Here is a 141,690-nt window from a genome sequence, read left to right as displayed (position 1 = left end):
TTAAAGTGTTGAAAGTACAGTGCTTTCCTGAAGGCTGACCACCTACCTTGAAAAAGATCAAAGGTGTCCTTTTTGAAATGCAAAAGACACACTTATGTTTGTCTTACTTCACATGGGGCGCCCTGCTCAGGGCTTGCCACCGACTGGCCAGGTTGTTGGCGATGTGAACCTAGGCAGCCTTCAGCCCCATTTCCTTGCTCCTGAAATAGCAAGGACAATTGCGGGACTCCTCCTGAAGTGTATTGTTAGTTCTCACACGCCCATTGTCTGTCGGGCAGCTAGACGCCTTCACACCTGCCAGATGAGGCATCTGGGCCGCTTCTGAGAAGGCCTGCGCCCTCATATCCAGGTGGCCGCAACCGTGTGCACAGCACCCAGCACGGCTCTGCCTGGGCGGCAGATAGCTTGTTTCTCACTGAACAGACTACTAAGGGTGCCCTCTGGAGGTTCATTTGCTCTGGGTCTCCCAGTGTTGACCCATCGGGCCCTGTTGTAAAAGTGACTAGCTATTCACAGTTGGAATCTACTGCATGTAGTAGGTGCAAACCAGGCCTTATACTTCCGTACTTGGATTGTGCAAGGGTCTTCGAAGCTGGTGGTGTGCAGGGGAAATACTTTGCAGATACCACTCACAATAGGGATATCCTCTCTCACCAAATGTGATTGGGGACAAAAGCCTGGGCAAAGGGCTGGCTTCCAGGTATTTTAAAGCGAGATTAACACTTATTGTAAGAGCGCTAATCACTGATTGAATTAACCAAGGGCCAAACTATAAGGTGTTAACAAGAAAGATTAGTGACTTGGGGTGTGAATATTCAAAACTGTGATTGGGAAACTGGGACCTGAGGTTTTCCTGGGTACACAACAGAAAAAAAGGGGCAAACAGAAAAACCCGATAATGAAAGTAGTGCTTTTACCTAGTAATTTGCCCTTAATTGGTGTCGAAAGGAAATCATTGTAAGAACACTAAATGTCAAGTGCATGGTGTGGCGCTTGACTTGTAATAAAACACTCAGAAAATGGTAGCTCTTGCTATCCCTGTAGTCTAGAAGGATCTCCTGTTAGGAGTATCAACTGAGGACCAGAGAGAAACTTCTTTTTCTTTAGAAAAAATAGGAAGTTTGGTTCCTAAAGGAGCCAGCGTTGTGGCTTAGCGTTGTGGCAACTGCCTGAGATGCCAGCATCCCATATGAGTGATGGTTCAAGTCCAGGCTGTTCCAGTTCTGATCTGGCTGTCTTATGGCCTGGGAGAAGCAGCAATGAGCCAAGTATTTGGGTTCCTGCATCCATGTGATGACATGAAGCTCCTGTCTCCTGGCTTTAGCCTGGCCCAACACTGGCTACTGCGGCCATGTGGGGAGTAAATCAACAGAAGGAAATCTCTCTCTCTCTCTCTTTCTCTCTGTGTAACTCTGACTCTCAAATGAATAGACAAATCTTAAAAAAAAAAAAATGGAAATACATTTTTCTGCAGCAAATATATAGATAGATCTTGAGTAAACAGTTGAAACTTAACTATTTTTATAATACAAGATTGGTTAAAATAAGTCAGTGTTATTACATACCTAAAATTATCTTTACTTCCTTTCTGGAAAAAGTGGTCTGCCATCGGAGAACCAAATAACTGAGGATGTAGAACTTGAAAGTGAAATTAGAGCTTACAAGGAAATAGTTGCTTCAGACAAAGAGCGATGTCCGAATCACCAAGGCCCTGCCTGCGGGTTTTCTAGGAAGTCTGTTTGTGGAGAACACAATGGGAGGGCAGAGGGGAGGAGGAGGCCACCTGGGAGAATGAAGAGCTCTGAGAATGAGGTGTTAATTATGAAAGAACATGAAGGAAGAGCCTAAACAAATCAAAGAGAAAGACAGTATATAGTATATTACATAGAGTTCACTTGGGAAAAAATCCATACCAAGACGAATGGGAAGTTGAGTGTCTGTTTAGTACCTAGTTGAGGATGGAGAAGGGCTCTGATGTTTGCTGAGCTTTACTACTGTTGTTGAAGGGCAGGGAAGGATAAAGGGTAATTTGCTTTAGACTTCCAGTTCACACAGGACTTCACATTTAGACCCGTGGACCTTTTTTCAGCTTCACGCGGACCCCATCGGGCACCTGATCCTGCAGATGGGAACTGAGCACAGCCTGCATCTTTTTTAAAGTAGAAACCAGCCAAAGATGGATCCAAGGATGTTGATGTACACATCTAGCATTTCCTAGAAGGCAGAGAAAGAGAGACAGAGAGAGCTCACATGCATTACTTTACTGCCCAAATGTGTGTAATGGTTAACGTTTGGCGCTCAGAACTCAACCAGGTTTCCCACAAGGGTGGCCAGAACTCGATTACCTGAGCCGCCACCTGCTACCTGCCAGAGTCTGCCTTAAGGAGAAACTGGAGTCAGGAGTCAGCTCTATTCAATCCAGGTGTTCTGATACAAGATTCTCTTCTGATTGTATAAATATTTTGCTGTTTACCAATGTGAGATGTGGGTGTTTTAACCAGCATCTTAAGCACTGGGTCAGATGCTCCCCCATCCAGATTCTATTTGTACAGTTTCACATGTATAATGTATATCCAAAAAGATGGATGCACTTTAAAGATTTATAGAAAATGAAATGAAATAAAACACACACACACACAGAGTGAGAGAGAGAGGGATACAGAGAGGAATTTTTCACTCACCGGTACGCTCCCTAAATGTTTGCAACAGCTGGGACTGGGTCAGGCTGAAGCCAGGAACCTGAAACTCAGTCTGGACTCGCATGTGGATGGCAAGCCTCCAAGTCCTTGAGCCATCATCTGCTACTGTCTCCGGGGTACACATGATCAGAAAGCTGGAATTGGAAGCAGAGGCAGGACTCGAACCCAGGCACTCTAATACAGGATACAGGTGTCCTGAGTGGCATCTTAGCCCCTGTGCCAAATGCCAGCCTCAGTGTGGTGATTTGAAGAGACTTATGAAGTAATGTTCTTCCTTTTTGATCTTTCTATTTGATCTTCTCACTTAACAATGTATCTCAGAACTCTTCATGTTGTGTGGATTTATCAACCTCATTTTGAACAGTTGCTTGGTAGTCTGTGGCATATTAGCCACTAACCCATTACAGTCATGTAAAAATTAGGAAATTGTTGAAACTGTGTAGCCTGGGCCATTGCAGGTGCTCCTCCACCTTCTTTGGAGACCACTCTGAGCTGCTCGTTTCCCGTTGATATGCACAAAGCACATCAGTGCAGTTCTCAGAGGATGCCTCGGCTTTTCAGAAGCTTGATGCTAGAGTGGGGGATGAATCACAAGGAAAGAAAATGCATCTTTTGAAAAGATGCATTTATTTTTATTGGAAAGGCAGATACACACAGAGAAGGAGAGACAGGGAGAAAGCACTGGTTCACTCCACAAGTGGTTGTAATGGTCAGAGCTGAGCCGATCTGAAGCCAGAAGCCAGGAGCTTCTGTTGGGTCTCCTCGACTGCTTTCCCAGGTCACATGGAAGGAGCTAGATAGGAAGTGGAGCAGCCAGCATACGAACCAGCACCCACATGGGATCCCAGCGCTTACAAGGCAAAGACTTAGCCACTGAGCAATTGCGCCAGGCCCAAGAAACATGTTTTTTGAAAACCCAGGAGAGCTGAAGGCTGCCAACAAGAATAATGATGTGATCTCAGTTTGAAAGTTATCTGGGGTTCTTCACACCTTCACCCCATCCTCCAGGTGCTCAAAACCCCAGGGGAGCTTCCTGGCTGCTCACAGATGGCCTAACCCAGACCTGCCTCCCACCTCCCTTCTCCTAGTATCCCATGTTCTATAATAGCTCATCACTTTATACCTCCCCATTGGAAAGCAGCCTGATTAAATTAACGCATAGCCACTGATATGGCTATGGGTAAGGGTTAGGTGGCCAGCAGTCCCCTAACCCTCAGAAGGGGGGTCTGTAGTTTAAAAGATGTGTCAAATTCATCATGTTCTATTCTTTCCATCCCTCTATTCATGTATTCAACAAGCATTTGCTGAATAACTGCCATGTGGTACACATGGGACTATGCCCTCTTGATGCAAAGATGAGCCCGTGCCAGGGATGTCAGGAATCATATTCTAGGTGATAGAATGAAGGGAAACAAGGACCTTCAGGTATTGTGCAGGAGGTGGCAGTGTCTTCGGGATGGTAGGAGAGGAGTGTTGAAAAAGGGACTCATTTCCTGGGTAACTTGAGTGCCAACTTAGAAAAAAGGTAGTTTTTAAAAAAGTGTTCTAGGGCCCAGCGGCGTGGCCTAGCGGCTAAAGTCCTAGCCTTGAACGCCCCAGGATCCCATATGGGTGCCGGTTCTGGTCCCGGCAGCTCCACTTCCCATCCAGCTCCCTGCTTGGGGCCTGGGAAGGCAGTCGAGGACGGCCCAATGCATTGGGACCCTGCACCCGCGAGGGAGACCCGGAAGAGGTCCCAGGTTCCCGGCATTGGATCGGAGCGCACTGGCCCATTGCGGCTCACTTGGGGAATGAATCATCGGACGGAGGATCTTCCTCTCTGTCTCTCCTCTCTGTATATCTGACTTTGTAATAAAAATAAATCTTTAAAAAAAAAAAGTGTTCTGAAACAGAGCCACACCCCTTGTTTTTTTTTCCCCCTTCTATTTTATGTTTAATTTTCTGGTATAGTTCCATAAGCTCTGGGATTTCCCTTGCCCCTCCCCAAATCCCCTTTCCCGCTTGAGTTAGTTCCTCTCCCCCAATTCTTGTTCTATGTCCTGTCTGGCCAGGGAAGTGTTCTTGGCCTCCTCTTCCCTCACAGTAGCTACCTATTGTTTCAGGTAAGAAACAAAATTGGCGCATCAGAGGCTGGTGGTCCAGGGACCAAAGTGGGCGGTCAATCAAAAATCTAATCTTCTGGTGAGATGGCTTCCATGTGAAGCAGGGTGGGCTTGGGTACATGATTGGCAACTCCTTCTCTGTAACAGCATTCAAATATTTGAAAATTTCATTTTCATTTTATTTGAAAAGTAGAGGAGAGGGAGAAGGAGAGCAATGGAGAGATCAGAACTGTCCATCTGATAGTTCATTCCCCAGATGCCTATCTATAAAGGGCCAGAGTGGACCAGGCTGAAGCCAAGAGCTTGGAGGTCTCCCACATGGGTGGCAGGGACCCAGGTGCTTGGACTCTGACCTGCTGCTCCTCAGAGGATGACCACCACAGCATGTACCAAAAAAAATGATGACTAGACAATATTAAATTAGGAAATATGCAATGTATAGTTATACTAATCTAAACTATTTTAGAAATACATCTCTGCTGCCTGCCCTTTCCACCTTAATCGGACATCTAACCAGTAAGGATTGTTAATTAGTGAGTCATTAGGCTGTGTTAAAAAAAGAGTTAACCTTGTGTAAAGTTACCCCCGCCTTCTGCAAAACAAAAAGGCTTCTATGACCACAGCTCATTTAAAGTGAAGATTAAACATTTTAACCAGAACAGTGCCCTAATTCAGCGATTTTATTTATGTCCAAATATAGAGCTATTGGCAATGGAGAGCAATTTGAGAAGTCATAACCCAAGACAATGATGGTGTAGGGCCCTTAGAGAGCCCTGTAAATCTCCCCCAGTGACCTGGGACCAGCGCTCAACCATGCAGCCAAATATTTGTATTAGGTGGTTCCATGTTTAACACGCTAATTAAAAAGATGGAATTCTTTGATTCTATCTCAAATCATTCTACTTCTCATCTCTTTCTGGAAAAAGCCTGCTGGATAAATGGAACTACGAGTGTGCTTTCTGAAACAAACCTTTACTGTGATGCCGTAAATCTAGGGCCTGGGGGACGTTAATGTACCTGAAGTGCTCTTAGTGTGTCTGCGGTAGGGATCACCCACACCGTCCTATCCCAGAGAGCTCTGCTGTGCCGGTTATAAATTCTTCCATGAATCACTATAATGGGGAGAAGCTTTACCAAAGGAAACATAGAGTTCAAACACAGCTAAATGCACTGGAGAGATGGAAAAACCCTGACACTCTGAAGCATTCACTCACAAAATTTGTCTTGGGAGAGGCCATGTGAACTCTGCATGCAGGAAACCCAGATGTCACTTGAAATCCTTCTGTTGACCCTACAATAATGCATTTCTCTTCCTTCTACTTAGAAGTTAGGGGCAGGAGAGGACCTTGGAGAGCTCTGTCCTAGGTGTTGTGTGAAGATCACCTGCACTGTGATTACTGGGGGGGTTATAAGCAATAAACACTTCTAGATGCCAGCCTGTTCCTACTGAATCTTTTGTAGTGTTGGTGTTGGTGGTAAGGTTTGGGGTCTTGGAATCTGCCTTTTAAATTTTTAAAAATGTTTATTAATCTTTTTAAATAGCTATAATCAAATAATTGTGTTATCATGTTGATACATCTTATGATAATTATAGTTCCAGAACAAATAATTTAATCAGAATGCAGTATTTTTTCACAAGTTTTTCAAATCTCTTGAATATCTCATTTCTTTCTCTCCCCTCTTTCTCTCTGTTTTGTTTTGTTTGTTTTTTAACAAAGTTTTGTGTCCAGGGCTCAGTTTCAACAGATTGAAGCCTCAGAAGCAGGTCATCTGTGAATGGGTTAGTGCCAGGTTCCCCACCAGTGTGCATCGTGTGATGGCTAAGAGGGTGGCCCTTGGATATCTGGCTTCATGGAGGACAGCTAGACTCTCTTCAGCAGGGAGTCTGTTGTGATATATTTTTTGAAGTCTGGCCTTATACATATATGTAGTTGTAGGAAAATGATATTATAATAGCATTTTCAGATTATTGTGATTTTTAAAAATGTTTACCAAAGCTGGAGAAACAGTAGTCTTTTTAACAATAATTATCACGTGGAATCTGAAATCCTGTCTTTGAGGTTTTCATGCTGACACATGGAGATTTCACTATGCACTGGAATCTGCATTTCATACAAATGAGCTATTTAGTGTAAGGCTTATGTAAGGCTCACATTTTAGAACCACTAAGTCAAATCCAAACCCTTTATTACACACAGGTAAACTGAGGTCCTTTTTGTGACTTTCCTTCACAGAACCCAAAGGTACTCATCAGTGGCTAAAAGGTACAGGAAGCATAATGGTGTCCTGTATATGTATAAAATACTCCATATAATATAATCTCCCATATTCCACTGTATATGTCTATGGGTCCAAAGGCTCTATTCCAAAGAAGTTAGAAGTTAGAAGTTAGGCTGTTTATCTAGGTGGTTTATCTAGGTTATCTAGAAATTCTTCCGATGACTTAGGATATTTAGGAAACTTAATGAAAGACAGAAGCCAAACCAGAAGGCAATGACTTCTCTTCTGCAAGCCCGGGCTTTCTACTGGCTCATGTCTTGGGTTTGCCCAGACCTGACTGGGGTGCTGGTATTTTTGCTCAAATATGGCTGCTTTCACAATGTGTAGAAATATTTAAAACTGTGAGTATTTGTATATACAGTTTTCCTGGAGCTTGGGGTTATCAAAGTTTTAAAATTGACTCTCACTTGACTTAAATGTGAATTCTTGGGAGGGTTGGGGAGGGTAAATGTTGATGCCGTAACTTCCAGAATGGAACTTCCCATCATAACATAATTTGCAGCTTGGCACATGCCTTCCAGAATTAAAACTACATTTCCCAGCATTCCCTGCAGCTACATATTACCTTATTTGGATACTGGGAGGAAATAGAAGCGGTATACCTTGCTCTAAAAACTTCCATTGTTTTTTGCTTAAACATATTTTTTTCTTTTCTTTTAAAGATTAATTTTTATTTTATTTGAAAGTCAGATCTGCAACAAGAAAGGAAAGACAGATTGTCTGCTGGTTCACTCCCCTAATGGCTGCAATGCCTGGATTGGGTCAGGCTGAGCCAGGAGCCAGGAGCTTCCTCTAGGTCTCTCACATGCATGCAGGGTTTCAATCATTTGGGTTATTCTCCACTGCTTTCCCAGGCCAGAAGCAGGGAGCTGGATGGGAAGTGGAGCAGCCAGGACATGAGCTGGTGCCCATATGGCATGTGGTACTTGCAAAATGAGGATTAGCTAATTGAGCCATCACTTTGCGTTAGTGGTTGTTCTACTTTCAATCCCACTAGTTGATAATGGCCCAGGAAAACAATTAGCAGGAGCTCGATCAAAAATGGAGCAACTGGGCTTGGTGCGATAATGTAGCCATTAAAGTCCTCGCCTTGAATGCACCGGGATCCCATATGGGCACAGATTCTAACACTGGTAGCCCTGCTTCCCATCCAGCTCCCTGCCTGTGGCCGGGAAGGGTAGTCGAGGATGGCCCAAGGCTTTGGAACCCTGCACCCACATAGGAGACCCGGAGGAAGCTCCTGGCTCTTGGCTTTGGATTGGCTCAGCTCTAGCCGTTGTGGCCGTTTGGGGCGTGAACCATCGGACAGAGGATTTTCCTCTCTGTCCCTCCTCCTCTCTGTTTATTTGCCTTTCCAATAGAAATAAATAAATCTTTTTTTAAAAATGGAGCAACTGCGACACGAATGAACACCCAAATGGGATGCCAGTGTCACCGGTGGGAGGTGGTGACTATACCCACTGTGTCACAACACTGGCCCTGAAATGTGTTTTCAATCTAATTAATAATCTTTGATAATGTATAACTATTTTTACCTATTTTTAAAAAAAGATCTTTCTTTCTCTTTTCCTTCCTTCCTTCCTTCCTTCCTTCCTTCCTTCCTTCCTTCCTTTCTTTCTTATGGCAGATTTACAGAGAGAAGGAGAGAGAAAGATTTTCCATCCTCTGGTTCACTCCCCAAGTGGTCATAAAGCCAGAGATGAGCCAATCCAAACTCAGCAGGCAGGCACTTCTTCCAGGTCTCCCACACAGGTTCAGGGTGCCAAGGCTTTGGGCTGTTCTCTACTGCTTTCCCAGGTCATGAGAAGGGAGCTAGATGGGAAGTGCAGCAGCTGGGACATAATCTGACACCCATATGGGATCCTGGCACATGGAATACAAGAATTTAACCACTGAGCCATTGCACCAGGCCCAGCCTTTACCTATTTAACCTTGATAAAATATTATTCTTTTTTCAGTAATTTATTATTTTATTTTATATATTTTTATTTTGAATTTTTAATTATGTGGTATAATTTCATATAGACTGGGATTCCTCCCCACACTCCTACCCCCCCAACAGATTTTCCCCATTTTACTACAGTGGTATAGTCCTTCATAAGGAATCACAATTCCATCAGTCTCTTATTTAAGTGTACCACGACATTGCTGGTATAGACAATGTCAGACAGTCCAGCATCTCATTGTCTACACATTTCCAACAATTTCATTGGGAATCCATTTTTTGTCTGGAAGCAGGAATGAATGTTGCATTATACCCCCACATCTGGATATGGTGGACCGCAGTACTCCATTACTATATACATTTCCATAATTGAGAAGCCATGAAACAAGGTCAACAACTGGTATGAGTTAGAACAACCACAACAACAACAACAAAAAATGACAAAAACAAATTACAGCACCATGAAAAAACATGCCTCTGAGTAACCAACACATGGGTGACAAAAAGGAAACACAAAAGTCTTTTGAGAAAAATGATGCCACCGTGTAATCCATGAGCCAGCAATGAATTTGACAAGAGAAAAGAAAGTTTTTGGAATAAATAAAACTGAGATAAAAAAAAAAAAACATCAAAAGACATGGAATGCAGAAAAAAAATGCAGTATGGATCGGATTATTGTAGTTACTCTTCCCATGCTGATTTTCTTATATAAGAGAGAACATATGGTATTTGTTCTTTCGTGACTGACTCCTTCCACTGAGCATAATGGTCTCCAGTTGGGACCACCTCGTTGTAAATAACATAATTTCATTCTTCTTAATAGCTGAATAGTATTCCATGGAGTAGATTTGCCACAGTTTCTTTAACCACTCTTCTTTGGACGCACATCTGGATTGTTTCCATGTCTTTGTTATTGTAGATATAACCACTGTGGAAATTAGTATGGAGAGTGCTTGGAGGATTGCAAATAAATCTACCATATGACCCAGCTATCCCGCTCCTAGGAATATACCCAATTGAAATGAAATCTGCATATGAAAAGGGGATCTGTAATCCTATATTTGCAAACGCACGCACAATCTACAATAGCAACATTACTCTTTTTTATGTGAAGTTTTGGTTTTTAATCTTCTTCTAACTATTTTTTCTTTTGGAGAGTGAGATCTTCCACCTGTTGGCTCGTTTTCTAAATGCTCATCTCTTCTGGGGCTGGGCCAGGCTAAAGCCAGAAGTTTAGAACACAGGTGGCAGATACTCAACCAAGAAATGACCTCCTATTAGTTTTCATTATTGCAGGTCTTTGTACAACCTCAGCCTTCTCCCTTAACTCCTTCTGCAAAGTCTTTCTCTTCATTCTACTTTTTTGTGTGAATGTTAGAACTTGCTTATTTATTTATTTGTACAGCAGAGACAAAAAAAAAAAAAAAGAGAGAGGGGGGGAGAGAGACTCCCCAGATGTCCACCACAGCCAGGAAAGGGCCAGGATAAAAGCAGGAACTTGGAAGTCCACCCAAGTCTCCACTGTGGATGTCAGGGACCCAAGCACTTCATCCAACACCTGCTGTCTCCCCAGGGTGCACATTAGCAGGCAGCTGGAATTGAATGTGGAACTGGTACTTGAAACCCAGGGCGTCTTAGCCACAGCTTAAGGCTCGCCCCAGGTTGAATGTTGTTCTAATAGAACCACAACTGCTCTAAAAACTTCCTTCTGTACACTTTTGATTGCCTCTTACTCTTCCAGGTCTTGTGAACATCCCAAACCTCAGGTATTGGATTCATTTGTTTTCTGCCTGGTTCTACCTGAAAAGTTGTCACAGCTTCAACTTTCATCTCTATGCTGATAACCCTCAAATCCATATCTTTAGCCCTGACCTCTCACCTAGTTCCTGCCTCTTATCTCTATCTGCCCACCACTGGAGCTTTCTGCCTGAATTTCCCACCACCACATATCTTGCATGGACCTCCTCAGGTTCCTCTCAATGAGAAAGTGTGTGTGTGTGTGTGTGTGTGTGTGTGTGTGTGTGTGTGTGTGTTTTACTTACTTTTCCAGCACTGCAAACAGTAATGGTAGTGGCTACCATATTTTGAGTATCTAATATATATCATGTACTTCATATTATTAGCACCTTTAATCCTCACAACAACTCTACTAGGTAAGAATTATCTGCATTTTTTTTAAAGAGAGGAAACTGTTGCTGAACAACCTGCCTGTAGCACACAGCAGCACTGAAATTCAAGACTTTCTTTCCACTCCATGACATATCTGTCCTAAAGTCCTTGAACTGTGGGAGGCGCCAGTCATCTTGTAAGTCTTTCAAACTTGACATGGTCCACATCCCAATGTTTGCTGAAAAGCAGGTGGTGGTAAAATATAGGGGCTTTAACTCAGGCAGACCTGAACTCAATCCCAGGGCAATTGTTTATAGGAAGGGATGAGGTAGTTAAGCTTTGTGACTCGCAGTTTACGAGTCTGCAAAGTGAGGACACTAACACTAACTCCCAAGAATATTGGATAGAGAGGGCCGCGTGGAGCACAGCCAGTAAAGCTGCTACCTCTAATGTCCCATAAGGGCGCTGGCTTGTGTCCTGGCCGCCCCACTTCCAGTCCAACTGTCTGTGATGGCCTGGGAAAAGTGGTCCTGCCACCCAGGTGGAAGATCTGAAAAAAGCTATTAGCTTTCAAATAAATAAATAAAAATTTAAAGGGATCTATTTTCATTTTATTTGAAAGGCAGAGTTACACAGAGAGAGAGAGAGAGAGAGAAAGAGAGATCTTCCATCTGCTGGTTCACTTCCCAAATACTGCAATGGCTAGAGCTGAACTGATAAAAAGCTAAAATCCAGGAGCTTTTTCTGAGTTTCCCACATGAGTCTCCAAGGACTTGAGCCATCCTCCACTGCTTTTCCAGGCCATAAGCAGCTAGCCTGATCACCGGTGCCCACGAGGGATGCTAGCACCACAGGCAGAAGCTTAGTGTACTACGCCATGGTGCCAATTCATACATACACATATATATATAAAAGAAGTATTGGACAGAATAAATGGAAGTGTATGTAAACAATCAAACCAAAGTTTGCATCAACCAATGAATGAATGAATAAAATATGGCACATTTATACAATGGAATAATATTTAGCAAAAAAAAAAAAAAAAACGGAATGAAATTTGAAACACAGATGAAATTTGAAAACATTATGTTAAATGCATGAATTCAAACCTCAAAAGTCATATTGAATTCCATTTTGATGGGAAATGTCCAGGATAGGAAAATTTCCAAAGAACAAATTTGGTTTGTTTGAATAGGGTTAAAGAAAGGGCTGGGAAGAGGATGGTGGGAGGGGAATAGGGAATGACTGCTAACAGGTAAGGGTTTTTTTTTTTTTAAGTGGTGATGAGAATACTCTAAAATTGATTATGCTGTTGATTGCATAACTCTGGATGTATTGAAAATTATTGAATTACGCCCTTTAAATGAATAAACCGTGTGGCATATATATTATACCTCAAAACTTTTACACACAAAACAAGATGTGTGTTCAACACTTGGCGTACCGTTGTGACTTTGTAAGTTCTCAGTGTTCCAGCTTCTTGCTTCTTGCCTGGTTTGTCTTTGGAAGCGGATTGTGGACATTTGCTCCAGCCTGCTGAGGGTGACTCCTCAGCGGCTTGAGCGCAGGCCCCTTTTTGATGCCCTTGTTAAGCACTTGGCAGATTGGTTTTTATTTCCTTTTGAACATTTGGAGGCCATCTGCCTGCTGCCCCTTGTTGGCCAACTGTGTCCTTCCCTGGGCTGTGCTGACCAGGCCTACCTTCCCTAAGCCCAGCCAGGAACCTTCCTGGTCTACCTTCTGGATTTTTGCCCTGCTGCTTTCTAATCCACCAACCCTGTAGGTAATAACCATCAGCAGAGACCCCCCAGGCCTTGTGGAGGAGACAGGGGGAAGGCAAGGAGATGAAAGACTCCATCACACGGAGATCTACAAAGACCTAAGAGAGGACACAAGTCCACTAAGTGTCAAGTGGGCAATTGTCGCTTGGGTGCCATAGGAGTTTAAGGAAGTGGGAGATCATTGGAAAGTAAAGGCTTCCCAAGTGGTTGGTTCTGGAGGGTGGGTAAACTGCCTATTGGAACAGAGGCTGGAGCCTGTGAGTGAAGGCAGGGATGTGGGTTTTCCTGCTTTAAACATTTGTCAAGTATTTATAATGCACGAGATCCTGGGGTTTAGACGCTAAAAAGAGAAGATTGAGGAATGCCTTCTAGGAACTCACACACATGAGGGAACTGGGCACACGAAGAAAGGCCAGGGTATCCGTGGAGCGGAGCAAGCTGTGTGAGGCAGCTGTAAGGGAGCGTGTCTCAGGGGAGCTGCCATTTGGATGCTCAGGGCAAAGGGAGAGTGGAGGAGCAGAGGATAGACGAGGTGAGAGCCCTGGGGCAGGAGAGTGCAGGCTGTAGGAAAGGTGGCTGGGCGAAGCAGACAGAATTGGCAGTGGAGGCTGTGGAGGTCTGTTGGACTAAGTTGCAAAGGTTTTTCTGTGAATGTAGGTTCTATACTGAGGCCATTAAAGATCTGTGGAGTGCTCCCTCCATGGCTCTCCATTCTCACTTCTTTCTGTTTTCTCTTGAATATCAGCTCCTTGTCAGTGCGTCTAAGCTGTCTCCTTCTTGCCTTGATTAAGCTCCGACTGCTGCCAAAGCCATGTTCCTTGGGACCTTGCCCTGCTTGTCCCTTGAGGAGGCACGTGTCCATTGCCCCTGCCCACCCTTTTACATGTTTGACTGGGGAACGAGGAGGGAAACTTGAAGATCAACCCTCTGACAGAGACCACAACATTCAGAATCAAAACAGTGTTGATCCTATAGATTTTACTGTGGGAAAATGCAATAGAGCCACTGCATCCTGTTCCAAACTGTCTTTTGAGTGCAGCATTTTAAAATGCAGGCACGGGCCTGGCACAGTGGCTCAGTGGCTAAATCCTTACCTTGCAAGCTCTGGGATCCCATATGGGCATCGGTTTGTGGCTGCTTCACTACCCATTCAGCTCCCTGCTTGTGGCCTGGGAAAATAGTAAAAAGATGACCCAAAGCCTTGGGATTCTGCACTCACGTGGGAGACAGGAAGAAGCTCCTGGCTCCTGGCTCCAACTGCATTCATTTGGGGAATGAAGCGGCAGATAGAAGGTCTTTGTCTCTCCTTCTCTCTGTAGATCTGCCTTTCCAATTAAAAAAAAAAAAAAAAAACCCAAAGCAATCAACCAGTAAGTTTTTATTTGGTTATTTTTTTTAATCATAGTGCCAAATAAAATTAGTATACTCTCTGTGGGAGTTTTTCTTAAATCCCTCTGGAGACCATTAAAGGAGCAGTAGAAATGTCTATGATATATTTCAGTGTACTTCAGAAATATTTTTAAACAGAGCACTGCACACTCAACTGTTTCTACAATCCACAAACAAAATGACACTGCCATTTCCAAACAGAAAAAGGAGCATACTCATATTCATTTCTCATGATCTGCTGTACTTTATTAATATCTTTAACTAGCCAGTCAATCATAAAAGAAAGTTGAAGCCTCGGTAAATCTTATCAGTACCCCTCCAAATAATGGGATTTCTGTTTGCAAGGTGTCGATTGTGTTCGCTCTTTGATAATGACCACAGACAGTCAATAAGCACCGAGACATTTACAGGACCAGTGGGAGCCTAACCAAACTATCTAATCTTTCAAAAGACAGTCAACACAGTGAACTCTAAATCTAATCCTCTCAAATACTGGAGAGACAGCCTCAACGCCACACTAAAAGAACCATTAGAGGAGTTTTTCTTCAACTCACCAAAGCTAGACATTCTGATTCCACTTCATTCTGTCTCAGCAAATCTTTACTTACAGTCTGAGCTCAATGATTTATGGGACCTGGGATTTGTGAAGGGTGACCAAGTGTAGGTATGGGAGGACATAAATAAAAAGTGAAAGATGGGCAGCAATTGATAATTAGTCACATTATTTTTGTTTTTGTATTTTGGTTTTCCTTTTGATGATATTTTTTAACTTTAAGAGTTCATCCACCTGACTTGTTGCTTTTGTTCATTAAAGTCAGGTAGACTCAGTAATATATTTATTCTTGGGATTTTTTTTTCAGGATTTATTTATTTTTATTGGAAAGTCAGATATACAGAGAGAACGAGAAATAGAAAGATCTTCAGTCCTCTGGCTGCAATAGCCAGAGCTGAGCCAATCCGAAACCAGGAGCCAGGAGCTCTTCCGGTTCTCCCACGTGGGTGCAGGGTCCCAAGGCTTTGAACTGTAATTGACTGCTTTCCCAGGCCACAAGCAGGGAGCTGGATGGGAAGTGCAGCAGCCGGGACACAAACCGGCATCCTTATGGGATCCTGGTGCGTGCAAGGTGAGGATTTTAGCCGCTAGGCTACCTCACAAGGCCTGGGATTTTTTTTTTTTTTTTTTTTTTTAAGATTTAGTTATTTATTTGAAAGGCAGACGACAGAGGGAGAGACAGAGATGTCTCCCACCTGCTTTTCCACTCTTCAGTGGCTGCAACGTTAGGTGCTAGGCCAGGCTGAATCCTGGGGATTCATGTGGGAGCGGAACAGCTGGGAGTCCAATCAGGTTTCCATGCTGGCTTAACCTCCTCTGCCAGAACCCTGGACACTGGGAGATTATTTATTTTATTTATTTTATTTTTTTAAAGATTTATTTATTTTATTGCAAAGTCAGATATACAGAGAGGAGGAGAGGGAGAGACAGAGAGGAAGATCTTCCATCCGATGTTTCACTCCCCAAGTGAGCCACAACGGGCCGGTGCGCGCCGATCCGATGCCGGGAACCTGGAACCTCTTCCAGGTCTCCCACGCGGGTGCAGTGTCCCAATGCATTGGGCCGTCCTCAACTGCTTTCCCAGGCCACAAGCAGGGAGCTGGATGGGAAGTGAAGCTGCCGGGATTAGAACCGGCGGATCCCGGTGCATTCAAGGCGAGGACTTTAGCCGCTAGGCCATGCCGCCGGGCCCAGATTATTTATTTTGTAGTTTATTTATTTGAAAGGCAGAGTTGTGACAAGAGAAGGAGAGAGAATGAGAAAGAGAGAGAACTTTCATCCATTCATTCACACCCTAAATGGCCACAATGGCCAGGACTGGGCCAGGCTGAAGCCAGGAGCCCGAAACTCTTTCAAGTCTCCCATGCGGTTGGCTTTGGAAGCCATCATCTGCTTCTTCCCAGGCCATGCGTTACTGGGATGCTGGATGGGAAGTAAAGAAGCTGGAACTCAATCCAAGGCACTTTGGTATGTGCTGTAGACATCCCAAATGGCATCTTAATGTACTATACCGCAGGCTTATCCTATTAGGATACTTTTAAAAAAAAAAATCAGAAAATTTTAAGATGTATTTATTTTTATTGGAAAGGCAGATTTACAGAGAGGAGAGAAAAAGAATGATCTTTCATACACCAGTACATTCCCCAAGTGGCTGCAACCAGAGCTGAGACAATCTGAAGCCAGGAACCAGGAGCTTCTTCTGGGTCTCTCATGTAGGTGCAGGATCCCAAGGCTTTGGGCTGTCCTCGACTGCTTTCCCAGGCCACAGCAGGGAGCTGGATGGGAAGTGGAGCAGCTGGGATTAGAACCGGAGTGGCTCTCTTCTTCTCTCTCATTCTTCCTTTCAAAGAAGCATGCAAGCAAGCAAACAAAGAAAACAAACCTTTTTCAAAAATGAAGCACATTTATATCTTTCAAATGGAATTTGTTTTTTTGGGGTAAAAAGTCAGGGAGATTTCAGTATGACTTCTGTGAATGATTTTTTAAATTTGGCATTCTGAGGATGCAAGTTCATGATGCAAAGATGCCTGGGGTTGTGTTTGTTGGCTACTGCCTGAAAAATTGGGGAGCTGGCACCCACTCAGAAGGAATGGTGTTTCTGACATGTTTGACCTGGGGCTACTTTATTCCTTTCTTGCACATGTCTAAGTTACTGTGTTCTGCAATGTTTTTTGTTCAGAAAGCCTAGCCAGAGAGATAGTGGTGCTTGCCTTGTTCCACTTCCAAGGCAAGAGTGGGAATCAGCAATGAGCAGTCTGGTTCTTGAGGTCTTGCCAGGACAACTGACTAGCATGACTACCTGCCCGAGATCTGATCTTGCCTGTAGAAATGAGATTTTTTTGGTTGGCCTGGTGCTCTGCCATGTCACAGAGCCCATGGAAATTCCTGCTTTGCCATTTGTAGGAAATGGCAGAAAGTGTCCGGAAATCCTGAATCCAGGAACAGGATTTAGTTATGACATTGGGAGGTCGCTCCCCCTGCTTCAGGCACTGGTTGAGAGGGTCAAGAAGAAGGCTGGTGTGTTTATTTTTGAGTGAGTGAACTCTTAGAGCAAGCCCCTAAGCTACACACACCTTTGGACATCAGTGAGGCTTCATTTGCATAGTTCAGCTTTTTGTTGTTAGTGGACACAGATAGATACACTGCATGAACTCCAACAACCCTTAAACTCCATTGCAACATCAAAACCGTCGGCTTTATTGTATTTTCACTGTTGGTCACTTTCCACATGTTCCGTCCCTCCTTATCCAGCTCAAATTTTTAGTTCCAAGTTTTAGTTACTGGATTCCTGGATTCCTCCCTCTCTCTCTCTCCTGCATTGTGTTGAACTAGCATGGCTACAATCTCTGTTAAATTCCCCATTCCCTTCCTGCACTTGCTCAGTGGGGTAAAACTGGAGCAAGGCCCCTGGCCAAGCTGGCCTCACTTTCCATCCCTCATTATGCGTGAGCGGACCCTGAACACTGCCCAGGAACTGTGTTTCTCTAGGCCATTGATTCCTTCACTCCATGAAGGCTGTTTCACACTTTCATCCTTATTCCTTCCACATCCGCTTTGTCATGATGGTCTTGCTGCTTGAATAACGAGAAAATGAAAACCTTTGGAAAAGCGAACTCTCTCAAGTTTCCATAATCTCATCTACCTATTTGTCAATACTAGGGGCACAGACTCCGCCGGCTCTCCTGGGCTCTTTACAAAGCCCGACACCTCCACTTACCACGGTGGATGCCTCCTGTCTAATAAACCAAGAAGTCACAGCAATTCTTTCTTCCCTCTCCCTTCTCTCTTTCCTAGTACCATAAAAGCATTTTTCTTCTCTCCCTGTAAAAAATAAACAACTCTCTTGACCCATTGTTTTCCTTTTAATTTAGCCTTCCTGCAATTTCTCTCCTTCCTTTTACAGAAAAATCGCTCCAAAATAGTTGTATATTTTGTTCTTCTTCCCTTGTTTCTTCCTCCTGCCCCCTACCATGTCCTGAAACTTTTTAAGGTAACCATAGCAAGACAGGGGTCAGTTTTCAGTTCTCACCTTATTTGACATGTAAGACAGTCACCTCTTCTCACAAATGCTTCCTTCCAGTGACTTCTGCCATGTTTCTCAGTGTCTCTCCTTCCTCTTTTCTGACTCAGCTTTCTAGAACATTCCATGGTAGAATGTCCCTGTCTCAGTCTTTGGAGCTCTTCTGTCCCACCTCTACACTTAAATACCACCTTCATGATTTCACCCCATCTCAGGGGTGAAATACTCCCCCCCCGCCATGCTGATCGCTGCTGACGGCAGCTATCTCCAGCTATACCACCACTCCGTGCTGCAGAATGGAGGCCCCGCTCTCTCCTCTACATCTCTGGGTGTTCAATAAACATAAACACGTGAACTTCATACCTGCTTCTGCTCCCACCCGGAACCTGCATCTCTCACAGTGTTTCCTTTCTGTAAGTGGCAATGCTATTCCTACGGGTGCTTAAACAACAACAAAAATCTTGGCTTTGCTTCTGATTCCTCTTTCATTCCTCCTGCTCTTTTTTTTTTTTTTAACAATTTTCAAGTTTCTTTTTTTTTTTTAAGATTTATTTATTTTTATTACAAAGTCAGATATACAGAGAGGAGGAGAGACAGAAAGGAAGATCTTCCATCCGATGTTTCACTCCCCAAGTGAGCCACAACGGGCCGGTGCGCGCCGATCCGATGCCGGGAACCTGGAACCTCTTCCGGGTCTCCCACGCGGGTGCAGTGTCCCAATGCATTGGGCCGTCCTCGACTGCTTTCCCAGGCCACAAGCAGGGAGCTGGATGGGAAGTGAAGCTGCTGGGATTAGAACGGGCACCCATATGGGATCCTGGGGCTTTCAAGGCGAGGACTTTAGCCGTTAGGCCATGCTGCCGGGCCCATTCCTCCTGTTCTAATCCATTACCCAACCCAATAGGCCTTACCTTCAAAATTGACTGCCACCATGGTCCAAAGTAGCCTCCCAATGGTCTCCTTGCTTCTGCTACATCTGGTTAAGTAGCAGACCTGAGATTCGAGTGCAGTTACCTGAGATATGAAGTCGTTGACCTATTGTTTGGGTCTGTTTTTCTCTGCATCTTTTCCTTTTGTGTCAGCAACTGTAGATACTTCTCTTATATCCATTTCCCTATTCTTTCAATTTCTCTTTGGACTATATAAAAACCATCTTTACCAGCCTCTCATGAAATAGATGTGGCTGTGTCACCAAGTCCTGGCCAAGGAGATAAAAACAAGTGTAGCTGGATGAAACTTCTAAGAAATCTCTTTGAAGAAAAAAAAAAGAGATGTATTTATTTATTTGAAAGGCAGAGTTATAAACACACACACATGCACGCACACACACTGGCCACAGCTGGCCTGCCTAGACCAGGGTAAAGCCAGGAGGCTGGCATTCCTTCTGAGTCTCTCAGAAGGATGACATGGCCTGAAGCTCTTGGGCCATCCTACACTGCCTTCCCAGGCATGTTAACAAGGAACTGGAGTAGAAGTAGAATAGCCAGGACTTGAACTGGCACCTTGTAAGGAGTGCCAGCATCTCAGGGTGTAGCTTAACTTATAGCACCAAAATGCCAGCTCCAGGAAAATTCTTAGCTTGGTTCAGGCTTTGTGTTTACTCCATTCTCCATCCTGCTGCCTGGATCAGGAACCGTGTTCCTGGAGAACTCCTGCAGCATGTTTGTATCCTGAGATGACCTTGGGAGTAGAAACAATTTGATAAAGCTAAGATGCAGACAGGTAGAAGCAGGCTAAGTGATGATTCTGAACTGACCACACCAGCCACAGAACTGCCCTGGTCTCATGAATGACCCACTGACCAATATAATTAATATTCAGTATAATATATGGCATATAAAGTAATGAGAATAGAAGTAATAGTATCATTCTATTCATTTTCACTAAAGATACACTTCATTACTGTAAGGCTGTGACTAAATACCAAAGTAGTGTTACAATTCTCAGTTCCTTCCACTGAAGCCTAATTGTAGCAAAAATTTCTGTGTCAAGCAAACCTTAGATCTGGACAAGGAGGTAAACATTACAAGCTCTCCTTCAAAAAAAAGATGATGACAAGATCAGGCATTGTGTCAGAATTTGGCTGAATTGAGGTTGCTGCACTATATCATTAATTTAATTACTATAATTAAATATACATGTTAAAGATTTATATTCTTGGCCTTTCTAGTTATTGAGATGAAGTCTTAAATCTCCAAATCACAAATTTTTCAAATCACAAAAACCCTCCAAGGCCAAAAACTGTAGATACAGTTAAGCAAAGAGAGAAAGCAAATTCCACAAGGTGTAAAAAGAACAGGAAGTGGTATATTCTGTGTTGGGTTCTTCTTGAGACTCAAGCTATGGGAACTGGGCACCATTCACCTGCCTCTAAGAAGAATTCTGATTGGTGGAAAGAGCTTGTTCTGCCCTGCGCTGACTCTCACACTTGTCTCTGGGCAAGTTATCTTTTTTAGATGCCAAGGAATTTTTTTAAAAAAGTAAAATGGAAATAATACCCAAACTAGCTATTTTGTGTTGCTAAAATAAGTTGCTAATATTCATATATGAAAAGGTCTAGGTTACAGTAGTCATTGAATAACTATACGTCTTGATAAGTTACATTTTATAAATGTTTCAGAAATGTTAACATCCTTTAACACACGGTACAAGTTATTATCAAACTATCAAGCACAGATCAACACTTCCTATAAACAGATTTTGGATGGTTGTCTTTTAATTGTTTTAGGATGTGACCAGGTTTTGCAGAGTTGAGTCTGTTGGCTTTGTTATCCCCCTAAAACATTTCCTTTGCACTTGTTGATCTCCATGGTTGCATGATGATTGCTTCCTGAGAAGCAAAGTCACACATGTGTTTAGGAGTGAGAAGGAAGCATACAGATCACCTATTGAACCCTACCCCAGGAAGGCCTGGTATAAATGGAAACTTTTCTTTTTTATCGTGGTGTTTGAAATGAAGGAATTCGCATTAGTCATTCTCAGTTTTTACTTTACAGTGTTGTCCTTGTGAAGGTCTGGATTAGGTTGGGACTTGGGAAAAAATTAACCCCAACAAGTTTTGCAAGTTAGAGTGTTTGCAACATCAAAATTTCTGAGAGATGATCAAGCCTGAAAAGTTATAGTAGATGAGTGGGAAATTTGAAGACAGAAGAACATGTAGAGGAAGAGAGAACGCATCACTTGAAATTACACTGGTTCCATTTGACCACAACAATCATTCACTGATTAATTATTTCAGCCAGCTTTTATTGGGAACGTTTATGTATAAAGATCTGCAAAGAATTTGAATTAAAAAGGAGTCGGGGTGTGGTGGGGGTGGAACTGGCACTGTGGTTTAGGGAGTAAAGCATCTGCCTGCGGTATTGCTGCATCTTATATGGGCACTGGTTTGAGTTCTGACTACTTCACATTGGATCCAGGTTGCTTTTAATACACTTGGAAAAGCAGCAGATGTCTTAAGTCCTTGGGCCTCTGCACCCACATGGGAGACCTGGAAAAGGCTGCTGGCTCCTGTCTTCAAGCCAGCCCAGTTACAGCTGTTGCAGCCATTTGGGGTGTGAATCAGTGGGTGGATCTCTCTCTCTCTCTTTCAACTGAAAAAATAAATCTTAAAAATATATAATCCATAGTTCAGTGTTGGAAATACAGTGTGAATGTCCATCCGAATTTCTAAAATTTATTAATTAAAAAAAGATTTATTTATTTTTATTGGAAAGTCAGATTTACAGAGAGAAGTAGAGACAGAGAGGAAAGATTTTCCATCCACGGATTCATTCCTCAAGTGGCCGCAACAACCAGAGTTGAGCTAATCTGAAGCCAGGATCCAGAGCTTCTTCTGTGTCTCCCAGACAGGTGCAGGGTCCCAAGGCTTTGGGTCATCCTCAGCTGCTTTCCCAGGCCACAGGCAAAGAGCTGGATGGGAAGTGGAGCCGCCGGGATATGAACTAGCACCGATGTGGGAATCCCGGTGCGTACAAGGCAAGGACTTTAGCCACTAGGCTACCGCGCTAAAATTTATTAATTTTTGTTTGAGAAAGGGCGAAGGAACGAGCGAGAGAGACAGCGCACTCCCATTTACTGGTTTGTTGTCTAAATGCCCACAATGGACAGGATACATCAGGCTGAAGCCAGGAGCTGAGAATTCAAAGCAGGTCTTCCATATAAGTGCCAGAACTTAACCACTGGAGCCATCACCATTGCCTTCAAAGGTCTACATTAACAAGAACACTGAAATTAGAGACAGAGCTGGGACTTGAACCCAGACACTCCAATACGGAATGCAAGTGTCTTAACAGCTAGGCCAAACACCTGCTACATACCCTGTAAGAATTATATCCAGTGTGAAGCACCATCTGGGAGCTGGAGCATCTCTCAAGAGGAGGCTGTTTAGTTTTGAATTACGCACAGAAGTTTGGTCACCACTTTGGTAGATGAAAGAGCACTCCCGGAAAACAAAAAAATCTACAAATGCATGGAAACTGGCTTGAAGTGGGAGGAGAGGAAATTAACCAGTCCATTTTTTGTATATGCTGAATGAGCCAGGAGTGTCTAATGGAGATGTTATGCAGATTGCTCAAAATGAAGTTAGGAGCTTAGGAGACAAGTACAATGAAGGGTCTAAGATTGGTTCTGGTCAACACACAAGTACAAGATGATTATACAACAGGTAGAGCAAGAAAAAGAAACAACGAGGAGCACCTGTGGAGAAACAACTGTATTTAAGGGACAATGACAAACTTACTATTTTTTAAATTGATTTGTTGATGTTTTCTACATAATTGACAAGGATGAACACCCACGAGGACCAACTGATTAGGCTAGGAAGAGTTCAGGCATGTAGGGAGGTAGGTGGGACCAATGCTTCCAATGTTCCTTTTCTCCTTTATGGGGAGAAAATCCTTCCGAGGTCCATCGGCTGACTCAGTCCACCCCAGGGCATCCACTCACCCAGACACTTGCTGCCAAAGCTCAGCCAGGAGAATTCTGTGCTTCCTCTTCAGACATGGCACTCGATGTCCTAAATGAGCTGGCCATTTTGAAGCCCACATGCACCTGACCATGCTGTCCACTGCATAGGCATCAGCAATTGAGGAGGCCCAGTCACAACACATGCATGTGGTCCCAGGTCAAACCACAAATCCTATGATCCTCCCCGTGGCTGTAGTTTTGATTGCAGTGGTCCAGTTGGGGAGTCCCCCAAGAAACCTCGTTGGGTGATCCCAGACCTAATTCTTGTGTGTTCCAACCAGTACAGGCGCCAGTTCAGTCCTTCATCCTCATCAGCCTACACACACATTGGTGATTATAGTTGCCTGGTCAGTTCCATCCCTCATCTCCGCGACCTACTTCCGGCCCCCTACCAGGACACTCCCTGGCCCCAGTTCCTGCACTTGCCAGTATGTACAGCAGACTAGTAGGGGACAAATTGGGCTGGTCCTAAGCCAGAAGCAAGGAGTCTCCTCCAGGTCTCCCATATGGGGGCAGGGGCGTAATCACTTGGACCATCTTTTGCTGCTTTCCCAGGCATCAGCAAATGCTGATGGATCAGCTTTCTGGATCAGAAGTGGAGTGGTCTGGACTTGAACTGGCATCCATATGGAATGCCGATGCCACAATCAGTGGCTTTATCCACTAGGGAACTTCTCCATGGGAGGTTCTTAAAGTTGTTATTTTCTTTGTAAAATGCAGTACATAGGAAATAACCATTGGATACTGTGATCTAATTTTTTTGTGAATCATGAATTAAAAAAGAAAAAAACAGTGTCAGAGATACATCCACATATGTCCATTTAAAAATAAAAAATAAAGGGAGCCTGGCACAGTAGCCTCGTGGCTAAAGTCCTTGCCTTGCAAGCACCTGGATTCCGTATGAATGCTGGTTTGTATCCTGGCTGCTCCATTTCCCATCCGGCTCCCTGATTGTGGCCTGGAAAAGCAGTCGAGGACGGCCCAAAGCCTTGGGACCCTGCACCCATGTGGGAGACACCTGGAAGAAGCTCCTGGCTCCTGGCTTCAGATCAGCTCAACTTTGGCCATTGTTGCTACTTGGGGAGTGAACCAGTGGATAGAAGATATTTCTCTCTCTCTCCTTCTCTCTGTAAATCCACTTCTCCAATAAAAATAAATCTTTAAAAAATAAATAATGATATTCATCAGGTCAAAAATAAAAACCAGTTAATTAAAAAATCCTCAATGGTGTATAATATCATTCTTTATTAAGCAATGACGTGGTGCTGACTAATGCTGTAATATTTATTTCTTTCCTGCCTCTGTTCTGAAGACTGTATTTTTATTATTAATTAACTTATTCTCCCAATATACTATGCAACAGGAGCCTGTCTGAGAGACAGAAAATGACATTTCAGGCACAAGAGTACTGAAATGTCACATAACAAGTAAGTCTGAATAGCAAAAGTAGGATTTGAACCCAGGCTGTCCAACCTGAGTTTCTGCATGTCATTGCTACACTCACAGATGCCCTCATTGACACTCTTTCAGGCTGCGGAGCTGGAATCCCGCATGTGTGTAGTAAGCGTGTCCATCAGCCTTCTACAGGGAACGGTGGCATGGGGGCAGGTTGTGGGAGATCAGACAACAAGCCTGTTAATTGTCTAGATTAACAGAAATCATCCCCCACCATTTACTTCCTCCAGTCTCATATACAGGTGACAAGCCTTTATTCACAAGCCAAGAGAGGGTCAAGGGACCCACACGCTTGGGTCTCTCAGGAACACACTGTCCTCCGTGTTCTCGGATGGACAGCCTGGATCCTTCACTTGGTGTCTAAGAGACCACGCGGATCATTGCTTCTCTGAGGAGGAACAGAGAGAAATCCCAGGAGGGGCTGGGCAGAAGAGGCTCTGAGCCAGAAAGTGGAGACATTGCAATTGCCTTGGAGGAAATTTGAATCCCAAACAATGATCTGCAAACACGCTAAGGAATGGATCCTGTGTCTTTTTTTTTTCCTCACAAAAGACTCACCAAGTATTTGCTGAAATGATGCTTAGTGAAAGATTACATTTCATAAGCCACCTCTTGCTTAAATATATTTGATATCAGTAACAGAAGAAAAGAATATCAAACACATAAAAATACATCAGCTTAGGTTTTGCCTTCTGATGAATGCTTTTTTCACCAAACAGGAAAATACTCATTAACAAATGTTTCGAGAACAATCAAGCAACTGGAGGTTATTAATATGAAAATATTGTCAATTGTTCCTCCCGTAGAAATCTGCAGGACAGCCCACTTCCTGAAAAATGACTCAGCAAGCACTCCCAAGCAGCCTTGTTCCTATTTAATACAATTGTTCAGGCCAGGGAGCTACTTCTTATCTGTGAAGTCCCCCCTGTGATTGATGATTCATGGTTCTTTTCAATCACAGGCTTTGAATGCAAACTGATTCTTAATGTAAACGAATGGCTTTGGTATTTAAAGCAAAACATTTCCGCTTGTTTAATACTACTTCCTATTTTCTGCCTGAAACTGTATTTTTGAGGGAGTTGTTTGCTTTCACAAGAGGAAAAGGAGAATTAGAAGAATGCGTGCACAGCAAAGGACAGTGTACCCTTACTTGGGCTGCCTGTAGGACCTGCGGGAAGAGGGACCCGCGGGGAGTGGAAGAGGGACCCGCGGGGAGTGGAAGAGGGACCCGCGTGGGTGTATGCACTCACAGCAAGGCCCAGGGAAGCTCCTGCCCTGAATCCTGCCTGTGGGAGTCCCCGCTCTCCTGTGGGAGAGAAGAGTATCTTTTCCTGTTAGATCTTCTAGCCTGTCTTTTTAATTCTCACTTCGGCTAAAGTTCTGAACTAGATGAATGGAGGATAAAAAAAAAAGATCACGGAACAACTACTAAAAATATGAGAAAGAAGTGAGCAAGCTCTGTTGTGGTTTCTAATACATTTGACAACTGGAAATATGAAAAACAGAAAAACCCTGGGAGAGCCCAAGCCAGTTTCAATGATGTTTGTATCCAAAATGACCACCAGGTAGCGCCATAATCAAACTCACCCAGGACAGCGCTGCTCAGGGGTTGTCACATCAGAAAAGACAAAAGCAGCTTACATTTTTTTAAGTCAGAGGGAACCTAAATAAACGAACTGGAAGGGTCTAAGTTTCAAGTACATATCTGTAGAGCTGTTTCTATCATAGCACTTATTTTTGTTGAGAACTCAGAGAAATAGATATTGTGGATGGTAGAAGACATTTTTGCCTTTCTCTTAAAGAAATCCCAGATTTATATGAAGATAAAGAAAATAGCCATAGTTCATTGAAAAATTAATTCGACAAGTGATAATAACACTGATACTCATTGACGCTCATCATGTACTAAACCTCTTCTAAATGCTTTATCTGATAAATGTTTATAAGTCATGTAATCTTCCCAACAATTGCATGAAGGAGGTGATACTATTATTACACTCGGGTTATAGATAAGAAGGCCAGTTTGGGGAAGCTATTCTAAATTAAGGAAGCAGTATGTGTAAGGGCTCAGAAGTATATAAAACCATGACATAGCCAAAGGACTTAGCAGGCGGAAGCGATCAGTAACAATATTCTTCTCTCTTTTTATTTGAAAGGCAGTGTTACAGTGAGAAGTGAGGGAAAGAGAAATCTTCCATCTGCCTTGTTTACTCCCCAGATGGCCACAATGGCCGGAGCTGGGCTGGTCTGGAATCAGGAGCCAGAAGCTTCTGGGTCTCTCTCCCACATGAGGGTAAGAGCCCAAAGACTTGGGCCATCCCCACTGCTTTCCAGTCCATAAACAGGAAGTTGGATTGGAAGTGGAGCAGCCAGGATTTGAACTAGTGTCTATAAGGGGATGCAAGTCCCAACACCCCAATCTGGGAGTCAGTTTATGTCCCAGCTGCAGCCCTCTGCTTTTGGCCTGGGAAAGCAGCCTTGAATCTCTGTGCCCATATGGGAGACCCAGAAGAGGCTCCTGGCTCCTGAGTTCTGGCTTCAGATCAGCTCACCTCAGGTGATTGCAGCCGTTTAGGGGGCGATGCAGCGGGTGGAAGATCTTTCTTTCTGTCTCTTTATCTAGGTAAATCTGCCTTTCCAACAAAACTGAATAAATCTTTAAAAAAAAAAAAAAGACATTTTAAGTGTTCTCATCACAAAATCCCGTACGTGTGTGGGGAAATGCATGAGCCATTCTACAGTGGAAAGTACCAGCAAGTTGCACAAGTGCAACGCTGCCCCCTGCCGGAGGAAGTGAATGTCCCTGCACTGCTGAGCCCTGCGCCGTGCCCAGGCCAACTGCTGGAAGGGTCAGCTCTGCCGGACAAGTCCAGGCGCTGTTGCTCGAGGATGGAGGACTGTGATGACCCCGATGCCAGGAGGCAGGTGTTCAGTGGGAGATGCCTGCTAATACTCCTGGAATTCCACATCAGTGAACCTGGGTTCAATGCCCGGCTCTGACTTCAGGCTTCAGCTTCCTGCTGATACAGACCGGTCAAGGGGGTGGCACAGCAGTGACGCTTCAGGTAGCTGGGTCCCTGCCTCCCACACGAGGAATCCTGAACTGAGCCTCTGCATAGTGGTTCTGGCTCAGCCCAGCCCAGCCAGCCCAGCACTGGTTGTTGCTGGTCGTTGGGGAGTGAACCAGCAGATGGGAGTCCTCGCTCTTTCTCTCTCTCTCCCTCTTAAACAATTAAACCTCTTTTAAAAAGATTTTACTTTCAAATTAATATTCATCTAAAACAACCTTGACTGGTTATCTGGAGGTTGCTGTTAATAGAAAAAGTAGAAATATGATGGGTTCAACGCAGTGGCATAGTAGTCTAAGCCTCCACATATGGTGCTGGCATTCCATGTGGGCACTGGTTCATGTCCTGGCTGTTCCACTATGATCCCATTTCCCACCTTTGGCCTGGGAAAGCAGCAGAGGAAGGCCCAAGCGCTTAGTTTCTGTAGCCAAGTGGGAGACCCAGAAGAAGCTCCTGGCTCCTGGCTTCAGACTGGCCCAGCTCTGGCCATTACAGCCATTTGGGAAATGAATCAGTGGATAGAAGATCTCTTTCTCTCTGTAACTGTGTCTTTCAAATAATTTTTAAAAAGAAATATGAATATAAGCACTAGAAACTGAAGCTTTGCCTCATGAGCCACAGGAATTCAGTTCCTTGCAAACGTAGCCAACTCCCTCCCCCTCTCCCCCTCTCCCTTTCCTACTGCTGAAGCTAGGGCTCTTTTAAAATAAAAGATTTATTTATTTTTTTTGAAAGGCAGATTTACAGAGAGTAGGCCATATAGAGAAACATCTTCCATGTGTTGGTTCACTCCCCAAATGACCACAATGACCAGGGCTGAGCTAATCCAAAACCAGAAGCCAGGAGCCAGGAGCTTCTTCTGGGTCTCCCACATGGGTACAAGGTCCCAAGGCTTTGGGCCATCCTTGATTGCTTTCCCAGGCCATAAAAAGGAAACTGGATAGGAAGTGGAGTAGCTGGGACATGAGCCAGTGCACATTTGGAATGCTGGCACTAGTAGTTGAAGGATTAGCTGGTGAGCCATTGTGCGGCCCCTGGAGCTGGGACTCTTAACTCCAAGCCTCACAGTCATGTAATGAGAACTCTGTCCCCAGCAGCAAGCCCCTGCTTGAAATTCAAATAGGCAGGCCCGGTGCAGAAGCTTAGTGGCTAAAGTCCTTGCCTTGTATGCGCCAGGGTCCCATATGAGTGCTGGTTCGTGTCATGGCAGCCCCGCTTCCCATCCAGCTCCCTGCTAGTGGCCTGGGAAAGCAATAGAGGATTTACCTCAATGCCTTGGCTTGGGACCCTGCACCTGTGTGTGGGAGACCCAGAAGAGGTTCCTAGCTCACTGGCTTTGGATAAGCTCAGCTCCATCTGGCCATTTGGGGAGTGAATCAGCAGATGGAAAATCTTTCCTCTCTGTCTCTCCTCCTTTCTATATCTGACTTTCCAATAAAAATTAATGAATCTTTTTTTTTAAGAAATTCAAAGAGGATCCATGGGGCCATGGATCCTGCACTTTCCAGGGCCAGTGAGCCAGGCCAGGAGGGACTAACAGGGCAGGCCAAGCTCACTGCAAAAACAAGTAAGGCAGGTGACCACTGCTAGCCATGAGCTACATCTACTGCTCCCACCAAGCCTTGTCCAGGTCACTCAAGAACACTGCCATGCTCTGCCCATCCACGGGCCTGCAGAGACCCCCAGAACAGACGGTCTCTGCAAACTCCTTATCCGGCGTCCATGCAGGTGCCAGGAACAGCGGTGCAGGATAAGGAGGAGGAGTAGGGGGAACCTGAGCACCTGTGACCTGGGGGAGACACACAGACAGCAGAGGTCAAGTGCTTCTTCTCCACAGGACCCTGTAGGACAAGCAGTATGGGTAGCTAGGAGCCAGGGAGGGAAGCTCTGGGGTGGCTCACAGGAAGTCCTGGGGACATGATTGCATACCACTTGTTCTGGAGGGGAGTGGGACTTCGGCAGAGAGCCATTCTGAAGCCTTCAATACCTTTCCAGGACTAGCAGAGAGCAGCAGCGTGCTTGCATAGCTCCTGTCGTGGGCTCCTTACCCACCTGCCGCAGCTGCAGGTACATTGTGGTCAAACATCAATCCTGACCAGGGAACCATACAGCTCTGGCGGGCGGGAACACAGGCCGATGTCCTCAAGCAGAGGGGCTCTTACAGGTTCCATGCACAGGTTAGCTTCCAAACTCAGCAGCTCTCCTCCAAAAATGTGAATATTTCCAACCCTCTAATGACTGCTCCCAGGCCAGCAGAACCTGATGCCAGCCACCCTTCCCCTTGTCCCACCAAGAGCACAAGCCATACGACAGGTCGGTGGAAGACGGAGCAGGCAGCTTACAACAGCTTGCTCAACCGGGTACCGCCCCTCATTAATAAGGGTGACTTTGCAGTGAGTCTTGGTTCTCACACCGGCAGAATGGGCATGAAAACAGCCGGCTCTTGGCTGCCAGCGCTGCACAGAGTAACATTCAGGTCAGCTATCTTTTCCATGACAGAGCCCTTTCCTGGGGTGAGACCTGGGCTAATACAGGAACCTGCGACTCCCCGCTGGACAGTCTTATGCAGGAGAGAAGGGCCACTGGGGGAGGACCCATGACCTCCCAGGAGCCCGTGATGAGGGCCAGGAGCCCTGAACGTTGAGGGTCGTCGTCCCCCGTGCAACACTCAGAACCCAGAAAAAAACGGGAATGTGTGCGGGCTTTGCCCCCTGCTGGCTCGTACGAGAAACTGCAATCAGTGGAGGGGACCTGCGGACTTGCGGTTCATTTACCCCACATTCACCAGCCCTGCTTTACATCTGCGCGGCTTGGGGGACAGGTACAGAGACTCCATTTAATTCTCCCAAGCTCCCATCGAATTCTCTCTCCCCCTTCTATGGCCGCGCCTTTAGCTGGAGCTCAAGGAGGCTCGTTCCTGCAGCCTGCTTCAGATCCTGCTGGCTAGTTCTAGAGTCCCTTTTCAACTCTCCCTTGAAGGCCCCAGGGCATGCCCAGTCCCCACCAGCCACAGCCGTGCATCAGAGCCCCTGGACGAGCTGTCTTTGACCTTCTGCTCAGCAGGTCTCAGCTCCCAACATCGCTCCCCCAGTCACCCAAAGGCTCTTAGCCCATAGTCCGTCTACGGCCCTGTGCATGCTGGACCCTGGCTCAGCCAGGCTGCTGGGTACAGCGGCTCTCACTCTCAACCTCAGAGGGTCCAGGCCACCACCAGCCCCGAGGGCTTGGCACCAGCTGGCCCGAGAGCCCTCTGTGCATGTGTTTGAGCAGGCTCTTTTTCCGGACGAGGCTCCTTTCACAGGCCCAGATGCCCTAACGCAGAGCAATCCGACCCTGCACCGAATTCTCCCTGCTCTCCCTTCCCTCTGCCAGAACCACGGGATCCTCCACCCTGCCCCAGGGTCCAGGCCCGGAGGGACCAGTGCTCCCTGTCACAGGGAACGGAGGACAACCTGCGCGAAACGAGTAAGTGAAGGAAGTACAGAGCCCTTCATGAGCCATTGCTTAGAATTCATACGTGGTCACTGTCCTCCCTTGTCAGTTGCTTGACTACAGGACTACCTGAATTCTAGAAATGCAGACGTAGAGGTGGGAGCCAGTGCCATGGCTTCATAGGCCAAGCTTCTGCCTGTGGCACTGGCATTACAAAGGGGCACCGGTTTGAGTCCTGGCTGCTCCACTTCTGATCCAGCTCTCCTGCTTCTGAGCCTTGGAAAGCAGTGGAGGATAGCTCAAGTCCTTGGGTCCTTGTACCCACGTGGGAGACCAAGAGGAGGCTCCTGACTGCAACTTGGTGCAGTTTCCCCCCCATTGCAGCCACTTGGGGAGTGAACCAGTGGGTGGACAATCTCTCTTCTCTCCTTCTCTCTGTAACTCTATATATATTTTAAATAGTTAATACATTGAAAGACGCTAATCTACACCTTGGCACTATCAAGTGACCATGCAATAGTTATTAAAATTCACAATCTCTTTGGAAAAAAGGACCAATAATAGAAATGATTTTTCTATAATTATTTCTCAAGAAAACTAGAAACCAGAGAAAACTTAAAAAGTGGAAAATGGAGACGCCTGCCCCCCCCTCCCAGGGCAGGGTGGGTCTGCCCTTTGCTCAGGGAGGGGGCCTCCGCAGTGTCCCCACCTGTCCACTGGGGGGCCTGGGCAGCCTCCGTGGTCCTGAGGCTGCCTTGATTGGCCCAGGAGCTGCAGCTGCTACTTAGAAGGCTTCTCCTTGGGGTGAGTGGTCATGCTGCTGCCTGCCTGCCAGGGCTCAGCTCCGGGACAGGTGGGCGCAGACGGGGGGCCGTCCTTAGAGCAGCACCCCGTAGGCCCAGCACACCCTGGCCTCGCCCTCCACTGTTCCGGGAACTCGAGGCTCGCTCCCTATCCCAATGTCATCCTTGACCTGACCCACAAACCAGGTAGGACCAACATGTATATTTTAACGAAACTGCCCTTTACAAAGTTGGCACAGGTGCAAGGCCACTCGTGAGGGAATACTGTTTCCAGACATCTCTGCCTGTCCTGCATTTTAAGAGGCTTCTTTTCTTCTTTGTTTTCCCCCCTTTTTAGCTGTTTGCCCAAATATTTCACTTTTTAAAAGCTTTTATTTCTTGAAACATAAGAGCTGCTGAACATCTTTTGTTTCTTGCAGCTTTTTCCCCTATTTTTTTTTTTTTCCATTGCTGTTGTTTATTCCCATCCTGACCTTCTGACCACACCTTGTCACGGTTCCTGGTTGCTCTCCTATTGGTCATTCACTCTGGCATAGCCAAGCTTTTCTACTCTGCCATTTACCTTTGCCTTGATTTGCCCTTCCCTGCCAATGCACGAGAATTTGTTTTTTATGAAATCGAATTTGGCAATGTCATGGACTGTTTTCACCCTGCCAAGATTGACATGTTGAAATTCTTGGCAACTCTGCCCCCCTGTGCCAGCGTGATGGCGTTAGGAATGGGGTGGGTGGTTGTCAGCAGAAACATTTGCATCATAACAAGGATTTGGGAGACCTTTCCAGCTCTGTATTTTACTGATTTTTATTGGAACGGCAGAGTCACAGTCAGAAGGAGAGACAGAAAGATCTTCAGTCTGCTGGTTCACTTCCAAAATGGTCACAATGGTCAGAGCTGAGCCAATCTGAAGCCAGGAGCCAGGAGCTTCTTCCAGGGTGCAGGGTCCCAAGGCTTTGGGCTGTCCTCTGTTGCTTTCCCAGGCCATAAGCAGGGAGCTGGATGGGAAGAGGAGTAGCTGGGACACGAATTGTCACTCATAGGGGATGCCAGCGCTATAGATGAAAGCTTAGCCACAGTGTCACCGTGCCAGTCCTCTCTCTTTTCGCTGAGAACGTGGTAAGGAGTGTGAAATCTACAGCCCCAGAAAAGGGTCCTCACCAGCAGCCACCAGCCCAGGCTCAGGCAGCCAGTCATCTCAGCCTGTCCTGGAGAGCCACAGCAAATGGGCCGACACAGCCTGCCTGTGCTAGGGAGGGCATCCTGGCCCTAGCGCTGACACAGCCTCCCCCGGCCATGCCCACTCCTCCGTGCCCTTGGCTCGGCCTCTCCTTCCTGTTGGAATCTTCATCAGTTCCTGGCTCCTGCGTCTGAAGCTGCTGGGCACCACGTTCAGACCCCTTTCCACAACTTCTCCACGCAGGAAGGTGATGATGAGGCTCTGCCCTTTAGCTGGATTTTCTTCTGGGATGAGGGGTGGGATTCTTCAACTACGAAACATCTTATCATGTCTCCCTATTCCTTCTCACAGTAGTCACCCCCATAGGCCTGGTTGCCCAAATAAAGTTCATCTCAGCCCGCTGGCCTGACTCTGGGCCTCTCCAATCAAGATTTGCCTTGTCGGCCATTTCAGCACACCAGTTATCTCACCCCACCCACAAAAGCAGATATAAGACACCTTATAGTCGCTTCCAGCGTTGAAACAAGTTTAGTGCCTAAAGCCTCCTGGCCGTGGTACCATGTTCCTAACAGGTGCTTTATAAAACCAGTCTGTGCAATGATTGGCCCAGTCATGAGCCTCCAACCTGGGAGACCTGCCTTCATGTGGCTTCCCACGGCAGCCCACCCATCCCGGGATTTCTCCTGCCCTGCTGACCCAGTCTTTACTGCTTCCATATGTCCCTGGGTTTCTGGACGCTTGAGGGCTCCATGAGGCAGGGCGGTTTTCATTTTTCCTTGCTCATTTTTGTACTTGATACCCAAAGTGCCCTTAATCTACAGGCAAGACTCCAACATATTACTCTTTTTGTTTGTGCACTTTCTCACACATGTGTGTTATATATGTGCTGCAGAAACGAACACACACATGTGTGTTACGTGTGATACATGCATACTGTTTCATTGCCTGCCCCACCAGGGAATGCAGCCTGTTGCCAACAAGATCTGTGAACCCATCCTGGGGCCCGGACCAGCCTGCTCATGGGGTAGGAGGGAGCAGCTGCCCAGGCTACCTGTCAACCTGCACGAGGATGGGCTCCAGAGCTGACTCCTGCCCCACACTCCCTGCAGGAGTCACATCTCCTCACCTGCTCTGACCAAGCCTGCAGGGCCAAGATGCTAAGGGCCACTACCAGGGCAACCTTCTAATGAAACAGAAGCTTGCATGTTCTTCTCATGTTTGAAACATGTAAGAGGGAAAGGGGCCACCACTCGGAGCTTTGCCTCCCCTACCTGCTGTCCTCAGGCTCCTTCCCTCCCTCTGTTCAGCTTCATTCTCCCAGTCAAGTGCAGACTGAGTGTTCACCTTGTGGAAACATCACAGTAGATGGTTAACACTGCGGGCTGGGGCAGCAGAATGTGCCAGCCCGAGGGCACTGTGAGGGCCCAGAAGCACCAGCCAGGGGCTCACTGCTGACCCTCAGCAAGCCCCAAATGTGAAATGGGTCAGCTCAGTGGACCCCAGGAGAGTGGAACCGTGGCTTCACATGGGAGCCAGGAGCTCAGCCCAGGTAGGGTGTGCGCCATGGGGACCAGAATGGAGGGGCCCAAAGTGGGTTCACTTTATGGTGGAGTCAAGGCTGTTGGGAGAGGGAGACCTAGATGGGCGCCAACCCAGAGGAGGGCAGCTAGAGAGGAAGCTGTTCTTTAAGCTTTTATTCGCCATTCCAGCAGGAATGAACACCAACAACAGGAGGGTTTTGTTTCGTATAAACAATGCTGGCCAGAAAGGACCTTGTTTTTCCCAGGAGGTAAGGAAAGCACATAATTTTGAATTTTCATTGCTAATATGGCCTGAATTGCGGGCACTCAGCCCCTGACAGATGTATGCCTCCTTCTACTGCCGGGAATTGAAGGCATCAAAGCAATAGAAAGCACCTTGCTCTCTAGTGTTTTTCTGGGGTCCCTGGTGCTCCCCAGTCTGAGCCTGTGATCCTGGGAGTGAGGCAGATGGTAGAGATGTTGGGGTCAGAGACCTAAGCTGAGGACAGAGTAGGTGAGTAGCACTGTCTGGGGCTGAAAAAGCAGTGTGCCACTTCCAAGATCCCACAGTGCTGAGAACCATTCAGGACTCTGGGAGCAGACATGCCCCATCAAGCACCACCTGAGAAAGGCTGTGTGTGCCCTCATGTCATCTCAGCCAACTGGTCTACCACTGAGAGGCACCCAGGCTCTGTTGAGTGTTATGGATCTGGGCTTATAGACTGCGGAAGGGGCATCTGAGAGATCGGCCCCTTTACCCCAAGGGCCCTCCACATGACAGAGGGAATCAAAGACACGAGGAACACAGGCTTCCAGTCCCCCTCTAAAGAACTGGTCACCTGAGCTGCTGCCCCTGCACCAGGAAGCTCAAGTGAGATTGAACTTGACTTGGATCACTCCCTCCTTAAAACCTTGCACATCTCTAGGTGGTCAAAGGGCTAGGACTTCAAGGCTGCTTCTCTTAATGCCAAACTTGATGCCAGCCTCAAGGGCCAGGATGCCTGGAGCTTGGATCAATGAGGCCAATGAGAAGGTCCTCTGGTTCTATCCAGGCCTCATAGACCAGAGGCCAGGGCTCACCAAGAGCTGACAGATTAATCCCATAATTCCCAATAACCCTAAGCTTTAGCAGACATCAATCCCACCGTCATCCCAGTTGCATTCCCAGCCTGGACAGGGTTGTGCACAAAGCCCTGGCTTGGAGGTACTGGCCACAGATGAATGGCAGATGCTCAACTGGGCCTTCAGGGAGCTTGGCACCTGTGCGATGTCCTGACCTTGGCTTAAGCCAGGGGAGGAAGTGGGACATACTCAGTGTTTGGGCTGGGGAGGGGGAGGGGGTGAGGGGAAGGGTAAAAAGAGGGAAAGGTGTGGGGATCCACTCTTGTGGATGGTTTGACCACTAAGGGAACCATGACCTGGCCTGAGGGAAGGGTGGGGGATTTGTGTCTCTTCATGTTAACACCTGCCCCCCAGCCATCAGGAGGTCACCTGCCTCCTGCCATTTGTGGTGGTGCCAGGCTAGAGTGAGAATTTAAGGGGTCTGGCTTTACTCCAGGGGATTGTGGGTAAGCCCAAGCACAGAGCTGGGAGGGTCTGGGGGGAGTCTTGGAGAAGGGACACATGGAGACCTGGATGCCACTAGGCCCTCACTGGGGCTAGCTGCCCCCCACCCTGGGGGGCTCTAAAACACCAGCTTCTTGGGGACTTCCCAGGGGAACTCGCTCCTTCCAAAGTGGCCGTAGCACGCCGTCTTCTGGTAGATGGGTTTCTTCAAATCCAGGTCCCTGCGTGGAAAAGGGAGCGGGTATTTCAAACCCAGGCAGGGAACTGAGGTGCGGGGACGGGCAGACTCTAACTAGGGCTGCAGTGCCCCACACCTGCTCCACCTGGGGAAACTGAGGCTCACAGACACATCAGGAGGTAGGGCTGAACTCCGCTCTTACAGCTCTCCTTTCTCCCTGAACCTCTGGTGCGGGCAAGGGCTAACGTCCACACCCTCGACCTCCTTCCTGGGAGCAGGCAAGATGTGAGAAATGAAGGCACATGGCAAAGAATCTGCTGACTCTGTCCCCAGCCCCTCAGCTTCAGGCTTAACATCACCGATTGCCCTGCTGCTCTAACTCAGCCTGCTGGGAGCAGGGGTCTGCTGGGCCTGACAGCATCCTGTACAGCTGCCTTCAATTGGAGATGAGACCCTCTCAGCTGGCTACAAGCACTGCTAGGGGGTGCAGGAAGCGGTATGGGGTTGGACCAAGAACTCCATGGCTTCCTGCCTCTTGCTGCTCCCAAGAGCCTGGCAAGTCCCTTGCTGCTCGACTGAGGGCCTGTGTGTGGCAGGGCCCAAGTAGCCACACCCTTACCTGACGATGACACCGGGCCGGAGGTCAAAGTTCTTGTTCACCACGTCTAGCAGCTCCCGCTCTGTCTTCTGGGAGGTTCCATAGGTGAAGAGGGAGATGGACAGAGGCTCGGCCACGCCAATGGCATAGGAAACCTTTCATAGAGGACCAGAGTCAGCGACCACAGCCATCCTCGGGGACTTGGATGTCCCCAGGAGGGGGCAGCAGAGACCATGCCTGCTGGATTCCCTGAGCACCTGTGCCTCTGTCCCTGAAGACTTCTGGTGTCTCTCCCAGTCCTGCAGAGGATACCACTGGCCAGAAGGTCTGACATGACCTACACAGTCCCAATCTTTGGCAAAACACATGTCTTTCCCATCAAGCCGCCTTCTCCTTAATGCAGGGCAATGCTGGGATGAGTCCCTTGGGCTGGGAGAGAGGGTTGTGGGACTGACATACCTGGACGAGAACTCTGCGGCATAGCCCAGCCTTCACCAGGGACTTAGCCACCCAGCGGGCAGCATAAGCTGCCGAGCGGTCCACCTTGGTGTAGTCCTTCCCGGAGAAGGCGCCCCCACCGTGGGCCCCCCAGCCGCCATAGGTATCCACGATGATCTTGCGGCCCGTGACACCTGCATCCCCCTGTGAAGAGGAAGACAGAGGAAGAGATAAGAATCAGAGCCCGCAGGTTGCTGGTGGATGGGAGATGCTGTGGGGCAGTGGGGGAGTGTGGAAGCTGGGGGGCACCTTGAGGGCTGCCCAACTAAACATTGCCAGCAGGCATGTCATGGCCAGCCAGAAACCGTGGTTCCTGATCCCAGTCCCTGACTGGCTATCAAAAACCAGAATCTTGGAAGGAGCATAAGATGGACCACACGCTCTCTGGGGTCCCAGTGCGCTTCTAACATCTGATGTTGAGACTATAATCACTGGGAACTCCACCTGCAGGTAGGAATTCCATTGCAGTAATTACAGTCCCAGGCTGTGGCTCTGGTTGGTACCACCCAGCAAATCTGGCATCACACTGCTCACTCTGTGCCAACATCAGGCAATAAAGACAGCATGAAAAGGGCCGGGGCTTCTATGTCTCATGATCTGGGGGAAGTTTTTACCCATGGTCCTCCCTTCTAGAGATCCACAGGTCACACAGGCATGTCCAGGCTTTGAGAAGTTCTGTAATAGCCTACAGTGAGCTCTGCCTTCCTTTCAGCCCATGTCCCATCACAGTGCTTGCTCCTGACGCCCCTCATGGGGGCTCAGCCTTGTGGTAGAGCTGCCACAGTCAGCAGCACTCAGCAGTATCTCAGAGGTATCTCAGTCGACCTCCACCTCCTCACTCCTGCGGTACAGAACAAAGTGGGCAGCAGATATCTCCATATTAAAAAAAAAATCCTGGGGTTGGCGCAGTGGCATAGCAGCCTGTGGTGCCAGTATTCCCTTTGGGCATCAGTTCAAGTCCTGGCTGTTCCACTTCCAATCCAGCTTCCTGCTTATGGCCTGGGAAAACAGTGAGGGAGGGCCCAAAAGTCTTGGGACCCTGCACCCCCATGTGGGAGACCTAAAACAAGCTCCAGACTTCTGACTTCAGAACATTTTAGCTCTGGCTGTTTTGGCCATTGGGGGAGTGAACCTGTGGATGGAAGATCTCTGTCTCCAGAACTCTGCTGAGAGAGAGAAAGCAATCAAGAAAGAAAATCCGGTCCCACTTTGATGTCCACAAGAGCCTGAGGTGGCATGAGGCAAAGCCCTGGCAAGCACCACTTGAAACTGTCAGCCAGTAAGCTCTGCATTGGTGACTAAGTGGCTAAGCAAGGCCACTTGGCCGGGGCCAGGCAGAGTTAAGTGGGAGAATTCCAGGAGCATGCCCCCAGTTCCTCGGGTACTAACACTGAGCAGGTCCCCAAAGAGGGTGCACCAGAGGTATGGAATCTGAATTTCACTGACTTCACATGGGGTCACTGACTGAACTGCCCCACGCAGCCTCTTGCAGCCTTGTGTGCTCCGAGACAGAAGTCACCCCATTGGCAGAGATAAATGCAAGTCTCCTTCAGAGACCAGGACATACCTGGGGGCCTCCAATGACAAACCGCCCACTGGGCTGCAGGTGGTAGATGGTGTCTTCATCCAGGTACTTGGCCGGCACCACAGCTTGGATCACCTGCTCCTTCAAGGCTCTGCGCATGTCCTCCAGTGTGATGTCTTCGTTGTGTTGTACGGAGATGACGATGGTGTGGACGCGCACTGGGATGACTGCGCCACGGTCCTGTGTATACTGCACTGTCACCTGTTTACCAGAAGGCCAGGGAGACACAGTGAGGCCGAAGCCTGAGCTGATGGCATGCCACAGTTGAGCACAGGTACCCAGAAGGGAGGCAGGGCTCCCAGGAGCCAACAGGGACAGCTCACATGAGGAAAGACCCTCAGAAAATGAAGCTCACACATTTGTAAGTTTGGAAAAACTGTGGGACGACTTGGGCATAAGGCATAGCTATTCCATATGTGGCCACAACTTGTGTTGTTTGGAAACTTGAATTTTTCCTCCACTTGAAGACCACTAGGCTTTTCTTTTTCTTCCTCAGTCATTTGAGTGTCAACTGATGTCCACCTGGCCAAAGCCGTTCCTATCCCACCACATCCCAGGGCCAAGGTGTCCATTGCTTTTGCCAATGACCACAGGAATCCATGGGCCCATGTGAACTTGGACAAAATCGAGGTCTTTTGGGCCAAGAGAAAGCTTTGGCCTGGGGAACATTTGTTGGCATCAAAACTCTAAGAAAAGAGCAAGAACCTAGCAGGACAGGTGGTCCTGGTACCCTTAGGGGAGGAGTGCTGGAAATACATGGGGCTCCCTGCCATGGTGGCTGAGTTAGAGAGAATAGCAGGCTGCTGGGTTCTGGGTGACTTGCCCAAAGAAGATACGAGCAGAGTGTGCCCTGGGGGGAAGGAGCCCACTATACTGCCTTGGCAGATCAGGCTGCAGATGCAAGTATTAACTATCCCTTCTACCTTCCCAGGCCACTTTTGTGCCCTGTCTCTGCCATCTTCCATGAACATTGAACCTACTGCTTTACAAGAGATAAAACCAAGGTGCTGGGAAGCGAAGCCACCTGCCTGGAGTTTCATCACACAGCACCAAAGAACCAAACCCTGCTGGGTCAGACCCAACATGCTGGTGTTCCTACTGCAGGTACAGGTGAGATGCTGTTTTTGACAACACCAGAGTGTGGAAGCCCAAGCCATAGGCTGAAGAGCTTTGGTCATGGAGGAAACCAGCCCAGGCACTTGGGGTTTGTGGAGTAAACAGGAGAGGGAGGATGAGCATGGCAGGTAAGGTCGCAAAACAGGTACATTGGTTGAATGTATGCTTCAGGCTAGATATGCCAAAGAGACGCCGCCACACACTCCCCTTTTACAGACAAGAAAGCAACAGAGGCATGGGGATGTAGATGGCTTTGGTCAAGGTTGCACAGCTAGAAGAGCTGGATATGACTGGGAGCTGGAGGGTGAGAGGGGGGACTTTGCCCAGCAGAAAGCTGCTATTCAAGAACCAGAAGGCCATCTGTTGGGCCACAGGTCTGTGAACTCATCATAGGAGTGTCCAGAGCATGGACATAGGGGCAGGCAGGGCTTGTCAAAACACAGCCCTAGGAGATGGCCCCATTATAAGCTTGCTGGACACCAGACCTGGACAAACCTGGGGGACAGTAAGCAGCATTTTCATGGGGCTGTGTCCCCAGCCAGCAGAGTCCTGCCAGCCAAAAGTTCTTAGACAGCCACCCAACACTGGGTCAGCATCTGACTCCTCCTCTGCAACTTTCTTGATCCCAAAGGCAATGAGGTGGAGCTCAGAGGCAGCAAAAGAAGGAGTACCAGCTGGGAAATGCCTGTCCCTGGTGAGACGGGCTTCACAGCTAAGGGCTGTTGTTCAGTGCTGAGCTGTGTACCTGTAGGAACTCATGCGAAGTTGCTGAGTTGTTGACCTCATGCCAGCAGAGAGCCCCAGAAGGGGATGCCGCAGAGTAGGCTATGGGGCCTGGCAGTGTGATGCCAATGTTGGAGCCCTCAGCACCTGCGCACTGCTCCCTAGCACCTACCTGGGTGAATTTACCCCCCACAGCCACCTGCTCTGCACAGCGTCCTTGGGAAGTGCCTGTAGAAGTATCAGGTAGAGCAAAGGGCTCTAAATGCTCCTCTTATCTCGACACGTCAGCAAGATGTAGGGGAAAAACAAGATGTGGTTGGAACATGGAAAACAAGGCTCTGACCCAGGCACAAAAATAGCCATTGTGCACCCAGCCAGCTCTCCATATCAGCAGCGAACAGTTTGTTCAGGTGGAAAGACCCATCCTGTTCACGGGCTGTGACCCGGTAAGAGGACGTGGGTTCTTCATGGCTCGGGGTGGTGAGAAGGCCTGGTGGTCATTCCTGGGATGCTGCATAGAGGTGGTGTGATGCCGGGGTTGGGGGAGCAGAAGGGAGTAGGGATGGCTCACACAGCCCCCATAGTCCTGGCCCAGGGGCCACGCACAGCTCCCAGCAAACTCACTACCCTTGCAGCCTGCAACAGGGGTGAACGGGGCAAAGCCTATAGAATCCACATAGCAACTCAGAGAACTCAGTCCATCCTGGCAAGAAGGGAAACCCTAAGAGAGTTCAGCTTCGCTTCCTCACTCCCCTACCTCCTAGACTTGGAAATAGTTTCCTGCCCAAGGCAAGCAGAAGCTGAGGCCATGGAGAGGGTGGATCTTTCCCTCCCCGCTTGCACACAGGAAGAAACAAAGGCTGTCTCTGCTACGCTGCCTTCCTCCCTGTTCTAGCATCTGCCTGTCCAGGAATTTCCATTCTGTCTCTACATCCTCATGCTGTGCCAGGATGGGGCAGGCCAGCAGTTGCTTATCCCTTCTGTTGGTGCCCCCCACAATCTCTGCACTTAGTTCTCCTGTCCCACAATCATCACGGACCCCAGAGCAATGCTGGTGACTCTGCTTCCCATAGTGGGTGGGGGTGGAGGGTGTCACGTGATTGGCAGTAGGAAGTTTCCTTTAGGCCACAAACATGGCTGGCATCCAACCTGGGTGCTTGCAGCAAGAAGGCTGTGTCTCAGAGCCACATGCACCTGCTGAGCTCTAAAGCTGTAGGCACCAAATTCCAGGTACAGGTGCAGGAGCAAGGGCCCTTCTGGAGGAGGTTGGAAACAGCACCCATGAGGACGTGGGGACCCTGCTGACCACTCATGGATAGGTGAGGGCCAGGGAAGTACCCCTTGATAGGACAGAGGGTGGGAACCTGAACATGACATAGCACTGAACGTAAAATGAGGTAGGTCTGGCTGAGACTGGGCTGGGGGTGCAGGCAGAGGAAGGTGTGGTTTGAATATGGTGAAAGACTTTCCACGCCAGAGTAACAAGTGTGTGAATGTGTCCCTTCCCTGCTCTGGAATGACGTCTATAGTCCTAGAAAACAACAGACAGTGAAACCTGCAGGAAATGCAGTGGCGTTTCCAAGTGAGGAAGTTTTGGGAGGGCAGGACATTGATCCTGGCCAGCCAGGCAGGTGCAGCAGCTCTGGGAAAAGCTGGGTTAGAATAGTAAGAGACTGGGGGAGGGGGACCCTTGGGTCACAGACAAAGTGTAGGAGACAGAGATGGCGAAGGTCCGGACTGGGCCAGGGTGGCCCTCTGTCCACTCCCGCAGCCCAGCAGGAGGTGACAGTGAGCTACACGTGGCAGGTGGGCAGGTGCACAAGACCACCGGGAGGAGGGCCCTGGGGAGAGAATCACAGAGCGGGCATTGGGGAGTGAAGGCTGATGGGCCATCTCCACGTGTTCAAGTGCTTGCATCACCTCTGGCCTTCAGGTGTGGACTGCTGGGCGGATTTCAACACTGTGCGGAGCAGAGGTCAGGGCCCCCTGGGACTGGGACCGGGCACAATGACATCAAAGTTCTCCCATGAGAACAAGAGCCAGGGCCATGGTCAGACCCACAGAGCACACACAGCCTGTTCAAGGCGCATGTGCTTATGCATGAGCAGCAGCTCCACCACGGTGTCTGAAATTGGGTGTGATGCACTGGGCAGGGATTGGAAAACCATCAGAGTTAAGGAAGAAAAAAAAAAAAAGCTGTTGTGTACTTTCCTTCCAAAATGTCTTCTGATGTAATCCAGGGATGGGGGCACCTAAGCCGAAGCTGTTTCAAATTAACAGCGCTTTTCACAGCGGAGGATGATGGATGATGCTGCCAATTCCGGGGTTGGTACATTTTTGATGTGAAAAACGAGAGGGGTCTGGAAGAGGGGTGTGTGTGTGTGCGTGCACACGTGTGTGTTCAGGGGGCCTCGCAGGCAGCTCACCTGGGTCTTGGAGTCAGGCCTGAGCCAGGGCAGGACGCCTGAGCGCCGCAAGTCCGCCATCCGGGCGTTGAGCTTGTGTGCGAGGATGATGGTGAGAGGCATGCACTCGTCCGTCTCGTCCGTGGCATAGCCGAACATCAGACCCTGGGGCCGGGCACACAACAGCCTGAGCAGTGCCCTGGGGTGCACAGTGCTGAGCTCTCCACCTAACACATCCCTGCTGCTTCAATGCCTAGCAGACTGGGCAACTTCCCTGGGTCCACCCACCATGCTGGGAGTGGGAGACAAGCAATGCAGCCAAACAGCCACGTAATAAAGTCCCCGCCACTCAGCGTGGGGCTTCCAAATTGCTCCAGCCACACCCTCCTTCCTCCCACCTCTCATACTAAGATAAGGGCTCTGCCCTCATGGGGTGAGCAAGCCATGACTCAACAACACACCTTGATCACTCCCCAACCTTGGTAGGGGATCCCAGGCTGCGGAGACGGGTTGCACTGGAGAGGGGCCCACAAATGGGTTTCTATGTGCAGGGCTGAGCTACCTGGTCCCCTGCACCCACATCCTCTTCATTTCTGTCCAGATGGACGCACTGGGCGATATCGGGGGACTGCTGCTCCAGAGCTACCAGCACGTTGCAGGTCTTGAAGTCAAAGCCTAGGCCGTGGAGGAAAGCACATCTGAGTGACGCCTGCCAGACACCCCAGAGGGAGGCTGCCCCAGCCTGGATGCTGATATAGGGATGGTTATATTGGACTTGGAGGCCCTGAGCTAGTTGAGTTCTACTGGGGCCCCCAGGTGAGGCCCAGTGTGCTAGCTGAGTTCCACTGTCATCTGGAACTCCATTGTGCATTTTACTGGGTTCCATTATGTCCTGGTGAGAGCAACCATTATCTTACACAGGATTATGGTACAAAAGCTAGGCAGGACTAACTAACATGGTTCTGGCTGATGTGTAGGTGGGTAAGCTCATGATCCTGATTCTACCAGCTCTCCAGGAGGCACCCCCCAGGAACCAGTTTGAAAATCACTGCATGAGGGAGGACAATGTGTTGGTTCAACTGGCTAATCCTCCACCCCCAGGTACTGGCATCCCATGTCAATGCCAGTTTGTGTCTGGGCTGCTCCATTTCCTTTCCTGCTCCCTGTATGTGGGATGGGAAAGCAGCAGGAGTTGTCCCACGATATTGGGGTTCTGCACCCACATAGAAGACCCAGAGGAGGTTTCTGGTTCCTGGCTTTCGATCGGCTCAGGTCTGGCCATGGCAACCATTTGGGGAGTGAACCAGCACATAGAGGATCTTTCTCTCTGTCTCTTCTTCTCTCTGTAGGTCTGCCTTTCCAATAAAAATAAATCTTTTATATATAAACAAATCATATATATATATACATATATATATATATATGTATATATATATATATATATATAAATGACTGTATTGAGTGAAAACTCAGGGCCTCCAGCATGTCATGCAGAAGCCCAGTTACGTGGCTAACCTGTCTGCTGCATGTACTGAACATGCATGGTACATGTGTACGAGCCAGACATGCTCCTGAGGCCAGAGACTTCTCTTCCTGAGATGTGCACAGGCCTGAGGCAGGTGGCCGAGGCCTGCACCTGCAAAGCTGCGGTCCAGAGGTGGATAGCTGGTCCTTCCCTGGGGTGTCTTGGTTGATAGCTGCCACGGGAGCCAGGTGCCATGCAGAGAGAGTAATTTTTCCCTGGCAGTCCTCACCAGCTATGCTGGGAGTGGCACTGGGCACTGTAAGAGGGAGGGGCTGAACACACGGGTGCCACTGGTGGGCACTGGATGCACGATTAAGATACTGTCTGTGAGACCTGCATCTTGTATCAGAGTGCCTGGGTGTGAGTCTCAGGCTCTGTTCTTGGTTACAGCTTCCTGCTAGCGGACACCCCAAGAGGGTGTAATGGTTCAAGTATTTGGATCCCTGTCACCCAAGTGGAAAACTTGCTTTCCTGGCTCTTGGTCCCAACCCAGGCCCAGTAATCATGGGCCATTTGGGAAGTGTTCCAGTAAATGGAAACTTCCAATCTTGCTTTCTTTTCCTTTCTCTCTCTCTCTCTCTCTCTCTCTCTCTCTCTCCCTGCCTCCCTCCATCCTTAGCTTTCTTCTCCCTGACTTCACTCTCCTTGTCTTCCATACAAATTAAATAGATACTTTTAAAAATAGATGCCAGTTGAGGGGGGAATCGGGTGCGATCCTGACAACCTCTTAACAGGGGAGCACTCCAGAGCAGGGGAGCACTCCAGAGTGGAGCAGGTAGTAAGGAGGAAGCTTGGATCCCAACCATGAAGACTCCCAGACCTTCACTACAAACTATTAATACGAGCAACAAGGACTATATCCCAACTGCCAAGGAGGCCACAGGGAATTGGATGCCCTCGGAGGCCGAGTACTCTGAGGTCACCCACCCCCAACCGGAGCTTCCGCAGGGGATGGAAGAAGTCCAAACACTACCGCGCAGAAACCAACGTCATCGGAAAGACAACCAGAAGCCCTGAGTGGTCCACAGAAACAGAAGAACAATAAATGTCCTTCGGGACCAGGGAGGAGAGCTTTCTCTGGTCCGAGCCTGGCTCCACCTCTGGACCCCGCCCTCCCTCGCAGTGACCATCGGGATGGCTTAGAAAACCCCTCACAACAAACAAACAATCATACAAACTAAAAAAAACCTAAAATAAATAGACAAACAACAGAAAGTAGAGCTTGGAATCTGACAGGAAAGAGCTGGCATGGATTGGCTCATGCCTCGCTGGGTGGGACACGAAGATTAGTTACTCCTCACCATGGTGTTGAGGATTTTCCTGCACACCCCCCCCAAAAAAATGTTCTGCACCTTACATGTCGACAAATATCTTGTTAGAGTTACAAGCCAGTCTAGATTATCCTAAAATCTGCCAAGATCAGCAAAATTATACTTCAACACAACAAATGGCTAAATACTAAAATGAAATAGACACGAGACAGCTGAATGGTACCTTATAGCCATTTTAGGGTATATAGCAGCCGGTCCTGTATATAAACTAAAATTGAAATGTCAATGAGCTAATCATAGGTTGTGGTTAGGACTTGCTTTTTTTTTTTTTTTTAACATACTGGTTACTCAAAACCATGTCAATTCCATAATATTGCAAATTGCTACCAGCTCTAACTTCAGACCAGAAATGGTCTCCCCAAGAAACTGTTCACCCCATCTGGACAATAAAAGTAGCTGGACTCTATGCTTGGTATATGTTTGCAAGGAAAGAATCTTGATTGAATTTGAGCTGTAATGCTGCATCAAGGTGGAGGAATCCACCAGGGGGGAGGGGAGGGGGAGGAGTGGGGGGATTCCCAGAGCCTATGAAACTGTCACATAATGCAAAATAATTAATAAAAATATATATATAATAAAAAAAATAGATGCCAGTGAACAAGTTAAGCTACTGCTTGAGACACTTGCATCCCACATCAGAGTGCCAAATTTGAATCCCTTCTGCTCTACTTGAAGTCCAGCTCCCTGTTAATGTGCCCGAGGAAACAGTGGAAAATGGCTCAACTACTTGTGGCCACGTCACGCACATGGGAGACCAGAATGGAGTTCTTAGTCCCTGGCTTTGGCCTGGCCCAGCCCCAGCTGTTGCAGCCATTTGGGGAGCAAACCAGTGGATGGAAGATCTCTTTGCCATTCTGCCTTTCAAATAAATAAAAAAAATAATAATTGTTACAAAATGGGGGCTGGCATTGTACAACAGCAGGTTTAAGCTACTGTCTGTGATTCTGGCATCCCATAGAAGCATGAGTTCAAGTCCAGGCTGCTCCATATCTGATCCTGTAGCTCTCTTCCTGCTAATGTGTCTGAGAAAGCAGAAGCAGAAGGCAATCCAATTCCCTGGACCTCTTCATCCATGTGGGAAACCCAGAGGAAGCTTCTGGCTTCAGCCTGGCCCAGACCTGGCTGTCGTGCCCACTGGGGGAGTGAACCTGCAGCAGGAGGATCTTCGTCTCTACCTCTCTCTCTAACTCTGCCTTTCAAAAAAATTTTTTTTTCTAAAAAAAAAAAAAAGAAAGAACCATATAGGTACCTCCACTACAATGTCAAGCGTAGCCACAAACTCACTAACCTTCCTCCTGAACCCTCAGCCATCCTCTTTCAGCCTAGCCTCCCACTGCACAGCCAGGATGGGTTTATGAACAAACGCTCACAAACTCACTCGATTGTTTATGAATGAGATTCAGCTGGGTAGCTAACTGCCAAATAGTAATTTTCAAAAGATATATATTAGAAAGACAGATTTATAGAGAGAAGGAGAGACAGCTCTCGCCACAGCAGCCAGAACTGAGCTGATCTGAAGCCAGGAGCCAGGAGCTTTTTCCAGGTCTCCCATGTGAATACAGGGTCCCAAGACTTTAGGCCATCCTCCACTGCTTTCCCAAGCAAGAAACAGGGAGCTGGATGGGAAGTACAGCAGCCAAGACATGAACTGGTGCCCATATGTGCTGTTAGTATTTGTAGGGGGATTAGCCAACTGAGCCATTACACTGGGCCCAAAGACTATTTATGAAGCTCCGTGAACTCAAGATCAGTCTTAAGCATGACAAGCTTTTCCCCTCTCTCCTGGGTCTCTGTGCCTACAGGAAGTGCCTCATCTGGCTCTGCATCTCCAGATGTTCAGAGCTGACTTCCTATTCCTAAGTATCCCTGGATGATGGTACCAGCAGTCTGGCTCCCCATAACCACCACTACCGGCCGCGTCACGTTGTGCCATCTACTCTAGCAGCATCATCAGGTCACCTTTGCCCTTTGCACCCCTCCGTGTCCCAGGGCATGTTTCTGGAACATGCAAATCAATGCCGCCTTTAGAGAGCTGCCAAGTGACTCTCTCATTCAATACTGTGCATTATACATTTTACTTCATTACTTTCTTTTTTCATTACATTTTCTTCATTACTTTCTACTGCTGGAAACCAAGTGGGTACTGTGAGGGGTTTGGAGAGATGGAATTCAGGAACCAAAGGAATGGCTCAGGGTTTAGAAGGGGCAGTGAGTCCAGCATCTCTGCAGCAAAGAGCAGAAAATATTGGGGGGCAAGGGAATGCCCATGTGCTGCACGGTGGGTTTAACAACCTAGGGCAGTCCATTTGGTGCAGGTCCACTGACAAGCGTAGGCACAGGAAAACTCTGCCAGTTGAGCTGGATCCAACCAAAGCTGAGAACGAACTCTCTCTCTCTCTTACTGTCTTTCCACTCCAAATTAGATAGATAGATAGATAGATAGATAGATAGATAGATGAATTGCCTGAATATTGACAGATAGAGTCATGGAACTTTTGTGAATTGGGGCCAGAGTCCTTCCCAGGAAGGCAGTGTGGCCCTGAATCTCCTCCCCAGTGTCACTGCACCCAGCCCTCAGCCGGACCTCTAAACTCTGGTCTTTGGCTGCCCCTCCAGGCTGGGCAGCTTCCTGGTCTGCCCAGTCTCAGATGCCAGAGTTTGCATCAGTCCCTCGGTCCTTCCAGCCCACACGCTCACCTGGTCATGCTGACGCTCCTCCTTCATTCCCTCCAATGGCACGTGCCTCTGCCCTTCCTGGGATTCTAGCCCCTGTCCTACCTGGCATTAGAACAAGCCTGTGTCCTTCACCTACTGTGGGCACCAGTTTTGGAGTGTCTCATCTTTTTCCTATGTCTGTGATGGGGAGTGGCACCATTTAGTGCAAAGCACAGGAGTCCCCAGCAAGGCAGCCGCTCACAGCCTACGGCAGCATATGTCAACGTGTTCCTTTCCAAGTCTCCACCTTCTGCATGAGAATCATGTCAACAGCTGAAAAAGGACTCAGCATCATGCCTGGCAGAGAGGGCATCTCCGAGAGAGGGCCAACCGTCTTTCCCAGGTCCTTCTCTCTTCTCCAAAGCCTTTACTGGCATGATGAAACCAGGGTTTTCACCAAGAGTAGGGCCGACTATAGAAGGATATAGGATAGTTCACCTGAATCCAGCCAACTAACTGCTTCACTCCTCCCAGAGCATTGGAGCTGGCACCTGGTAGACAGGTCCAGGACTGTTTGTCTCTAAGGCTCAGGCTTGCCTTGGCACAGCGGGGAGGATGCTCTCAGCTGAGACCTATGTGGGGGTCAGGCCCGGATGATCCTGCTCACCCTTGGCAGAGTCGTCATAGCCAATGTGCTTGATGGCATCTCTCACCACCCGCTGGTAGTCCACCATGGCCATGGAGGTGATCTCCCCGCACAGCAGCACCATGCCTGTCTTGCACACCGTCTCTGCAAGGGAAGGAGGAGGTGTTAGCAGCCACAGCAGAGAAGTTCAACTACCTGGACCCTCCCACAGTATAAACAGAAAGGCTCTGGGGGAGGCCTTATGAGGAATGAACTCCAAAAAGAGCACAATGATGCCAGTATAAGGGGGTAATGCTGCCTGGAAAATGGTGCTTTGGAAAAAGGTTCGACTGCAGTAGAGTTTGATGCTGAGGACTGATTGCTTATTGCCATCTTGGAAAACTTAGTTAACATACATCTCAGTTTCCCCAACCATCCAGTGGATATAATAACACAACTGCTGATAGACTCAAATGAGGCAATGGTTACGGAAAGTTGTCACTCCCCAACCCCATCAGTTGCCACTGTGGGCTGTAGGAAGTGGGATCCCTCTCAAAAGATCAAAGCGGACCAACCTTCTCTCCAGCTACTTAATAAGGTCATCTAAAGTCTCCCACCAAGAGACCACCAGAGAGGGAAAGACAGGTCTGTGCCGTGGCCAGGAGAGGTTTCAAACAGTGAGAACAGGACTTGGGGTCCCAGCTGGGGCATTTTTGCCCCATGGCTTCAGCCAAAAACCTGCTATACCTGACATCACGATGCACTAAGTAAAGTAGGCAGACTAAACCTGGGGCCCCCCATGTTCTGGGGCCTTCTAGCTTTGCTACTGTGCCAAGAGTTTCAAAGGCTTTTGTCCTTTGTCCTGCAAGATCTGCCCACATGGGCCTCCAGGAAGCAGTGAAGGATGCAAATATAAAGAAGGGCTGCTGAGCTTGAGTTTAACATGAATGTTCTCTAGGAAGGCTGTTAGCTTGATTGATAATCAGTGAAGATTCTGCCCTCCTATTTGCTGTCAGATAGAAGGCAAAAAGAAAATCTCTCAACATCTGAATAATAGCACAGAGAGGCAGGAGAATAAGAGCAAAAGCCCACACCTGTGTGGTGAGAGTGTAGCCCAGCACACAGACACAGTTCCCTGGCTTCGAGCTCTTTCATCTCTTCTGGAAGATTCATCTCAAGGGCTGTGACAGGCCTCTCTACTCCCAGGGAGCTCCAGCCTCAGGGAGGCCATGTTTCCCACCAATGTGCCAACATTTATAGTGGCCGAGACAGCCAAGGCCAATTTCTTGCTAAAATTCATTGCCAAGTTGTTTTGCGGAGTGTTTGGATTAGACATGTTTCTCCTCCTCATTTCTTCCATAGGGAAGATCACATGATGAAGAAACACAGAGGATAATGTCTTTGAAATTGAGAACTAAGACTACAGTGTTCTCCTACCTACTATGAACTTCTGAAGTCCAGCCTACCGGAAATCTCCAACAAAAAGAGGGTTGGTAGCACTTACCGCAAGCCACTTTGGCGTTGGGGTCTTGCTTGAGATGGGCATCCAGCACGGCATCACTGATCTGGTCACAGATCTTATCTGGACAAGAAGAAAATACATGGGTAGAAACCATATAAATGCTTGGTGCAACTGAAGTGTTTAAAAAAAATTTATATTTCTGTCGGCTCACACAGCAAATCTACATACCTATGAGAGTATTTTTCTTATCTGTAAGCTACCCAGAAATAACTTGGAATTTCTATTTCTTCCCATGTCTGTCTGATTATAGAGGACAGTCACAGGATTCCTGAAGAAGATGACAAAGGAGAAGGGGAACAAAGGAAAAAAGAGAGTATTTAGGTGAGGAAAAAGAGGAGAAGAAATGTGAAGAGATCATGGAATATGAATCTTTAAAGAAAAAAATGTTTTTAAAATCTATCTTCCATGAACTTGTAAAAGTATCCCACACATGTAACTAATCGGCTGTTCTCAGAGTCTAAAGCTATTGACACATGCACAAAATCTACCCAAGTCTCTTATCCTAAAACATATTCTCTTTAATCCTATCAACTAGGAAGATCCTGGGAACCCAAGTTAAAATGGTTAGTAACATCAGTAAGATTCTGTGCCAGGATGTGAAATCAGATGGGATCAAGAGCTACACTGGCTTGTGGGTTCCATGAGATGCAATGCACCTCACACCAAGCACACAGCTCCACCCATGATAAACTCTGCAAGGGGAAAGCTCCACACAGTACAGCTTTGCAGAATACATCTGCGAGCATCTCCCTGATGATCCTCCACCACCACTCGGTCTCCCAAAGGCTAGATGTCCTAACAGTTGGGTTTGACCTCTGTGTTCAAAGTGGCATGAACTGGGATTTGATCGTAGACTTCTATTTGCCTTATACATACCACTTGATCTAGCATGTAGACCACTAAATGGAACTGCTGAAAAATCCACTCTTAGGGCTGCTGCAATGGTTCAACAGGCTAATCATCCACCTGCAAGTGCTGACATCCCAAATAGATACCAGTTCATGTCCCGGTTGCACCACATCTGATCCAGATCCCTGCTCATGGCCTGGGAAAGCAACAGAGGATGACCCAAATCCTTGGGACCCTGTACCCATATAGGAGACCCAGAGGAAGCTCCTGACTCCTGGCTTTGGATTAGCTCAGTTCTGCCTGTTGTGGCTGTTTAGGGAGTAAACCAGTGGATGGAAGATCTTACTCTCTGTCTCTTCTTTTCTCTGTAAATCTACCTTTCCAATAAAAAACAAATAAATCTTTTAGAAAAAAAAATTCCAGATTCACAATCAAGCAGATCAGTTTTAAATGCAGTTATTAGGAAATTACAGGTATTAGTTAATGTCCCATTGAAGGTGAGCACTCTAATTGTTCTTTCAGAAACTATTACTAAACATATGGTTGAGCGTTTCTATCTCTGCTGTTACAGATCCTGATTTTAAATCAAAGTTTGTCTGAGTCCATGGCCTCTGCATACCCCTTTCCAATGAAGGTTTCCTGCTACTAAAATATCCTACAATAAACATATGATAGGAATTGTACACATCACAGTGACTCCTCATGATTCCTGGGAGCCATTCACTTGTCAATCATGAACACCTCTGCCTGTTTAAGGATCCAGCTCACATGTTCCCACTCTGCATAGGGAATGGATGGTGACTGGGGATTAAGGCCAGAGCAGAGCAAGGGTGTCAGGACTGAAACCAGGCTCCAAGGGGTCATTTTAGAACTGTTGTTCAGGCTTCCAAACTACTCTACCAGTATCATTACTAAGCTTCCATTAGCCAGCAGCTGATTTTCCTGGAAGTTACCAAAAAAAATGTATTAATTTTATCTTTCTGGTGGAGAATCATGAATTGATGCATTACAAATGAAATGGCAAGCCAAAAATCATCAAGCCTTAGAAAAAAGCTAACTAGTTCGGTTGAAGTGGCAAGTGAAAGGGGAAATCTGACAAACTCATGGGTGAACATGAAACAGAACAACAAAACAACAATCAGCTGATCGGCTGGGATTTTCACGGTCTGTCCACTAAGCACACTGCTGTCCTGTACAATAGGCCAAACACTGGCCCCTGTATACCAAACGACCCACTTCCTCCAAATGGAGCTCCTTTTTGTCCTAACCTATAGGTGACATCTGAAAGCCCTGGATGTGTCAGATACCAACCATGTTTTTACCATGACAGTCATGGTTAACTGTTGTACCTGTAGAGTTGTGCCCAGTGAGAGGAGCTATGTACATTGACTCAAGCTAAGCCACAGACACAACTCAATCTAGTTCAAGGTTTCTTCCACAGCAGCATTATTGACGTTTTGTACCAGATAAATCTTGGCTCCCGGGTTGTCTTATGCACTGTAGGACATTCAGCAGACTGTCTGGCCTCTATCAGAATAGATGCCAGTTGAGCTTTCCCTCCTTTGTTGTAACAACCAAAATCGCAGCCATTAAAACGTGTTCTTGAGAAACAAATACAAAACTGGCTTCCACTGAAAACCACTAGCTAAAGCATACAGAAGAGGTGTTGAACAATGAGTTACAAAATACAGAATTACATTTCTTTAAGAACAAGGAAGATAGAGAAAGGTATAGTTGGTGGTCGAGTGATCAAACTTTTCAAACACAAAAATGAATTTTGAGGATGGACTTAAATACAGAAACCAATATATCTAGCCTGTAGGGTTGTCTTGGGACAGCAGTTCTCAAACTGTGGTTTCCACATTGGCTGTATTTAGAATTTACTAAAACAAACAAACAAACACCCTCAAATGCACATTTTCCCCAGGACCTGCTGATGCAGACAGCCCAGGTGGAAGCCAGCACTCTGGGTTTTGACGTGTCAATGCATCCTCAAGGCTTGAGAATCTTCATCCTCGGGGATCTCAGTGCCCTAGCCTGGTCCTCACCATCCCCAGGGAGGGTCTCCACACTGCCCCACATCACAGCCCACCCAGCTTGCAGGGATCAAAGCAGCGCCTGCATGCTTTTCTTTCTTCTCCAGGAAGTCCTCTGGACTTCTCTTAGGTAATACGGCTGAGATTTCCTGTACCCAGAGACCTAACTGGGAAAGGCTGTTGGTCTAAACTGCACTGGCTTCCCTTCCAGAACTCAGGAGCCCTTGGGCTGGTAGGAGGAATATTACGTACATTCAGATTGCTCAATGAGAACGGATTCAGATCTGTACTCAATGAACAAATCAAAAGTTAATATCTGGCAGCTGGTGCGGTGGCTCAATAGGCAAATCCTCTGCCTTGCAGCACTGGCATTCCAGATGAGTGCTGGTTCTAGTCCCAGGTGGTCCACTTCCAATCTAGCTCGCTGTATGTGGACTGAGAAAGCAGCAAAGTCAGCTCAGCTCTCTCTCTCTCTACCTCTCTCTCTCTGTTCCTCCTTTTCTCTCTCTGTAAATATGCCTTCCAAATAAAAATACCTAAATATACCTATGCAGAGTGAAAATCTGATGATACATTTCACACGTATCATGCCTTTACCCAAGCAACTTGATTGTTCACAGTTGCAGCCACACTGCACCATGCTGCCAGTGGCAGGGAGCAGCATGGGGCCGCGGCTTCATAATGTTTCACAAAAAGACCTCATAGTGCTTTCCCCTAGAGGCCCCTTACAGTCACAGACACTCATCAGTTTTTCAGACCTTAAAAGTAAGTTCTTCAAGAGGAGCTGGGAATGGCGGACTTGCCCATGGGTCCAGGCCGACCTACTCACCCGGATGGCCCTCTCCTACAGATTCTGATGTGAACATGAAGGCTCCTTCGTCACTGAGAGAATGGTCACACAAGCCATCCACTGGTCCATTCATCTTTCCACACTTCTCCACTCAGCTTCTTCCAGGGAATGCTGTGACTTGGCCTGAATGTTTTTTTGCTTTAACCCCAACAGGCTTGGCTTTGGCTCAGCCACTGGGTTCAATCCTAACTAACCCTGAGCATGTGAGAGGAAGGCGTGGATGGGTGAGAAGAGAGGGGGTGGATGGACTACAGATGTGTCACTCCTCCTGGCTGGCCGGGAGCTGGCTCCTGGGTGACTCCTATATATGGAAAAGTGAAAGTGATTGATTAATCATGTGAGAAGATTGGAGGAGTCCATTTCCTGGGGGTGGGGGGAGGGTCTTCTTACCTGCAGGAATTTCAGTCCTGTGCTCTGAGCACCCCAGAGCTAAGCGTCTTCCCGGCGGAAGGTAAAGGAGACTGTATACACCCTCACCGAATCCAAGTTTCTTTGAAATGTGGCTCCAGCACTGCAGGAGGTGTCTGGATGGCTCCACGGTTCACTTTGGAGGGCGGGTCCAGGGGGGTGGTCTGTGGTTACTCAGAGACACAAACAGGCAGCAGGAAACTCTCTCCCAGAGACATGGTTCAGACTGAGATTGCAACACCGCGTGGCTTTGCAGTTGGGCACTCACTCCTCCCCCATGTCCTATCTGGATTGGGCTATTCTCCTTCTCCTTTCTCAGGGCATGGCAGGGGCATGCACCTGTATTCAGAGCCAGCTGTGATGTTACACAACAAAATTACTCCAGAGGAAAAGCTTTGAGTCCTCATTTTTTCTGCTATAACAGAAGTCATCTACACTTAACTTCTCTAAGAGGCTGGCAGGGGTGTTCAAGAAGTTAGATGTTAAAAACCAAAGCACCTGATTATTAACAGAGAACCTTGTGGGGTTTTTCTTTTTCTTTCTTCCTATTTTTTTTTGAAAAGGACTTTTATAAGCAATAAAGGAATGATCAGATTCCAGTTTCCCAATGTTTCCAAGTGATACGTTATATGTCTACACATTTAGTATTATATACTTGGTAAACATCTTGCCCCATGTTTGTAAAGCTGGTGTTATTTTTGCTTTCACCAAAGGAAAGAGTAAGTAGAATCAGATCTTCAACTAGCTGCATCCTTACACCCACAGAACAGTGGGGGATGGAGGTAACAGAGAATCAGAAATGGTTCGAGAACCCAACTCACAACTAGAATGCAGCAAAAGGCAATCAGTCTGAACCTTGTGCACCCAGGGTTGGTCTGTGGAAAGCAATGGTTCAAGTAACAATTCTAATGACCTAATCATCCCACACACTGTGATAAGTTATTCTGGAACAAATTCTAGAACTTCAAATCTTGAGTTGTGCTAATTGGTCAGCAGAGTGGCAGCATGATTCCTATGAAGAGTGAAAACTATATCAAAGTAACTTCCTACTGGAAAATGGCAGAGACTTTAAGCTCTACATATTTACCAAAGGCATTTAGTGGACAGCATGTCAACAGTGCTTACGCATGACATGGCTGAAATTTCAGGAGAAAGAGCTGACAGGGAAGGGATGGACAAATGAGGAATCCACTGGGACTTTCAACAGCACAGCCCCATCCCTGTGGGTACACAGGACCCCTCCTGTTTGTACTTACATTATTTCAACATTTCTGTCCCTCTGCAAATGTCCTCCCAGTCCACTAGTTAGAAGCCTGGAGGCCATATGAGCTAATGTTTAATTTGAACTGTAGACCTAGGGGTCCCCCTGTACTGAGAACTGTACAGCAGCCATGATAGTCTACATTTGTTTGAGCACCAAGAGGAAGTTGTTGCCAGAGTTCATAGAGCTAGCAAGAAGACAGAAAATAAAGCAAGAGACCCACCTTCCAAATTCTAAAATGAATACCAAAATCATAGTTTGAAAGGGTGCCTGTGGGGAATTGGGGTGAGAATGTCCTATACAGAGAAGTGGTACTTTCAGAAAGATGTGCAGGAGACTTCTACAGCCAGGATAAACAATGTAAGAGAAGGAAGGATCTAGAATGTACCAGTAGGAGTTCAGTTTCCATGGCCAGAGCTGATCTGATCTGAAGTCAGGAGCTTCTTCCAGGTCTCCCACATGGGTGCAGGGTCCCAAGGCTTTGGGTCATCCACTACCGCTTTCCCAGGCCACAGACAGGGAATTGTATTGGGAAGTGAAACAGCTGGGATATGAACTGGAACTCATGTGTGATGCCGATGCATGCTTGAAGAGGGAGGATTAGCTACTCAAGCCATTGATTGTGCCCTCAGCATTATATCCCACAATCTAAATATACCATACATTATTTAATCACTCAGTCTCTAAAGATTGGATATTTTCAGTTTCTCCAATTATTTAATATCCCAATAAGTAAGCAGAAAAGGTCCTTATTCGTCACCAGATTTTACAAGCCTTCAGGGAGTGAACCAGTGGGAGAGAGATCTCTCTCATCCCATCTCCCTCCCTCTGACTTTCCAAATAAATAAATAAGCCAAAATTTCAATTGCCTGCCTGCCGCACCCCACTTTTCCAACCAATGTGGCTATGAGTTTGGGCAGCCCAGAATCTTAGCTGAGGCTGCTAATGCCAGCAGGAGCCAAATGAGCCTTAGTCTCGAAGAGCTGCGGTTGGGCTTTCAGCCAGCCTGAATGGTGGCTCCTAGAGGTGTCAACACAGGGCATGATTCTATTTGGACCAATTCAGATTTTCTGAGTGCATAGCAGCCAGTGCTTACCAAAAGCATTTAAGGACAAAAATGTTGACTGCAGCATATCAGGGCAAAGACTGACACTCAGGACAGCCAATAACTGAATTAAAAAAGCTTTGGATGGAAGAGCTTGAGAAAGAAGCTATAGGGGAGAAAAAAAAAAAGGTTTCTAAAAAACATTGCACAGTGACCAGTGCAATGCTGTTTCAAATCCCATATGGGCGCCTGCTTAAGTCCTGGATATTCCTCCTCTGATCTAGCTCCCTGCTAATGACCTAGGGAAGCAGTGAAAGAGAGTCCAAAGCCTTCGCTCCTGAACCCATGTTCAAGACTTGAAAGAAGCTCCTGGCTCCCGGCTTTAGACTGGCCTAGTCCCGGCCTTTGCAGCCATGTAGGGAATTAACCAGCGGTTACAAGCTAGCTCTTTCTCTATCTCTTCACCCAGCCCTGCTCTCTTTGTAACTCTGCCTTTCAAATAAATAAAATAAATCCTTAAAAAAGGAAAATAAAAAAAAAACTGACAAGGAAGTATAACCAATTACAGGAAAAAAAAATAAATTGACACTGACCTTGAGGAAGCCTAGGCATTGGCTTTCTTAGGAAAATGCATTAAATAAACTAACACAAATATGCTAAAAGAGCTAAAGGAACCAAAGACATGTAAACCAGGAGAATACTGCCTCACTGAATAGATAATATCAGTAAATTTTAAAATTATAAATGTCCACTCACATATGGTGTCCCTCACATAGATATTTTCATCACATTCAAATATGCAAATAAACTGAGAGTCTGGAAAAAATGATTCCACACAAAAGGTAACTACAGATAATTAGGATGATCAAACTACCTGACAAAATAGGATTTATGTTAAAAAACATTATAAGAAATAGCACAAGACTGATATACATGATTAAATAAGCCTATAAATCTGGAAGAAACACAACTCTCATGTGAAGAATTCCAAATTGCTTTTTTGATACTCTACAGCAGGTGGAATATAACGCTCACTCCTTCAATCTAAGCTGCACACAGTAATTTTGATCCTAGGAGGGACAGCCTGGCAAGAGGAGGGCAGGGAAAGGGTAACTTTACAGTGCAGAAACCTGATTGGTGACAGAGGTGCCAACATCAACTGTGGCCAGTGACATCGATAACAGCTTGTACCTTTGATACAGTGTGTGGGAAATGACACTTGAGTTTTGTGTTCTGGCACGAGTACTTAACCCCAGTGCAGTCAGAACAAGATCAGATAAAGCCCAAGTGAAGGACATCCTACAGTATACCCAACCAGTGCTCCTAAAAGGCTTTAAGACAAAACAACCAAAACAATGTCACAAACAAGGAGGATCTAGGCAGACACACCTTCTAAATGCAGGATTCTGAATAGCATCATAGAACAAACGGACAAAGACAGCCAAGAAACTAAGCAAAGATGAATAAAATATGGACTTTAAACAGTAACAAGAGATGAACAGGGCAGTCCTGTTAATTATGCAAATGAACCCCACTGATACAAGATGTTAGTAACAGGAGAAACCAGATACAGGTTATCCAGAAACTCTGTGTACCATTTTTATGATAATTCTGTAAGGCCAAAACTTCTCTTAATGTTCTCCTAATCTAAAATAAACAAATATTGACCTTGGCCCCCTCCTGTGTCTTTTGCCTTGTTGAATTTAGTTTTTACTGAGCCCGTGCTAGGTTCCAGGCATTACTTTAGTCTCGGGAAATGCAGACAGCAAATAAAACCCAAAACCATTTTTCTGTCAGAGTCCAGTGGGAAAGTGAAAATCTAGTCATTGCTAACCCTACAAGAAAAAAAAAACCCTACTTTTAAAATTAAAAAAAAAAAATGATCTTCTGGAGACTTCATGGCCAAGGGAAAAAGAAAAAGGCTCCGGGAAGTTAAAGGTAAAGGTGGAATAGCATGCAATCTGGCAAACTGACAAGCTAGGAGCAAGAGGTTCCCAGAGGAGCCAAAGGCAGCTCCTGAACCAAAGAATGGAAATCCCTAGGAGCAGGACCAGCCTCCTGCCTTAGCAGGAAAAAACAATTCTGAGTGCAGGGTTCTGTCAGAGGACCAACGTTGGTTGTGGGCTCTTGGTCCACTGTGTGAGTGCTAGGGGAGAGGACAGGGAGCAGAACCAGGCTCTCCGGGAGTGCTGGTCTCAGCAATGGTGGTGCAGGCAGGACTGGCAGATAGGCAGCCATGACTACAGCAGGCTGCACAGGTGTCCATCCATCCTCCCAAGCTTACGTGTCTCTCACTCATTGTCTGAACATGAATTAAGCACCTACAGTACACCACCCCCCAGGGCAGGTCTGCCAAAAGGAAAAAAAAAAAAAAAAAGACCAAATGGACAGATGCATGCATTCCAGGCAACACTGGAAAACATCACTCCAGGCAATGGGAAAATGTACTCAACTCTAGCAGGCAGACGGTACATGAAACATGCATGACACTCCAAGAGGTTCAGCAAGGCTTGGGCACGGGGCACGGGATGGTAGACAAGAATAGAAAATTTAAAGACAAAGATCTCAGGATGATGACAGATACCAAATCTTGAAGAACGCTGTGTGTTCTAGAAGTTTAGATTTTGTCTGGATGAAGGGCTCTAACCAAGCTAGGTGTGTGGATGGGGCAGATTATCAACTTCTAACTTCTACAGAAACCACCTTGCTAGCTGGCACTATCACGTGGAGACTGGACTAGTCAGGGCAGTCCTGGAGGCAACAGAGTTACGCAGCACCATCAGGTAGAGACTGGAAAAGTTACTGAATGTTGAAAATAAAGGAGAGGACTCAGGAATGACTTCCAAGTTTCTGGCCTAGGTAAACACATGAGATGCCAAATTAATAATAACAGCAGGTACAAACACTGTGTGCTCCCAGGATGCGAGGAGGTGACTGCTGGAGCCCTAGTGGGAAGAGGGTGCCCACAGTAACTGAAATCTTACCCTGTAAACACAGATGATGCCTTTTACGCACATTCTCCAGGCCTCCTTCCAAGTCAATCTTCTACTCCACAGGTAAGAACAGATTAAATGAGCACCCAAAAAAATTTAGAGTAATTTTTTTTCTAGATTGAAAACATTAAACCCTGATCATTAGAACAATTTCTACAAGAATAATCTTTTAAAATGCTATAATTCCACATTCAATAAACAGTATCCTGAAGCTCATTGGTATCACTAAGTAAACAGTGTTCATTTTAAACAAGCGAGCACATTCACCAAGATAAATATCCAGTTGGAGCAACAATGGAAAATGCATGGGTGTGTTTAGAATTAGCCAGTAGTTTCAAAGCAAAGAGCAGAAAAGTGGGTGGGACTGAAGAGCAGGATACGATTGGCTAGTTCATCTCTCAACCACAGGTGACCTCAGCCAAGAGAAGGAAGAAGGTGGGTTATGCAAGCCCTGTGGCTGTTGGGACAGAGTGTCAATTTTGAACAGCTCTATGGAATACCTTCCTCAGCTAATGTTGAAAGGCATCGCACAGTTCCGGCTGTTGCGGCCACTTGGAGAGTGAACCAGTGGATAAAAGATCTTTCTCACTGTCTCTCCTTCTTTCTGTAAATCTGACTTTCCAATAAAACAAACAAATAAATCTTTAAGAAAGACAAGCTTATTAAAATTCCTAGCTGTTTAAAAAAAAAGGGTCAGGATCAAATCAGTTGAGATTTTAAAATTCTTAAAACATACACACACACACACAATTTGACTAAATGTGTTTTATGTTTGGAAACGTGTATAATTATCTCATTTTGGGGATTTGAGAGAAGATTAAACACACACACAAACACACCCATGTGTGGGAAAGCTATCCTCTCGCCCCTACTCCTTCCCTGATATCAATGATCTGTATTACTAACTGTGCAGAGAGAAGTTTGCAGTTCACCAAACTCTCTTATAGGTGTCAGCTCGTGGTTTTGCGGTTACTCTGAGGCAGGGAGCATCATCCTCACTCAACAGAGCCTAGAGCCAAGAGCTGAGACAACAAGGGATGCAGCCAATTGTTTTGGATCACACACCTGCTAAGAGGCACCACACTCAAGCCCAGCTTCTCTCACTCTTACTGATTCTCCTTTACCTGTACTAGCAAAGCCAATTTTCACTTCGTCCTGATTCATGATCATTAAAGGTAGCTAACTGCAGAGGAGGGAGGGCAATGTCCTTATATTCTTGGAATTTGTCCTTGAAATAGATGAAATCTGTTCTTACATAGTAATAAGTTTTTTTTGAAGTTGCTATCTATAAATTGTGATAGCTCATGTAGGTGCTGCTATAAAGCTATAGTTATAATGCATGCTGCTTTCAGAGCTGAGAAGGTGGGGCGGGGGAAGCTTCATTTATAGAAAGCAAATGAACTGCATCCAAGGAATCCTTGGAAAATGATGTAAATCTGTCTCTAATTCCATAAGGATCATTATGTCCAGGGAATCACCAAACGGCATAAAGCAGAGAGGGATGTAGTGTTCAGACGGGCCTCAGAGCCCGCAGCAAGAAACAGAAGCATGGCTAGGACTGGGGACCCACAGACCTCCACACACAACCCCTGCTCTGCTCTCTAATTCCTCCAGCCAACCAGGGTTCATTAAATATTTTTCTTTCCAGTTCATCTCCTACAATGCAACACTCAAGCGGCACCTCAACTAACAGCCTTAACATCCCCAATGAGCTTCTCAGAAATGTAGTGTCTGGCCCAGCATGATGGCTCAAGGTAAATCCTCACCTTGCCACCTATGTTGGAAACTCAAGAGGTATTCTAAGCTCATGGCTTTGGCCTGTAGGAGAGTGAACCAGGGGAGTGTACCCTCTTTGTGTCACTTTGTGTTTCAAAATAAATAAATCCTTTTTAAAAGCAAATAAGCCTGGGACTGACACTGTGGCTCAATTGGCTAATCCTCTACTTTCAAGCACTGGCATCCCAGATAGGCACCAGTTCGTGTCCCAACTGCTCCTCTTCCCATATAGCTCCCTGCTTGTGGCCTGGGAAAGCAGCAGGGGGTGGCTGAAGTCCTTGGGATGCTGTACTTACTTGGAAGACCTGGGAGAAGCTCCTGACTCCTGGCTTCAGATCGACTCTGCTCCGGCCATTGTGGCCATTTGGGGAGAGTGAACCGGTGGAAGGAAGATCTTTCTCTGTCTCTCCTTCTCTCTGCAAATATGCTTTTACCAAATAAAAACAGATAAATCTTAAAAAAAAAATTTAAACCAGCAAACCTGTTTCGTGTCTTAAAGTGCTTAGTAAGCAAGTCAAAGGAGAAAATAATAATAACAGTAATAGCAAACCTGGAATTAGGTTGAGGTATTTAAACTGTGATGGGTTCATAGGCTTCTTTTTAGGCCTTAAAATACCATTCCAGCAATTCACAAATATACAAGAAATGAACCTGAATTTTATTTTTCGATATAACTGTTAAATGGATGCTTTACCTGATTTTCAAACTGCCAGCTTGATTGTTGACTATACTTTAAGGAAGTTAACTTGATAATTCTTAAAGCAAACTATAGATCTTATAAATTTTTTCCAGTATAATGCTTCATTAATTTGTGAAACAGAAGATAAAAGAGAGAACAGATACCTTCAGCTAAGTAGAACATTCCTGCTGGACTATAAAACAAACTAAAAGGTAACTCACCACCTGAGAGATTTCCCAACACATATAACCGAGAAAGAAATCGATGAGGGAGACAAAAACAAATCAATACAGAATATAAGCAAATAACGGCAACAGGCTACTGCCCGAGGAGCAAATTCATCATCCAAAAAGCACAAAAGACATAGAAGCTCATTATCAGGGAAAACGCAAATCAAACAACGAAGCAGCCACCACATTACACTGCTCCGATGGACAAAACATGTTGAAGTGTAACATAACCAAGCGTGGGCAAGGATACACCACAATGGGAACTTCCAGGAGCCTGTGGCGAGGCGTGGAAACTCGAACGAACATGTTGGAAACCATTTCAGCACCATGTGGCCGCCTGAGAACGCACACAGCCTGTGCCCCAGGAATTACACAAGTGTGTCTGATGTACCTTGGAGCCACGTTTCCCCAAGGCCTAATTGCTCATCAACAGGAGAAGTGGCACCTGGGAGCATGTGAGAACTGGGAGGGCTGATTCTCCAGCCGCAGCCCAAGACTTCCTAATGTAACTGAGGGCATGTTTTAATAGGCGCTGTAGCCTGGGACCGGGCACGGTGGCCTAGCAAACTAATCCCTCACCTGCAAGCACCGGCATCCCATACAGGCACCAGTTCATGCCCTGGCTGTTCCACTTCTGATCCAGCTCCCTGCTTTATGGACTAGGAAAGCAGCAGAGGATGGCCCAAGTCCCCTGCACCTGCATGGGAGACCTAGAAGAAGTTCCTGGTACTCGGTTTCAGGTCATCTCAGATCTGGCCGTTGCAGTCATTTGAAGAGTGAACAGTAGATGGACGCTCTCTTCTCTCCTTCTCTTTGTAAATCTGCCTTTCAAATAAAAATAAAGAATTTTTAAAACAAGAGACCCTCCAGCAGATTCTGATAGCTGCTGAAAGTTTCAGAACTGATGAAGAGAATACATTTGTTAGTCCTTGTCTGTTCCAATGGGAGACCACATCAGATGGCTGCTAAGGATGTGGTCCTGGACACATTCTTTAGGGGTGAGATCTTGGTTTACTAAGACAGGTTAGGTGTCAAGGAGTGCAGGCAATCTGATTCCCTTCAGGGCACATATTTCCACACAGAGAAACAGGTATGTAGTATATGTGTATGCATGTACATATAAAACACAGTATTTAAAACAAACACCTGCCAATAGAAGAAGGGTAAAATGGCTCACTGTATTCACGTGGTGGTTGAAATAAATGAAGCAGGGGCCCGGCGGCGTGGCCTAGCGGCTAGAGTCCTCGCCTTGAAAGCCCTGGGATCCCATATGGGCGCCGGTTCTAATCCCGGCAGCTCCACTTCCCATCCAGCTCCCTGCTTGTGGCCTGGGAAAGCAGTCGAGGACAGCCCAAAGCTTTGGGACCCTGCACCCGCGTGGGAGACCTGGAAGAGGTTCCTGGTTCCCGGCATCGGATTGGCGCGCACCGGCCCGTTGCGGCTCATTTGGGGAGTAAAACATCGGATGGAAGATCTTCCTGTCTCTCCTCCTCTCTATATATCCGGCTTTCCAATAATAATAAAATCTTTAAAAAAAAAAAAAAAGAAAGAAATGAAGCAGAAACACATGAAGTAGCAGACATAAATACTGGATACATAATGTTGAAAGAAACTGAAGCAAGTTGCAGAATAACTACAGTATGAGACGATTTAATATTAGCATAAAATATCATCCAAAAATGATCTGACTTACATGTAAACAACTTTGTGTTTCTGTGAACACATAAGCGATGTATAACAGGGAATTTTACTCACTGATCTCAAACACAATGGTTACCTGTAAGTTCCACAGAGTCCTGGAACCATTAAGACTTGAGCAAAGCATATGCTTCCTATTTTATTGTCACCCTAACAAGAAAGCCCGTGTGACATGAGCATTGTTCTTACACTAGCCTCATCAGAAGAAGTCACGGGCCCTGCCACTGTTAGCATCCTCGTCATCCGGCAAATGATTTTAGGTCATTGTCTCGGACAATCTTCAGGCTAGCGTACCTTCAGCCATGTCCTTTAACGGTGAGTTCCACACGACCATTCTGTATCTCACTTTCGGCAGAGGATTCAATAAATTACATGAGATATACAATAATCCATTATAAGAGGAGCTTTGAGGTGGATGCTTTTGCCCAGCTGTAGGAGAATGTAAGTGTCCTAAGTACATTTAAGGTCGGTCAGAGTAAGCTGATAAGATAATAGGTTGGGGTGCCTTAAATGCACTTTTGACTTGGCATAGTCTCAACTTATAGATTGATTGGGTTGTAAACTTACCTGAAGTTGATCCATTACACTCATCTGTGGTCCACTACACCTGAGAAAACTAGCATCCTTGTTTCTGCATAAGAAGCAATCATTTGAAATGACTACCTCAAGAGGCTTTTAAACGCTGCAGCTGTGGGACACCTGGTGGTGGCAGAACTTGTTACAAATACACAATTTGAAACATTTAATTCAGAGGAATTTTCTGGCCTAAGCAGATTTTCACACACACACACACACACACACACACACACACACACACACACACACACACACACAATGGTTTTCCAAAGCTTGTGCTTATTTGTGATGCAATTCCCTGGGCCAAAGCGAGCAGCAGGAAGCTCTGAGCTTTACATGCCCAATTGGCCAGGTATCCCTTCCAGCCCAGACTTACACCTGCGCTCTCCAGGCCCCACCTGTACCTGGATCTGGGCTTTTCCTTATCCTTTACCCCATCCAATTAGCTCCCAATCCCCCCCACCCGCCGTGGAATGTCTCACACCTGCCACTTGTTTTCTTTGCAGCTCCTACGTACTGTAAATTGCTTGAGAGCAGGGGCCATGTCTTATGTTTGTTCCCTATAACAATCAACTACGGTGCTTGAGATAGGTATACTGAAAACATTCACTGAATTAACTTCCACTTAGACCCAGAATCGGATCTTCATTACCCAAAGCCTAGACTCTATGGAATCCTAATCCCAAACTCTCCAACAGCCAACAATTAATCATCCTAATCACTTGTTTGCAACTTAATGCCAGTTCCTCACCCACCACTCCCCATAAATGTTTTCAATTTACGAGTCTCTCTCCTTTTTCTCTTCCTCAGAAAACACCATCTAAATATTTAAACTTGGAACTTAATATGCTTGGAAATCTGGTCCAGATGGAATTTTGCCTTTGTCCCTGCAGAGATCACCTGTTCAATGGCATTGCCAACATCCCTCTGCCTACCCAGTCAGTTCCATGCCTTTGCTTTGGTTGGGTGTTGGCTTTTCTATGGTGTACTTTTGCCTTCTCTTCCATACAGCTCTGCGTAACTCCTTCCCATGTTATGTGGATCACACAAACCACCCAACGGGTTCCTTGAATCTTGCACCATTATTTATCTTTTTTGACGTGTCCTTGCTCAACTTCTGGAAGCATGCTTCCCAGTGGCATGGCCCATGATGATTTAACTAGATTCTGAGTTCACAAACTGGTGCAGGAGCTGGGCAGGCCACAAGCAGGGAGCTGGATGGGAAGCAGGGCTGCCGGGATTAGAACCAGTGCCCATATGGGATCCTGGTGCATTCAAGGAGTGGACTTTAGCCACTAGGTCAGCGCGCTGGGCCCTACATGAACAGATTAATGCCTCCCTTGCATGAGTGACTTCTCAGTTGTGCAGGACTGGATTTGTTGCCATAAGAACAGGTTATTCTGAAGAGAATCCATCCCCTTGACTCCGTTCTTCCCCGTCTGCACCTTCCGCTTCCCACCAGGAGCCACAGCAGCGGGAAGTCCTCATCCAAAGCCATGAGATACCAACGCTGCGCTCTTGGCTTTCCCAGCCTCCAGAACCAGGAGCCGCATTAGGGCTCTTCCCTTTATACACGACTCAATCACAGATACTCTCTCTTAGCTGCAGAAGATTGACTTAAATCAGCAGTCAACCCTGTTATTGCCGTAGCTACTTTTCAATAACGCTTGGTATATCCAAATACTTTCAGTCATTATACACCAAGTGTAACTGGGTGTCAAGGCCAGATTCAATGCCTGTTATTTCTACAACCCTGAGCATTTCTTCCTGAGGCTTCATCTTCCCACATTTTCATGCATATATATTATACGTGAAAGATACATTTATTACAGATAAGAAAGATACATAAGATTTACTTATTTTTATTTTAAAGGCAGAATTATATAGAGAGAAGGAGACACAGAGACAGAAAAAGATCTTCCATCCACTGGTTTGCTCCCCAGATGGCGGCTGCAACAGCTGGAGCTGGTTCGAACCAGGAGCCAGGAGCTCCTGCACCGTGTAGGTGCAAGGGCCCAAGCATCTAGGGCATTTTACGCTGCTTTCCCAGGTACATTAGCAGAGAGCTGAATTGGAAGTGGAGCAGCCAAGTGATCATGTTCATGTGAGATGCTGGCATACAGGCAGCATCTCAGCCTTCTGTGTACCCTTCACATATTTTCAATGTAAAGAATGTGAAATGAGGGCTTCACGTGATGGCTCTGTTTGCTAATTAAGCATTCTATTCTACTAGAACAATTTTAGTGTAATCTAAATCTACTAGACATATTAGTAGAAGGAATATAAAATTAACATAGCATAGTAAAATGTACTTCATAAACCCCAATATAACTGGGGGTATATAAAGCCATCAGGACAGGACAGTAACATTGTGACACTACACCAGTTACTCTGGAGTCACCAAGGGAGCCAACCACAAGCCATGGTTGAGTCTGGCTGTATTAATCATGGTTCAGAGAGTGTGTCTTCTGAAGCAATACAAAAACCAGCAGAGGCATGGCGTCCTAGTGCTTGAAGAGCTTTGGGAGGGTTTAGGAAACGGTTGACAGCTGAAGGTACAGTGTCCTTTTGGAGGCGATGAGAATGTTCTAAAAGTGATGGTGGCAGTGGCTGCACCTATCTGTGACCACACTGACAAGCAATTAATTGTAAACTTTAAAGATGTGAGCTGTTTGGTACATGAATGATCTCTTATTAAAGTGTAACAGCTCCCCCAAATCATATACAACTACATCCAGGGAACAAAGCACCTTCAAGTGAAATAAAGAATATAGGATCTGTAGAAAAAAGGGAAGAGATGTTGGAGACAATATCAAGGGGCCTGAACTGTGGCACAGTGGGCTAAGCCATCACCTATAATACCAGCGTCTCCTATCAGAGCACACATTCAAGTCTCAGTCACTCTACCTCCAATCCAGTTGCCTTCTGATTGTACCTGGGAGGAAAGCAGCAGATGAACCAGTGCATCAATTCCTGCCACCTCCATGAGAAGCCCTGATGGAGTTCCAGGCTCCTGGCTTTGTCTTGGCCCAGCCCTCACCACTATGGTCATTTTGGGGGGTAGGGGAAAGGGGGCAGTGAACCAGTGGATGAAGTATTGCTTTTATGAATATGTTCTCTTTCAAATATAAAAAGTGTTAAAATAATTGGTTCCTGACACCCACCCAGAAAACTTGGATTATGTGTTAAGTGCTCGATTTAGGCCCTGCCCTTTGTGGGACTATGGGGAAAGAACAAGCAGATGGGAGTGCCCTCTTGCAAGATTTGTACAAATAATTCGTAAAAATAAACAAAATATAAAACATTAGGAAAAAATTTTGGAGGAAAAACATAACACCCGGGCCCAGCAGCATGGCCTAGCGGCTAAAGTCCTGCGCCAGGATCCCATAAGGGTGCCGGTTCTAATCCCGGCAGTTCCACTTCCCATCCAGCTCCCTGCTTGTGGCCTGGGAAAGCAGTCAATGACGGCCCTAAAGCCTTGGGACTCTGCACCCATATGGGAGACCTGGAAGAAGTTCCTGGCTCCTGGCTTTGGATCGGCACAGCACCGGCTGTTGCGGTCACTTGGGAAATAAATCATCAGATGGAAGATCTTCCTCTCTGTCTCTCCTGCTCTCTGTATACCTGACTTTGTAATAAAAATAAATAAATCTTTAAAAAAAAAAAAAGAAAAACAAAACACCCAAAGATATCTTTTTCCTTCATTCACCATACCTGAATAAGATTTCCATAGTGTCAAACACATGAGGTCCGGCAGTGCCCACGTTGCCTGGCCCGGGGTCTTGGCTCATGTGCGAGATAGGTGCCAGGTCTCTGAGCCCTGTGAGCTGGGAGTCGAGCAGGGCCTGGGTTCATGATGAACCTGTGTGGTAGATGCCAGGTCCATGAGCCTCAGGGGCGGGAGGTCCAGTGGTACTCGGGTTGCTTGGCCCAGGTCCTTGGCCTGCCTGTGTGTGTGGTGAGGGGAGGCGGGTCCAAGAGCCCTACCGGTGGGGGATCCAGCAGGGCCTGGGTCACCTGGTTTGGTCCTTGGCCCACCTGCACAGTGGTTACTGGGTCCATGAGCCTTGGGAACTGGAGGTCTGGCAGAGCCTGAGTCACCTGGCCTGGGTCCTTGGTCCACCTGCATGGTGGGGGCCGGCTCCATGAGCCCCAGGGCTTGGGGTCCTGTGGGGCCCCTGTCACCTGGCCTGGGTCCTTGGTCTGCCTGCACGGCAGGTGTCAGATCCTTGAGCCCCAGGGGCAGGTGTCTGGTGGGACCTAGGTCACACAGTCAGGGTCCTTGGCCTGTCTGCATGGTGAGTGCCAGGTCTGTGAGCCTCGGTGGCAGAGGGGTCCAGCAGGGCCTGGGGTCACCTGGTTAGAGTCCTTGGCCCACCTGTGAAAACTGATCCTCCTCAGTGGAAAGTATGGAATAGTGGACAGTTGGCCCAGATCCACATAGAAGATATGGCAGCCCATTGAGCCCTGCAGGGGACATCTGTACCATCCCAGAGGAAGGCAGACAGAACAAATTGGCCAACTATCCCAGTCAAATAGTGACAGCAAATATCTAGGTGAATGGAGACTCTGAGGTCAACTGTGTCAGTCAATGGACATTGAAAGGGTTTCCTCATCCTTGGATTGACGACATCGGCGACACTTTAGAGTTACCGAAACCACCTGGACAGAACCATCGGAGTATGTGTCACATTGGGACCCTGGCTTGATATGGAGTGGCTATTCATCTCTCAGCATTGGAGCAGTTGGGAGGCTGAGTGTGGCTTCTCCTCCTACCCCTCCCTAAATCCCCCCCCCCCAAAAAAACAAGGAGAAATCGAAAATTTGGAGACAGTGGTCACACCCACTTGATCCATTCTAACACTTGATCCATCCCAATCTGGTCAACTATGTTAACATCATCCAAAATTAAAAATAAATTTAAAAAAACATGGCATATTGACCAAAATGTTACAGCTGTTCAGTACACTGAGATATTGATGCTTTCATACTCTAATATCAGAATTATCAGTTTGGTAAAAGTCTATTCTTAATGTTATATCTCAGAAATTGATATACAACTTCATCCTTAACTTTGCATATTAACTTTCACTCAGAATTCAGCAAAAATATTAGGTTTGCATTAAACTGTACTTTAATGGTCTCAACTTTTGCAGTGAGAAAAGACAGGTCTAATTGCCAGTCTCTGTGAATTTTGCATCTCCCCATTTCTCATCCATTTCCCTTCTTTTTGGAATCCTTATTGTCCTCAAGACCAGCTGAGAAGGAACATATATGTCATAATCCATCTGTTAGAACAGGGGCCACTTCCAGTCCTACCCTGGGTTGGATCCAAAATGATGTGTGTAGCTATCAGGAGGAGACCGTGAGAGACAGCCCAGGCTAGCTGCTGTATTTTGGAATCATCAGCCAATCACAATAGGAGCCTCTTTCAGACTCTACCCCTAGGGCGTGATGGCTCATTGGCTGCACCAGGATCCCAGATAGGTGCTGGTTCATGTCCCAGTTGTTCCACTTTCCATCCAGCTCCCTGCTTGTGGTCTGGGAAGGCAGTAGAGGATGGTCTAATGTCTTGTGACCCTGAACCTACGTGGGAGACCCAGAAGAAGCTTCTGGCTCCTGGCTTCTGGCTTCAGCTCAGCTCTGGCCACTACAACCACTTGGAGAATGAACCAGTGGATGGAAACGCTCTGTCTTCTTCTCTCTGTAAATCTGCTTTTCCAATAAAAATAAAAAATAAAAATAAAAACTCTACCCCAGAACCACAGCAATTCATTTAATGACTAAAGTCCTTTGTGTCCAAATCCTAGCCCCAGAGCATGCCCCTTGGCTACACTGAGCCCAAGACATCTCTACACCTGTCTCCCAACCCCAGCTTCAGTAGTGGCTGCAGCCAAGCCTGGAAGGACAATCTATTCCCTGTCCCTGTGGCACACTGTTGTGTAGGTGGATAAGCAAGATGGCAGGGCCTGGCGCAGTAGCCTAGTGGTTAAAGTCCTTGCCTTGCACACACCGGGATTCCATAGGGGCGCCAGGTCATATCCTAGCAGCCCTGCTTCTCATCCAGCTCCCTGCTTGTGGCCTGGGAAGCAGTTGGGGCCAGCCTAAAGCCTGGGACCCTGGACCCGTGTGGGAGACCTGGAGGAAGCTCTGGGCTCCTGTTTTGGGATCAGCTCAGCTCAAGCTGCTGTGGTCACTTGGGGAGTGAATTATCAGATGGAAGATCTTCCTGTTTCTCCTCTCTGTGTATCTGACTTTCCAATAGAAATGCAGAAATCTTTATTTAAAAATGAAAGAAAGGAAGGAAGGAAGGAAGGAAGGAAGGAAGGAAGGAAGGAAGGAAGAAGGAAGGAAGGAAGGAAGGAAGGAAGGAAGGAAGGAAGGAAAGAAAGAAAGAAAGAAAGAAAGAAAGAAAGAAAGAAAGAAAGAAAGAAAGAAAGAGAAAGAAAGAAAAGGAAGGAAGGAAGTAAGTCATGCATGCTGGAGACGCAGGAGCTGGCAGCCACCTTTCCTAAGTATCTGAGACATTCAAGAATGTGCAGAACTGGTGAACAGGATAACATTCCTTCCTAATGCAACACATATTTTTCCTATTATTTTCCCCCTTTTATCTCCCTATGTAAGCAACTAGGCTGTTTTGTTCTCTTTGCCTCAAAAAAAGTATAAAAATAGATTTTTCCCAAAAAAAGATCCTCCTTCAGCATTTGTTTTCTTAGCTCTTACAAGGAGAAAAGACTCTTACCACACACTCAGATTTGGAAAGGCCTCATAAAGGAAGTGAAACCTTGCCCCCAAATCCAAAGCTAGAGAGGAAACTTGCAAGGGGCCAAGATGCATAGCCCGTATCTAGCGCATCTTTCAGCAGTTGTCCCCAGTGCTTGAACCCCCTGTGCGAGGCTTCTTTCACATTCGTGACTTGGTTTGGTCCCTATGTGTTTTGAATCACTGCAACTTGAGGCTAGTATTTTATGAAGACGATGATTCAGTTCTAGTTCTGGTTGTTCCAGGGCCTAGTGCTTGACTCAGCTCTGCACAAGATGACCATGCAGCCACCTGGGTGTGCTCACACAGCAAGACAGGAAACTGAGTAAGACCGGTGGCAGGTGGCACGTGAGCAGAGGAGGCAAGAGGACCACACTAACCCTTCCTAGGGCATGCCCGCAGGGATCCCAGACCCTCCCATCAGGTCCCTAACTAACCCTTCCTAGGGCATGCCCGCAGGGATCCCAGACCCTCCCACCAGGTCCCTAACTAACCCTTCCTAGGGCATGCCCGCAGGGATCCCAGACCCTCCCACCAGGTCCCTAACCCCCACCCCTTATTGTCAGCAAGCATCCCACATGGGAACCTATGTGGGATAAGCCACACTCAAACCCAGCAGCTAGCACAGGTCAGTGTGGATTCTCCCAACAATGTCCCTGAATGTACACGCCCCAAAGAGGAAGACAGAACCTGGACATGCAGGTGGACAGATGGGTGAGGCAGGGCAAGTTCAGACACCTGATTTTAGGTGGGGATGAACATGCTTAGCTTGAGAAAATGCCCCTCCCTGCAGGGTCATGAACGCTCCTAAACCTCCCCGGCTGCAAAACACAAGCGTGGGTTAGGTGATTTCTGCAAACTGGGGAAGGCTTTGTGGCTCTCTCTCAAAGCACACTGGATGTGCAGTGTGTTTGATGCACCTCAGCTACACAGCAGTGATTTTGCCCACTTCTCACAGCCCAGCAACTTTCCACTTGGCCCATCTAGCTCCCATCCGGATGGGAGCTCCCATTTGCCTCTTTTAAAAGTGTCAGCAAACTCTTGTTCTCTCAAAGGAAGCCCATGAGGGGTTAAACAAAACAAAACAAAACAAAACAAAACAAAACAAAACAAAACACACAGTCACATTGGGGAATCCAAAGCCCTATTTTAAGGCTACCTTTGAAGCCCATTCATACAGCTGTCTTCAGGAGGCAAAGAAGGGAGTAGGGTTTGAGGACAGCAGTGTGGTATAGTAGGTTAAGCCACTGCTCACAACACTGGCATCCCATATCAGAGCACTGGTTCAAGTACTGGTGCGTTCCTGGTGCGTTTCTGATCCAGCTTCCTGTTAATGTGCCTGGGAGGTTATGGACGATGACTCAAGTGCAACTCATGTGGGAGATCCTGGCTACTGGTCCTGACCCAGCTGTTGCAACCACTTGGGAAGTGAACCAGCAAATGGAAGGTACCTCCTCCCACTCTTGCTCTGTGCCCCACCAACCTCTGCCTCTCCCTTTCTCCATGTGGCTCTGCCTTAAAAAAAAAAACATGTAAATAAGAGGTTTTTTATTAAAAAAAAAAAAAAAGCAGAGTTCAAGTTTGATGGCAAAATAAATGAGGGTTCCTGCTTTGAAGTTTGAAATTAGCCAGAACAATTTTTATTGCACTTTGGATGGTCGAGTCTACAAATCTTGATCAATGTTTAATGCAACCTAAAAGCAAAATAAAACATACATATACACTTTAATACAATTAGGCCTGTGAGAAGATACAAAGTAAACAGAGATCAGGTCATTTCTGAGACTGCACTGGATGAAGTTTTTTGAGAACTTCAGGTCAATTTAAAGAACATCCAAAGAGAAGGTAACCATCTCCTAGCCTCAGGCAGCCACCATCCCAGCCTTTGTCCTCCTTCTGCTTTGTGTTCTCTGAGTTGAACGTGATATGGATCCTGAAGTCATGCACTTAGTCCCCCAACTTGTGATGCATCAATTTAAGCTGCCACCTGCAGTGCTGGCCAGCCCATACGGATGCTGGTTTGTGTCGCTGCTGCTCTGCTTCCATCGGATGCAGCTCCCTGCTAATGTGCCTGCAAACCAGTGAAGGATGACCTAAGCATGTGGGCCCGACCCGGCCCTGGAAAGAAGGCTCATCCAGACTAGTCAGGCTTCTCTGCTCTGTCCCCTTTCCAAAGGGGAGCCCACAGGACAGGTGTTTTGTTCATTTGTATTGTCTAGCCCTAGCATCGTCCAAATCATAGCAGATACTTCATTATCTATGACTGTCCCTAGGACCAGCTCCACTCTCTGAATGGCTGTTATAAATGCCACTCATTCTAGATCGCATAGGTCTTTCTCTCTCTCTCCCTCTCTCTCTGCTCCCCTGGCCCTCTCTCTCTCTCTCTTTCAATTAAACAAAAATAGTCTCCCTCCCACCTGGTCTCGCCACACCTCCTTCTCCACACGATCAGCCATATGGTCTTTCTGATCACATGATGCAATAAACCATCAACCTCTGAGCAGGAACCGCACGGGCCTTCTTGGCCTGAGCCCTGAAGCCTCCGTTCCCTCAGCGCTCATCCCTCCCTCTCTCTAGTCTTTCCTATCACCTTAATCCTTATACCTGTCTTGCTCGGGGTCTCCTGCCTCACCATTTCTTTCCAGTATCCTTCCAAGCCACCGTCCCTCAACTGCTCCCCCTGACGCACTCAGTATACATGAATCACCTCCCCGGCCAAGTGCACCTCCCCGCCAGCCCTGTCCTAGTTGGCACCTGCAGAGCTATCTCTTTTGTGCTCAGAAGCACAATGGCGTGCACAATAAATCATCTTATCACTCCAGTAAGAACCATTAATTATTTGCTTCCCCTTTATCTGTCACAGTCACCTCTGTGTCTGGCACAGCAGCAGGCGCAGAGAAGACAATGCGTGTTTAACTGAAAAGTATAACTCATATACTGCGGAAGCTTGCACACCCTCCTTCAGATTTTTATTCTTTCCAGGGCCCCCTCTGATGCTGAACATCATGTATCTCACAAAACTATTTTAAATCCATACTTTGAGGAGGATTTGAGTTTTCCAAAGTCTACTTTCAAGTACACAGACACAGACTGACAGATAATGATAGGCCTGAGTATGCCAGTTACACATTTGCAAAAGGGCAGAATGTTAATCAGGAATATGGTCATGAACTTAGGAATGGTTATCTTTCTATGAAACAAAAGGCCAATGTGCCAGCCAAGACTGTCTCACACAAGCTAGACTTTACCACAGGTGGAATTAAAACACACACACACAAAACCCCTGTCTTATTAAAGCATGCAGATATTTACATCGGAGAGCATCGGTTCATCCAGTTCTTCCACTCTGCTCAGATTAGGGGCTCCATAGCGATCACTGATTTCAGCCAGGGTTTTGCCTGAGTCTGGTAGTGCATCCTGCAATCAAAAACCCCATTTTTACTTTTTCTTAAAAGGTTCATTTAGTTGTTTGAATGGCTGAATTACAGTGAAAGGAGACACAGAAATCTTCCATCTGTTGGTTCACTCTCCAAATGACCATCCTAGCCAGAGTTGTACTGGCCTGAGCCAGGAGCCTGGAGATGTTTTCTGGGTCTCCCATGTGGATTCTAGGGCCCAAGTACTTGGGCCATCTTTTCCTGCTTTTCCAAGTGCTTTTGCAGGAAGTTGGATGGGAAGTGGGGCAGCCATGACTCAAACTGGTGACTACATAGGATGCTAGCACTGCAGGCAGCAGTTTTACTCTCTATGACACAGTCTCAGCACCACCCCCCCTCCCTTTTTTTAAGATCGATTTTTATTGGTAAGACAGATTTACAGAAGAAGGAAAACCAGAGAGAAAGATCTTGATCTGCTGGTTCACTCTCCAAATGGCAACAATAGCTGGAACTGAGCCAATCTGAAGCCAGGAGCCAGGAGCTTCTTCACTCCTGGGTCTCGCACATGGGTGCAGGATCCCAAGGCTTTGGGCCGTCCTCTGTTGCTTTTCCAGGATATAAGCAGGAAGCTTGATAGGAAGTGGAGCAGTTAGGACACAGACCAGCACCTACACTGGATCTTGGCAGTTGAAGTCGGAAAATTAACCAGTTGAGTTAATGCGGTGGCCTGCCAGGTCCCATTTTTTACTTTTAGATCACCTCAAAATTAATATATTACTTTCATTTCAATTTTGGTAAGAAATTTTAGTATTACAATATCAAAACTCAGCACTATCATTTCACAGAATTAACTAACACCTTTTTATGACAAGAGAATTCTAGTAACAACTGCTAATTTATAAAAATACATGCATCAACTAAAAATCTGTAAGTAATCATATGGTCAATATCTTAGGATATTCTGATTTTTAAAAATACAAACAAAAAATTGAAGGTCTAATCCAGTCATCTCTGAGATTTTGCTTTAAAGTATATCATATTTACAAATTACTACTAGAATACATATTTAGACTATCAGTTATGAAAATATTCATACTTAAAAGTTTGCTGCTAATGTATCAAAATTAGCATTACAAGAAATTCATTTATTTTATGTAAAATTGAATCTTTTTCTTCTTACTTCTGAGTGCAGGCTGTCTTCACCCCTAGCAATAACTTCCATTCTCATCTGTTAGTACAAAAATGAAAAGAATACTTTGAGTATACTTCATTTTCCTCCCATGTTTATTTTCAAGCATTTTAATTTTTACAAAAACTGGAAGCAGAGTGCAAACACTCTTCGAAGAGTGATCTGAATACATTTAATCCGAAATTGCAGATTAAAGATTTATTTTTTACTCTAAGACAACTATGTTTTATATTTGATTAAATAAAACTTTTACAAAAATGTATTTATTCATTTGAAAGAGTGACATGGAAGAATAGTTAGAAACCTTTCATGCTCACTCATTCTCCATGTAGCTGGGTTGGGGGCCTTGACCTACACACTCCATCCTGGTCTCCTGTGTGGATGGCATGGGGCTATGCACCCGAGCCATCTTCCTCTGCCTTTGCAAGCCATCAGGAAGAAACTGGATCAGAAGCAAAGGAACCGGGACTTTGAACCAGCGCCCTGACATGGGATGCTGGGACTATAAGTACCACAACATTAGCTCCTAAATAGAACGTTTTAAAAGCAAATGGCCTGGGGCTGTTGCTGTGGTGCGGTGGATGAAGTCACCTGTGCAATGCCAGCATCTGGCAAGAATATTAATCTAGCATGAGTTCTAGGCTGCTCCACTTCTGATCCAGCTCCCTGCTCAGCTCCTAGAAAAGCAACACAGTATGGTTCAAGTACTGAGTCCCTGTCACTCACATGGCAGACTCGGGTGGAGGGTTCCTGACCCCTGGTTTCAGCTCGGCCCAGTTCTGGTTACTGTGACCATTCTAGGTGATTTAAAATCTCATCCCTTCTGACTCAATTCATGATTTTTAAAAATTACCTTATATTATGATGCTCTCATCTAAGCCATTAGCAAACATGTTGAAAATTTTCTACAAAACCTGTTTCTGCTTTTGTTTACAACTCTAGATAAATGAGGGGAGTAATATTTGATCAAGGAAAAAATAAACACATACACAATGAGTGGTTTGGTCTGTGTTGACACATATTTTTTGAAAATACTGGTTTAAAAAACATACTTTTTGGAAAATATTTGTCTAAAAAAACACTGGAGTCTTGATACAGGCAGTCAATAAAAATTTATGGCACTATTTATTTTAATTTTGAAATTCCCCGTAAACACATTTAAATTGCAGATTCATGTTGCTAGCACATCTAACATCCTACCATCTTAGAGATCACAATCACCTCGGAATTTCAAAGAATTTAACCTTCAATATCTTCAAACAAAACATTTCCAAGACTTCAAATTACCTTCTCTAATTGTTCCTGCGCTTTCTGTAGTTCTTCTATTCTCTGCTTCTCCTTTTCTTGCATTTCCAGCTCCAGCTGGAGTTCCATCTGTTGCTGAATAGTCAAAAACACATAAGTCATATTACTGTCAGATTAACTGCCATGAATTAACACTCACTCTTAAATGTTCCAGGATAATTATGCTAAGCTCATCGAGATTTCAGAAGCTTGCAAAAACAAATGGTCACAGTCACTTAACATTTTAGCTTCTACAAGTGCTTCCTGAAGTACAGCATTCAGGAGGGCAGAAATGAAGCCTCCACAATTTGGACAAAATCAAGGCTTCGTCTTTTTTTTTTTTTTAAATATTGATTTATCTTTATTGGAAAAGCAGATTTCCAGAGACAAGGAGAGACAGAAAAAACTTCCATCTGCTGGTCCACTCCCCCAACTGACTGCAACAGTCAGAGCTGAGCTGATCCAAAGCAGGGAGCCGGGAGTTTCTTCTGGGTTTCCCACGTGGGTGTAGGGTCTCAAGGCTTTGGGAGGGAGCTGGATGGGAAGTCGTCTCACCTGCTGAAACATGAGCTCCTCCGCCTTGAGTCTCTCCATGATCTCCTGCTCCAGCAGAGCCAGCTCTCGTTCATGCTCCAGCTCTGCCATCTCCTTCTGTCGCTAGTGTCGTGGGGGGTGGGGGGAGAAAGATAGCATAGGATTTCTCAGACCAGATAATTTCTAAAAACAATGCTGAAAGTATCTTAATCAACAATAGGAAAAGGATGAAGCAAATTATGGTCTATCCTTTCAGAAACTACATAACATTTGGAGGAGATGCATGCTTTCTTTGAATAAAAAAAAAAAGGTACAAAATTGGGCCTGGCACGGTAGCCTAATGGCTTAAGTCCTTCCTTGCTTTGCACACACTGGGATCTCATGTGGGAGGCAGTTCACATCCTTCATTTTCCTTCCAGCTCTCTGTTTGTGGCCTAGGAAGGTATTGAAGGATGGTCCAAGGCCTTGGGACCCTACACCCGTGTGGGAGACCCAGAAGAAACTCCAGGCTTCTGGCTTTGGATTGGCTCAGTTCCACCCTTTGTGGCCACTTAGCAAGAGGACCAGTGGATGGAGGATCTTTCTCTGTAAAATCTGACTTTCCAGTAAAAATAAGTGATAAAAAAGCACAAAACTGAAATTATACATTAAATATAATCACAGCAGGTACAAAAAGACGGACTGATACATAGAAAAGCAACTACACAGAACATACATGAAGACAAAGGTAGACATTATCTTCAGGTGTTTTTCTGTTTTTTTCCCATGTTGTTCAGATTTTTGTATAATAAACACATCATAATAAAAAGAAACAGGATTGAATTTTAAAAAAAGCAAGGAAGTTGGATCAATTGTTTGACACTTCCTAATTTCCTAAAAGAGAATCCATACCTACCAGTTGTTCCAAGGTTGTATTTTCATTATACTTGTAAATCCACAATGCTAAATATTCTATCGGATCCACTGGGCGAACTCTCGCCACTTCTGCAAGACCTTCAGTTAGGCATGTCCCCAGATGCTTCTGGAGATATGACGACTCCATGTCTAATGTGTAAATAAAAAGTGTTAAGAACATGTAAATGTTTTGCATTAGTGCAGCAAACGTCCATTGAAGGTACAGGAACAGTCAAACCCTGTGTGGTCAACACAGTACCTACCCTGCCATTAGTCATGACATGCCCCATGAAGGATGGCGCAAACAAGCTGGCCCCAGAAACTCCTAACAAGACTCCAAATCCGTCGCTGCGCAAATGTGCTTAAAATGTGCATAACATTTCTGTAACACAGAGAACCTGAAGGGCCACCTGTGGAGCCCATGCTGTTTGTCCTGTGACGATGGTGGGAGGGCAAACATAATTTATCTCCTACAGAGGGGATTTTGCTGTATCTGCTAAGTCCCATATGTGCTTACCCTTACATCCACCAGTTTAAGTTCCCGAATCCACTTCCTGCTTTATTTCCCATCAGCTCCCTGCTTATGGCCTCGGAAAGCAGTAGAGGACCACCCATGTGCTTGGGCCCCTGTGCCCATGTAAGAGACCTGGAAGAAGCTTCTGGCTTCTGGCTCCTGACCAACACAGCTCTGGCCATTGAGACCATTTGGAGAGTGAAACAGCAGGTGAAAAATTCATATTCTCTCTCTAACTCTGTCTTCCAAGTAAAGTAAAAAGAAATACTTTTTTTAAAAAAAGTAAGACAGCATACCCAGTTAAACTTGGATTTCAGATAAGCAACAGAAAACTTTCTGTTACGCAATATTTGCACTACACAGTAACTGTGAAATGCACTTTTAACTGGCACGTAGAACTTTTCTGGCAACCTGGACGCTGAGGTTGGTCTCCCCAGCCAGTGTCCGCAGGAGAGCCTCTTACACGACAGGTGCCTCGCAGCTCACCGCTGGGGAGGAGATGCTAGCCAAGGACCAACCCACGGCGCCTCCAGGGTGGAAAGCAACCTTTTCGGGCCTCACAGGGAGGCCCACAGGAGTCAGAAGGTCCAATCGATAGAATAACAGCCCACGAAAGCGAGACAAACTGTTTCTGCAACGTCTCGTGCCTTCGCTCTGTGCGCACCTTACGCATGCGCCCACTCTACCAGCGAGTTGCGTCCCGTTGCTGTGCAACGAGCGCGCACGCTCAGTAAAGAGAGCGCGCAGACAGGTGAGCGGAGGGCGCGCGGCATGGGCTGGGGGAGCACGCACGGAGAGGAGGGGGATACGCCCCAGAGAAGGTGGAGCGCGGGGCAGCGGGGCAGCGGGCGAGCAGAGAACTTTTGCTACACCTGTCAGCTAGTAGGGCTTGGGACAAAAGCAGTGGAACCCGGCGGCCCTTCCCGCAGGCTCTGGGAGAGAGGAAGGAGCTGCAGACTTTTGGGGTGCAACCAAGACGGGCGAGAGATTCCGGGGGCCAGGTGGGATCCTGGGGGTGGGGGAGGTGGGCTGCGGGAGACGGTTCGTGCAAACTCAGTGGCCGGCCAGGTTCAGGACTTCGTATGTCCTGGTGGCCTGATTGGTGCCTTTCAGAAGCAGCTGAGGGCACCCCCACTTGGAAAGCGATCTCCGGAGTTGGTTGAGCCCATAAGTGCTACGCGGTAGAGCCCACATGCATCACAGTCCTTCGTGATCGAGTCAGAAAAGATTTACTGAGGCCCTCATGCGTGTCCAACACAGAGAAGAGTGTAAACAAAGACAGCCCCTCCTGCTGCTGTGCCTACCAAGTGGTGTTACTTGTGTTGAGGGTTACAGTCTCGGGCATGTATGCTGGACAGTAAGAACAGCCAGTATGTTCAAGGCCACCACGACCTCCACACAGGATATGCTTCCCAAGGACATCTGCCTACAGCTGCCTGTCTAATCATGGCCAGACACCAACCTTGCTGTTTGACCTCTGGAGCTGAGGGTTATTGTGATCCTGCCAAAATCCTCTTCATTTTGCAAATCCTCCTATGTGTACATAGTGCACCATGGCTAATATCTTCCCATTTTCTATATTATTTCCAAATACACACACTGCTTCCTTAAAATCTTTTATTGCATTTTAGATGGACAGACCCATCATAGTCACTAGCCTGTGGGATCTCCTTCATGCTGGTTCCATTTGGTTTTGGTTTTGATTTTTTTTTTTTTGGAGGGGGGGAAATTTTCTTAGTTTCTGGAGCTGGTGCTGTGGCATATGGGTAAAGCTACCACTCGAGGCACTGGCATCCCCTATGGGCACTGGTTTGAGTCCTAGCAGCTTCACTCTGATACAGTTCCCTGTTAGTGTGCCTGGGAAAGCAGCAGAGGATGGCTCAAAGCATTGGGACTCTGCACCCATGTGGGAGACCGGGAAGGAGCTCATGGCTCATGGCTTCAGATTGGCCTAACTACAGCTGTTGAGGTCTCTTGGGGCAGTGAACCAGCAGATGGAAGCTATCTCTCTTGTCACTTTCTCTCTCTCTCTGTCTCTCTCACTCACTCTTTTTCTCTTTCTGTGACTCTGCCTTTCAAATAAATAAGTGAGGCTTGAACAAAAAGCAAAAAGAGGATGAGGAAGAGGAATTTTCTTATTTTCAGGCATAACAAAATGTTCCAGACCTCTCAAACTTTTCCTGACCCAGCCTTAGCATCACCTATTTTTCAAAGGTGCCCTGGTGACTTTTAACAGAGGGAGGCCATTTAAAAACAAGTTCTGGGCTCAGTGAAGTGATATGAAGCTAAGCCTCTTGCTGAAGCGCTGACATCCGCTTTGTCCCAGCTGCTCCACTTCCCATCCGTTTCCCTGCTTGCAGCCTGGAGCAGCCGTGGAGGATGGCCCAAGTCCTTAAGTCCCTGCACCCCTGTGGGAGACCTGGTGGAAGCTCCTGTTTCCTGGCTTTGGATCAGCTCAGCTTTGGCTGTTGCAGCCACTTGGAGTGTGAACCAGCAGATGGAAGATCTTCCTCTCTATCTTTCCTTCTCTCTGAACTCAGCCATACAAATAAAAACCTATTATTGTTTAAAAAGCAAGTTCTGTGTATTCAGCGTGCTCCTTGCTACAGATATCGTTTGGCTTGTAAGCCCTTGCATTGGAGAGAACTAGGGAATGTTATTTTTTTTATCTATACACATTTGTACCTCCATAAACCGGGAGGAGGAAGATATGAGAAATCAAGTAAAAAAAAAGCACCTCCAGAAAATGTGGAGACTTGATTTGGGCTTTTGGTAGCCACTGGGATTTTTTGGAGTTACAATCTGCAAACTTGAGGAATACAAAATCGGTTGGGCAAAATCAGGTGCTGGGCCACTTCATGGTCTGATCTTCCACGGTTTGAGCTGATATATGAGTTATAACCGCTGAGTATGTGCCAGGCTCAGTGCCCTGTGTAGGTTTGTTATCCCTGCTGATCGGTGTGAGGTACAGACCTGTGTCATTTCTGTTCTCCAGATGAGAAACTGAAGCTCAGAGAAGCAAAGGCACCTGCTAGAGATCACAAAGCTAACCCTAGCTGACCCAGGCCTGGTACTCGGTCTGATTGCGGAGTCAGCATTCCTGCTGCTAGGCATCACTGGGGCTTCAAACTTCCCATCTAAGTCACATGGTCTCCAGGCCTTAAAATCCAATCAACGGTAAACCTGGGGTATTTGCCCACCCTGAAGCCTTTTCTTGCAGAACAGCACCCTTGAGTGGCAGCAGGTATGGTACCCAGCCTTTTCCCTCGTCCCAAAGCTGCCCATGGTTTTTTTTATGAAATAAGTCAGCCCATTTTTCTTATGTCATAAGTAACTCTTGCTTTCAGCCTCACAATAGCACAGCTTGCTAGGTGCTCAGAGCCCCTCCCAGGGGCCTCCTACCTACTTGTGAGGGTGGCAATGTATGGGTAAGGCACTGGAGTCATCCCCAGCCACCCATGTATGACCTCCATGACCTGTCATCTGACCAAGTACACCTGGAGAGTTTCAGGAAAAACATCTCTTTGACTCTGAGTTATTGGCAAGTGCGTATTTATTGGTTCTTTAGAGAAAGATTCAGAGACGGCTGAGATTCACCCTCAAGTAGATCTAAGTTCTTTCAAAGTCAGAATACGTGTGTAAAAGAGTGTGGCTCTGTTTTGGCATTTTCCAGGCCCCCAGGATGGAAACGGACTACCTAAAGAAGTGCTTTGGAAACTGCCTAGCCCAGGCACTGGCAGAAGTGGCGATAGTTCGGCCCAGTGACCCAATAGAGTACCTGGCTCACTGGCTTTATCATTATAGAGCAATAGCCAAAGCCAAAGAAGAGGTGTGTATGTGTGTGTGTGTCTGTGTGTGCGTGGACACTTGTGTGCCCTGGGTTGGTTCATGAAAGGTTCAGCTTTCCTAGAGTAGTTTGAAATCTAAGGCACGATGCTGCAGTTGACCAGGGGAGATTGTTGGGTTTTTTGACAGCTTTTAGATATCCCCAAGTGTGAGGAATATGGGGCTGAAGAGGGAATACAACACAAGAGTGTGGAGTTGGACTTGGGGCCTTAGCAGGTTCATGCTAGGCATGGAGAGGGTGGACTGAGAAAACCTGAAGGACCCAGAGCCGGGGTCTACCCTTGCAGGGTGTGGGGAGGAGGCCATGGCTAAGACTTCCTTACACTGACCTGATTATACTCTGTCAACTCACCCCAGAATAGGCAGGAGATGATCCAGCTGCAGGAGGACAAGGACAGTGATCTCAAGGCGGCCGACATGTTAGAAATGCTGGAGCGAGGAGCGCAGCAGATTCCACGGAAGAGTGGAGAAAGTCACCCGGTAGGGAGAAGAAATCAGCAGGGGTCTTTTGAGACTTGAAAATACTAACCTCATGTGTGTTGTGTATGTTTATACTAGCATTCATCATCATCGACAACAAATAGAACTGATTAAGGTATATGTTTTCCAAATAAACCCAACCAAAAGATAGATTTATGTCATCATTTGGCAGTAGTCCAGGAGAGTTCTAGCTCAGAAAGGGTCTGTGCTTTGAGCAGGTGACTGGGTTGGGAAAGGTAAGGATCAAGAAGCAAAAGTTTCTATTCCCTCCCTAGCTCGCTCTTCTTCCCTAACAGCACATTTCACTGTGGATAGAAACAAATCCACAAGGCTGGGAGAGACTCTGCACACCTCATCCTGGTGTTATGGCCCCTTTAGTAAAGGACATTTTGTCTCACACATATCACTCGTCCCTTTGAGTTGTACTCAGTGGGTTGTGCGTCCCGTGGCAATAATCGTTACCAAGAAATCGAAAAGTAACAGGTCGGCCATCCTTTGGCCAAGTGTGAGACAGAGGGAAGATGGGAAGTGACAGCAGGCCTGATGCCTGGACAAGGTGCAAATTCTCCTTCAGGACAGAGTTCATGTGCACATTGTGTTACAGAAATTGATTCCTTTTGCTAGAAGAAAATCGAAAGAACTGAACAGTGATCTAAAACAAAGCTAAATGTATGGCTCATCTGGCCATACTACAGTAGCCAAGTGTGAGTTACTCTCCAAGTAAAACTTGAAAAGAGCTAGGGAAATGGCAGGTGGAGGTAATCAAATAAGATTCCAAATTCTGAATTTCTGATTTATCACGGGGATTACAAACCCTGCTATTCTACTGGTCACCTTTGAATTTTGCATCATTATTTTTAGGAAACTTGATTTCAATTTGACCCAAATGGGCTACCTAAAAATTCAGCAAACTTGCTAGGTTTATATGCATATTCAAAGCTTTGAAAGATTTTTCCTTAATTTGTTCTTTTTAAACATTTATTGTTTTTATTGGAAAGTCAGATATGCAGAGAGGAGGAGAGACAGAGAGGAAGATCTTCTGTCCACTGATTCATGCCCCAAGTGACTGCAATGGCCAGAGCTGAGCCGATGTGAAGCCAGGAGCTTTTTCTGGGTCTGCTACTTGGGTGCAGGGTCTCAAGACTTTGGGCCATCCTCCACTGCTTTTTCAGAGCACAGTCAGGGAGCTGAATGAGAAGTGGGACTGTCGGGATTAGAACTGGAGACCATATGGGATCCCGGGGCATGCAAAGTGAGGACTTCTAGCTGCTAGGCTACCACGCTGGGCCCTCCTTAATTTCTAAAAACCGTCTTTGCTTCCTTGCACCTTAGTATGTCTTTGAGTACTGCAAATTGAATGCCATTAGTCATATATGTTAACACGTGCATCAAAAGAATAGAAACAGGGTGTTATGTGTGATAATGGCCATATAGAATAATAAGAATCAAGAAGAGTTTTGTAGGGGAGATAACGTTGGACTGTGGCCTATAAGAAAGCCGCTAGGGGCAGCCCTTGCATTAGTTTCTTTCCATTGACAAGAGGCAGTCTTGAGTAAATAAATCAATTTTTTCTCTAAGTCAGAAAGTAGTTCCTATTGCTTATAAAGATCTGCACCATACAAGTGTTTTAGAAATACATTTTTACAGAATCAATTCAAGTGCTTATCGCACAAATGCAACCCTTGGAAGTGAGCAGGATCATGGGGATTGTGACTATTTCACAGTACTCTCTGCAGTACTCCGTATGGTCCATTTAGAATTCACCTCTGGGACTTTCCAGGCAAAGACGGGGTGCAGGAGGTCTGTGGAGTTTATGTTTCAAGGATCCCTTTCTGATCAGGGGGCTAGAGTTATATAGATGTGTGGTTTATTGATGTGCTTTCATAGCTCATAAAGGCTTCGATCGTCTTTTAAAATGTTTTCTCCTCTTTCCTTCACTCTGGGTGATTTCTACGGAGCTACCTTCCAGTTTACCGGCCCTTTGTTCTACAGTGTTCAATATCCTACAAAGAGATTAAGTGATTATGTTTTTCATTTCAAATATTGTGCTTTTCCTTTCTAAAATTCTTGTCATTTTTTAATACTTTCCATTATCTCTGTTGGTATTCCCTAACTTCTACTCATTGTATTTATTGTTCTCCCTTAAGTTTTTAAAAATATAATACTGTTTTAAGACTTTGCTAATTCTGTGTTATTTGAGAATTTTTGCTGAATAATTTTCTAGTGATTGTAGTTCACATTTTTCTACTTCCTATGTCTAGTGATTATTGTTTGTATGCCAAACATTGTAGACGATGCTTTGTGGGGAACTGAGATTCTGTTGCTTTCCTTTAGAAGCTGTCACACTCTGCTCTGGAAAGCAACTAAGTTATTGGCAAATCACTCAGGTCCTAACAGGTTGGATTTTGTCCTGGCTTCTAACGGGCCTCATTTTTGCAGTGAGGTGTTAAAGTAGTGATATCTTATTTTTGCCTTACCCAAGTGCTTTCATCTCTACCAACAACTTTTTTTTTAATGCCTTTTTGTTTTCTGTTTAGGAACTGGTTTCTGCAGCTGGTCCCTCAAAGAAGGCCCTCGTCACACAGGAAGGCTCAGAGTCTCCTGAGAAGGGAGCCTTGAGTCACGGAACCCTGCCGAGTACTTTCAGTGCAATTCCAGGCGAGCCACAACAGGTGACTTCTTCAGAGTCAGCCGGTCAGGTGGACCGGAACCTGGAAACACCCTAAGACATCAATTACCAGGAGGTTTAGCAGCACCAAGTTGCTACAGAAATGGCCGCTGATGCCTGAAGTCCCTCTCGGATTGTCAGACATCAATAATTCTAAGGATCCTTGCCTGAGCACATCAAACCAAGAAAATGGCCAGCTAGAAGAGTTCTCGCTTCAACCAAGATTGGAATAGTCTGTAAAAGTCCCTTTCTCATGCCGAGGAAACCCTGCAATCATGTGAAGAAATGAAGTACTTACAGGATAAAATAAACTCAGAATAAGAATCTAAAATAATTATGTTTCCAATTTTTTTTATTTTTCACATTTCCCCCAATTGTTTTGTTGTGGTAAAAAACAACACAAAAAACAAAAAACATATCTAGCCTAAAATGTACTATGTTAACTATTCTCAAGTGTGCCACTTAATGTTGGAATCGTTGTGCAGCCAACACCAACAGTCGGCACTAATATTCTTCATCTTGGAAAGCTGAAACTGAACACTTACTCAGTAATAAAATCCCATTCTCTCCCCTCCCCCATCCCTGGCAGCCTCCACTCTACTTTCCATGTCTGTTTTTGACTATTGTCGGTACTGCCTATAAATGGAATCATATGCTATTTGTGCTTTTGTGACTGGCTCATTTCACTTGGCATAGCCTCAAGGTCCACGTGTGTGTCAGAATTTCCTTCTGTTTTAAAGTTAAGTCATCTTGTACCAAGGTTGGCATTGTGGCACATCGGGTTAAGCTGCCACCTGTGATGCTGATACTCCTTATCAGAATACCAGTGGCTCCTCTGCATCCAATCCAGCTCCCTGTTGATGTGCCTCTGTCCACTCTCAGGTGGGTAGAGGACCTCAGGTGCGCTTATTCCCCACACCCTGGGTTGGAGGTTTCTGTCGCTGTATCTTCACATCAGCCACATGCAGTGTATCGTCTTGGCTGAGATGATACTATCCCTCTGAACTCTGCATATTTTTGCTCCTTGGAATGTTCCACCCAATTCTCTAGGCATTTCTGTTATCTGACTTTTCCCAGAAGGTTAATCTTAAGGGAACTGTGTTTTCTGGTTGACCCTAGCCTGCCTATAAGGTCCCACATCTGGTATCCAGATGTAGGCAGACTGCTGGGCTCTGCTCCCAGGTGTAGCTGAATGAGCCGCGGCAGGTGATTTGGCAGAGGCTAGGCTCGAGTCTGCCTCAGCCTTGGAGAAGCACCTTTCCACTGAGATCATGGGAGGCTTGAGATCACAGGTGATGGCTTGGAGGACGCCTAGACTGTCATCACTGAACAGCAGCTCTGAGCAAAAGACGAGGGAGACAGCTATCAAAAGACAGAACGCCTCCTCCTTGCTCTAACTTGCTTCATTTCAGTATAGCATAAGGCCAAGTGGTTTTTGTTTGTTTGTGTGTTTGTTTGAGAAGCGCTAAATGTAACCCCCTGACCTCGCCTGTGGCTGAGATGGCCAGGTGCCTGCTAGCCTTAGAGTTGCACTGTTTGGGTTGTCTTCCCTTTTCAGAGGCTCAGCACGTTTCTTGGTGGATGAGGAGGAAGACTTGAGACATCACCACCTTCTCCAGTGTGGCTGCTGGTGAAACGGAACCAAATCCCAGATAAATTGAGCATCCGCTGAAAGACAAGGAGAACCCATGGAAGCAGCTCTCCTGACATCTGATCACCCTCTAGAAGATCATTGTCACGGCCTTTGCCATTGCTGCTGTCCACGGCTCACAAGTCCGAATATTATCACTCATTTTAACTGCCATTGCCTAAGCGCTTCTGACTCTTTCCTCTCGGTCATAGCCTCTTACCCCACCCGAAAACATTCACTTCCAACCCCCAGTACTCCCTGAGCGGTTTAAGAGAGCTCATTCGCATGCAGCCCATACAAGAGGGAAGAGCAGGGCACCCGCAAACACATCAGCTGCGGGCATTGTTGTCCCTGCGCTCCGCCCCTGCAACTGTCCACCTCCCCGCCACCTACCTGCACGGTTTCCTCTCCGCCTGGACCAAAACCGCTGCTGTTTTTCCTCCCCTGGCCATGTGGGTGCACCAGCACTTCACCATCGTCCACCAGAAAAGGCTGGTTTTTCTGTTTATCTGTCAAAGCGATGCATATTTATTTTCTATAACACGTTGTTTTGAAGTAAGTATACATTCTGGGATGCTTTCAGCTAACTAGTTAACATACTCATTATCTCATGCACTTTTTTTTAATGGTCAACACACAATGTGTTTTTGTTAACTACGGTAATAGAAATGCTGTCTCCTACTATCTCATGGGAATTGTGTAGCTTTTGACCAATGTGTTACCGATTCCCACCCCAGGCATTTTTTTTTTTTTTAATGACTTGCCGTTGGTTTCAGCATTTTTGAGCAGGGATTCTGAGGTGGAATCCATGTGTCTGCTTAGGCAAACAACCCACCTAGGCAGTCAAATCTTCCATGAACTGTGGAAATATTTCCTTTCTGTGTCTACCTTCCTGGAAGAAGAAGTAATAAACCACTAAGCAAATGAAACTCGGGTATTAAAAAAAAAAAGTACTGAGGGTGGTAAACATGACGAAGAAAATTAGAGGACCAGCAGAGGGAGGGCTTACTCCATTTTCTGTCTCTGCAAATACTTGAGGTGGCATGAACAAAGACAGCTGAGTTGCTTTGCAGCTGCCAGCCTCCACAGGAACTAATCCGATCCCACAAGCCAGCCCCAGGGCCTCCATCCCTCCCGGGGGAGTTGATCCTCTCCCACTAGGCGACACCCCTGCTAGATCGCCGGTCTTCCAAGACTACTCCACTGGGAGCCGAGCTTGCTGCGCACGCGCTGGAGGGAGCGCCATATCCTACCGGCATTTGAAGTGTGTGAAAGAAAAAGAAACTTCCTCTCTGCAATTGAATTCCCTATGGGTGCTTATCAAAGATCACTGGACTAGGTTGTGTCATTGACTTCTGGACCCTCTCTTGGGTCCTTTCACTCTCGGCTCTACCTCTCCATTTTGTCAAAACTAGGCTGTCTTTATCAGCATAACTTGGCAGGAAGTTTTGAAACTGGATAGTGTCAGTCGTTCAACTTTACTGATCTTTATTCTCATATTGTGCTCGCTTCAGCAGCACACATACTAAAATTGGAACGATACAGAGAAAATTAGCATGGCCCCTGCGCAAGGATGGCACGCAAGTTCTTTACTCTCATATTGATGATTCTAAGTCGTTTGTCTTTTCGTAGAAACTTCAAAATCAATGTGTTCAATTTTGTGAACTAGCTTGCCAGGATTTTCGTTGTGGTTGCACAGAACCTATAGTTCAATTCAGGAAGAATTAAGCTTTTAACCATGAGCACAAACTTATTTAAAGTATCTTTGATTTAGTTCGCTGATGTTTTACAGTCATACTTTTAGGTTAAGCATTCTGGGAGTGCCATTAGAGGTGGAAAACATTTGACTTTCATATATTCAGTTTGCTATACTCATGTATTAATTACAAGAAGGTCTTTCCTTTTTTTGAAAATTTGTTGATAATTTTTGTCCTTAGATGATCAAGTCCTGTGTAAAATACAGTCCTGTCTCTTTAACTCTATTATGTGTACATTTTTCTCTTTTTCTGCCTTATTATTACAGCTAACACTGTTAGTATGATACTGAACAAGAACAATGAAAAGACATCCTTACCTTGGTGCCTATTGTAGAGAGAAAAAAATTCATTTTACTTGCTGTTTTTTTTTTCTTGATTGTCATTGTTTCTTTTAAATTTTTATTTTTAATATTGTTTGCATGGTTGAGAGGGATGCATACCCATGTCGGTCTCTGGTTAGGGTGGGGAGGGTCCAGGTATGAAGAAAGTTGGGTGGGACAAATTACTGGGTTGTCGCTGAGGATTTTTGTGGTCTATATCCACAAGAGATACTGGGTTGTACTTTCCCTGTCTAGTAATACCTTCATTTGGTTTGGTATTAAAATGATGCTGGTTGGGGTGTGATATCAAGGTGCTGTGGTGTAACAGGTTAAGTTACCATCTGTGCTGCATCCCATATGACACTGCTTCAGTGTGTGTCCTGGCTGCTCTGCTTTCAATCCAGCTCCCTGATAACGCACCTGGAAAAGCAGGAGGATGGCTGAAGTGTTTGGGCCCCTGTATCCATGTGGGAGACTGTGTCCTGGCTGCTCCACTTTCGAATCAGCGAAGGATTGCTCAAGTGTTTGGCCTTGCACTCAGGTGGGAGACCCAGAAGAAGTTCTCGGCTCCTGGCTTCAGACCAGCCCAGCTCCAGCCATTATGGTTATTTGGGGAGTGAACCAGTGGATGGAAGATCGCTCTCTGGTTCTGTTTCTCCTTCTCTCTGTAACTCTGCGTTTGAAACATAGTAGGTAGATAGATGATAGATTGATAGATAGATAAAATAAAATACTGGCCTCATAAAAGGAGTTAAGAAGTTTTTCCTCTGCTTCCATAAATATTTTCTGAAGAAATTATAAAGAATTTGGGCCCAGTACCATGGCCTAGCGGCTAAAGTCCTCGTCTTGAACACGCCTTGATTCCATATAGGTGCCGATTCTAATCCCAGCAGCTCCACTTCCCATCCAGCTCCCTGCTTGTGGCCTGGGAAAGCAGTCGAGGACGGCCCAAAGCTTTGGGACCCTGCACCCGCATGGGAGACCTGGAGGAAGTTCCTGGCTCCTGGCTTTGGATCAGCGCAGCACCGGCCATTGTGCTCACTTGGGGAGTGAAACATCGGACGGAGGATCTTCCTGTCTCTCCTCCTCTCTATATATCTGACTTTGCAATACAAATAAATAAATCTTAAAAAAAGATTTATTTTATTTACTTGAAAGGCAGAATTGCAGAGGGAGAGAGAGAAGGAAAGGTAGAGATGTTTTATTTGCTGGTTCACTACCCCAAATGACCACAACAGTCAAAGCTGAGCCAGGCTGAAGCTAGGAGCCAGGAATTCCATCCAGTCTCCCACATGAGTGGCTGGACTCCACATACTTGGAAAATATTCCACTGCTTTCCTAGGTGCATTAGCAGGGCACTAGATGAGAAGCAGAGCAGTTGAGACTCAAATTGTTATACCCGATTGGGATACTTGCATCCAAGCAGCAGCTTAACTCACTGCATCACGACACTGAACCCTAAATTTCTTTTCTTTTCTTCTTTTTAAAGATTTATTTATTTTTTTAATTGCAAAGGCAGATATATAAGAGGAGGAGAGACAGAAAGGAAGATCTTCCATCCGATGGTTCACTCCCCAAGTGAGCGCAATGACTGGAGCAGAGCCAATCCGAAACCAGGAGCCAGGAGTTCTTCCGGGTCTCCCACACAGGTGCAGGGTCCCAAGGTTTGGGCTATCCTCAACTGCTGTCCTAGGCCACAAGCGTGGAGTTGGATGGGAAGCGGGGCTGCCAGGATTAGAACTGGCACCCATATGGGATCCCGGCATGTGCAAGGCGAGGACTTTAACCACTACGCTATCACGCCCAACTCTCTAAATTGATTTTCAATGACCTCTTGAGTCATGTTTTTTTTTTTTATTTTGAGTCACGGGTTATTTAGAAGTGTTTTGCAACTTTCCTACCTGTATTTCCATGAACGATTTTATGTTGAATTCTTTGTCACCTGAGAATACCCTTAGAATGCTTCTCGTTCTTTTTAACTATGGAAGATACATTTTATGGCCCAACATGTGGTCTACCATGGTGAATTTTCCATATGAGCTTTGTCGAAAGAAAATGTTTGGGAAAGCAAATGGAGTCAGGTGTATTTGAGCAAAAAAAAACCCATTCAGTAAAGGATCTGAGAGCTTCACCCAGAATGGAGTCAGGTTATATCTATAGACGGTGGTGGTCGGGATGACAGAGGTGACTGGGTGGGGGCTTAAGCACAGAAGCAGTCTGCTTGGGTACAGCCGAGCTTTGCCTGCTTTGTCCGAGTAGCTTGTTATCTGTGATTAGCTCAAAGCTTGGTTGGTCGTTGCTGCAAGAACACTCTCTCATGGCAGGTATCGTGACACATCAGGAAAATCCACCACGTGCAGTGCTGGCATGCTTTTTAAATTCATCTTAGCTGTTCCACTTCCCATCCTGCTCCCTATTAATGGCCTGGAAAATCAGCAGAAGGTGGTACAGGTGTCTGGGCCCCTGCATGCCCCCATGGGAGATCCAGATGAAGCTCCAGGTGAAGCTCCTAGTTTCTGACTATGGCTTTGCCCAGTTCTGGCTGATGTCACCAGCTGGGGAATGGACCAGTAAATAGAAGATCTCTGTTTTTTCTTCTCTCTCTCTTTCTCTCTCTCTGACTTCCAAAATAAATAAATACTCTCAAGTTAGATCACAAGTTAGAATGTGAAAGTCAGATTATAATTTAATTTGTACAGAGATCACTTTAGACCTAATCTAATTGACTTGAATAGCTTAAAAAGAATATATGTCCCCTATTGTTTGGGGGAGTGTTCTATGTTGATGAAATCCAGCTGACTGACTGGTGGTGCTGCTCGGATTGTTACATCCTTATTGATTTTCTGCCTAGTTGATCTACATGTTGCTAACAGAGAAATTTTTGAACTTCCCCCACTATAGATTTGGGAATTTCCCTTTTTCAATTCTACCAGGCAGTGAAGAATTCCATTTTTTGTTGCCACAATAGAATGGCCGAGAGTGGGTTGGCATAAAGAGCAGAGATGGGTCCTCACAGTTCTGGAGGATGTGTCGCCGCATGGGGGAGGAAGGAGAAGGCAGGAGCAGAGAGGAGAGACACAGGGAGAGAGAGGAAGGCAGGACACCACACTTAGTCCTTTATCAGGAACTCACTCCAACCGGAGCCAATGCACTGCTGAAGGCAATGTGCACCTGACCCACTCACCTCTTTAACTTTCTAGCTCTCAACACTATTGCATGAAGGAATGAAGTTCCCAACACACCAAGTCCCAGTATTCTATGTCCTGCATCGTGTGACTTAAACTCCTCCCACACGTAGGAGACATTTATCTCATCGTAATAGCTACAAGTCTTAACTCCTTTGAACACTAATTGGAAAGTTCAAAGTCAAGAGTCTCCTCTCTATCAGATGTGGCCAAGACACAAAGTGTTCCTGAGGCAAATTCCTCTCCAGCTGTGAGCCTGTGACATTAACAAGCTGCGTGTATTCAAAAGCAGTGATGGGATAGACCAACATGCCCATTCCTGAAGGAATAAATAGTCAAGAAGATCAAGATGATCAGCATAACTGGTTCCGTGTAAGGCCAAATCCAACACAAAAAGCATCATGGAGGCGTAAACCCGATAAACAATCTTTTGTTGCTCTCTATCTGGCATTCTGTTCCCATTCAAAGTTGGAGTAGGTACTGGGTCCCCAAAGCCCAACACAGCCCCGAGTTTTACTCGGCACCATGCACTCCACTACTGCTTCAAGGTGAAGTTGCATACTGCCACCTCTTCAGCGCTGTGGTCCTGGGGGTGTCCTCACTCATACCACTCCCTTGGGCAATGCCCCAGTAGGATCACTCAGCAACAGTGTATTTTTACTTGGTTTCTTTCCAGAACTCTGATCTGCCTGTTGCCCGTTAGTTATAATTGCACGTAGCTCACATTTTCCACTAGAGTCATTAGCGTATTCATTGTAACTGTGTTATATTTCCTATCTAAGAACTCTAACATTGATGCCATGTTTGAGCCTTGGGCTAATACGACTATTTTGTCTTTCCGTATTTTTCTTGCCTTGGAGCATGCTTTGTCACTTTTTTTTGGTGGAGTCAGATCTGTTGTATGAGATAAATTGCTTGTTGAAGTACATAGGCATTTAATATGAGAAAGTATGGTAAGTACAGGAGAGACTGTGGTGTGTTGGGTATTGTAGCTATTAATGCCACAGGCTTCAAATCTCCAGTGTCCACGTTCATGTCTGTCCTCTTGATTTGGACTTCCCTACAGATTCCTCCTCAGAGAGACTCAGTCTTTCTGCTATTAGACTGGAGAGCTGCAGGTGCCACGAGTGATAAAACCCACAATGGGACAATTCTACAATCGATCAGTTAAATCTCATGTTTGGTAGTGTTGTAGGTCTCTCTGATGTGTGCCCTTGACCTTCGCTCCCTTCCCTGGCTGTAACACTACTTGCTCTTTTTCATAAGCCCTGTTCACTGGGCTTTCCCACTTTAACACAAGAAGCTAAAGGGAACTGGAATGCAAGAAATGCCCTTTCCCACTGCTGGGATAATCCCCTGGCAGCGTCTTTCTCCCTCAAAAGAAAGCCTTTGTTGCAAATGCCCCAGATACGTTTTAGAACCACCACCCCTCCCTTCCTTTCCTGGCCCAAGCCAGGAAGCCAGGGGGAACACGTCCCCAGCCCTTGCTCAGGAAAACCTGCTGAGGTCTGCAGCACTCACACGTCCATCCCTCTGACAGTCACCCACATTCTACTTGCAGTAACTTTTTACAATCACTCCTGACATATTCCTCATCTGGATTTTGCTTTAAATAAACAGATCCCAGCTAAGCTTCTCTGGATGAGTCTCCATCTTTATATATTTGCAAGTAGAATTGGTCCTGCAGACTGAGATCTACAAAGTCACTGGTTTTGGGGCCTGATGTGGTAGCCTAGTGACTAAAGTCCTCACTTCACATGCTCTGGGATCCTACGTGGACACCAGCTATTATCTCAGCTGCTCCACTTCCCATCCAGCTTCCTGCTTGTGGCCTGAAAAAGGACAGCCCAAAACCTTGGGACCCTGCACTCGTGTGGGAGACCTACAAGAAGCTCCAGGCTCCTGGCTTCAGATTGGCGCAGCTCTGGCTATTGCAGCCACTTGGGGAGTGAACGAATGGATAGAAGATATTTCTCTCTGTCTCTCCTTCTCTTTGCCTTTCTGATAAAAAAAAAAAATCACTTTTGAGCCCAGCACAGTAGCCTAGTGGCTAAAGTCCTTGCCTTGCACACACCGGAATCCCAAGTGAGTGCCGGTTCTAATCCAGACAGTCCCACTTCCTATCCAACTCCATGTTTGTGGCCTGAGAAAACAGCTCAGGATGGCTCAAAGCTTTGGGACCCTGCACCCATGTGGGAGACCCCGGAGAGGCTTGTGGCTCCTGGCTTTGGTTTGGTACTGCTCCAGCAATTGCAGTCACTTGGGGAGTGAATCAGTGGACGGAAGATCTCCCTCTCTGTCTCTCCTCCTCTCTGTATATCTGACTTTGCAATAATAAATAAATAAATCTTTAAAAAAATAATAAGTTGTATTTATTTGCAGGCCCGTGTGGTAGCCTAATAGGCCAATCCTCCACCTTTGGAGGTCTTGGCTGGTTCACTTCTGATCCAGTTCCCTCATCTGGCACTCACTGGGGTCTCTCGTGTGGGTGGCAGGAACCCAAGTAACTGGAAATCAGGTGCTGCCTCTGAGGGAAGCGGAGACAAACTAAAACCTAGGTACCATAGGGGATGCGGGCATCCCAAACTTCAGCTTCACCTGCTATGCCACAACTTCCAATCCAGGAGGCTACTTTAGGTAAGTGGGTCAGGAACGCTGAAAGTAGCAGCAGAGCTGAGATCTGAAGGAAGCCCCACAGCCCCACCAGACGGGTCAACAGCCCCACTTCACAGGTAACGGCGGTAGAAGTGAGAGCCGAAGTGCATTTCCTAAACCACAGCCTAAAGTTCTGACTTTGCTATCAACCCCCCCTGCCACCAAACAGCTTCAAGATAAGTGCTAAGGAGAGGCTGTGAAACCATGTGACTTTGGAAACGCTTAGATACCTTCACAGACTTTGAAATAGTGTCTTCCTGTGGAGAGCTCTGCCCTAATTTGCCTCACTTGGTAAAAGCTGTAGTTGGTGGTCAGAGCTCTGGGCAATAACCTGGCTCTGGCAAGAGTTTGCCGGTGACATGGGGAAGTCACTCTCTCTGTCTCATATTGCTCGTCCATAAATGGAAAAATCGCAGCTCTAACACAGGAGTTTTGAGTAGCATGAAACTATTTTCCAGTGGATATCAACTCCCTTAGGAAACCAAAGAGAACACATCTTGATCCAAGAAAGGGATCCTGCACTTGACCCTCAGGTCTGCTTCAAGCAGCTGCTACAGATCTGGAACAAGTCAGGGAACAACAGGATGAAAGCGAGGAACAGGTTTAACACCCTGATGGCAACTCGAAAGGACCAAGTTCCTGGACAGAGCCCAGGACCAGCAGCCCCAGCTAAAGCCACAGTACAGGTGATGCAGACTCAGCTGTCGTCCCTGTATCACCGGCCTGACTGAGGCCTTGCTTCAGCACTGATCTCATGAAGGTCAACGACAAGGATGAGTAGGAGAAGGAGCAGGCGGATCCTGTCTGGGGGCTTGGATGTTGGGTCTTTACAGACTGGACCGGACCAGTGGTGGCCCCCAACAGACAGCCCTGTGTCAGGAGGTGAGTTTGGTTATCTCCTGGAAGATATGCACTAACTTGCACAACTGGGTTTAGATGTGCAAATGCAATGGTGCTGAGTATATGCCTCACTAGTGTACTTAGCTTTTCAAGTGGAGACTAAGATAAAACCCAGCTTTATCTTTTCCATATTTGTTGATCTTACCAAGTCACTTAACCTCTCGAAGCCTCAAGTTCACATTCTTAAGAGAATAGTAAGGTGTTTCTTTGCACAATGGAAGGAGGGTTGCCTGCATAATGTAGATAAAGTCCTTGGCACTCTGCCAGGCAGATCATGAGTATGTGGGAATTGGTAGTTTTTATCTTCACTACTTCCCCCCACCCCAAGATGTATTTTGTTGTGGGCTGAGGAGCTGATTTTCATTGCTTTAGCTGAGCACTCAGGAATCAGGCCTAAGGCAGTAGCACCTGGCCTTTGCAGACTCATTGGCGTCCTATTAATGGACTTGGGGGGAAGAGGAGATAATATGTAACAAAGAGGCTTAGGAGCAGATGGCTCCTAGCACTTCTACCACCACCATGGTCTCCTTGTGTTGGTGCTTTTCGCTTGGACATTCACCGCGCCTACTATGCCGGCTCAGCGGAAAAATTCTAGTCTGTCCAGGCATTTTCGTTATTGTGAGACTGGCTTTTTACACAATGTGAACTTGGAGGTTAATGTCAATGATAATGTCTTACAAAAGGGCCTTCTATTATTCCTACTGTTTTGACTGACCCCATTGACCTTATGCTGATCAAGGGACCTGTGTTTAGGGTTCATCCTTTCCTTAATCTTTAGGTTCTCCTTTTCTTTGTGATACAGGATTAGGGTGTAGCCTTTTATTATTCCTACTGTTTTGGGTGTCCCCATTGACCTTATGCTAATCAAGGGACCTGTGTTTAGGGTTTCATCCTTTCCTTAATCTTTAGGTTCTCCTTTTCTTTGTGATACAGGATTAGGTTGTAGGATAAGAATTGTAGCAGGAATTTCTATTGTTTTTGGATAAAGCAGATGGCATGATTGTCCTTAGAAACACCCACTTGACCATGAGTGGAAAGTCTGAGCCAGATTTTGACTGGTTCTGTATAAATAAAGCGGACAGCTTTACTGCATCGTCCACTATCATCAAGGAATTCTGGTGGTCCATCTCTTTTCTTTCTTTGGGCACACTTCGCGAGTTCTGAACCTCGGCTGGAGCTGGACTCCGGCAGTATTTATTTAAAAGGCAAAGTTATATGCTGGTTCATTCTCCAAATGGCCAAAGCCAGGAATCTAGAACACTTCCCAAGTCTCCCACATGGGTGCAGGAGCCCAAGCGCTTGGACCATCTTCTGTTGTTTTTCCAGAAACATTCATGTAAAAGGAGCTGGCGTGGAGGTGCAGCAGCCGGGACTCAAACCAGTGCCCATATGGGATGCAGGCATCGCAGGTGGCAGCCTGATCTGATGAAGTACAACGCCAGCCCCTAAATTCACTATTACTCTGAGAAAGTCAACACATAATCCGTTGAGTGCAAGTGTCATGCCCGGCTCTGCACATGAAAGAGAAATCAGCCCAGCATCATTCCTAACTTTTCGTCTGATACAGGAACAAATCAGATAGTAAGCTATAGTCACTCAAGGTTGAGTGGGATCACAGCCTGGTAGAGAGAGTCCAAGTCCCAGGAGAAACCAAGGCAGGAACACTTGCTATGTGCACAGGAAAGGATTGCTGCTCTTTGGATGTCTCACCCAGCAGCAGGTGGTCAGAGGTTAGGCCCACATACCCGGGGTGGTGCGAAGGGGAAGCCAAGTCCTGGGTAGATTGAAACACAGCTTGCAGCTTTTCTTCCAGCTTTAAAATAGCCAAGAAACTCCCTAAGCTGGGTACCTTCCTCCCTGAGGTTTCCAAAACTTCCAGTGAACAGAGAGACTGTGGCATCCAATCTGAAAGCCCAGGCAGCTGCCTCAGGCCCTGTGGATCCCTGCAGCCCTGAGGGCACCCTTGCTGCCACATGCCAGCCCAGAGATGTAACCGCATACCAGAGATTGCAAATCAGCCTCTGGCATGGTACTTTCCCACAGGAAGGGTCTACAAAGAATTCAAGAAGAGGCGGCTTCATCTGGGCCAGTGGAAAGTGAGCAAGCAATAGAAGATGGCTCAAGCTTTAGGGCCCCTGCACCACAAGGGAGACCTGGATGGAGTTTCAGGTTGTGGTTTAGGCCTGGTCTGCGGCCTTTTGGGGAATGAAACAGTGGGTGGAAAATCTCCATCTCTCTCTCTCTCAGACGTGTGTTCCTTCGCTTTCTGTCTCTGTCACTCTATCTTCCAAATAAATAATTAAATACTTAAAAAAAGGAAAAACTGTGGCTGAGTGAAATAAATGAGCAAGTCAGCAGAGACGAAGCTTTTAAAAGTGGAATTGGGAGCCCTGTGCGGCAGCCTAGTGGCTAAATCCTTGCCTTGCAATTACCAGGATCTCATATGAATGCTGGTTGGGGTGTGGGCTGCTCCGCTTTCCATCCAGCTCTCTGCTTGTGGCCTGGGAAAGCAGTCGAGGACAGCGCAAAGCTTTGGGACCCTGCACCCACGAGAGAGACCCAGAAAAAGCTCCAGTCTCCTGTGCCAACAGATCTCCGGAAGTTTTTCTTTTTGCACAGTTGAGGGGTTGGCATTGTGGTACAGTGGATCAAGATGTTTCTTGCAATGCTGACATCCCAGATAAGCACCGGTTCAAGACCCTGTTGTTTCACTTCCAATCCAGCTCCCTGCTAATGCACCTGGGAAAACAGTGGAAGATAGCCCAAGTATTTGGTGATGTGCTACTCACATGGGCGATATGGACAAAGGTCCTAGCTTGTGGCTTCACCCTGGCCCATCCCCAGCCACTGCGAGCCTTTGGAGAGTGAACCAACAGGCAAGGAATTTCTTATTCTGTCTCTCCATCTCTCTACCCCTGCCTTTCAAATGAATAAAATAGTAGATATTTTTGAATGGCAATATGAAACTCTTCAAGGCAGGACACATTAAATAAACACCCCAGATATAACCAGTAGACATTCCTTTAGGAAGTCTGGATGTTCAAAGTTAAGCATTTGGCACTCAACAAACCCTTAAGGCTTCAGCATTAGAGGAGCTAGAACGGCCTTAAAACTTGGCCTTACAGAGAAAGCCCTGGTGTTCTGCAAAGCAATTCTGAACTTTAGTCACAACAGTATCTAGGCAACCCTTTCAGTAGAGATAATGGGTGTCTCATCATATAAATCATTTGCAAAGGAGCCAAGCACCGACTTGTTGAAAAACCTAAGCAAGTATAAGCCAGGTGCAGGAAAACATCCTTCACACTCACCCATGCTTGCTCTCCCCTCAGGGGAAAACACTTGGAATCTGCCAGTGCTCTTTGGTGAAGACCCTTGGGCTTTTCTCTGCTAAGGAGCACAGTGGAAAGACCTGTCCAGGGATATAGTTGCAGATTTCTGCCTTGTCACTGCCACCTGCCTCTCCAGCGCAATGACTCAGCAGGGCTTCAGAGTGGCTATTAGGTGACTAATAATGGAGCATAGGTGTGCCTGCTGGCCAGAGGTCAGCAGTATCTAACTGTTAATCACAAAATCCTCTGGAGCAAAGATTGTAACAAGGGCAGGTTGCTCTATGCAAACACCCTGGGTTGATTTTCACAATCTGCAGGCAGGCCTTGCCCAGCAGCTTTGGGTGCAGGAGTGCCAAGTCACTCTTCCTAATAGTCACCCAGTTCTGGGCTGAGGAGGGGGGACAATCAACAGTCTCCACCCTCTGATCCTAGTGCTGTGGAAGAGGCAAGGAGGCAGCAAGTGTGGGCATGGAAGTAGGAACAGATCATGGGAGCCCAGCAGAACTAATTCAGGTTGAATGAGAGGAAAAGCCTCACATTAACTGAGTTTGTTTGACCCAGAAATCAGGGAAAGAGAAGATAGACAGGGAGGAAAACCTATGGAAGGACAGCCTAGATTTTTGGAAACAGCGTGTGTACAGAGAGCTAGGCGTTTGGAGCAGTGTAGGACTGCGGTATGGTGGACTAGCAGGCAGGTGTTGACAACGAACACATCGCCACGTAATCCGAGCTGAGCGGAGGGACTAGGGTTACAACACAGACAACGCACAGAGGACAACACAACACGCAGTACACCGAATGCCGATCGATGACAGATTGATCTTTATTGCAACTCCAGGCTTTCTTTTATACTCTCCCTAGCTCCTCCCAGTGTTTATCCAGTCCTCAAGGGGCCACCCTAAATCCTCGAGTTCCTCCCAGTAGTGGCCACCCTAAATCCCTTGAGTTCCTCCCAGTGTTTATCCAATCCTCTAGTGGCCACCCTAAATCCCTTGAGTTTTATCCAATCCCTTGGCAGATAACTTGACAAATAGGAAGCAGGAACTTGCGGTTAAGCCAGTGGCTAGATGTATCAGGCCAAAATTACCAATCCTGTTATGCTCTGAGAAACAAGCTAAGCTGTGGAGTTAATCCTTGGGAGACCGGGGCCTGCAGGCAGGGAGTGAAGTCGAGATTTGTAAAGAAGGGCCAGTCCTGTAGCATACCAGGTAAAGCTACCACCTGCATTTGCATCCCATATGGGCATGGTTTAGAGTCCTAGCTGCTTTTCTTCTGATCCAGCTCCCTGCAAACGTGTCTGGGAAAGCAGCAGAAGATGGGTCAGGTGTTTGGGTCCTGTACCCACATGGGAGACCTGGAAGAAACCTCTGAACCAACCTAGCTTTAGCCATTGTGGAAATTTAGAAAATGAACCAGCAGATAGAAAAATTTGTCTCTCCGTCTCTCTATATAACTCTGCCTTTCAAATACACAAATAAATAATAATAAAAAAAAAGAGTTATGACAAGTTCTTAATGAAGTGTGATTGTCTCAGAGCCATGGCCTGGTTAGATCTTTGCCCGTTCCCAGTCACCCTCAAAACCCAGTGTCTAACTGGAGAGAAGTTGTAGCTTTCCATGCAACAGGGGGTGTTGCCTCACAGGCAGCACAGGGGTCCCTGTTACAGCAGTTGAAGAAGGATGGTGACCCCAAAACACCATAGAAGAAATCATCCAGGTAAAACTTTTATTCTTTTAAGCTTTTTTATTTTAAGATTTTTTTTTTTTATTGGAAAGGCAGAATTACAAAGAGAAGGAGAGACAGAGAGATACTGAGGAGCTAAAAACAAAATGGAGTAAACATGGCTCATTGCCCAGTACAATACTTTTCGTTTTTGTAACTTCTGCTTTGCTCGCTTGGCTAGGAAATTGGGTGAGCTCGCAGGCCAATGACCGGCGTGACCTTTAGCACAGATGAGCTTCAATTTCCATGAATCCAAGACATGCAGGAATGTGTGGTTTTTCCTCCCTTACCTTACAAGCTATTGTAAACTGCCACCTTTTCAAGCTATTGTAAATTGCCCCTATAAAAACCCTGTGAATGTGCTGTTCTGAACCGCACTCTGGTAAGGGGTGTCCAGCCTGTGGCTGTAAGAAAACTTTGCTGTGACTGTCACTGGTGTATGTAACATTCTGTGTTAGCGGTCAAATGGATGCAATAATACAAAGATCTTCAATCTGCTATTTCATTCCCCAAGTGGCTGCATCAGCCAAAGCTGAGCTGATTCGAAGTTAGGAGCCAGGCGCCTCTTCTGGGTCTCCCACACAGGTTGAGGGTTCCAAGGTTTTGAACTGTCATTTACTGGTTTCCCAGGCCACAAGCAGGGAGCTGGAAGGGAAGTGAGGCAACCAGGACATGAATTGGCGCCCATACAGGATCCTGGTGCATGCAAGGCAGGGACTTTAGCCACTAGGCTACCACGTTGGACCGCTGGGCAAAGCTTTAAGCTGATGTCCCTTCTCATTAGGCTGAGCTGTGTCCTAAGAATGTCGACTTCTTGGACACCCATGTGGGATCCTGGCACCACAAGTGGAGGCTTATCCCACTATACCATGGCTCTAGTGTCCAACTTTACATTTTTTTAAGGTCAACAGTTTACAAGTTGTGAAACTCCCCACTTTTTTAACCCCTTCAGTTCCCTTCCCTCAAAACTAATACCTCAGTTGGCGGTGTTTCCTTACAGTTCTCATTCTGTGTAGAAGCAATGTCAACATGTATAGAAATACATATTTAGACATAGACAAATCTGAGGCTGGACCAGCCTTGGCTCTGAGGCCAGCTGTTCCTTCCTACTCAGGGTGCACCGGGACTCAGAATGGTGGAGTTTGGCATGGCTGGGGAATCAGGAGAGTACACTGAAAGCTTTCTGTTTCTGCTCAGCTGAGCAGCGTTATGATAGAAGGAGAAACGGGTCAATGTATGGAAGCAGAGAGAGGCTGGGGTTTGAGGTCCTGTGGAGGCACAGCGATTTCTCATACTCACAGAGGAGCTGTGAGCACGGTACCCAGCATGCTGGAGCGTCTGAGCCACATCTGCCCCTGGTGTGCCTCAGGAACTGGTTTTTTTTTTTTTTTTTTTTTTTTTAAGATTTATTTATTTTTATTGGAAAGGCATATTCTTCCAGAAAGAAGGAAAGATAGAGAGAAGATCTTCCATCTGCTGGTTCACTCCCCAAATGGTTGCAATGGTTGGAATTGAGCCAGTCTGAAACTAGGTGCCAGCAGCCTCTTCCAGGTCTCCCATGCGGATGCTGGATCTCATGGTGAGAAACAGAAAGGAGGGGTGAGTCAAACAAGCTTTTGAACAGCCCTCTTGAGAGAACTCAAGAGGTTATTTCAGATGAAGCCACACATGTCTGGATCTCCTGCTAGGCCCTTTCTCTTTATAAAAAAAAAAAAAAAAAAAAAGATTGGGGTCTCAGGATGGCATGTCTCATGCCTGAATCCCAGAAGCCAGCCACCACGTGCACATGGTGAGCTGTCCCCAGGCCTGCCTGGGCTCTGGGGGCTGCTCCCTTTGGGGTGAGTACACCATGGCTGGGCAGGTCTGAGGCCCACCCGCCGCCCTCATTGGGTGTTGAATGGGATTAGGGAGGGGTGTGACCTTGGGCCTGGGGGTTTAAACTTCTGCATACTGGCAAACCAGGGTAGGGGGCGGGCCTGGTAGGGGTTATTGTGGGTCGCTCCAACTAGGCTGCAGCTCCCACTGATTTATGTGCTGGGCAGAACCAGGCTGGACTGCAACACCCATTAGTTCCAGTGGAAGTAGCGGCTGAAAACAGAAGTGACCCTGCAATTGCAACCACCAGCTGATCAGGGCAATGGACTGTGCCGGGCCCTGTACTTGCTAGTACATACAAGAATCTGGTCTGAGAACACCTCAGACAAAGTTTCTTTGGAGATCTCCCCAGTTGAAATGCTGGACTCAGCACCCTAACCAAGAAAAGACAGAAGACAGAACAGGTCAATCAACCACCTCAGCTACATGTTGGCAGCAAAATACTGGGCAAACAGAGACTCTATGATGGACTATGTCAATCAGTGGATTCTTCAAAGACCTCATCGTGCTTGGAGTGGCAAGATTGGCAGTGATTCATAACTGTTGAACTATCAAAACCACTTGAGCAAGAACCTCAGAGCATGCCCTACATCCGGGACCTAGGGTGGGTGGGAAACTGGGTGGGCCTTCTTCCTTAATATCCCCGTTTAAACATGAAGAAAACAATATGGAAATAATAGTCTTACCCACTTTCCTATAGCCCTTGAACATTTTTACCCTAATTATGTAAGGATTGTAAAAAAAAAAAGTAGATAAGAATAAAAATAATGTTGATCCAAAAAAATTAGTTGAAGGGCACAGTTAGAGAGAGAGATACAGGAAAGATCTTCCATCTGCTGGTTCATTCATCACATAACCACAAGACCACTGCTGGGCCAGTTTTAAGCTCAGGAGCTTCTTCTGGGTTCTCTCACACAGGTGCAGGGGCTGAAGCACTTGGGCCATCTTCTGTTGCTTTCTTTGGTGCATTAACAGGGAGTTAGATTGGAAGCGGAGCAGCTGGGACTTGAGCTGGTGCCAATTATGGGATGCTGAATCTTACAGGTAGAGGGTTAGCCAGTGGAGCCATCACACCAGCCCTGGTGGCCAGCGGGGAGCTTTCTCTTTAAGGGTCCACTGCCTCCCAGTCCAGGACATTAAATCTTTCAGAGCTGAACATCTGGGTGAACATCCAACAAGTGTAATATCCAAACCTTTAGCAAGAGTCTAATGGCATGGATGCCATCAGTGGAGGAAAACATCAAGGTCATTGACTGTATTGAGTTTTGCTGACGATGTGAAAAGAAGTAACTACAACTGGTATGCATTGCTGGCAGGAATGAAAATGATGCATCCTTTTGGCAGGTGGTTTATCGTATAAAGGTGTAAATACCACGTGGATCACTGATGAACAGTGATTCAAAAGAAAGGATAACATAGAGTTACACCTCAAAGTTTCCAGCAGCTCTATTCACAGTAATCCAAAACTAGAAACACAAACACACACAGGACTGACAAATGGAAACATCTGCCATATCTGTGCAACGGAACACTTCTCAGCAATGAAAACGAATGAATGGCTGAAGAACACAACCCACAAATGAATCCCAAAGACAGTACTCTAAGCGAAAGAAGCCAAACGCAAATACTGCAAACCACATGATTCAAATTCTGCCAAAAGTGACCCCGTGGTGATGGAAAATAAATTAATGCTTTCCCAGGGGTCAGATTGCTGGGGGAGGGGACTGAGTACAATGGGGCATACGAGAGCCACAATGAAAATGGTCTATTGGATGACTGAGTGGAGCAACATGACCATATACATCCATCACAACTCTTCAAATAGCACACTTCAAACTGGGGAGGCTGGGGCCAGAGTTGTGGTGCAGCTAGCTGGTTAAGCTGTTACGTGTGATGCTGGCCTTCCAAATAGAGTACTTGTTGCTTCCAACTCCCTGCTCTCCCTGGGGGAGGACGGGATGATGGTGCAAGAACTTGGGCCCCTGCTACCCATGTGGACGGTTAGGATGAGATTCCTGATCCCTGGCTTCCTCCTGGTGCAGACCTAGGTGTTGCAGAGCAAACCAGCAGATGGAAGATCTCTGTCTTGCACTCTTTCTCTGTCACTCCGCCTTTCAAATACACAAGTAAATCTTGTAAAGAATTGGTGAATTTCACCTCAATAACACCTTAATTTTACAAAAATTATACTTAACTGATAACAATGCTTGAAATTAAAATAGAAAAACAGAAGGAATTTAATAAAGGAAATGAAAGATAACAATAGACAGAATTTTAGAAATTGTTTTAGGGTACAACTTTAAATGCAGTTTAAAACTTGATAGAAACAGGGGCTGGCATGTTGGCTCAAGTGGATATTCTTCTGCCTCCAAGCTCCAGTATCCCATTTGAGAGCCGGTTTATGTCCTGGCTGCTCCACTTCAGATCTGACTTCAAGCTTATGGCTTGGGAAAGCAATGAAGGTCAGCCTGATGCCTTGGGACCCTACACCTATGTGGAAGACCCATTAAAAAACCCCCGCACCCACGTGGGAGACAAAAAAAAAGTTTCTGGCTCATGCGGGAGACCCAGAAAAGGCTCCTGACTCCTGGCTTCGAATCAGCTCAGTCCTGGCCATTGCAGCATCTTGGGGAGTGAACCAGCACATAGAGGATCTTTCTGTTTCTCCTTCTCTCTGTAAAATCTGACTTTCCAACAAAAACAAATAAAATCTTGGGAAAAAAAAGTTACCAGGCCCAGTGTGGTAGCCTAGCGGCTAAAGACCTCACCTTGAGCGTGCTGGGATCCCACATGGACGCCAGTTCTAATCCTGACAGCTCCACTTCCCATTCAGCTTCCTGCTTGTGGCCTGGGAAAGTAGTAGAGGATGGCCCAAAGCCTTGGGACCCTGCACCCGTGTGGGAGACCTGGAGGAAGTTCCTGGCTCCTGGCTTTGGAACAGCGCAGCACCTGCTGTTGCGGCTCACTTGGGGAGTGAATCATTGGACGGAAGATCTTCCTCTCTGTCTCTTCTCCTCTCTATATATCTGACTTTGCAATTTAAAAAAATCTTAAAAAAAAAAGTTACTACATCCTGGCTTGATAGGCTCAGCTCCAGCCATTGTGGCCATTTGGGGAGTGAACCAACGGAGTAATCATCTTTCTGTATCTCCTCTCAGTAAATCTGCCCTTCCAATAAAAATAAATAAATCTTTTTTTTTTTTTAAAGATTTATTTACTTTATTACAAAGTCAGATATACAGAGAGGAGGAGAGACAGAGAGGAAGATCTTCCATCCGATGATTCACTCCCCAAGTGAGCTGCAACGGCCGGTGCGTGCCGATCCGAAGCCAGGAACCAGGAATCTCTTCCGGGTCTCCCACGCGGGTGCAGGGTCCCAAAGCTTTGGGCCGTCCTCAACTGCTTTCCCAGGCCACAAGCAAGGAGCTGGATGGGAAGTGGAGCTGCTGGGATTAGAACCGGCGCCCATATGGGATCCTGGGGCGTTCAAGGCGAGGACTTTAGCCGCTAGGCCACGCTGCCGGGCCCAAAATAAATAAATCTTAAAAAAACAATAATAAACCTTGATGAAAGCGGACTGGATCACCATTGCGACAAAGCAAATTAAGCCACTGCCTGCAGCACCAGCATCCTACTGAAGTGATCCTACAGGTTTGAGTCCTGGCTGCTCTACTTCCAATCTAACTCACTGTTAATGGCTTAGAAAAAGCAGTGGAGGTTGGTCCAAGCGTGTGGTGCCCTGCCACCCCCTGGGAGAAGCTCCTGGCTCCTGGCTTTAGCTGGGGAATGAACCAATGGATAGAAGCTCGCTCTCTCTCTCTCTCTCTCTCTCTCTCTCTCTCTAATTCTTTCAGGGTTTTTTTTTTAAGTCATTTTTACCCTAACATTATACACTAAAATAGAAATGAACAGTGTTCCAGAAAAACATAATTCATAAAGTGAGTCCCACCTGAGTGCAGGGACCTAAGCACTTAGTCCATCCTCTGATACTTTTCCAGACACATTAGCAGGGAACTGGACGGGAAAATAAATGTTAGGGCTTCACTTTGCTGTACCCAGATTTTGAGCTCCCCAGAAAACATCAGGAGTCTGAAGTCGATGCAAACACAAAAGGGTGCTTTATTCAGATTAGCCTGGGCTCCCAGCCCAATGGGACTGGCCTGGCGGTGGGCCGCCCCGAGGTTGGATAGCACAGGGTTTCTAACACTTCAGGACTATTCCACACAATTGGTTATGATTGGTCAGTTTAACTCTTAACTTTTAAAAAGAGCAAGTTGGCAGGCTTCTATTGGTGGGTTTGAAGCGAGCAGCTTTCAAATAGTACAAACTGGTGGGCTGTGGGGTGGTGAGCAAGTCTTATCTAAAAAGCACACCAGGGGCCTCCTTTCTGAGGAGTGCTCTGGCTACGTGACCTGTCAGGCCTGAGCTCACAAGCCCCCCAGTCAAGCAGGCAAAGAAGAAACCATAGAAGCAGAAAATACTGCAGTTAGCAAGGAGCAAAGGGCCAATGGGTTGGGATCCTGACTGTGAAGTTTCTCAACTTCACTGACCCAGACCCAGATTTCTCTTCTGTGGCTGCATAAAGGTCAAATTCATCATGGCAAGTGAACCCCGTAATGGATGGGACATGGTTGGAACCTGTTTCCTGAAGATTCATGTGTCTGAGGTTTGATTCTTAGTGGGACCATGGAATGCTTGGGTCTGCTGGCAAGTCCTTAGGTCACTGAGGGTCGTACCCTTGGAATGCAATGTTTTCAAACTTTGAAACAGGGCCCAGCACAACGGCTCAATTGGCTAATCCTCTCCTTGCAAGCACTAGGATTCCAAATGGGCACTGGTTTTTATGTCCCATCCAGCTCCCTGCTTATGGCCTGGGAAGCCAACAGAGTGTGGCCCAAATACTTGGGACCCTGCACATGCGTGGGAGGCCCAGAAGAAGCTCCTGGCTCCTGGCTTTGGATTGGCTCAGCTTCAGCGATTGCAACCATCTGGGAAGTGATTCCACAGATAGAAAATCTTTTTCTCTCTCTTTCCTTCTCTCTGTAAAAATATGCCATTCTAATAAAAATAACTAAAGTCAAATAGATATTAAAAAAACCTCTGAAACAAAGAAGAACTCATTCTGAGAGGTCAACATTCCTTTTTAGGGTAGCACCCTCAAATTCTTATTGCTACTCCTTTTGTCAGTCACCTCCTGAACCTGGGCAGGGACCTCAGCTTAAAGAGCCTCATGGCACGGAGTGGATCACTGCTGAGGGTGCGACAGATGCCAGCAGAATTTAGAGGTTTGGCAATGCTGCAAGAACTTCAAGCCTGCACCCACCAGCAATGTTCCCTGGCTGTCATGGGGACTTTTAAGGGACAGAGCAGTTTTCCAGCTCCTGTGTATAGTACATACATAAGTTATCTAAGCTGTTACAGTTTTTATTCAACCCTAACTTCTATCTCCTTCAATCCAAAATCTAAGGTATGCTATGGTCTTTCAAATATTATGATTACTTTTTCCCTAAAATTTGACATGTTGGTGGGATATTTTTTGGGGGAGGGGTGGTTGAGGGGGTTATTTTTCAGAAGGTTTTTTTGTTTTGCTTGTTTGTTGTTGTCTCTTTTTATTTTCATTTTATCCATTGGCTTTGTAAATATGCTTTCCTGGGTCTGCCTGCCCATAATTTATTTTTCTGGTCTAATGGCTTTTTTTTTTTAAATGAATTCAGTCTGTGCTTTCTCGTAGAGAAAGAAACTTAAGAGTCTGAGTAGCATATTAATTAGCTGCCAGAACTTGCCTGGCTTTTGAAGTCCAGTGCTTTGGGACTTAACCGAAGTGTAAATATAATCATGGCCTTTTGCATTTGATTAGTAATTATACCATGGGGCATAGCCCAGTCCAAAAGTCAGGCTATCTCCCGCTCTGAAAGGTTCTGTTATTAGCGGTCAGTCTCTGGGGGCCAGTGTCCTCAGGAAATAGCCTGTTGCAAGTTGCATTCTTCTCAAACTTTCCAAACCTTTGGCTAAACCTCCTACTTTGAGATGGAGAGATTAAGCTCTCTCGCCTTTCTCTTCATAGGAGAGGGAGAAAAGCAGCAGGAGTGGAAAGGGTTCTCTGAGCATAAACTGCCTTCTGATGACTACACCCACGTTGTGCCAAATTATACTGATCTTTTCCAGCCTTTCAGATTAAATGCCTGTTTCTGTAAGAAAAATGTGCAACCTCAAACTGACTTCTCTTCAGCCTCCCCTCCACCCCCTACTTTAGATTCACCTAAAATATCTGGGTGCTAGGTCCCTTGAATAAATGACAGGGGGTGAAGTCCTGCCACGTTTCTGAGCAGGTCTGGGAGGTGACTCAGGGAAGCCTTTTTAACTTTGTATGCACTTGGGGGTGTGGGGGGGCATGGCTGGAAGTTGTCACCTCTGACCTTTGGGCATATCAGACTGCTGTGCTCCCCAGCCCTGTGACTGTTCTGGTGTTTCACTGAGCTTGAATTTTGTTTTTTTATGGTGCCAGCATTGTGCCATAGGAAGTTAAGACACCACCTACAGCACCAGCATCCTGTAAGAGCATGCTCGAAATCCTAGCTGCTCCACTTGGGATACAGCTCCCTGCTATTACACCTGGAAAAGCTGCAGAAGATGACCCAAATACTTGTGCCCCTGTACTCACGTGGGAGATTTGTTTGGAATTCCAGTCTCTGTGTTTTGTGATCTTTTGGGGAATGACTTTCTCTCTAACTCTGCCTCTCCAATAAGCAAATAAATCTTGAAGAAAAATTATTTATATTCATTTGACTTGAATAGAAGAAAAACAAAAGATTTTTCCTCTGCTGGCTCACTCTGGAAAATGCTCTCAACAATCAAAACAACCAAGGCTGAGCCAGGGCCAAGCCCAGGACTAGGAACTCCCATCTGGGTCTCGCTCACATAGGTGTGGGGATCCCACCACTTGAGCCATCACCTGCTGCCTCCGGGGATACGCACTGCCAGGAGGCTGAACGTAGCTGATCGGAGGATGCCAGCAGTGACTTTATCGCTGGGTAAAACACTTGCCTCTCCATTACGTTTTTATGTCTTGTATAATGTGCCAGCAATGTCTGTCTCCAAAAATTAAGTTCTCCCAACCACCTACTTCGATACCATAGTGTGCACACTTAACATCTGAGGAATGAGTCAACCATAGGTTGGATGGATGAGCATCAACTATTCCCAGCGTTGCTCAGAGTGTGAGAAAAACAGACACTATCCCAGGAGCCAGGGCTCCAGGCCGCCGGTGGCCACCCTGCCCAGATGGCCAGCATTTAGGAGCAAAAGGGCATGTGGGGTAGGGAGGGCTGTTAGCCATTCTGAATTGGGTTCTACAGCTTGAAAAGACGCTCAGAGGCAGGCCTGATGTCTGCCCCAGTCGGGAGCAAACTGACCAAAGCCATCAAAAAAATTTCTTCAGTAACAGGCTGCCTACTGTGAAGGTGACCACCCTGGACTATAGATCCCCTTAGGGCAGCTCACAGCCTCTCTGGCCCCAGACAGCGCCCAGAACGACTCTCCAGGGGCAGCCACCCTGGAGCAGCATCAGCAAGACACAGCTCTGTTCACCCCGGGAGCTTGGGACCGAGATGTAGCTGGCCAGAGCCGAAGAGGCCGCGGGAGCTCCACCCCCAGGGGCTGGGCATGGTCACGCGGCCGTGGTGGGGCTCGAGCTGCGCAGGCGCGGGCCCAGCCACCCCGGGGACCCTCGGGTCGGGGGCGTTGGTCCCCAGTGAGCGGGACAAAGCGGGCGGCACTGGGGGTGGACGTGCAGATCGTGCTGCGCCCAGGGGCTCGGAGGAGCACAGGGCCCGCCGCCGTGCAGGTGAGGAAACTGAAGCGGTGTGTGGGAGCGTAGATGCTGAATTTATGGGCCAGGCGCCGCCAAGTTCACAAAACCGGCCGCGCAAGCTGCACCTGCCAGACCCTCCGAGTGGTCCAGCCCCGCTCGGGACCGCGGTCAGCGGCAGACGCACGCCGCGGCCAGGAGGTCCGAGCGCGGCTGGCCACTGCTCTGCAGGCCTGGAACGAGGCAGGTGTCAGCGACCTGCCTGAGTGCTTGGGGCAATGGAAGGCCAGGGCCGAGCCCCGCGTGGGAGGGACGGGGGATAGGGGTTTCGGGTGTCCGGCGGAGCAACTCGGGGTGAGGGCACGTTTCTGGCTTGCTTCAGAGTCTCGGAGGCACCTGTCACGCCGTCAAGTCGCACATAACCTGGCTTTAGACCGGAAGCGGCAGGTGTAAATAAACCCCAGTGCTGAGTTCTGAGAGTAGGAGGATGAGTCGCCTCCACCGTTGGGCATCAGGGCCGTTGCGCAGCTGGAGAGTGAAGGGGACGGTGGAGAGGTTCAGGCGTGACCTGAGCGCGGCCTGAGCGGGGCTGTGCGTTCAGAACACCCGGCGGCTCGAGGCAGCGGCTCCTGTGCCCGTGGTCTTGATCCCACGATGCTGTTTTCAATGGCCCAAACGCCTAGAGTGGAACTAAACGTGTGTTTTGCTTTTACTGTTTATTTTCCATGGGGCCTGGCAAATGATTTATGAAAAGAAATCAGAGTGATTTATTTTGAAAAGCCTTATCCTGGAGCCCCTCTGTTATAGACCTTAAAGCTCCTGCCCAGCCCTGGACACAGAATGGACTCAGAAAACAAACCCTGATCCTAAAAGAAGGTCTTTCCTCAGATACCTTCTGGCTTTGTGTGCATGTAATATGTAGGGGTAACAGGTTAATCTAAAAAGGAAGAAGAACCATCCATCATGCAGGCAGCAGTTTTTCTGAGGAAGTTTGCCAAATATCTCCTGTCCATTTCATCCTGTGATCCTTGCAACTTCATGAAACAGTCCTTTGTTCAGGTTCATTCAGCTTGCAGGGGTTAGGTTTTAGTTATTCTTGGTTGGCCTTGTCCCATGACCCCCACCTTTAACTGTCATACCAGTTAGTCTGGCCATCACGCTCCTTAAGCTACTTGAAGTGGGTACAATTGTCTCAGCAGCTGTGATGATGCCAGGAACCTGTAGTTAGGAGCGGTCAGGCTCTGTCAACATCTCGGACATGAGGCAGCTCTCTTGCCTGGCCAGGTGCCTTGCCTCTGGAATGTTGAGTCAAAGCTTCAAGGCTCACTTGGCCCAGGCTTGTGTGCCAAGAATATTCCTGCATGGTTTAGAGGGAGCCAGCCTCACCTCTGAGCTGAGTGGCCTCTGTCACGGGAAGGTTGCCACTGGGCAGTACCCTTTGCCTGGTGGGGTGCTGGGAGTGCAGAAGGCTATGGTAAGCTGCTGCCCGCAGCGATAACATGAAGTGGGCAAATGAGACAAGCCAGGGTTCCCATTGGACCTAGAAATTCTGCCCAAGAGGCAAGCCTGTGTGGACCTCGCTGGATAAGTTGCCCAGTGTTTTCTGTCCGTTCAGCTTCAGATTTTCTGCTCTCATGGGAGGATGTGTGTTTCTAAGCCCTGCAGAGAACACAAAGATAATACTGTGTCTTGCAATTCTGTAGCACACTGTGGTATTTTACACTGCTGTTCTCATACATTCTTCATGATAAGTCTTCAAAGTGCCCCCCTTTAAAAAAAACAATCATTTATTTGTTGGAAAGGTAAAATCAGAGAGAAACCTCCCACATACTGGTTTACTCCCCACATGGCTGCAATGGCTGAAACTGGGCTGGTCAGAAGCCAGGAGCTAGGAGCTTCTTGCGGATCTCCCTAATGGGTGCAGAGGCCCAAGGACTTGGACCTTCTTTTCTGCTGCTTTCCAGGAACATTATCAGGGAACTGAATTGAAGTGGAGCAGCCAGGACTCAAACTGGCACCCATGTGGGATGCCAGGCTATTCCTCAGCAACCACCCCTGTGCCCTTGTTTTTAAAGAAGGTACTAAGGTAAAGAATCAAAAGTGACCTCTCACAGTGAAAAAGAGGAGAATTTTAGAACTTATGGTTTTTTAGGCCTGTGTGCTTCCTATCCACTGTAAGGATTTTCTAGAACAGCTGTTCTGAGTGCAGATGGAAGGCTTTGTGAGCTGAATCTAGAATGGCTGTATCTTTGGATTACTTCGCAGAGAAGGTCCCTCTGCCCAAACCCCATATCCCCCACTCTGTGTAGTATTGTAAAGGTTCCCAGTAGCTGGTGATGCCCTCTAGTTTTCTTTGGAGGCTCTGTTCAAAACTTTGTGAATCTGAAGGTGGAGGAGCCAGCCAGGCAGTCACCCAGGCAGCAGAGCTGGAGTTGGAGACTTCCAAGTAGGTGAATGCTGGTTTTGAGCAGCTAGCTCCAAGGTGCTTCAAGATGAGGGTGAGTTAAGAGGGCACCTCCTGTTGTTCATGGGGCCCCTGGTGCTGGTGTCCTCAGGATGGGTGTCAACTCATCCGGCATGCACAGAGGTATGTTCCTGTGGGTAGGAAAGGGGCACAGTAGCTTCACAGCTGAGTATGGGCATGGGGACCATAGAGAAAAAAAGATTTGGTCTTATTTAGAAGGACTGGACTTGGCAGACAAAGGTTGAGCTCCCTCCAGATGCTGTGTCTCAGTCCCTCCTCAGGAGCCGTACCTTGCTCTCAGCTTGCTCATGGCCCACCAGCAGGCTTCAGAACCTGAAGCACTCTCCCTCTCCCACTCCCTCCAACCCCACCACTGCGGTCTGTTCTAGCTTCAGAGGCTTGTGGCTGGCTGTATTCAGTACAGGATAAGTGATCTCCGACAGGAAGTTGGAAGGCAACAACTGTTTCCAAGCAGAGCTGTTGACCACCTGCACAGCTCAGATGGCCTGAGGGGAAACAAGGAGAGCCAAGAAGGAAAATGAAACATCTTTGCCATCTGAGGACCTGAGGCCAGAAGGCCCAGCTGTGGTCTCCCCTCTATGGCTCTACTCACCCTGGGGAAGAAGGGAGGATGCTCTGGCTGGGGCTGGGCTGGACAGGTGTGCTGTTGCCCTTTAGAAGTTGATACTGTCTCTACTTGTTCCAGGCATGAATCATCCGGGGTCCATGCATTGTTTGGTTAGGACTTTATCAGGTCCTGCCCTGAAGCTGCTCCTGGAACGGGCAGGAGTCAGACTGGGGAAGGCAAAAGCACACATGTGCTCACTGAAGAGGGTGTGGTGGTCCTCGGTCACAGTCACAGCGTGTACTTAATAAATGTCAGAGCTGGGACAATGTCATGGTCTTCCTAGCTGCTGCCCCTGTCTGTACAGGTGTACAGAGGGGTTGCATGTGCTGCAGGTCAGATAGCAAGCAGAGGAGCTAGATCCCAGAGGAAGGTCACTGAAGCCCCAAGCTTGAGTGTCTGCTTTACCACCAAGCCAGCCCTTCCACATGGAGATGAAACTGGGTAGTTGGGGGCTGGCGTGGTGGCTCAGCACACTAAGCTTCTAACCTATGGGGCTGCCAACCCAAATTGCTGCCAGCTTGTGTTCCAGTTGTTCTGCTTCCAATCCAGCTCTCTGCTCACGACCTGGGAAAGTAGCGAAGGATGACCCAGGTCCTCGGACTCCTGTGCCCATGTGGGAGACCCCGAAGAAGTTCTTGGTTCCCAGCTCCGGATCAGCTGAACTGTTGCTATTGTGGTCATTTAGGGAGTGAACCAGAGGATGGAAGACCTCTCTGTCTCTCCTCTTAAGGAAGAAAGGAAGAAAGGAAGGAAGGAAGGAAGGAAGGAAGGAAGACAGAAAAGGAAGAAAGAAAAATCTGCCTTTCAAATGAAAATAACTAAATATCAAAAAAAAAAAAAAAAAAAAAAGATTGGATGGCTGTAGGTTAGTTCCAGCTGTGCCTCACTAAGAGTTGAAAGAGTAAAATCCAAATGCTTTCGTTACACATGGACTGCCCACTAATTAATTACCAGCCCTGCTGTTAAAGCCCTCAGATCATGTACCACATGGTAGAGCAAGATGTGTAAATAACCACACCAAGTCCATTTGGTTGTGCATTGTGCAAAGGTATGTGTGTGTTGGCCCACCCGTGTGCACTGCGTAGTCAGCAGCTGAGGGACAATGTTGTCAAAACTTCCAGGAAAGGTTGTGGAGAGAAAGTGTTGTTTGTCCTGGACCTTATAGTGAAGTAAGCATATAGGTAGGAAGACCATTCTGGGTGGAGGAAACAACATGGATCCTGCTTTGCGGCCTTCCACATGGGGTGATGGGCCAAAGCCAAGTTGTGGAAGGCTCTGTTGGCTGTGCTGAGACATGCATTAGGACCCTGAGACTAGGGCCTGGCGCGATGGCTCAATTGGCTAATCCTCCCTCTTCAAGCCCCAGGATTCCAAATGGGTGACACTTCATGTCCCAGCTGCTCTGCTTTCAGTCTAGCTCCCTACTTGTGACCTGAAAAAGCAGCAGAGGGTGGTCCAAGTCCTTAGGACCCTGCACCCATGGAGGAAACCTGGAGGAAGCTCCTGGCTCCTGGCTTCTGATCAGTTCAAGTTCTGGCTGTTGTGGCTATTTGGGAACCAGTGAATGGAAGATCTTTCTGTAAATCTTTCCAATGAAAATAAATCAACCTTAAAAAAAAAAAAGAGGAGTACAATTCTGAAAACAAAAGTCCTATATGATCAGGTTGGAACAGTTGTGATGGCTTTTGCTCTGGCTGCATCAAAGAAAATAAACTGTGGAAGACCAGACTAAAGCCAAATTCAAGTCTGTGGTTATTGCAGTAGGCCAGGTGCAAGGTAGTAGGGCCCTGGGCTTCCAAGGTGTGTCTGGGCCTAGGAGGAGGAACAGGTAAGCCAGCAGGCTACATCCTAAACCATGGAGAAAAGCTGTCCCTTTGGTTCCTTTTAGGGTGACACATGGACCGTACTAAGGGCTTCTTCGCTCCATTAGCATTCACCGGAGAGCAGGGGAGCCATGTGCTGGCACTTGGGAAATGTTATAATCTGCATGACTGCCAGTGACTCAAAAACTTTTGCTCAACCTTTTGAAGGCCTCCAGGGGTTTGGGGAGGATGGAGTAGGGAGGGAGCTTGGCAGCTCTCCTTTTGATGTGTTTTGTTTTTTTCTTTTTTTGGAGATTGCCTATTGGTAGCTGAAGGAGCCCAAGGGTTCCTGGGTGGCCTGGTCCTGCCCAGGGAGTAACTGAGCTTAGGGGCATAGGCGGGCCTCCAGAGCCCCACCTCCAGCCTTTCTCTGCTGCCTGCACTCCGTGGGTCAGTCGCAGCTGTCAGTTGGAGCACAAGTGTGCACCTGGTGGACGGTGGTAAGTCCCTGTTCTCGGCTATGACTAGGGTGAGAGTGAGGAGTCGCGTGGGGAGGACAGGTGCCTTATGAAAAGAAGAAACAAAGCGACTTAAACCTGGCAAGGTGAAAGGGGGGGGACATCTTGATGAGGAATCAAGAATGTTTGGACTACAAAGTGAGCCACTTTTGTTAGAATTCCCAGGATATCACTGGAGAGCTTGCAGACCCATAGCACATAGGGGGCGGCTGGGGTGAGGTCACGCCATCTTCCTTGGCGCCACCCTGCTCTTTCCAGATCAGAACTGTCACACAGCTGTTGTTTGTTTGGGGCCCTAGCCTGCTTCACCTTCCGGAGTGTGAGCGGGTGAGGGAGATCAGATAAGGGTGCAGTGGGGAAAATGGATACTGTAGCTGTGTCAGGTGGGGGCTGGGTCTTCTGTAAACAACTGTGTTCTTGTCTTATAGACAGATTGACTGCTGTCCCTGTGGAAGAGGGACAGAGAGGGCGGGGAAGAGAAGGGACATCTGGTGTATGGTAAGTTTCCTTTGGAGTAACATGATTTGATGTGTCTGATGACCCAGAAAAGCCAAGTTGATCTTTGTGTTTAAGGCTAAGGGCATCATTCCCTGGCCTGCCCTGGTCCCAGCAGAAACCCATTTGTGAATGTGTGGGAAGGCAGGGTGTGATGGTAAACAGACTGTGGGGAGCTTGGAAGGCTTATTCCTGGCAGTGCAGGTCCAGGTTGTCCTCGTGCTGTCTCCTGGCTCTGTGACAAGGAGGATGCCACTGAACTTCTCTAAACCTTAGTGTTGGTCGCTGCAAAAACAGGATAATTTGTGCATCGCAAAGCTGTTAAGTGAATGAAGTTGAAACTTGAAATGACAGTAGGGTTCTGTGGGTTTAGAAATCTGAGTGTTAATGGTGGCTTTAGCACCAGCATCCGCCCCTAGTTAGTTTGCTGTTGCTTGGACTTGGTCAGGCCATGCTGAGCCCTTCCAGCTTGCCTCCTGTGCCCTAGACTAGCCTGCAAGCCTCTTCCCTCTGGGCGTCTCTGTGGCTGCCCAGACTGGTTCTCAGCCCTGCATTGCTATAACATCACGCTCATGCCTGGCTCATGCTACCTCACCTTCCCACTTGCGTACCAGACTAGAGCTCCTTGAGGATGGGGTATCCTTTCACTTCCTGTCCCCCCAAGTTATCACTTATTGAACAGGTTGGTCTGAATAAATGTGTGTGGAAATAAATGTTGAGTTTGAAGTTGAACTCTGTCGTCCATAACAGGCAAAATGCCCATTGATGAGCAGTGGTGAGATGGGGCCTTTTTGTTTTAAGTGTAGCAGGAGTGTGTTGAAAGGATGTGGAACTGACCATAAGTAGGGTCTCAGGACTTGTGAATGCATGGTATATCCAGGAGTCCTCAAGAATACAGCTGAAGGAGAGATGCAAGCTGGTGTTTGCACACTAGGCAGGCCTGTTTGTCAAATCTGTGCTGGGATACCATTCCTTGTGCACACCTGCCAAAAGTCCAGGGCTGTTTTATATTTTTAAAATACTTTTATGTATTTTTGACAGGTAGATACGGAGAAAGGGGAACAGACACAGAGAGACAGATCTTCCATCCTCTGGTTCACTTCTCAAATGGCTGTAATGGCTGAGGTTAGGCCAGGCCAAAGCCACAAGCCTGGAACTTGATCTGGGTTCCTCCTGTAGGTTGCTTGGATCATCTTCTACTGTTTTCCTAACACATTAGCCAAGAACTGGATCTGAGACGGGGCAGCTGGGACTCAAATGGGCAGTCATATAAGATGCCGGGATCTAAGGCAGTGGCTTAACTTGCTGTGGGCCACCAGGCTGGTTCCCAAAAATGTTCTAGAAGTGCATAATGGTATAGAAAATTATCCCAGGCTCTTTGTAATGTCCTGTTTACAGCAGGCTGGTGAGAGCGGTGATTTCCTCCTCATTGTTCTGTGAACTGTGGTCTGGTAATGTGTAACTTTTCCACATCAAAGATTGGGAAGCAGGCCCGTGGAAGGGTCTTTCCTATTTGTCCCAAGAACTCCAGTAACTGTTAAGTCATCATCTTCACCATTAAATTCTTTTTCTTAAGATGTGTTTTATTTTTATTGCAAAGTCAGATATACAGAGAGGAGAGACAGAGAGGAAGATCTTCCATCTGATGATTCACTCCCCAAGTGACCGCAATGGCCAAAGCTGAGCCGATCTGAAGCCAGGAGCCAGGAACTTTCTCCAGGTCTCCCATGTGGGTTCAGGGTCCCAAGGTTTTGGCACCATCCTCTTCTGGTTTCCCAGGCCACAAGCAGGGAGCTGGATGGGAAGTGGAGCTGCCGGGATTAGGACCAGTGCTCATATGGGATCCCTCACACGTTCGAGGAGAGGACTTTAGCTGCTAGCCTACCACGCTGAGCCCCACCATTAAATTCTATTGACTTCATTGTGGCACCCATTTGGGCTGAGTCCACTGCATACCAAAGGTGCTACAGTGCTAGGCACTGGAGAGCTGCAGTTTTAGTGGTCAGGTTACAAGGAACTCTTTGGGGCTGGTGTTATAGCTTAATTGTCCTATCCTCCATCTGCAAATGCCAATGAAGAACCTAAGTGTTAAAAAAAAAGAACCTAAGTGTTTTCTGCTTTGGTGATTTCTGCCTTGCTTGCTTGGCTGAGGGCTGTGTAAACCCCAGGCCCTACAGCCTACGTGACACCTGACAGGTCATGTAGCTAGAGCACTCCTCAGGAAGAAGTCCTCTGGTGTTAGATAAGTTGCTTACTACCCTATAACCCACCAGTTTGTACTATTTGAAAGTTGCTTGTTTCAAACCCACCAATAGGTGCCTGCCAACTTGCTCTTTTTAAAAGTTAACAGTTGGGGCCCAGTGTGGTGGCCTAATGGCTAAAGTCCTCGCCTTGAACGTGCCAGGATCCCATATGGGCGCCATTTCTAATCCCAGCAGCCCCGCTTCCCATCCAACTCCCTGCTTGTGGCCTGGGAAAGCAGTCGAGGAGGTCTAAAATCTTAGAACCCTGCACCCGTGTGGGAGACCCAGAAGAGCTCCTGGCTCCTGGTTTCGGATCAGTGCAGCACCGGCCGTTGGGGTCACTTGGAGAGTGAACCATCGGACAGAAGATCTTCCTCTCTGTCTCTCCTCCTCTCTATATATCTAACTTTGCAATAAAAAATAAATAAATCTTAAAAAAAAAAGTTAAGTTAAACTGACGAATCATGACTGTATAATCGTGTGAAATTGTCCTGAAATGTATAAAAGCCCTGTGCTGTCCAACCTCAGGCTCTTCCCTTCTGTCCCTTTTGGTTGCTACTGATACTGCTTCAGCAGCCACCCCTCCCCCAGCGCCACTGGGCCTGAGTGATGGCTGGGAGCCTAGGCCAGCCTGAATAAACCACCCTTATGCATTTGCATTGACTTCAGACTTCTGATGATTTTCTGGGGATGTCAAAATTTGGGTATAGCACCAGCATCTCATATAGGCGCTGGTTTGTGTCCTGGCTGTTCCACTTTGTACCTAGCTCCCTACTTGTGAGCTGGGAGGGCATTAGAGAATGACCTTGGGAGCCTGTGGTCATGTAGGAGACCCTGAGAAAGCTCCTGGCTTTGGATCAGCACAACTCTGGCTGCTGCAGCGTTTTGGGGAGTAAAGCAGCAGATGGAAGATCTCTCTCTCTGTTTCTCCTTCTCTCTGTAAGTCTGTCTTTCCAAATAAATAAATCTTAAAACAGGAAGGAAAGAAGGAAGAAAAGATAAGAAAGGAAAGGAAAAGAACAGAACAAAACAGTCCTCTCCCGGCCAGCTCCTTCAGGGAGAGCTGAGTGTATGACTGGATAGGTTTAAGATTAGAGGGGACCACATATCCCCTCTCCCCTCGAAGACCTGTGCCTGGGGATCCAAGGAGTGCACCAGAATTGGCCTGGCTTAGGGAGTAAGGCACACAGATGAGTCAGATCAAAGAGCGCATGTGGTTCACATGGAAACTAGGGATTGTAAGTGCCCATCAGGAGAAGACATGCAAGGTAAGCATGCTAAGAGCAACTTCACAGCAGGGCACCTCATTAGTAAGGCAGCCAGAGAGCGGTTAGGAACAGGCTGGACTCTGCCAAGACCTGCCGGGGACTCCATTTCCATGGCAGAGTGCTCTGCCCCTGTGCCAACATCTGCCCAGCCCCTTCAGAGGTGGACACAGCGGCTCCCACTCCCTCTGACCATAGGCCAGCTCTCTCTGTGTCTGCTCTTATGTGTTTAACCGTGATGTCTGCGTAATTCTGTTCACAGAGGAAAATCATGTCAGTACAGACCTCTGCTGTCTGTCATGACTTACTTCTCAACTGTGGTTTTATGTGTTGCATCTTTTTCGGATTGTTTTAATTTTCATGTGAGCCTTTTGCATTTCTACATACAGATGGATATGTAAAATGGATTAAACATACAGAGGTTTTCAGTTGGGAGAAATGTACTGGAATTGCCCGTTTTCCGGGAGTGAGGTCCTGTTGGGTGCTGGCTAGAGGGCTTGATGAGTAGAATAAAGTCACTGTTGCTCGGGAATCCTTAAAGTCAACAGGAAGAGAGAGAGGCTAGCAAACGGTGTGACCAGTGTTGTAAGAGAAAATGCTACCTCCCTCTGGACTGTGAAAGGAGAGTCAGGCTTAAGGGAGGAAATGGTGTACTGCCCGGAACACGGGCTGGCACAGCTGAGGGCCACTGCCTCAGGTAGGAGACAGCTAGGGAAGCATCCAAGAAGGCTGCAGCTTCTCTGTTAGCATGCCTGCCCGGCCTGGGAACTTCTTGGGGCCTGACCCTCACAGTTCCTGTCATACCCCTCAGGTACGGTGTGACAGGTGCTTCGCAGCCCAATGGGAAGTCTCTCTCTCTGGCTGTTGGCCACTCCCTCACACCTCCTGCTGCCCTGCTGGGAGAGATGAGACTCCAGCTGTCCTCTGGGAGCAGTAACATTTTCTTCCTTCTTCTCGATCTCCAGAATGTCTTTCCTCCCGGAGCTGGGCTTCTTCACCATGGGGATGTGGTCCATCGGTGCAGGAGCCCTGGGGGCTGCGGCTGTGGCACTGCTGCTGGCCAACACAGATGTGTTCCTGTCCAAGTCCCAGAAGGCCTCCCTGGAGTACCTGGAAGATGCAGACCTGAAAACCATACTGAAGGGTAAGGGCCACCGGGCCAGTCCCAGTACTTTTCCAAGACCCTGGCAGGCAGACTTGCCAAGCTTCTTTTTTTTTTCTTCTTCCTCTTTTGTTTTTTGTTTGTTTCTTTCTTCTAATTGAAAAGGGGATGTAACCAAATTAGGACAAATTTAATAAGGCTTTTTAAATGACTGATAATCCATTACCCTAACACAAAGCTCTTGCTTTCTTTTGATGTTTCCTTTCCGTGTTCACCTGATAGGGTTGTGGTCCTGGTGTGTTCTTTTACTTTTCCTGATCGAAAACATTCACTTTCTGTCTTGGTCTAACTAGGGTCTAACATTGCTGCCTGTGAGTTAGCAGCCTTGCACCATTGTTTACTAAAACAGTTCTTCCAGACTGTTCTGAGGAATTCGGGTCCTTGGGGAATCATCATACAAATGAGAGTGCTTGGGTCAAATAAGGATGAGAAACAATTTGTCCTTGGTGTTCCTGGCACACTGCAGGGACTTACTGAAAGAGGGTCTGGATGGCTCCTGACATTGGCACAGCCAGCTCCTGGCTGTACCCAAGCAACAGTACCTGGGGAAGCTCTGCGTAAGGTCTCTTTAGAACAGACCTGCCCATCTGCCTTGTCTTGGGGACCCCCCCGAGCACATGGCTGACCACTGACCGTTGATGCTGACAGTCACACAGTCCAACGGGGTAGCTCTGCCTCCTCGCCAAGTGCTCTCAGCTCCAGAGCCCCACAGGGCTGACCTGGGGCAGGAGAGCTTGATGAATGTTCTGACTCACAGATTGCTGGTCTCCAGGTTAGCTCGTAGAGGGAAGGGATCATCGTCTTCTCAGAAAGGGAAGCATGTCCAAGGCAGAGGGGAATGTGATGGCAGAGATACGTGGTAGGTCACCTTGGTAGAGAACTAAGAAGTCCTTTCAGACCTCTTTAGTTCTGTAACCAGAGTGTTCCAATCTCTCACTAGATTAAACACAATGTCAGCACCAGCACCATGGCATACTAGTCACTGGAATCTCATATGGGCACCAGTTCATGTCCCAGCTGTTCCACTTCCGATCTACCTCCTAACTAATGGCATGGAAAAGCAGCTGAAGATGGCCCAAATCTTTAGACCCCTGCACCCACTTGAGACACCAGTAAGAAGCTCCTGGCCACTTGGGGAATGCACCAACAAACAGAACATCTTTCTCTCTGTCTTCCTCTTTTCTCTCTGTAACTCTGCTTTTCAAGTTAAAAGAACTTTTAAAAACAACAGCAACAACAAAATTGCGGGGAGCTGGCATCGTGGTCTGTAGCATGCTAATGCTCTGTCTGCAGCACCAACGTGTAGATGGCTGCCAGTTTATGTCCCAACTGCTCCACTTCCCATCCAGCTCCCTGCTTGTGACCTAGGAAAGCAGTCCTTGGCCCCTGCACCTATGTGGAAGACCCCGAGAAAGCTCCTGGTTCCTGGCTTCTGCTTGGCTCAGCTCTGGCTGCTGGAGCCATCTGGGGAGTGAACAAGCAGATGGAGGAGTTTTTTTTCTATTTCTGTCTTTCCTTCTCTCTGTATCTCTGCCTTTCAGGTGAAAATTAATAAACTTCAAAAAAGAAGACAATCTTCCTCCTGCTCCCCCAACCCCATCCACACTCAGCATCCCGCAGAGGCATGGATTCCTTTGGGAAATCCTAAAAGAATAAGAGTTCTCATACCAGACACTGCAGTCAGCTGTTTGGTATCCATTGCTTCATGCTCCCTACAGTTCACAGTGGAGCTACTGGATGCCCACGTGTTACCCATGTGGAAGCTGGGGTCCACTGAGGGAGAGTGACTTGCTCAGGGTCATCCAGCTGGATTTGGGAATCAGCCAGAGCTTTACCACCAGGCTTGGACTTCAACACCATCTCATCCTGGAGTGCTTTCTTGTTAGACATCATCTTTCCCTCCTTAACATGACATTGTGTGTTTCCTTGCTTCCTTCAATTCCTCTGAGTGTGTTTTTAGGAGTGAGTTTGCTTCGATCATAGTGCAGACTTTTTCACTTGTGGCTGTGTGTCTGCCTTAACGGATGATTACAATGTTCAAGAACAAGAAGTAAAACCTTTCTCCCCCCCCCAAAAAAAAATCTCTGTTTGGAACACTTGTTTTAATGGAGGAAGAAAGAGTAGGATTCTAAGATCAGTATTTCTTATCTGTTGCTTGGGTTCCTTTTCCCCTGTGTGAAATGCCCATCCAGGTCCTCTGTGAGGTCTGGGCTTCTTAACTTGGTGTGGCTCAGTGGAGTTTGTGACCACCTGCTGGTTGAAGCAGGGGTGGGTGCAGCTGAACCGGACTCGGAGGAGGTCCTATATTGCCCTTTCTTCTCCCTCAGAACCGAGGACTTTCAAAGCAAAGGAGCTGTGGGAGAAGAAGGGAGCCGTGATCATGGCTGTGCGGCGGCCGGGCTGCTTCCTCTGCCGAGAGGTTGGTATGTTTGGACAACTACTCAGAGAAGAGTTCCTGACGAGTGGCGGCCAGTGCCTTTTGAGGCCAGGACCCAAGAGCTGCAGGCCAACCCTCCCCTTGATCAGCACTGACCTGTGTCCTACTACTGGCTCTAGGAATTTCTGTCAACTCACACTCTGTGTCTGGTTTTGACTACTTAGCATCTCCACATCTGACTTGCCTTTGGAGCACCGCCCACCAAGGCTTTCATCCCCATGTAGTACCATCTGGATTCTGGGCTCACTGACTGGTTCCCACACAGAAGCTGATTAGTCAGTGAGGAAACATCAAGGGAAGGCAGGAGTGTGATTACAAGGGATGGGGGAGAGGCCGAGAAAAGGAGATCTTCTATCAGCTGGTTCACACATCCAAATGGCCACAGTCGCCACAGCTGGGCCAGGTCAAAGTCAGGAACCAGGAATTTCCTCCAGTTGTCCCACATGGGTGGCAGGAACTCAAATACTTGAGCCATCCTCTGCAGCCTTCCCAGTTGCGGCAAGAAAGTGGATTGGAAGTGGACTAGCCGGGATCCCATGTGGGCACTGGGTTGGGTCCTGGTTGCTTCACTTCCCATCTGGCTCCCTGCTTGTGGCCTGGGGAAGCAATAGCGGATGGCCCAAAGCCATGGGACCCTGCACCTGCGTGGAAGACCTGAAAAAAGTCCCTGGTTTCAGTTCAGCTCAGCTCCGACTGCTGTGATCATCTGGGAGTAAACCAGAGGATGGGAGATCTTTGTCTCTCCTTCTGTCTGTAAATCTGCCTTTCCAATACAAAATTATTAAGAGAAAAGGAAGTAGCTAGGATTGAAGCCAGTGCTCTGATATGGAATATGGGTATCCCAAGCAGTATGTTAATCTACAGTGCTATAACACATGCCTATGTGGGCTCTATTTCTTGATTTTATTATTTATGTGAGGGATAAAGAGACAGGGAAAGTTTCCATCTACTGGCTCATCCATAGTTGGCCACAATGACTGAAGTGGGGCCAAAGCCTAAGCCAGGAGCCAGAAAAACATTCCAGGTCTTTTGTGTGAGTGGCAGAGGGCCAGTGACCTGAGCCATCACCTTTGTTTCCCAGGACCTATTTTAGGAAGAAGTTAGAATCAATAGCCAGAGGTGGGAATCAAACCCATATACTCAGTGGGAGATGTGGACATCTGCACTGGCTTCTTAACTGCTGGGCTGGGTGCCTGCCCTGGGAGTGTGATGGTGAGAGCACAAAATGCTGATGTCAGGGGATACTGCAGTTACTGTACCCAGCTTGCTCCCTTTCTAATGGGTAAACCAACAACAATTGTGGTCTGGTGGCCTGTCCATTTGCTGTTTTGCTTAGGAGAAAACCCAAAATGACTGTTGTATTGCTTTTTACGTAGTGATGTTGACCCTGGCAGGATGTCATTTTCATCCTGCTGGATACCCTCCCCGACCCCAAGGCATTGCTCCTGAGTCTTACTATTATTATGGAATGTATGCAAAGCCCCCCCACATTACCTCTATGACATTTTCATGCATATTATGTCATGAGGTCCTTACCATGCCCCCTGGAAAGACAGCTGTTTGTCCTTACTCTCTTTTCCAGGCAAAGATACGAAAGTGCAGAGGTTAAGACGATTATTTCATGGCCTGCCGTAACAGATTGCCACAAACCTGGTGGTGTTGGACAGCATCCATTTATCTTGCAGCTGTTAGGGTATGGGATGTTGTCTCACCCCTCCAGCAGGCCATAGAAGAAAACCCATTTGTGAATCTTTTCCCCAGCTTTTGGAGGCCACCAGCACTCCTTGGCTCATGGCCCCTGTTACTTTGGAAGTCAGCCCTGCCTGTTCAGATCTTTGTCCTGCCACATCACTCCAATGTAAACTTTTTTCCTTCTTGTTTGGTGGGTGCATAAGGAGCCTGGTGACTGTAGTGAACCCTCTGAGCTGATTTAGATAAATCTCTTTATTGGAAGATCAGTGAGTGAGCAATCATAACTTTGTCTCAGCCTTAACTCCTGAATGTCACAGAACCTACTCACAAAGTTTCTAGGGATTAAGATATGGGTGTTGAGAGAGGCTGCCATGAAGGTGGCGTCTGAACTAGGGGTTCTTGGTTGCGAATCTATGGTACCTGCAGATGCCAAAATGGAATGCTGTTTGACTTGATTGCTTGGAGCCATTGCAACCCGTAAAGTTCCAAGAGTAACATCTCCTTCCTAATGATAGCATGCTTTCCTGTACCTTGGGCTGTGCCCTGGCAGAGCATTTTTTAGAAACCTAGATGAATGGGGGCCCGGCGGCGTGGCCTAGTGGCTAAAGTCCTCGCCTTGAAAGCCCCGGGGTCCCATATGGGCACCTGTTCTAATCCCGGCAGCTCCACTTCCCATCCAGCTCCCTGCTTGTGGCCTGGGAAAGCAGTCGAGGACGGCCCAATGCATTGGGACCCTGCACCCGCGTGGGAGACCCGGAAGAGGTTCCTGGTTCCCAGCTTCGGATCGGCGTGCACCGGCCCGTTGTGGCTCACTTGGGGAGTGAATCATCGGATGGAGGATCTTCCTCTCTGTCTCTCCTCCTCTGTATATATCTGGCTGTAATAAGGTGAATAAATCTTTAAAAAAAAAATAAAAAAAAATAAAAGAAACCTAGATGAATGGCAACGAGAGTTATTTGGAGTGGCTCCAGGAGGAGTTGCATGACTTATTTTACACATCTGGCTTGGACAGGAACCTACTCAGCGTAAAGAGCCTAGGAGAAGTGAGTCACAAAACCTGTTCTCTTCAAGCAGGTGGCCTGTGCCCACAAGACGCTGCAGTCCTCTTTGCCCTGGACCAATTTTGCTTTTACAGGAGCTGTTGATGAATGCATTTTAATCAATCCTGTTGTGTCAGCTATTATTCTTTCCCAGTGTGGAAAATTAAATGTAGCTGCCATTGGATAGCAGCATATTTGTGTTGAAGACAGTGGGTCGCGTTTAAAAGGGTTTTCTGCTGGTCAATTCTGACACCAGATATTAGTGACACCAGTGTATCATGACTCAGGCAATTTTATTTATTCAGCAGCATGCATTCCTGAGGGTCAAGGCCATCTGTGCCTCTCAACTCAGCTGCATTCTCCCCACCTTCAAATCTGGCCACTAGGTATTTAGTTCCAGCCATGTTTTAGACACTGAGAAATCCACAAAATGGAAAATGTAACTTAGGACTATTAAGATACATTTGGGAATGTGAGTGGTGGCACTTAAATTTATGGTAACATGCACAGGTCACCCAGCAGGGTGGATAGAACATGCACCGGGACTTTGGGCTTTCTTTTCAGTTGGACCAGCCAAGGAGACCATTTTTACAGGCAGAGTGCTTTTTCAGAAGGTAGAGTTTGAGCTGGAGCTCCAGAGAAGGTTATCACAAGGACAGGGGTGGGAGGGTCAGGGACTGGAGGGTAGATGACAGGGCCAAAGTGCCTTAGCTTGGCCTTGAGTGGATTTGTCTGATGGGCCTTGGATCGACGCTGTGGTGCAAGGGAGAGGGTGGAAGGTGAGCATTGTGGAGCCGGGAGGAGGATGTATTTCGTGCAACCTCTTCATTATGGCTGCTCCCCAGCTGCAGTGGGAACATCCGTAGAGGGAGCCAGGCCTCTCCTTCCCACTGTGGGAATCCTGGGCTGAGCAGGGGGACCTGATGCCCTGTTTTGAGACCCAGTGCTGGCAGGTGCTGGACCACTTAGGCTTGAGTTGTCTCTGGCGATTGTGTTACTGCTGCTCCTCTCTGTTCAGTTCCAGCTGTGTGGGGGAAGGTGAGTTGTTGGCCAACAAGATCCAGAAGTTCCCATCCCTGAAATCTACCCCTGCCCTGCCTTCCTGTAGGAGGCTGCAGACCTATCTTCCCTGAAGCCCAGGTTGGATGAGTTGGGCGTGCCCCTGTACGCGGTGGTGAAGGAGAATATCAAGAGTGAGGTGAAGGACTTCCAGCCTTACTTCAAAGGAGATGTCTTCCTGGATGAAAAGGTACATGTGCCGTCAGTGCGTAGGCCCCAGCGTGGGAGGGACTGTGGCCAGCTCTGGAGGGCTCTGTGGCTAGGGGTGTGGCTGGCCTGAGGCTGAAGACTGCTGTCTCCTGCCGTGGCCTTGAATTTCCATGGGCTTTCCCAGCCCTCTGAGCAGAACATGATGAGACACATGATGAGAAGGTGAGCACTCTTATTATGCAAGAATTCCATGGAGTGGAGGGCAGGAAATAGCTGAGACTCCAGTAAGTTTCTGTCCTACCCCCAGTATACATATAGGGGACCCTGGCAGGAATCCACCACATCCCTTATTTCATTGCTGCTGTGTTGCTTCCCCTTCCACTCTGTGTCTGCGATGGGCAGTACTATTCCCACTCTGCCACGCTCAAGAACAAGGGAGAACTTAAATCAGAGTGCAAGCTGCAAATCGGCTTCCCTAGGTTGGGCCTGCCTTGAGGGAAGCTGGACCTGGCCAGGAGGGTGCTATATATCCTCCTTGGGCAGTTGTGAGTAGTGGTCCCGAGGGGCAGCTGTGTGCGTGCTGAGTTGGAGAGAGGACACCAGGCACCAAGCTAGAACAAATGCCATGCTGGGACCTCTTTGGGAAAGGCAGGCACAGGTCCTCACATGGAGTCTGTCTTCCTCACTGCATAGAAAAGGTTCTATGGTCCACAAAAGCGGAAGATGATGTTTATGGGGTTTTTGCGTCTGGGAGTGTGGCATAACTTCTTCCGGGCTTGGAATGGAGGCTTCTCTGGAAATCTGGAAGGTGAAGGCTTCATCCTTGGAGGAGTCTTTGTGATTGGATCGGGAAAGCAGGTGAGTTCTGGCTTTTTGGAAAAAATGATCTATCTGCTGCTAGTACAATGGCTCCATTGGCTAATACTCCACCTGCAAGCAATGGTAGTTTGTGTCCTGGCTACTCCACTTCACATCCAGCTCCCTGCTTGTGACCTGGGAAAGCAATGGAGAATGGTTCAAAGCGTTGGGACCCAGCCACCCACGTGGGAGACCCAGAAGAAGCTCCTAGCCCCTTGCTTTGGATCAGCTTAGCTCCAGCTATTGTGGCTGTTTGGGGAGTAAACCAGCAGACAGAAGATCTTTCTGTCTTTCCTGCTCTCTGTATATCTGCCTTACCAATAAAAACAAATAAATTTTAAAAAATATATCTATCTGAAAGGCATAGAGACTAAGATCTTCCCTCTGTTGATCTCACTCCCCTGAGGCCCCGTAACAGCAAGGACAGCATCCAGCCCATTCCAGGACCAGGAACTCCATCTAGGCCTCCCATGGGTGACACTGACCAAAGTAGTTAGGTCATTTCCCACTGCTTGTCCAAGGACGTTAGGGAATTGGATCAGAAGTGGCATAGTGGGGACTTACGTGGCATGCACTCATGGGATATTGATGGACAAACAGTAGCTTGGACATGCTGCACCACATTGCTGGTTTCTGTGGTCTTAGTGTTCACTAAATTTGAGACCCCGATATGGATATTAGAATAAAAAACCCTGACTCCCCAGACATGGCTGAGAAAGACAGACCATGTCTATGGGCACTTGGAACAAACCAAGTGTACCTAGGAACCACTGTCACTGAGACAGTCTAAGATTTTGTCTAGAAAATCAGCTGTTTTAGTATAAGGCACCAATGACAGTAAGTATTAATACAGATCAGGAAGTGTAGTGAATACAGTGTCAAAGGAAGACATCAGAAATAATGACCCAAGCCCTCTCTCCTCTTCCTCACATTCCCTGGATGCTTGGCAGAAACGCTGGGACTCCCCAAGTAGGGAAAGTCAATCCCTGGCCCCGGGTTGCAGCCTCCTGAAATAAACCAGCCAGAGACACACTGCTAAGGCATGAAGCGATGGCAGTGAACATGGCTCTGGCTCCAGCAACCGCTCCCTGGTGCTGCCCAGAGCCTCTCTTCAGAGGGGATTCCCAGCACCCCTTTCCAGAAGCTCTTAGACCTGGGAGAGTGCCTGCTCTGGAGGACTGCCCATCTACCTCCTACTCTGGGATGTGAGGTTTTTTTTCCCTCTTGTGCCACCGCTTTCCTGTGGCCTCTAGGGCAGGGCCTGGCACACCTGCCAGCCTCCTCTTGCCTGGCGATGCTGACTCACCCGATGTTCATGGTCTTGGCTGGCACGGACCTAGTGTTGCTAGGTTGTTGTTTGGCTTTATTGGTATCCCCCGGGGCCCTGGCCTTTGCCCTCCTTGGTGGAAGGTTGACTGGGCTGGCTTGTCAGGACTTAACTCTTCCTGGGAGCAGTGTTTTCACAACCCCACTGTGCCAGGTGCCATTCAGTAGTGATTTCCTTTGTAACAATATATTTTTTTAAGATTTTATTTTTCTATTTGAAAAACAGTTACAGACAGGCAGAGACAGGTCTTCCACCTGCTGATTCACTTCCCCATTTGACTGCAACAGCCAGAGCTGAGCTGATCCAAAGACAAGAGCTTCTTCTGGGCCTATTTCAAGTGGGTGCAGGGGTCCAAGGACTTGAGCCATCTTCCGCTGCTTTCCCAGGCCACAAGCATGGAGCTAGACTAGAAGTAGAGCAGCCAGGACATGAACTGGTGGCCATGTACAATGCTGACGCTGCAGGTGAAAGCTTAGGCTACTAAGCCATGGCACTAGCTCTTGTAATAATATTTTAAAAAGCATTCTTAATTTAAAGAAGTATGTGTGCACTACAGAAAATTTGAGGACAGTGGGCAGTAGGAAGTGAGGAGAGCATTCTTTTTTAAAAAAAGATTTATTTATTTTTATTACAAAGTCAGAGATACAGAGAGGAGAGACAGAGAGGAAGATCTTCCATCCGATGTTTCACTCCCCAAGTGAGCCACAACGGGCCGGTGCTGCGCCAATCCGAAGCCGGGTACCTGGAACCTCTTCCGGGTCTCCCACACGGGTGCAGGGTCCCAAAGCTTTGGGCCGTCCTCTACTGCTTTTTCCAGGCCACAAGCAGGGAGCTGGATGGGAAGTGGAGCTGTCGGAATTAGAAACGGCGCCCATATGGGATCCTGGTGCGTTCAAGGCGAGGACTTTAGCCACTAGGCCACGCTGCCGGGCCCAAGGAGAGCATTCTTTATGGACAACCTAAAGGAGCAGCTCTGAGGCCTTCTGTTAGAAAGTGGTATCTTGCAAAGCTAGTTTTGTTTGTTTGTTTGTTTTTTGTTTTTTTCCATTCTGAACTGTATCGTGGGCATTTTCTCATATTATCATATATTCCTTAATGTTTTTATTCCACATTATGTTTTATTGATATCTTCCCTGTAGTTACCACGCCATGGTGGGGACTTTTTATTTCTTTATTTATTTTAGGCAATGACACAGTATATTTAGATTTTTCTTTTTGAGTTCCTGGAGGTCATGGTCCAAGAAGTCTTTGCTCGGATTCCTTGAGGCCGAGCTCTCGTGCAGTATTTTTTCATTTTGACCACTTTAGTGGAATGTAGGAGTAGCCTGCATCGCAGTGCAGAACTGAGTGGCCTGTGGTTTCTCAGGAAGACAAGGAAAGGCCTCTCTTTTCAAAAGGGTGTCTGGGACCTGACGCCTGAGCTGCCCTTGCATGTCCTCAGACTTTTTGTGTGCCCTTCCTTCTAAAGTATTCATCCACCTGCAGCTTCACCTTTGTAAACCTCATGGTTGCCCTTCCTGCTTTATCAGCTGTGAAGCCTGCCTTTAAATGTCCTTGTCAGTTACTCATATCTGACTTGCTGCTCAGCAATGCTGTATGCTCAGCCCTGACATTGTTCCTGTGTGCAACCTTGATATTGTATCCTGTGCGCAGCCCTGACGCTGTGCTCTATGCACAGCCCAGATACTGTGTCTTGGTCTTTCCTGGACCTCCTTTCCCCCAAAGCTGAATACTGTGGGTAGGAGGCAAGCCAGATGCAGACCTGTGGTGTCTGCTGCCCATGGCTTGATGGCGTCTGTGCCTGGAGGGGGCATCAGAGAGCCAGGAGGACTGACACTCTTCCTTGTTTCCTTGCAGGGCATTCTCCTCGAGCACAAAGAGAAGGAATTTGGAGACAAAGTAAACCTATCTTCTGTGCTGGAAGCAGCCAGGAAGATCAGATCACAGGCTTCCGCCTCAGAGCACAAGTGATCCCATGAAGGTGCCTGGCCCAGGGATGGCTGTGGGGACACCCCAGCTCCTGGGACATGCTGTGTGTGCACATGTGTCCCTCACTGCCACCGCCTTCACACTATGATTATTGATGTGTTTTTATATTGTTGTGTTCTATTGAGACCCTGTAAGGCAATATAGCTTCGAAACAATACTGACAGAAACCTAAGATGAGTGAGGGATATTTCAGCTTAAATCTAGGGAATACGAGGCTTGCAGGTGATTGCTGAACCTTCTTAACAAGGTACATGGGGGTTGAATGCTGTTCTCTTCTTTGAGAGAAGTTGATGATGGAAGATTAAAGAACATTAGGTTCTGGGCTTGTGCATTTTCTACTAATGATTGCTGATGCGATAACAAGGTAATACAGCAATTGATGTGTAATGGGATAGCTTGATAAAGGCAAATTATAAAGTGAGATCTCTGGTTTCATCATGTTTTCATATTCATTTCTTAGATCTGTTCTAGAAAAAAATCATCTCTGGCTTTAATAAAGGGATGTATAAAATCATCTGTATATACAAATGTTTCTGGTAAGAGCAGTAGTAAAAATATTTGCCATAATGTTGGTCGAGAAGAAAAAATCAGTTTTCTCTCTAGGTGTGGGGCAGGAGGAGGGGAGACTCTAGTTGTAATAACTGGAGAGGTTTCAAAATGACCAGAAATCATCCCGTTGTTCATGGTGGTGACTTTGCGCTGCATACCCCTGGCATTTAGAATTAGCAGCTGCTTTCCTGTTTCTTCAGCTACTTTGGTCACTCCACGAAAGGGATGTAGAGAGGATGAAATATAACTGAATTTGTAAATCTGTTGTGTTGGGATTCTGTTATGTGAGTGACTATAAGGACAGTAAGAACCCAGAGGGAATTTATACGCACGGATTAGGAAGGCAGAGGTGGGAGTCAGAAGAGCATTTTCAGGCCCGGTGCGATGGCTCTCAATGGTTAAATCCTCACATTGCCAGCGCCAGGATCACGTATGGATGCTGGTTCGTGTCCCAGCTGCTTCACTTCCCATCTAGCTCCCTGCTTATGGCCAAGGAAAGCAGTAGAGGACAGGCCAAAACCTTAGGATCCTATACCTACATGGGAAACCCAGAAGGAGCTCCTGGATCCTGGCTTTGGATAAGCTCAGCTCTGGCCATTGCGGCTGTTTGGGGAGTGAACCAGCAGATGGAAGATATTTGTCTCTCCTCTGTAAATCTGCTTTTCCAATAAAATAATCTTGAAAAAGAGAGAGAGAGAGAGCCCAGCGAAGTAGCCTAGCGACTAAAGTCCTCACCTTGTATGTGCCAGGATCTCATATGGGCGCCAGTTCTAATCCCTGTGGCCCCACTTCCCATCCAGCTCCCTGCTTGTGGCCTGGGAAAGCAGTCGAGGATGGTCCAAAGCCTTAGGACCTTGCCTTCACATGGGAGACCCGGAAGAAACTCCTGGCTCCTGGCTTCTGGCTTCGGATTGGCTCAGCTCTAGCCTTTGCAAGTGCTTGGAGAGTAAATCATCAGATGGAAGATCTTCTCTGTATATCTGACTTTCCAATAACAATAAATAAATCTTTAAAAAAAAAAAAGCATTTACCCAGGGGACCAGTACATGCAGAAAGAGGCAGTCAGTATACTCTGGAAAGCAGGAGTGGAGCGTGAAGTTGGAAATAAAGCTGGGAAAGGAGAAGAGTTTAGTGAGAGGGATGACTGGTTCACTGCCAAGGCCAGGGCTGAGTGTGTCTTCAGGGATGGCAGCTGCTTGGGGCCTGGGCTTGTGTAATCTTTGAGGCAACACCCTCAGTACTTGAACGGGATTTACATAGTGACTCATGATGGCCCAGGAGCTGCAATTAAGCTCCCTGCAGGTAATTCAGTGGAGGATTTCCCAGTGCCTGGAAGACACTTAGAGACTCTGACTCTACTCCCTTGCAACTGAGGAGGAGTCAAAGCTGGATGGAGCTGCACCAACAGGTGTGTAAACAAGGACCTTCCTGTGATCTCCTGCACCAGTCTCTTGCGTCTTCACATGCTGTGACTGTTGTCCTTTAAAAGCATTGCCTTGAGTCATGAGGTGGGTTTAGTTGCCACTTTAACCAGGTGCCCTTAAGCCACTCTATGGCCTTTAGCTTTTTTTGGCAAAATGGAAAGACTAAATCCTGCTGTTTTTTAAAGGTCTGATGATATGTATTATCAGATGGTGCTTTTCAAACTTGATTATACCTTCCAGTCATCTGGGGAGCTTGCAAGAAAGGAGGCTGTGCCTCAGAGGTGGTGGGTCTGCCTGGCCCTGGGTCTCCTGGCCCAGATCCTGGGGCCCACCTACATAGTTGGTGTTGGGTCTGTGAACCCCAGAGGTGGGGTGTCCAGCGGGGCCTGGGTCTCCTGGCCCAGGTCACTGAGCCCACCTACATGGTAGGAACCCAGTTCATGAGCCCCAGGGGTGGGGTGTCCAATGGGTCACAGCTCTCATGGCCCAGGGCCATAGGCCCACCTGCGAGGTGGTTGCTGGATCTGTGAGCCCCAGGAGCGGGGGCTCTGGCATAGTCCAGGTCACTTGGTTCAAGTCCATAAGCCCACCTTGGAGAACTGGTCCTCCTCCGTGTAGAGGAAGGAGTATTGGAAGGCAGACCATGGTACGCATGGAGGACACATGGTAGTCCATTGGGGCCTGCAGAGGACCTCTGGAACCATAGCAGAGAATGGAGAACAAAACATATGGACAACTACTCCAGCCAAACGATGACAGCAAATATCCAGGCGATTGGAGACTATAAGGTTGATGATGTCAGCCAACGAACATTGAAAGGGATTTCTCATCTATAGATCAGTAAGACTGACAGTATTTTGAAACTATCGCATTTACCTGGGCAGAACCTTTGGAACATGCACCACTGTGACCCTGGGTTGATATTGGGTGGCCATCCTCCATCCTTGGGTACTGGGATGGTTGAGGCTGGGTATGGCTTATTCTCCTCTCTCCCCTCCCTCCAGAAATGGGAAGAAAAATTACAAAGCTTGGAAACAACGGTCACACCCACTTCTCCCTAACCCTAGATCCTTCCCACCCTGGTTGACCATGTATACATCCTCAAAAACAAAAACAACCACCAAAAAAAGGAGGCTGTGGTAAGCAAAGCTGAAGGTAGTGAAATTGGAGTTTATTCAACAGCTCCTGCAGGAGAGGGGGGCGGTCCTCAGCTTAGAACAGGGTCAACTCTTATTACTACAGAGGTGACCAGGGATTTTCAAGGAAGCAAGTAGGATCAAAGAACAACCCAGGACCCTACACAGCTGTCCTGGAGGAAAGGGAGGAAAGTGGAAAAGTACAAAGGAGGTGGGAGGTTAGAGAGGAAGAGGGACAGGAGTTAGGGTACTGGGGGTGTGTTAGCCTCTTGGCATCTGGTGACCGACAAGCTTGTGCAAGCAGGCCTTCCGGAATCCCACAGAGACAAAGGGATGGCTCCAGGCCCTGGAGAAAGAGACACTCCTGGGGCACGGGAAATACAGAGAGGAAGAGAAAGTGTAAATTTTATAAAAGTCCATGGGCTAAGAAAAGGGAGGCAGGCAGCCTATGATCAGACACTGGCTGGAACTAGCAGTAAATGCTCCTGGCAGCTTGCACTTTCCCCAGGCCAAGGACGCACATCCCCGGGACACAGCCTCGGGCTGCTAGAAACTGCTGGTGTTTGTTCAAATCTGCTAGTGCAGCAGAGGACAGCATAGTGCCTAAAAATCATTTTCCAGGACAGCTGTCTAGGGTCCTGGGTTGATGCATTTTTTAGAGCCTCAAGCAAGCTTATCCAGGGGTCACTCCTGGGGAAGCATGATTCTAAGGACCCAAAAAATAAATCAGAGGCATTGATCTCTGTAGGCTCTGGGTTTAAAGGTCCAGCAGCTTTTGACCAGTGACCAGTTTCCCTTTTATTCATTTCATAAACTGAGACTTGTAATGCAAACTCCCTGAGAGAATGCAAGATGATGTCTTTACCGTGATGTCGGGGGTTCTCAATCCTGACTCTGCAGTAGAATCAAATGGAGAAGTTTACAAAACTTCTGGTGTCTAGGCCCCTTAAATCAGCACCTGTGGGAAGGGACTCAGGTAAGCATGTTTCTTAAAGCTCCTGGAGAAGTCCCACAGGCAGCCAAGACTGAGAATCATTCTAAAAGAGTGTGGTGTCTGACCTGGTGCAATGGCTCAATTGGCTAACCCTCCCCCTTCAAGCACTGGAATCCTGTATGGGCACTGGTTCATATCCCAGCTGCCTCACTTTCCATCCAGGTCCCTACCTGTGTCCTGGGAAAGCAATGGAGGTTGGCTCAAAGCCTTGAGGCCCTGCACTGCTTTCCCAGGCCATAAGCAGAGAGTTGGATGGAAAGTGGAGCAGCTGGGACACAAACTGGTGTCCATAATGGATCCCAATGCTTTCAAATGAAGGATTAACCAGCTGAATTATCACACCGGTCTCTCCACTGGATGACTTCTGAGCAAACATCAGAAGGAAATGAGGCTGTGGGTCTTAGGCACTGAGCCAGAGCATCCAGGTAGAGTAACCAGCAAGCACAGAGGCCCAGAGGTGCAGACGGGATTGCCACATTCCAAAGAAAGTGCTAGAAACAAGGATGGCAGCAGAGTGAGGTGACACAGGAAGACGGCGAGACAGAGGTAGTGAAGAGGAACACAGTGTGCTCTTTGGGCATGATTCAAACTTCCGCATTTCAATGAGATAGCCACCTCTTGGGAGGTTTTAAAAACAGGAACAACAGGGCCCAGAGCGATAGCCTAGCAGCCAAAATCCTCACCTTGCACACACCAGGATCCCATATGGGTCCTGGTTCTCACCCCAGCAACCCTGCTTCCCATCCTGCTCCCTGCTTGTGGCCTGGGAAAGCAGTCAAGGACGGCCCAAAGCCTTGGGACCCTGAACCTGCGTGGGAGACCCGGAAGAGGTTCCTGGCTTTGGATTGGCTCAGCTCCAGCCATTGTGGCCTCTTGGGGAGTGAACCATTGGATGGAAGAGCTTCCTTTCTGTATATCTGCCTTTCCAAATAAAAAGAAAATAAATCTTAAAAAAATAGAGGAACAACATGATTTGATTTCCATTATTCTGGCTGCTTTTAGAAAGCAGACTGGAGAATCCAAGATGTGGCAAGAGACCATTCAGAGCACAGTGATCCGAACTAGAGAGAATGGTGGTGGGAACCAACAGGAAGTGGGCAGGTACTGAGATTTGTTGGATGGTGCGTACACATACAGGCAGAGCTGTAAGGATTCCTAAAAGACCGGATGAGGGCCCGGCGGCGTGGCCTAGTGGCTAAAGTCCTCGCCTTGAACGCCCCGGGATCCCATATGGGCGCCGGTTCTAATCCTGACGGCTCCACTTCCCATCCAGCTCCCTGCTTGTGGCCTGGGAAGGCAGTCGAGGACAGCCCAAAGATTTGGGACCCTGCACCCGCGTGGGAGACCTGGAAGAGGTTCTTGGTTCCCGGCATCGGATTGGCGCAGCACCGGTCAGTTGCGGCTCACTTGGGGAGTGAATCATCAGATGGAAGATCTTCCTCTCTGTCTCTCCTCCTCTCTGTATATCTGACTTTGTAATAAAAGTAAATAAATCTTTAAAAAAAAAAAAAAAGACCAGATGGGATCAGATGTGGAACAGCCAAAGTAGGAGGAGTCAAGATGACTGCAAGATGGGGGGTGTGAATTTTGTGGTAAAGGAGAGAGCGGAAAACAAAGGGATAGCAGAAGATTTTAATGTGGTCCTACAGTTCTACAACCATGAACTAGACACTCATCGATTAGCATGGATGCATGGAAACAGTACTGTGGGTGGGGGGAACCAAGCTTTGCAGAAGGGGTAAGATTCACATTCTTAAAATGTCTTAAGACTTTCAAGCAGCATTGTGGAGGGCTGGTAAAATTACAGCAAGGCTTTGAAAGTCCTTCTGGGAGCCCCACATTCCCCCCAGCTCCCATCCTTCCCTCTGTCCAGTTATGCCAGAATCCCTGGGGGTGGAGTCAGGCATCAGTAGTGCTTAAAGCTCCCTGGGGAATCCTCTTAGCCTGCAAGGTGGAAAACCACTCTGAAACGCTTGTGAAATCTTGGAGAAACAGAAGGAATTTTCCCATTTGAAGACTCCGAAACCTTGGGTCAGTGTGTGTTTGGAAGTTAGGCAAGAGACAACCAGGCCCTTATTTCCGTGAGGTTCAGCCAGAAAAGATGCATAAATACTCCCACGGGGCCACTGAGTTCAGTCTGTGTGGAGCTTCCAACCTCAGTGTCTATCAAGAGGAACTCCTCAAGGAAATGGCCAATGGCGAGCATGGGACAGACAGCATAGCAAATGGGCCTGTCACATCCTGTGCTAATAGACATCAGACAAGGGCCATGGCGTGGGCTAGCGGCTAAAGTCCTTGCCTTGAACGCACCGGGATCCCATATGGGCTCCAGTTCTAATCCCGGCAGCTCCACTTCCCATCCAGTTCCCTGCTTGTGGCCTGGGAGAGTAGTCGAGGACGGCCCAAAGATTTGGGACCCTGCACCCGCGCGGGAGACCCAGAAGAGGTTCCTGGTTTCTGGCTTCGGATTGGCACAGCACTGGCCGTTGCAGTCACTTGGGTAGTGAATCATTGGACGGAAGATCTTCCCCTCTGTCTCTCCTCCTCTCTGTATATCTGACTTTGTAATAAAAAATAATTAAAATAATTAAATAAAAATAATTTAAAAATAATAATAATAAAAAATAATTAAATCTGGACAGGGCTGGGCCAGGTCAAAGCTGTGAGTTAAGAACTTTGTCTCAATCTCCCACATGGGTGCAGGCACCCAAGCGCTTGGACCATCTCCCATTACTTTCCTGGGTGCATCAGCAGGGAACTGGACTAGAAGTGGAGCAGCTGTAACTTGAACTAGTGCTCATAGGCTCAGAGGGCATGCTGGCATTGCAGGTGGCATCTTAACCTGATGAGCCACAACACCCATCACCATCACCCCCACGCCCCCATATTTAACATTAATATGCTCAGGCAAAGATCAGAAAAGCTAATGCGGGATCGAAGTGAAAAATGCAAAAAAAAAAAAAAAAATTGGAGTACTGACACTTACCTGGACTTTAAGATTTATCATAAAGTTACAAAATTCAAGTCTGTGAGGTGTTGACCTAAGAGTGAGACAATGGCTCAGTGGAGCAGGATGAAGCCCAGAAAGACTGATGTACATAGAGTTCACTGAACTTTAATAGATGAGGGAAGTGAGCATCATGGAGCCAAGGTAGCCTTTTCAACAAACGGTTCTCGAACGAGGCATTTGTATGCAAAATCATGACCTCACACCCTTCACCAAAATCAATTGAAAACATATTACAGAATTGCTTCTTGGCCTTTTGGCTAAGATCAAGTGAAAAATGTATTATAGCGGGGCCAGCACTGTGGTATAGCATGCTAGACTTCTACCTGAGGCACCTGCAGCTTAAATGGGCATCGATTCAAGTCCCAGCTCCATGCTTGTGGCCTGGGAAAGCAGCAGAAGCCCTTGGGCCCTGCACCCCATGGGAGTACGGGAAGAAGCTCCTGGCTCTTAGCTCGACCAGCCCAGCTACAGCCATTGCGGCTATTTGGGGAGGAAACCAGCAGGTGGAAGATACCTCTCTCTTTCTCTGTATCTCTCCTTCATTCTCCCAGTAACTTTGCCTTTCCAATAAAAACAAATAAGTCATAAATAAAGACCTAAGAGAAAATAAAGCAAAATGTGTTATAGACTTTATTGTAACACAAAATTATAAACTTCTAGTAGACAGTGTAGGAGGAAGAATCTGGGTGACCTTGAATTTGATTTTTAGATAGAACATCAAAGACATCCATGAAAGAAAGAACTGCTAAGTTACACTTCATTCAGATTGGTGTTCTGTTCCAGAACAGGCTCGCCTAGAGGATGCCAGAGCTGCACCTGCTGGGTTTACCTGCTATGCCACAATGCCGGCCACCAGACCAGGTATTTATTGGGACCAACACTGTGGTGTGGTTGTAAAGTTGTTGCCTATGACCCACGCATCCCATATATGCTGATTCACGTCCTGGCTGCTCCATTCTGATCTGGAAAAATAGCCTGGGAAACGTAGTGGAAGATGGGCTAAGTGTTCAGGTGCATGCCATCCACATGGGAGACGCGGGTGAAACTTCTAGCTCCTGGCTTTGGCTCAGCTCTGTTCTGGTCTCTGTGGTCACTTGGGCAGTAAAGCAGTGGATGAAAGATCTCTCTCTTTCTTCGCCTTCTTCTAGCTCTCTCTGTAATTTGAATTTCCAATAAAATAAATCTTAAAAAAAA

General features: G+C 47.0%; 4 protein-coding genes and 1 non-coding gene across 10 annotated transcripts; 3 read left to right on the top strand and 2 right to left on the bottom strand.

The window, feature by feature from the left end:
• Positions 1-36,237: 36,237 nt before the first annotated feature.
• On the bottom strand, positions 36,238-55,369 carry MAT1A (methionine adenosyltransferase 1A). The gene is made up of 10 exons (XM_004583357.4): positions 55,251-55,369; positions 54,840-55,161; positions 51,108-51,185; positions 49,646-49,768; positions 44,030-44,142; positions 43,489-43,632; positions 39,206-39,424; positions 37,600-37,782; positions 37,162-37,295; positions 36,238-36,585 (listed from the first exon to the last, which is right to left on the bottom strand). Exons 2-10 carry the CDS (start codon positions 54,931-54,933, stop codon positions 36,483-36,485), a joined length of 1,191 nt encoding a protein of 396 aa, XP_004583414.2. The 5' UTR covers positions 54,934-55,161; positions 55,251-55,369; the 3' UTR covers positions 36,238-36,482.
• Positions 55,370-65,610: 10,241 nt separating this feature from the next.
• On the bottom strand, positions 65,611-80,756 carry DYDC1 (DPY30 domain containing 1). 4 transcript variants are annotated; one of them, XM_058671519.1, is made up of 7 exons: positions 80,377-80,755; positions 79,568-79,716; positions 78,694-78,795; positions 78,142-78,234; positions 76,846-76,893; positions 75,601-75,705; positions 65,611-65,649 (listed from the first exon to the last, which is right to left on the bottom strand). In XM_058671519.1, exons 2-7 carry the CDS (start codon positions 79,712-79,714, stop codon positions 65,626-65,628), a joined length of 519 nt encoding a protein of 172 aa, XP_058527502.1. In that variant the 5' UTR covers positions 79,715-79,716; positions 80,377-80,755; the 3' UTR covers positions 65,611-65,625. The 4 variants fall into 4 exon arrangements, with proteins under 4 accessions (XP_058527502.1, XP_058527501.1, XP_058527499.1 ...); XM_058671518.1 differs by lacking the exon at positions 65,611-65,649 and adding an exon at positions 73,900-73,982 and having other exon boundaries at positions 80,544-80,756; XM_058671516.1 differs by lacking the exon at positions 65,611-65,649 and adding an exon at positions 73,900-73,982.
• A 2,728-nt stretch (positions 80,757-83,484) lies between these two features.
• DYDC2 (DPY30 domain containing 2) lies at positions 83,485-87,423 on the top strand. The gene is made up of 4 exons (XM_012926411.3): positions 83,485-83,625; positions 83,754-83,909; positions 84,284-84,406; positions 86,944-87,423. The coding sequence occupies exons 1-4, from the start codon at positions 83,539-83,541 to the stop codon at positions 87,130-87,132; spliced, it is 555 nt and encodes a 184-aa protein (XP_012781865.3). The 5' UTR covers positions 83,485-83,538; the 3' UTR covers positions 87,133-87,423.
• A 2,782-nt stretch (positions 87,424-90,205) lies between these two features.
• Positions 90,206-90,312, top strand: LOC118759471 (U6 spliceosomal RNA). Its single transcript, XR_004996206.2, has one exon. It is a non-coding gene; the product is annotated as a U6 spliceosomal RNA (small nuclear RNA).
• Positions 90,313-112,113: 21,801 nt separating this feature from the next.
• On the top strand, positions 112,114-133,629 carry PRXL2A (peroxiredoxin like 2A). 3 transcript variants are annotated; one of them, XM_004583553.4, is made up of 8 exons: positions 112,114-112,290; positions 117,463-117,648; positions 118,095-118,164; positions 122,635-122,813; positions 125,159-125,250; positions 129,109-129,249; positions 129,903-130,067; positions 133,252-133,629. In XM_004583553.4, the coding sequence occupies exons 4-8, from the start codon at positions 122,636-122,638 to the stop codon at positions 133,363-133,365; spliced, it is 690 nt and encodes a 229-aa protein (XP_004583610.2). In that variant the 5' UTR covers positions 112,114-112,290; positions 117,463-117,648; positions 118,095-118,164; position 122,635; the 3' UTR covers positions 133,366-133,629. The 3 variants fall into 3 exon arrangements, with proteins under 3 accessions (XP_004583610.2, XP_058527573.1, XP_058527572.1); XM_058671590.1 differs by lacking the exon at positions 117,463-117,648; XM_058671589.1 differs by lacking the exons at positions 117,463-117,648; positions 118,095-118,164.
• Positions 133,630-141,690: the final 8,061 nt, after the last annotated feature.

The sequence above is a fragment of the Ochotona princeps genome, chromosome 13 (assembly GCF_030435755.1).
Source record: "Ochotona princeps isolate mOchPri1 chromosome 13, mOchPri1.hap1, whole genome shotgun sequence".
Classification (NCBI taxonomy): domain Eukaryota; kingdom Metazoa; phylum Chordata; class Mammalia; order Lagomorpha; family Ochotonidae; genus Ochotona; species Ochotona princeps.
This window is presented reverse-complemented; position numbering and strand designations above follow the sequence as displayed.

Coding starts and splice junctions, on each gene's coding strand:
- MAT1A (XM_004583357.4), bottom strand. CDS start 54,933: ATGAATGGACCAGTGGATGGCTTGTGTGACCATTCTCTCAGTGACGAA. Junction 37,783..39,205: donor TTGTCATTGGAGGCCCCCAG/GTATGTCCTGGT, acceptor TCCTCTTCACAG/GGGGATGCAGGTGTCACGGG. Junction 37,296..37,599: donor GCCGCAGAGTTCTCGTCCAG/GTATGTCAGTCC, acceptor CCTCTATGAAAG/GTTTCCTATGCCATTGGCGT.
- DYDC1 (XM_058671518.1), bottom strand. CDS start 79,714: ATGGAGTCGTCATATCTCCAGAAGCATCTGGGGACATGCCTAACTGAA. Junction 78,796..79,567: donor ATACAACCTTGGAACAACTG/GTAGGTATGGAT, acceptor CCACGACACTAG/CGACAGAAGGAGATGGCAGA. Junction 73,983..75,600: donor ATGAACCGATGCTCTCCGAT/GTAAATATCTGC, acceptor TTTTGCTTTTAG/GTTGCATTAAACATTGATCA.
- DYDC2 (XM_012926411.3), top strand. CDS start 83,539: ATGTATGACCTCCATGACCTGTCATCTGACCAAGTACACCTGGAGAGT. Junction 83,626..83,753: donor TGACTCTGAGTTATTGGCAA/GTGCGTATTTAT, acceptor GGCATTTTCCAG/GCCCCCAGGATGGAAACGGA. Junction 84,407..86,943: donor AGAGTGGAGAAAGTCACCCG/GTAGGGAGAAGA, acceptor TTTTCTGTTTAG/GAACTGGTTTCTGCAGCTGG.
- PRXL2A (XM_058671589.1), top strand. CDS start 122,636: ATGTCTTTCCTCCCGGAGCTGGGCTTCTTCACCATGGGGATGTGGTCC. Junction 125,251..129,108: donor GCTGCTTCCTCTGCCGAGAG/GTTGGTATGTTT, acceptor GCCTTCCTGTAG/GAGGCTGCAGACCTATCTTC. Junction 129,250..129,902: donor ATGTCTTCCTGGATGAAAAG/GTACATGTGCCG, acceptor CTCACTGCATAG/AAAAGGTTCTATGGTCCACA.